At 35.1% G+C, this 144179-nt stretch overlaps 4 protein-coding genes and 1 non-coding gene across 5 annotated transcripts; 2 read left to right on the top strand and 3 right to left on the bottom strand.

The window, feature by feature from the left end:
* Positions 1 to 14708: 14708 nt before the first annotated feature.
* On the bottom strand, positions 14709 to 24410 carry LOC127805623 (uncharacterized). Its single transcript, XM_052342373.1, has 6 exons — positions 24332 to 24410; positions 17142 to 17534; positions 16250 to 16363; positions 16089 to 16136; positions 15534 to 15970; positions 14709 to 15389 (listed from the first exon to the last, which is right to left on the bottom strand). Exons 1-6 carry the CDS (start codon positions 24408 to 24410, stop codon positions 14709 to 14711), a joined length of 1752 nt encoding a protein of 583 aa, XP_052198333.1.
* Positions 24411 to 47161: 22751 nt separating this feature from the next.
* On the top strand, positions 47162 to 95326 carry LOC127806457 (pentatricopeptide repeat-containing protein At1g08070, chloroplastic-like). Its single transcript, XM_052343766.1, has 2 exons — positions 47162 to 47403; positions 93200 to 95326. The coding sequence occupies exons 1-2, from the start codon at positions 47260 to 47262 to the stop codon at positions 94841 to 94843; spliced, it is 1788 nt and encodes a 595-aa protein (XP_052199726.1). The 5' UTR covers positions 47162 to 47259; the 3' UTR covers positions 94844 to 95326.
* LOC127807028 (small nucleolar RNA R71) lies at positions 76602 to 76708 on the bottom strand. The gene has a single exon (XR_008024565.1). It is a non-coding gene; the product is annotated as a small nucleolar RNA R71 (small nucleolar RNA).
* A 2338-nt stretch (positions 95327 to 97664) lies between the features above and the next one.
* Positions 97665 to 100085, bottom strand: LOC127806458 (uncharacterized). Its single transcript, XM_052343767.1, has 9 exons — positions 99809 to 100085; positions 99511 to 99721; positions 99375 to 99427; positions 98963 to 98999; positions 98811 to 98876; positions 98637 to 98741; positions 98393 to 98546; positions 98232 to 98308; positions 97665 to 98133 (listed from the first exon to the last, which is right to left on the bottom strand). Exons 1-9 carry the CDS (start codon positions 99898 to 99900, stop codon positions 98068 to 98070), a joined length of 861 nt encoding a protein of 286 aa, XP_052199727.1. The 5' UTR covers positions 99901 to 100085; the 3' UTR covers positions 97665 to 98067.
* Positions 100086 to 130054: 29969 nt separating this feature from the next.
* LOC127806642 (protein OXIDATIVE STRESS 3 LIKE 1-like) lies at positions 130055 to 134371 on the top strand. The gene is made up of 2 exons (XM_052344055.1): positions 130055 to 130535; positions 133468 to 134371. The coding sequence occupies exons 1-2, from the start codon at positions 130222 to 130224 to the stop codon at positions 133964 to 133966; spliced, it is 813 nt and encodes a 270-aa protein (XP_052200015.1). The 5' UTR covers positions 130055 to 130221; the 3' UTR covers positions 133967 to 134371.
* The last annotated feature ends 9808 nt before the right edge of the window (positions 134372 to 144179 follow it).

The following is a 144179-nucleotide window of genomic DNA, read 5'->3' as shown; positions in this document are numbered from 1 at the left end:
CCCTGGTGTGTGCTGCCACGCGCCCGACCCTCTGAGTCATCTTCTTCAGTGGCCACTTCGCCACCGATGATCCTCCCGAGCCCCCAAGCTTCAAAACGACCTTCCACCCCTCCTAAATCCGACCTCTCGATCTCGAATATAGCCTTAGAATTTAGAAGAAAAAAAACAAAAAGTACCTCAAATTGGCGTTTAAAGACTCGACTTCGACGATGGCGCGATTTTTTAGCGAGCTTCGTTTGCTGCTTTCCTCTACTCCGATGGCCACCAAAATCTTCAGAATTCTTGCTCACGATGCAAGGATTAATAGCCCTCTCTCCAATCTCTCAAAACATTACCTTACACTCGATTTTTCTAAGTAAAAGTTTGAATGAAAACCTTCGCCCAAACTTGGCTATTTATAGCCCAAATCCGACGTGCCTTGTCCCACCAAGGACACCCCACGCCCTAAGCACCATGCTAAAGGCCATTGCGGCCTTAACCAACCCCTTTCCCTCTGATTTCTTGTTGTAGACACGACCAGAGCATGTCCATTGCGTCTGTTCTGATTTTGGGTATAACCATGTTAAAACTATATATTTTATACAATATAAATACGTTTTTATTCAAGACATACACGTATTTATAATTTATACATATTGTACTAACTCTATTAAATCCATTAATAGATACTAAAATTCTAATAATTTTCTATGGCCCATACGAAAAATTTTGCTTATTATTTACGACGTTCCAGAGTATTACAAGGCCTATACAAGTAGCGGCTCCTCGCAGGCTTCTAAGATGGCAGCCTTCAAAGGGGAGAAGATCTAAGACCAGTTGTATGGTCGCAAGACGAGGACGTCTTGTGCTCAAGGGGGGGGATTGTAATACCCCAAAAGCCTAGAGAATGGTAGTATGTATCGAGGATAAGTAAGGAAGGAAACAACACCAGCTGGATAACTTTTGGGCTTAATGTAGGCAACGAACTCCAGGGTTAAGCGTGTTTGATATGAGAAAGCTCAAGGAAGGGTGACCCCCTAGGAAGTTCGCATAACCCCACTAGGGTAAGTTGTTCCGGTCCTTCCTATCATTCGATGCGGGATGTTACAGGTGGTATCAGAGCCGACTGTTGGTGAAGCTAATCCGACGAGGGCGGGGAGTAGCGCCGGGGCTCGAGGGCCTCTATAAAGAGTGACTCCCGGTAGGCTTCTAGGATAACAGCCTTCAAATGGGAAAAGATCTAGGAGTAGTTGTAAAGTCGCATGACGAGGACGTCATGTGCTCAAGGGGGGAGAATGTAATACCCCAAGAGCCTAGAGAATGAAGTATATATCGAGGATAAGTAAGGAAGAAAAGAAAATTAGTTGGATACCTTTTGGGCTGAATGTAGGCAAAGAACACCAAGATTAATTATGCTAGAACTGGGAAAGCTCAGGGATGGGTGACCCCCTGAGAAGTTCACGTAGGCCTATCAGGGTAAGTTGTTCTGGTCTTTCCTATCGGTCGATGTGGGATGTTACTGGTAGTATCAGAGCCGACCCTTGGTGAAGGCGGTTCGACGAGGATGAGAGTGGCGCCTAGGCTCAAGGGCCTTTACAAGGAGCGACTCCTAGCAAACTTCTAAGATGGCAGCCTTCAAAGCGGAGAAGATCTGGGACCAATTGTAAGGTCACATGACGAGGACGTCATGCGCTCAAGGGGGGAGAATGTGTAAGAACCCATATTTTTGTGACATTGTCACGTAATTTAAGCAAGTTTAGAATATATAAAAATTGGCTTGAAAATAGTTATCAGTGCCGAATCGACTATAGTGAATACCTCGGAGTGAAATTGTCTAAGAAAAATGATATGGTCTCGATGAGCGTTCCGAGATAAGATTTATGGTATCAAAAGAAATAAGATCAAGAACGATTTTTGGTATAGCTAAAATGCAGCTGCCATTTAGTCTGCAAAATTGAATTATTGTAAGAGACTTCTGGGAAATCAACGAAAGCCTGAGGGGGCTCTGGTTTTTCCTAATGAGCAACCCTTCAGTAGTTTTGGGATGAAACAATAGCCTGGTAAGGATACTGGGGCCGAATCATCATTATCGAGTAATCTTTGATTATTAATTTTCGATTTTCGGTATCGTAATGCAAATTAATTTGGTATTTGAGGATGTAATTGCAATTAGGAAATTACCTAAATAAAATAGAGATGAAAAGTAAAATTTAAATGTATAATTTTTATTATTATAATATAATATAGAATTATATATATGTATATGGACATGTTGGGCATGCGTGAGGCACTGCCTCTATAAATTCCATGCCCTGCAACTCCAAATCTTCATACCCTACAAATGTTATAGAAATTGAGTGTGTTATATGCAAGAAAGGATGGGCAAGGCAAGAGAATTGATGGTGAATCAGCTATAAATAGATAGGAGAAGAATTAGAGGGAGCAACAATCAAGATGAAGAAGAAATGAGGAAGAAGGAAACAGGGGTAGCCAAGGCCGTGCGAAACAAGCGGTTGATCGGAAGAGGCAGCGAGCTGGGGCAGCCAAATGAGCATAGTGGCAAGCTCGGTGGAGGACGAGGTCAGAGACGATCGAAACGGGGCTACCATAGTAGTGGCCATGGCAGCCCGCTGCAAGGGTGGGTCCGTAGCTGGGTGGCTCATGCGAGGGTTGGCAACAGACGTGGGGCAATGGGATGTGACTAGCGATGGTGGCGCTGGCTGAAGAAGGGGCTCGCAGCAGCCGGTGCGAGCGAAGGTTGCAGGGGCAAGGGAGGGAGGTAGGAGGAAGAAGATGAATAGGAGAAAAGAAAAGAAAAAAAAAAGAAAAGAAAAAGAAATGGAAGCAAAATAGGAAAAAAATAGAGAAAATTCTCAAAAAAAATTCTAAAAATAGGAAATGAATATTTATTAATATTTCAGAGATTATAGGCAAAAAAATGGTTCGGCCATGCATTTCGAGGATACGACATGCATATCGAGGAAGGTAGAGAGGCTAAGTTAAGATTAGTAAAATTTTCTAGAAAATTCCAAACATTCAAGAATATTCTTTTATGAATTTTCATAGTGAAATATTTGAGAAATATTTAGTTTGAATTTATTGAGGAAAAATAGGCAGAAATAGAGAGAAAAATAAAGAAAATGTAAGAAATTATGAGAAAATAGGTTTTAATGATTATTTAAATAAATGTGGTGATTAGGGTGCTTTGAGGCTTAAAGTTGAAGTGACTTGTGCGAATTTTGAGGTTGGCATTCAAATCGAGGCAACGCACGTATTTCAATGCAAAGGCACGAATATCGAGGTAGCCTGATTAGTTTGAGAAGGTAAGTGGTACTTCCCAACTGGATTTAGATTGATGAAAAATGCTTCGTTTGTAAGTGGTTCAACCCAAAACTCAATTTTAAGTAAATGATTTTATCATGTTGTCATGCCTTGATGAGAATATATCATGTAGATTGCATTTACATGTATTGATGATGAAATGTGCATATGTTCATGATGATATTATTGATCATACATCGCATGTTGGGTTTGAGATATGGATTGACACCACTGCTCTACTAAGGGTGCACCCATACACCTCGGCTTGATAAGAAGGCTGTAAAAATGGGGAGCAGTAGTTGGGTGAGGTCGACTCAAACCGAAATGATATGGACAGGACATTTTGTATTTTGCATTCATGCACGAAATATCTTTACTGTACCCTTACTTAGATGATTCATAATCTAACTTTGATTTTGCCCTTGAAATATTCAAACGTTCCTGATGGAGATTGTAGTAGATACGAGAATGAATGATGCATGAAATGACACTTAGCAAATTGCATGATGAATTGAATGATGAATGAAATGTATGTAATGTAGCTCATGTATTTAAGTTCTGCTACTTTGAAATTTGAACATTTTGAGAAATGATTATATTTAACCATTTGGTTAATGATCATGTAAAACCCTTTTTAGGGTTAATGTTAGTTGATAACTTAATGTTTGTATTAAGTTATATTGAGGAACGATGATGTAAGAACTTATTTAATGTTAAAGTAAGATGTCAGGTTCGATCCTTGCTTCCGCATTTGATGTGTATAATAATTCTCTTTCAAGAAAATGTTTGGAAATTTTGGGATAGATATGATATGGTTTAGCATTAGGTTTTGAAGAAAAAAATTTATTGTCCCAAAATTGTCCCAAGTTATAATGCGCCCGAGATAGCAGTGCGTTACAGTTGGTATCAGAGCTTAAGTTTAATGGAAGACTTAAGTGACTCTGATGTAATTGATATTGGAGTTAAATCCTATTTGAAGATTAGGGAATAGTAGCTTGGAGACTTAAGAGGATCCGATGTTGATAGAACTAGTTAGTAGGAACTCAAGTGGAGGCTTAAGGGAAAGAGACTAAGGGTTCGTAAGACAAAATCCATATTTAGAGATTCAGGGATTGTCAGTTGAAGGCTTAGAGTTTATTGGATTTAAGTGTTATGTAGTGGAAGTGCATGTCTAGGAAATTAAAGTTCTGGCTAAGGAAAGACTTGGTATTTAAGTCTGTCCATTTGTGATCCACCTCTCTTTCCTGGGAACTTACCTGGTGTACTATTCACATACAGACACTAATCCAGTATACGGTTACTATTCTCAGTAAATAGTAAAAGCCTGATGGGGGCTAGTACAAGGAGAATGATCTAGCTATTGAAGTTAGGAACCAATGATATGATTCGGGTGTAAAGTTGACTTGGTAACCATAGTTATGGATCTGAGAGATTTAGAGACTGTCGATTTGAGGTCATTAGTTGAAATCCTTACAATAAAAGATAGGATAACTGTGGTTATCAAGAATGATCGAATTATGGATGATTTAGTTTGTTGTGACATGGCTTAGCTAATGAGTTATGATCGAATGCTAAAGAATTTTTTAGGATCTCGGAAATAAGATGAGTAGATCAGGGATCTAATGGATTGGGTCCAGCAAGAGGCCAAAGATGGCCAAGTGATGGCGTATGAGTTACATCAATGGATGAGATGGCAGTGGTACAACCGATGTGACTCGCAAAGACGGGATAAGGAACCCTAGCAGCGTGACGACACTACTAGTTCGGAGTTCGCAGTGACAGATTTGGATCTAGGGACCCATATGCAAAGGGCTGATGGATGGCTTGCGATAAGGTACAAGAAGCCCGTCGATCGAAGCATCATAGTAGACTGTATGGGAGACGATCAGATGCTGAAGATCTGGGACAATCCAATAGGGTCTGTACCTTATATGGGTTTAAGTCCCAATGGTCAAGGGTGCGAGGTGTGCCACTAGCTGAGGTTGAAAGAGGCCGAAAGCCTAGGGAATTAACTCGAAATGAAATAGATTGAATATGAACTGAGTGTCCTATTTAAAGAACTACATCAAGGTTCACAGTCATCTTGGAAGTGGGTGACACAACGAACAATGCGAGGCTCGAGGAGTAGAATACCTCGGTGTCTAGTATGGCAATAAGATCATGAGATGATCGTGTTTGTATATCTCAAAGAAAGAGATGGGCAGCACAAAGGAAAAGCTACCTGATGTATGAAATGAACATGGTAGATGCATGCTCGTGAGTCGTTTAGGCTTTACCTATGAGGTAACGAAATCACCGACTGTGATGAGGGCTAAGAATAAATGTTCTTGCAGAAGGAGTTAGACTCGGGGCAGTGATGAAGAATGATAGTTCTTGAAGGACTATGACAAGACCGTGCAGTGTTCACCCGGGACGTACCCGTGTGAGGGTTGACATATGGTGTAGGAGTGAGCCTACTATGTGATCGGGGTGATGATGACAGCTTGTGTGCTGGTTGATGGTCAGTGTAGTGCCTAGGAAGAACTAATTTAATGGTCATATGCCGATAGTTAACTGGATCTGAAGAACGAAATGCGAGAGTCAGTGGATTCTCGGTAAATGAGATTTCAAGTAATGGAGCATGGCTAGTCTAAAACCTTGATGATGAGTAGGGAGATGGCAACCTCGGTTCAAAGTAGAGTTCGGGTACCGAAAAAAATGAACGAGTTGCTTGATAGGTCATATCAACCCTAAAGGAATGATAAGGAGACCTAATCAATAAAGGTTGTGACTATGGTTTAGTGTGCCAAATAGACTTGCGAAATCAGATAAAGTTGTTGGTGGTCAAATCGACGAGGAGAACTCGGAAGCATCACGATTGAGAGGAATAGTTGCAAGAAAATAGAGTTCACAGAAGATGATTGGAACCAGGTATCGTGATCTGATTCAAGATTTTTGGAGATATATCGGTTTGGGATTCATGAGGAATTACTTAAAAGAATTGATCAAGGATCTAAGGATTCACGAGGAAACTTTAGAGTTTTCAAGAAGAAACCCATCGAAGATTGGAGTACTGTCGGTGACATAAGTACCTGCCTACTTTAGCTAGTAGTGTAGCTATGGATTGACGTGTCAAAAATTGTGCGAATCTTTGACGTGATTGAGAGAATCAAGTGATGACAAATGTGCCAGGATGATGGGTTGTAGTAGGAGAAGCTGCAGACCTAAATCAATTAATGATCCGAGATTTTCAATTTTGGGGAATAAAATTCTCGTATGACTAGACAGTTAGTCTAGATGGCCTAGTAAGCAAATTGGGAGATATATTGCTAAGTGATGTCAGCAAAGATATGGAAATAAGGAGCCTGTTGATACATGCACTTGCGGTAAGTGAAAAGCCGTAAGGAAAATGGGAAATACTAGAATATATTCTCGAAAGATTTATTGAGATTGTTTCTTAATGATGATTGCCAATGATAGCTTAAGAATATTGGATGCTTGGCTATGTGTGGCTGAGGACGTAAATTATTAGGCTTTGGAAGAGCGATAATTAAAGAATCGATATCTCTTACCTCGAATTTGATGGATTATAAAATAGCGGCAAGAGGCTATGATATTTATGATCGATGTGCGATCGAGGTAAAGATAAGAGAATGAGGCATTTCGAATACAACAATGGAGTCGTGATTTGATGATTTAACCAATGCACCAGTAGCATCAAAAGATGTGTTGGTGATTGTGTTTATTGAGGATATATTGGTGTACTCCTCATATTGGGAGATGCATGAGGAACATTGGGGATAATGTTAGGGAACATCACGATAGATGTTGAGAACGGGATTGGCTTGCTAGTTCGTAAGCAAACCTTGAAAGAAATTATGGAGCACGAGGCTCTATGTTGGTGAATGTGAAATCAAAATTGGTTGTCATAAACACCATGAGGATCAAAAGTTCCGAAAAGTCAGATATCTCGATAGGTTCCAAGAGATGAGACAAATGTTTTGAATAGAGATTGGTTCAAGCAAAGATTGGTAACCTGAGTTAGTGTAACTCCAAAAAGAAGATCAAGGATCCGTGAGAATTAGAGATTTAGACTGGTCCTGAGAAAAGTATCGAAAGTGTCGGGAGTCGGGTCAATTACAATTCTCAGAGGTGGAACAATGAGACTCTAGAATGACGATAACACCATGGGTGTGTGGTCTATTAACAACAGATTTGAGCCTAAGGACAAAGGTAGAAGTCATGCAAGTGTACTTGTCTAGGGATTGGTGAGCATGGTCAACCCCAGGTTTTAATTTGAGATGTGTGGTGAGATTCTCAAGTTTCGAATAGGATATACGTGGAAAAGATCTTGTGATTAAGAGAGAATTACAATCGGTATAAATTTTCCTTAGGATATGTGATTTCTTGTGAAGAGCTACAACAGGATTATTTGAAATCAGGTATTGAGGTATGTTCTTCTTTAGTTATTTGATCAGTCATGTGCTAATTTCAAGGATGGAATTTTGAGATTTAGAACATATGACAAATTTTGAGGACAAAATTTTTGTAAGGAGGGGAGAATGTAAGAACCCATATTTTCGTGACATTGCCACGTAATTTAAGCAAGTTTAGAATACCAAAAAATTGGCTTGATAACAGTTATCAGTATTGAATTGACTGCAGTGAATACCTTGGAATGAAATTGTCTAAGAAAAATGATATGGTCTCGATGAATGTTCTGATATAAGATTTATGGTATCAAAAGAAATCAGATCGGGAACGATTTTCGGTACAGCTAAAATGCAACTATCATTTAGTCTGCAAAATCGAACTATTGTAAGGGACTCCTGGGAAGTTAACAAAAGCCCGATGGGGCTCCGATTTTTCGTAATGAGCAACCCTTCAGTAGTTTCGGGATTAAACGATAACCCGGTAAGGATACTAAGGCCAAATTATCATTATTGAGTAATCTTAAATTATTAATTTTAAATTTTCGGTATCGTAATGCAAATTAATTTGGTGTTTGAGGATGTAATTGCAATTAGGAAATTACCTAAATAAAATAGAGATGAAAAGTAAAATTTAAATGTATAATTTTTATTATTATAATATAATATAGAATTATATATTTATATGTATATGGACTTGCTAGGCATATGTGAGGAAGGATAGGCAAGGCAGGAGAATTGATGGTGAATTGGCTATAAATAGGAGAAGAATTAGATGGAGTAACAATCAAAATGAAGAAGAAATGAGGAAGAAGGAAGCAGGGGCAGCTAAGGCTGTGCGAAGCAAGCGGCCAATCGGAAGAGGCAGGGAGTTGGGGCAGCCAGATGCGAGTGGTGGCGAGCTTGGTGGAGGACGAGACTGGAGAAGATCGAAACGGGGCTACCACAGCAAGCAACAGCTATAGCCGCAACCATGGCAACTCGCTTCAAGGCTGGGTGCGTAGCTGGGTGGCTAGTGCGAGGGTCGGCGGCAGGCACGGGGAAGTGGGAGGTGATCGACGATGGTGGGGCTAGACAAGGCAGCGGCTAGTGGCGGCTGTGGCCAGTGCACGCGAAGGTTGCAGAGGTAGGGGAGGGAGGTAGGAGGAAGAAGATGAATAAGAGAAAAAAAAGAAATAAAGAAATAAAAAAATGGAGAAAATTCTTCAAAAAAATCCTGAAAATAGGAAGTGGATATTTATTAATATTTCGGAAATTTTGGGCCAGAAAATGATTCGGGCACATATTTTGAGGATATGACATGCATACCGAGGAAGGTAGTGAGGCTAATTAAGGTAAGTAAAATTTCCTAGAAAATTCTAAAAATTCAAGAATATTATTTTATGAATTGTCATAGTAAAATATTTGAGAAATATTTAGTTTGGATTTATTGAGGAAAAATAGGTAGAAATAGAGAGAAAAAATGCAAGAAATTATGAAAAAATAGGTTTTAATACTTATTTAAATAAATGTGGTGATTAGAGTGCTTTGAGACTTAAAGTTGAAGTGACTTGTGCAAATTTTGAGGTTGGCATGCAAATCGAGTCAAGACACGAATATCGAGGTAGTCCGATAAGCTTGAGAATGTAAGTGATGCTTCTCAACTGGACTTAGTTTTATGAAAAATGCTTGGTTTGTAAGTGGTTCAACCCAAAACTCGATTTTAAGTAAATGATTTTATCATGTTGTCATGTCTTGATGTGAATATATCATGTAGATTGCATTTACATGTATTAATGATGAAATGTACATACGTTCATGATGATATTATTGATCATACATTACATGTTGGGTTTGAAATACGAGGATGAATGAAGCATGAAATGACACTTAGTAAAGTGCATGATGAATGAAATGTATGTAATGTAGCCCATGCATTTAAGTTTTGCTACTTTGAAATCTGAACGTTTTGAGAAATGATGATATTTAACCATTTGGTTAATGATGATGTAAAACCCTATTTAGAGTTAATGTTAGTTGAGAACTTATGCTTTGTATTAAGTTATTTTGAGGAACGATGATGCAAGAACTTATTTAATGTTAAAGTAAAATGTCAGGTTCGATCCTTGCTTCCATATTTGATGTGTATAATAATTCTTTTTCTAGAAAATGTTTGAAAATTTTGGAATAGATATGATATGGTTTAGCATTAGGTTTTGAAGAAAAAAATTTATTGTCCCAGAATTGTCCCAAGTTATAACCCGCCCGAGACAACGAGGCGTTACAAAATATAATACCCCAAGAGCCCAAAGAAGGGTATATATCGAGGATAAGTAAGGAAGGAAATAACATCAGTTGGATACCTTTTGGGCTGAATGTAGGCAAAGAACTCCAAGGTTAAGCGTGATTGAGTTGGGGAAGCTCAAGGATGGGTGACCCTCTGGGAAATTCGAATAGGCCCATCAGAGTAAGTTGTTTCGGTCCTTCCTATCGCTCGATGCGAGATGTTATAGGGAGCTGCTTGGCTCCAAGTGTCAGTTGATGTGTACGCCTTAGGTGGAGCTGGCTGGGCTCAGGTATCAACCTGGAGTTGAGCTGTTTGGCCCCAATGGTCAGTTGATATGTATGTGGACCTTAGGTGGAGCTGACTGACCTCGGGCATTGCCTTGGGAGTGGAGCTGTTTGGCCTCGAGTGTCCAAAATTATTTAGGCTTATAGCATAGGGATATGGACTTGTGTGTGGCTATAGTATCATAGGCGTGTGCTCCTATCCTAGAGTTGAGAGCGAGTTGAGGGTACTGTTAGGGTGGGACCACTGCATGGTAGGTGTGTGGTACCGTAGGTGTGTGATAACATCCTAGAATGGATGGGATTTATGGGTCCAGAGTAGGGTGCCTTGTGGCATGATTATCATGTTACTGCGAAACAATGAGTGTGGTGCTTATAACATCATGTGGGTTTTGGAGACGGTGTGGTAGTAGAGTCACCGAATTGTACCTAGGTTATGGTGGAAGCTAGATAGTTAAGGGGACTATAATTATTCTTGGTATGTCTTTCTCGTGGTGCTCCTTGTTTCTATTTTGTCAGTAGCACTCTATGTGAAGGTCCTATCATGTATTGTTGGTTGTTGCTTATTGAGTCTCTATTGTGATATGTCTCACGCTCAATTTCATTATGTTATACTTGCTAAGTCTTGCGGCTCATTCTTTCTCTTTGCATCATTCCAGGTACAGGTAAAGCAGAGGATGAGAAGAGTCCTAGCATGGATGAGGAGAGTCCTAGCATGGCATAGTCTATTGGGTTAGATATGTATAGAGCTCACCTGAACAGAGAGTCTTGGGGGCGTTGTTAGTTTGTGTCAGGCCAGTGGCGGTACTTTTTTGTTATTTGGGCTTATTGTATCTCCCTTGGGGCGACCTAAGGGAATGTAAATGGTTATGTTTATTTTATTTTGTATGAAAAATAACGAAATCATTACTAATTGTTATTAAAGGTGTGAGTAACCTTGGTAGAGTTACACTTTGATCCCATCTTGTGTGGAGTTTCCCTCGGAATTCGTTTGCTAACGGGACTTTTAGGGGCGGGCCCTCGCAGTTTGGTGACAGATCCTTGTATTATACCTTCAAGTCATTACATGTGGTATCAAAGCTAACCCTTGGTGAAGGTGGTCCGACAAGGGTAGGGAGTGGCACCGGGGCTCGATGGACTGTACAAGGAGCGACTCCTGGCAGGCTTCTAGGATGACAGCCTTCTAAGGAGAAAAGATTTGGGACCAATTATAAGGTCGCATGAAGAGGACGTCGTGTGCTCAAAGGGGGGAGAATGTAATACCCTAAGAGCCCAGAGAAGGGTAGTATCTATCGAGGATAAGTAATGAATGAAACAACACCAGCTAGATATCTTTTGGGCTGAATGTAGGCAAAGAACTCCAGGATTAAGCGTGTTTAAGCTGGGGAAGCTCAAGGATGGGTGACCCCCTGGTAAGTTCGCATAAGCCCATCAGGGTAAGTTGTTCCGGTCTTTCCTATCACTTGATGCGGGATGTTATACGTATGGTGGCATTTTCTTGGCCATATGAGATAGTAGATGAGTTGCCATGTCGAAAAACTTCGATTGTGATAAGGATCCCGTGCCATAAATCCTCTTCTTCATGTTTTTCCCACCGAAAATTTGGATGAATATTTGGTCGCAATCTGGCTCAATTGGCTGATCGGATCCCTCATCCAATTGAGTTGCCTGCTCCAGCAACTGTCCGTACGTTTCCTATGACAATTTAACGAAGAAAAAATAAAATAAGTTAGTTATGAATATTAAAATTTATGTTAATTATAAAATTAACAATATTTACATTTAAAAAAAAACTCACAGCGACGCTCGTAGAACTTTTGTCGACGTACGTTCTCCCTCTTTCTTCAGTTTTTTTTTTTTGAATGAGTTCGTTCAAAAACTTCAATCAGCAGGGGCTCCCTCCCAAACTCCCATTTTTTAAAAAAAAATTATATATAAAATTTTAATAATAAAATTTTACAAATATTAACAAATTAATAAATTAAATTTCTTACTATTCGTCTCTTATACTCCGCTAAGGATATGGAGCCCTTAGTGTGGCAGGAAGGACCGACGCTAGGGCCACCCGTCTTACTCAACCGATTCAACAACGCTTGTGCAGACCATTTCTTAAAAGTTTCATCTTGTTCCCACTTCTGCATCCAACGATCCCATACATCATTTGGCACAAAAGTTAGTTTTCCATTAACATGCCACCTACGAGTGTTATCCCAGTATCGCTTAGCTGCCTTTTATGCCTACTATCTCCTTATTAATGCATCAATCGTAGGATCCCATTGAAAAATTTTCTACAAACAACAATAAGATTAAATAGACGAAATATTTTTACATTGATAATTAATAAAAAAATTATTAATTTAAATTTAATACCGCAAATTTATTCCAAGACAAGCCCTTTGTCTCCAAAGGCGCTTCTTTCCAAATGCGACCCTCTTTATGAAGACATTTCTTGAAGATCATTGATATAATATGGGAGATGTTCACTGAACGACAAAAAATGCTCATGTATATAAATAATAATAATTAGTATAAAAACTAACACATGTCATAATATAAACAAAAACAAAAAACAAAAAACAAAAAAAAAACAAAGTTATTCATCATCATCTTGCTCTATAACATGCGGTGATTCGGACGTAGAAATGCTGGTAGTTGAGTGAGATGATGGATGTACTGATAACTCTGCAGCAAGGGTCGGTGCAGAAGCAACTGCAAGGGCAGCAACAGGAGATGTTGATGGGAGAAAGATCGGTGAAACGTCCCCCAAAATATGCAGTGCTACACTAGATGAGAATTTTGTCTCATCCCAATTCTATCCATGTGATGACTGGTGGATAGGCCCGGACCTATAGACAAATTCAAGAGCCCATTGTCTTAGGGTCCATAAATTATGCCAATTTAAGGGGCCCATAAATATGAAAAGAAATTTACTATTTTGCCCCTGTGTCAAAATGACCATTTTACCCCCATATAAATCTCTCCCCACCCCCCAAAAAAATTGTAGAACACAGTAATCTCTCTAGAAAACTCTCTCTCCTTCTTTCTTTCACTTTCTCAAAAACAACTCTCTAAATCATTAATTTTTTAAAATCCAGCCTTCTGATCTTAGATCTGACTGTATTTTTACTGTGAAAGTGGCATCGATCTACAAGAAGATAACTCTTTTTGTTTTATCAGCAATTATTTTTAATATAGATGCACGATATATACGTATATATAGACGGTTTGGGCTAGGCCAAAAGTTTAATCTTAGATCTATAAAAATTCGACCGTTGCATCTTATTGATTTTTTGGTATGTTGGTCGATGAGGATAAGGGTGTCGGGTGGTTGCCTCTGATCGCTAGAAACTACCGGCCACGGTGGCCTGTGGTGGGGTCTGCCAGTGAGATCTCCTTTTTGAGCTATTAATATTTTTGTTATGTTTTCTGTAAATATATATATTTATATATATTCTATAAATATATATATTATGTATATATCATATTCTAAGATGTTAATGTTTTCTCTGTGCCTTGCGTATACAAGTTTTGTGATATAGAATTTGATTTTATAGTTTGAAATCAAGACCCAACAAACATATTTAATTAGGTTTAATTATTTCTATTTTATTTGATAATTTAAATTTATAAAATCAATTATGATTAACTAGAATTTTAGTGAATTAGAAGCTCTGGTTATGGGTAACTGAGATTTTATGCATTTATTGATTTGGCAAAAGAAAAAAAAAATTTATTCACCCACGATAGGTAGGTATTGAGAGTAAATTCTTTGTTGAGATCACTGGTGAAAAAAATTATACCTGCTACAGTTATATCTGTAGAAAAAAGTTTTTCCAAATTAAAGTTTATCAAGACTTATCTCCGCTCAACTATGTCACAAGACATATTGAATGGATTGGCTATATTGTCTATTGAAAAAAAAAATGATCGAACAACTTGATTATATAAATTTGATTGATATTTTTGCCTCCATAACTGCAAGGAGAGTAGTTTTTAATTGATTAGTTAAAAAAATTTTAATTTTATTTTGATATGGTATGAATATTTTTTTTATATTTTATTATAAAAAATAAAATTTAAATGTATATTATGATTCGAGGGCGTATTTTTACATTTTTACTCGGGACCCCAAAATCTCGCACTGCTGGTGGATGGGTTTTCTTCAGCTGTCATGTAGAATTATAGGTATGCACTCGTAATGGAATCCACGTGACAGAAAGCCATCAAATGAATCCACCATTGTCGTTGTCGATTAAGGCTAGGAGAGGAAAGTCAGATTGGATTCTTTTATTCTCTAACGAAGAAGACTATGACATCCTCATTGTCGGTTAATTCAAGAACTCATTTATTTAACAATATATAAATTAGCATGAAACCGTGCAAATTTCACAATCCTGTTTATGTTTAATGTCTATGAAATCTAGAAATTTCACATTACAAATAAAACCCAAACTAATCAATGAGCTCGGCCCAATAATTGGGGATGGAGGATTTAAAGCCTGGACTATCTTTTGTTAGGGCTAGGAAAATGGGGCGACCATTTTTCTTGCCAAAAATGGTACCGTATGTTGAACAGATTAGATCCAAGAGGAGGGGAAACTGCAAGGACGTGAAAATATAAATTGGAACACTAGCTACTGCTACTGTAGGAATTAGTATCCATTCCTTGCATTTGTTTTCCCCAAGATGGAGGGTAGCAGTGAAGGCTACCATCATGGTTGTTATGGAGAGAAACAAGGTGACAAGACCAATTATCAGCCTCTTGGGAAGAACATAAAGAAAATCATTTTCTTCATAGCGTGAAGTCAGGATAGACAAGAACATCAATAGAGAAGTGGCAAATGTGAATAAAGACAATGCATTTGAAATGGTAAAGATGATGAATGTAGTTTTTTTAATGAAAATTGGGAGGCCAGTACTGTCCTCATTGCCGCCGGGACCAGTGATTGCAGCTGCAAACGCTATAGTGGAAATCAGGGATGCCACAATTGTGCATGAATTTGCTGTAGCTTTCATCCATTTCTCTCCTCCACTTACTAGGTCCTTGTGTTCTTTAGTAAATAGCATTGCAGGAATTTCTCCATCGTTGTTTTCCTCCAATTTATTTTTGGGTATCACAAATTTCTCGACTTCCTGAATGAGAAGCATAATTAAAAATGTGTTATGTCTTCTTTTATCATCAATATGCTCAAATTTAAGATTGATCGTCGTGCATGTAAGATTCTAAGTCATGCTTTCCTGAATAATCATTAAACCAAATTGAGATGAGTTAATTACCTTAAACCATTGCAACTCATGTTGCATTTGAAGTGCTGCACCAGGAATAAGATTTAGTTTGCTTGGAGGTGCCAGTCTCCCCGCCAAGTGCAGCATATTGTTATTTTTCTTGTCGTGGCGAAGGGGCAGGATATGTCTACATAGATCCATCTGATATATGATGTTAAAAACTTTTTCCTGACGATTTAAAATTGCCAACTCGAATACATTATGAGATTCATCATCACAAAACAAAACTGCTTCGGGAATCAAATCCAATATTTCTTCCACCACCTCTTTAATTCCTAATTTTGCTGCGGAAAGCAGTGGGCCTTTCACAATTGATTCATAAGCCTTGTTGTCATCTAGAGTTTCAATTTCCTGGCGCAACGATTTCACGAGCCGAACTGCCTGATAATGCACCTGTTTTTTCTCCCCGATGCGTTTAATGTGAGGCACTAGAGTTGCAAAATTAAGTCAAGAATTAATGTGGTAATTAAATTTCAGCCAAAATCAATTGTTACAACTAATTAAACTAGAAATTAACCCATGTGTATATTGAATTAATAACGTTACCTAAGAACGCCAAGACTTTGTAAAGCATGGCTTGTAATCTTTGGCTCACTGCAAGTTATCATCAAAGCAATTAAATCAATTAGGAAAACTACTTTATCTAAGCAGAATTTGGAACATGCCCTTGAATTTGTACTAGTTGTGCTAGCTAGGCACAACTAAACCTGGAATGTAGAAACTTCGGATAAAAGTTTGAGCCAAATAATGCTTTCGTTCTGGGTCCTCAATGTCAGATCTCCAACGCTCTTTATCATACTTGTCCAACTTCACTGGAACACCTTGAATAAAAGCACATAATTTAATTAAGTTTCTTGCACAAACAGCTGAAAGAAGAGGATTTATTGAAAAAGTGATATCCTTACAAGAATAGATAGCATTTTCCCAAAAGGATAGATGACTCCCACTTGGGAACGCTGACTCAATCAAAGCAATTGCTGATAAAACACTATCACCCTCGAGCGGTTGTAATTTTGCGAGTTTGGGATACTTATCAATCAAATTTAGGGCCTCATCTACTTGATAAAACAAATTAAATTAACAAGCATTACAAGAGATGATATATATATATATATAGTTAAACAAATAAATCAGTTGTAAGAGTAACATTATATATTTATTTGTGTGGAAATTGCAAAAACTAACTATATCTCAAAAAAAAAAAAAATCATTTTCAACCACTTTTCTAAAAAAAAATATATATTTTCAGCCACTCAAACAAATTAATTACACTTTATAGCCACTTTATCAATTTTGATTTTGTTAACTAATTTTGCAAATCTGTCATTTTATTTAAATTTTAACCTAATTAATTTTCACCAAAAAAAGTGCCTATAGAGTGTAATTACTTTATTTGAGTGAGTATAGAGTATAATTAGTTTGTTTAAGTAGTGGAAAATGTTTTTTTTTTTTTTTTCTAAAAATGTAGTTAAAAGTGATTGTGTGCATTTATTTTGAGTTAATTATAAATTTTTTACTTGTTTGACTATTTATTTATAGATATATAGATACAAATAGATGCATGCATGCATGCATGAGAGTAGTGTTGTAGGTTCTCACCGTAGTATCCGGAAAATATTACTTGTCTAACAAGGTGAACCCCGGATATGCCTTCAAAGGGCCTGACACCACGATTCACGTCTTCAGTCTTTGACAACAAGTATTGGAAAGTATCCTTGTGATCACATTTGGCGGCCAGGTGGACCGGTAGATAATTAAACTTGTCGGGAATATATAACAACCGGGGATGTCTTTCCACCAGAATAACTGCAGCCCGCTTGTTACCAACAATAGCAGCGACGCCAAGTACAGTTGGGCCAAATTTATTTCCATGTTCGAGGGCCTCAATCGGTATTTTTTTCACCAAATCCTCCACCTGACCGATTCCTCTGTTTCCTGCTTGGATTGCTCTGTGCAGTTTAGTCTGCCATTCCATGTATAGAGTGTACTCATCTGCATTTTTACGTGTTCATGGATCAAATAATATTTTAAAGTTTTTTTATAAGAAAAATGATTCTTTTTTCTTTCTTGGGGTAATTAAACTGCATCGTCATTTTGTCTAGTGTCTACCCAAAGACTAAAGTAATAAAGTAAAATTCTTAACTTGTGGGGATAATTAGTTAATTAATTGTTAGGAATAAAGTAAGACAAAGAATTTAGATATAACAAATTTACCATGAGAAATAATTAATAGAACACCAAAGCTAACGGAGTTTAATTTAAATTAGGTATAGAAATCCTATCTATCTCTACCTCATTATGGATTAGGTCCATAATATGGATTAGGTCCATAATGACAATTAGAGATTAGTATGTAATCATGACAATTAGAAATGAAATAACTTGTATGACAATTATAGATTAGTATTTTCCACATTCTTCAAATTGATGAAAATGTACCTTGAATGGGATTCCTTTCATCGTAGTATCGGTCAACTACAAAAATTAAGAAAGATAAATAATAATTAAGGAGAAAATACATAATGCTGCAAATTAATTAACCGACTAATTATTAATGACTCGAGAGCTTACTTACCAGGACCAGTGACCATGTAGTTTATGAAATCACGCTCAACATCATAATCAGGTTGTAATGAATTAGTTGATGCCACGCTTTATCACGTTGCCACAACCTACACTCCAATCAAAGTCACGTCTCTTAATTATGCATCTATTTAATTGAAAAAGTTTTGTTACATCTCTTATAATTTGAGTCACATACATAGCACCCCATATAATTTATTTTGTTTTTAGAACTTTTTTTTAATTTTTATTTCTTAGGCGACACAACTAATCCATTAATTTTTAATGCAGACAACATCCATCAATTTAATTACACAAATAGAAGTTAGAGTTAATTGGATTTCTTCTGTCCCCTGAAGGCCATCCATATTGTTAAAAATTCTCAATGTAAATTAATTATTTTTTTCTTAGAGTTCTCTTCTCTCTTTTATCTTATAAACTTTATATATGTTTCTGATAAATTTTGAAATCTAGTTGTAAACTAAAAAAGATTTTTTCCAAATATATCACAATTATAAAAAAATATATTTTTAAATTGCAAAAATAGATTTTCGAATCTTTAATTAACTAATGTATACATAAATTTGATACAATTGTGTTTAGAAAATCCATTTTTTTGTAAAAATATATTTTTAGGAAAATATTATATATGTATATATACAAAATACTACATATATTAGTTTATATATATATATATTTTAAAACAAGCTTCCCAATGTCTTGTCACTGCTTTTTCACACAAAAAATAAGGAGCGATGCTTTTAGATCCTCTTCCCAAGGTCCCTTACCCAAATCACCGATGTGCAAGTCTATTGGAGACCTAATCGAAGTGGGGGCGACACAAATGGATAGAAATAGGAGCTGCTTGATAAGCACTTCTACTGGAGATGTTGTAGCTTTTGTCTAGATATGTTGGAGCTTTTGCCTAAGTATGAGTTTTGCACTGCTTTAGAAATGTTTATTCATTCTGATTGATTTTAAATTAATTGAGGCAGTTTAGGACCAAACTTTCTAAAAATTTTGGACCCAATATCATAGCAATTAGGGTTCAGATCAAACTAGTTTGGCCCTAACTTGTCCAAACTCATATTTAAATATAAATATATTGTCCAAACAACACTTTTTATAAAAAAAATTCAAATAAGAATCAACATAATGCAACATTCTAAATTTAACTTGTAACTCCATAAAGAAAATTAAACAATAAGCAAATTACACATTCTTATTAATAACTCTCAACCGATTTATTAATATGCAGTATTATTTATTATTATAAATGTAACGACTTATTAATGGGTTTGGGTGATATGTATTGTAATAGAATACCTAATCTGTTAGAGTAATAATTTTGTGAGATTATACGCGTTATTTTCAGGTGATGTGGCAAAGGGGACAGAAATATAGAAAAGTCAAAAGGTTGACTTAGGTGGTGATGAGTCCCACAATTATGCAAGGTATGCGTGTAAATATTCTATGAAAAATATGGTGTTTAAATAATGCTTATACTAATATGTGAGTATAACTAATTTTCCTTTTAAGTTATTATGCCATAAGGGTAATTTGGTAATTAAGTATTATGCGGACATATAAATATATATAAGAGGAAGGCTTATTTTGAAGAGGACAAGGAGAAATCAAGGTAAAGGGAAGGAAATGAGGGTTTGGCCGATTGAGAAAAGCAAGGTGAGGGTTTCTTCATCTTCTTCTTTCTTGAACTTTCGGTGCTCCAAGAAAGATTGTGCAAGTGGGTGATGGTTTCCTCTTTCTTTCTCTTCTTCTCATTCTTGCTAGAGTTCCCTATTTTGGGTGTGAAAGGAAGTCTCAACCCAGTGGTGATTTTCTTCAAATAAAGTTCTCAAGGAAGGGTAAAAGGCAAGTTCTACTCCTCTATTCGTCTTCCAAACTCTTTATATTTGGTATATGGAGGATTAATTGCAAAAAAACCCCATGTATTTCAAAGGTTGCTCTTGGTTGATGTTTATGTAAAAATCTTGGTAAATCTCTCTAAATTCTCGATTGTGTTGGTTGGAAATGTTTCAAAACTTCAAATAGGGTTTATTCCACCCTATATTTTGTTGGGAATGATGTATTTTGGGTTGGAATTGTGTATGGAAAGTTTTAGGATGATTTTGGTTTGCTCGTGTGCGTTTCTAGGTTTCAGAAGTCGACTTATTTGGTTATTAGTCGAATATTTTGGGCCATTAGTCTACTGATTTGCCCCCAAAGTTGACTAATCAATCGACTGAGCCTTACCCCGAGTCGACTCCATGTAAGTCAACTTAAACTGCCATCTTGTACAGTTTTGGCCATAACTTTTTGTGTAGATATCTGATTTGCAAACTGTTTGTTGCGTTGTAAACTTGAATCGATAGGTTTCGCTTTGGCATAGAAATTGAACTATTTAGCCAAGTTTTGAGTGGTTTATTCTCAGTCTCAAGACATATTTAGATGAGCTTGGAAACTTTTTTATCTCCTTCATAAAACATGTTGTCCTTCTTCTTGTGTATATCCCATATATTTTAATCATGATTATGTGAGTATAATTGGCATGTGCATGTCATTATAAGATGTCTTATGCATAGGTTTTTGTGTGGAGCATGATGTCTTTGTTATGCATAGCATGGTGTTGGGAGTTATATGTGAAACTTAATACGTGTTGCGGATGGAATCCGTTGGGATATCCCCTAAGGTGATAAATTGAAAGCTCGAGTGGGCCCTAAAGTCGGACTCGTGTCAAGCTCGGATGGGCCATAAGGCTGGAATCATGTGGGATCTAAACCCCCTATTATAATTATGCTACAGTGGTATTATGGGAGTTAAAGCGAAGCTCGGGTGGGCTATAAAGCGGGACTCGTGTAAGCTCGGGTGGCCCATAAGGGCTAGACTCGTGTGGGACTTAGATCCTCTCTCAAATGACTATGTAGGATGGTTATGTGTCGCAGCATGCATCTTGTACTCTATACATATATTGTGATGGCTTAGTGCCAGCATGGCGAGGATGCATGCAATTTTATGCTCATGATATGTGTGTGACATGATTCCACTCCTTTATATGTGCATGAGTGGGGTATTTACTTTCTTTTATGGTTGGTTTTTGTTACTCTTGTTGACTTTTATTCTATATTACTTGTTGAGTTTTGTAGTTCATTTGTTTTTACATCATTCCAGGTACAGGTAAAGTTAAGGCAGAGGGTGAGCCTAGCAAGGACGGATCTTTAGGGGATTAGACGTGTACAGAGCTCACTTAAAGTAAAGGTTTTGGGTTCTTTTGTGTTGAGAGGTTAGAGCAAGATAGGATTTCAAGCCTAAAGGGTGTGTATGTACATGTCTTGTGATTATGACTTATTGTATTGTAATCAAAAGGTGTAACTTTTGTTTCCATGGGAATGTATACATTTAATGTAAAGAGAGATTTGATAATGTTGTATTATAAAGCTTGCTAATGATAGCGTATATGATATATTAATGGAGTTTGGCTCCAAATTGCTTGCATATCATTCTATTAATGACCTCACAGATCCTCTATGCCAGATGGGGCTCCGAAAGGCGAGCTATTACAATAAATAATAGTTTAAAACAAATTTTTATTCCTAAACTGGTATTGGATCTAAAACTGGTCATCTCTAATCTTCATCGAGGTCCACTCAATATTAGACTAGATTAATTAGTATAGATCAAATTTTTTGGTTTGGATCAAAATTTAAACACCATTGGATATCTTTTACAACAAACGAAAAAGTCATTAGAGAATTTAGGAAAGGGAAGAAAAAGTATGAAAATGGAAGAAGTGAAGAAAAACACATATTTGTAGATTAAGGAAAGAGAAGAGTAAAATCTGTAAAAAAAAGGTCAAGGAAAGAAGATTGACCATGCAATCATCAGGGATTAAGCTATAGAACCACAACGGCAACAAGTGAAAACCCTAATTTTAACATCTTTTGGCAAATTAAACTTTTAGAAATATAATTTTTGTTAATGTCATTATCAATAATCTTATTTTTTAAAAAGTAACATTTATGTGTTTGGTATATATATGAGAATATAAGAATTAAAATCAAAAGTAACCTTGATGTGTATAGTATTTTAAACACTTTCTTAGAAAAGTGTTTTAAATTTTGAAAAATACCCTTATGACTTAAAATAAAAATTTTATATCCATAAATTGACATTCATTAAGTATCAATAATTCAAAATATCATATCTAGCAAAAAATATTCTAGAATATAATATCAAAAATTCAAATTAGTTCTCAAGTAAGTTTATTATTATTTTTTTATATATTATTATCAAACCAAATTTTATAATTCTTTAAAATAAACAAGATGATATACACAAGAGCAATATTATTGAAATATAAAAGAGCAATATTTTTAATCAAAACCGACAATAAAAGGGAAGACGCCCAAATTAAAGTTATCCCTTGTGATGCACGGAAATGACTCAAAGGCGTTGTTTCAGTATTTTCGAAATGTTTCCCATTTTTTAAACTCCAAAAATGTCAAAAAAATATTTTCGGGTCATTTCTACAATTTTAGAAATGGAAAAATATCACAAACACATTTTCAATTTGGAAATGCGTTTCTGATTCAAGGGTTACATACCCTAGTCTCTACCTCTTTAACCATCCCCTTATCATCGTTCCCCCTTGCCAAGTGGTTGCTCAATGCTCGATGCTTGGTACTTGGTGCTACCATCAATTCACAACCCCGATTACTTAGTGCCACCGTCAACTTGCAAACACAAATCAATGTTTCTATGCTCGATGCCACCATTTTCATGCAACACAAATTGATTCACAACTCCAATTGCTCGGTGTCGCCATCGATTGACAACTCCAATTTATTATGGCTGCTAATGTCGACTCACAAACACAAAAGGTATGGCTAAGTTGCTCTTCGATCAGTGATTAGCGATCGACTGCCGACAACAACCATCTGGCTTTTCTCTTTGTATATATTTATTTTAGTTTTGTACTATACTATGTATATATACTAGCGTATACCTGTGCGTAAAGACATGGTGTAAATAATATTAAAATTAAAATATAGTTATAATTTATACGTATTATGTTTTAATAATTTTGCTTTTATTAAACACTCTACAGAACTCAAATACGAAACAAATATATAAGATTTATAATATTCACTAATATTGCAAATCAAAATATAAGAGCAAGTAAAAAAAAAATTATAAACACTAAACAAAAAATAGAAATTGTATACTTGTTAACGTTTTATAATAAAAAAATTACTAAATTTATATAATAAAGCAGATCAATAAGTGCTCTACAATTTGAATAAATTAAATTAAAAATTAAATATCAAACAATACATACCAGCCATCACCGTTCGCCATCTCCGCGGCCATCAATAGGGAGGGGGGAACCCTGGTTCGAGGTTGGAGAACCTTGGGTTCCCCGACCATGCATGGTTGAGAATTCTTTGATTTTTATATTATTTTAATTTAAAAAAATTATTGTGCCTAAAATAAAAAATAGAATTAATAAAATAAAAATAAATAAATAAATTCTTTTTGAATATTTGCATTTTTAAGTAACTCAATAGGATAGATTAACCAAATTCACATTTTTTAAGTATCAAATATTCAACATCTAAATGTCATTTATTTACACTAAAAACAACATTTGATCATCAATGATTTAAAAAAGAGATTTTTATTTCTTTTGGAATTGAATCATCCATATCAAATTCTAAATGTCAAATTCTTATACATTAAAACTTACATTGTTGGTGTTTTCTTATTTAAAACTTAAATAATATTTTAAAAATTTTCAAAAACTTACACTGTTAGATATTTAGAATACTTAAAAATTAAATATTAAATGCTTTAAAAATTAATTTTTTAAAAAAATACCATTTTCAAAATATTAAAAAAAGTCCCCGACCGTCATTGGTTGGAGGCTTCAAGGGCCCCCGACAGTGGCCGGTCAGGGGCCCGAGTCAAGGGCTCGTCGAACCCCCTTCGAAGGTTTCTCAAACCCCCTATCGTCGCCAATCAAGGGCGATGGGTCGACCATACCAAAGGCTAACCGACGCGAGCATCGTTGTCACCCCTCCTACTGTCACGAGCAGCGTTTGTCGTCCGTCACCCCTTTACTGCGAGCATCGTCCTCCATGGCCCCTCCCTTTGCAGCTCATATTGCCTCGTCCGATCGCCCTTTCTACCAGCCACAGACGGCCATCGCCCCATCCTACCATCTCTCTAACCGTCATTACCCTCCTTGCCAGTAGCTCGCAGAGCCTTGCCCCCACCCGTTGTCCTCTTTCCCACCTCACTCTTCGCCATCGCACTCACCCTCCTCACAGTCGTCGCACCAACCAACCCCCTAACCTGCCATCAACCCTCTCTCCCCCCCTCCCAGTCACACCCGCTAATGGCATTGATGGATGGGTCTTTGAGAGAGAGAAGCACTGAGTGAGGGAGTGGAAGAGAGGGTGCAACAGAGGGAGAGAGAGAGGCAATGAGTGGGCGAGAACATCATTCATGTCAACCATTGATATATATTTAAAATTTATCTCAATCATTGAAATATCTCTCTCATACATTTTATATATTTTTAAAAATCTTCTTGCCTTATCATATAAAAAATATATAAAAGGTTTCTATGAGATCTACACAGATCTAGTCTAGGATTACAGAAGCTGTGATGGATTCCAAGGGTTGATGACAACTACTGGCTTCAACAGTAAATCTCCAAAAAAGAAAAAATGTATATCTTATTGCTTAACAATAACAAAGAGATATTGAGGGATTAAACAGTTGAAAGCGTTACAAATGTAGAATGTAAAGAATAGCCCAACCCCAATGATATCAGTTGAAGTGAAACTAAATAAATACAATTAAATTGGAAACATAAAATGTATCAGAAATTGATCCCAGCCATTGAAATGTCTTCCTTTTGAGACATTTTCAAAAATTATCCTGTCTTACTATATAGATTATGTATGTATTGATTTATGTTATATGAATGTATGGTATATAACTATATGTAATACTTATTTTTCTAATCAATATTTTGTATATAATATATAGTATGTAATACTTGTACTTATGTATGTAATACTTATTAGTGAATGTATGTAATACTCATAGAGTATATGTGAATGTATGTAATATTTATAGAACTTATGTTTATGTTTGTTTGAATGTATTATGGAATTTATGTTTATCTTTAAATTAAATAATTATTTTTTATAATTTTATATATTAAAATTATATTTATAAAAAGGCACATATTTTTCTTATTTACATATTTTCTTGCATTCTCGTTTCCTAGTTTTTTGAAAAATGTCATTTTTTTCGTTTTCATTTTATATCATATCCATTTCAATGCAACTTACTTGCCCCACCTTAATAGCGGAGTGGAGACCTTGGGTTAGGGGGAGCAGATATTTAATTACTCTCATCTTTTGTATTTTAGGAAAGATAAGTGTTAAAGGACATAATAATGTGTCACCACCAGAATACTATTGTGGCACCAACGAATGTTAAAGGTAATGAACCAACATGAAGAGGAGAAAATTTCCCATGGCAACAAGACACCCAACACATGAAAAGATCTTTGTCATAGACAAACGACAACAATCAATAAAAATCTCACAACACAACAACATCCAATTGATGAACAAAATATTAAAATATATATAAATTAATAACAAAACTTGTTCATGCAGAGAAGAGAAAGAGATGAAAGGATATGTTTTTTTTTTAAAAGCTGGGGCAAATTTTACATTACATCCCACAAATCATGTGGGTAAATTATTTTTATTTTATTATATACATTTTTTTTTATAACAAATAGGCCCACGTTGACTCAAGGCATAGGCCTATATATGCCTAGGGCACCAAAGTAGGATGGGCCCCAAGAAAATGAGAGGAACAAGAGACCCAAGACAGGAGACACTAGAGAAAAGGAGATGAGAGTTGGAGGAGACCAACAAACACGACAAGCGACATCAAAGAAAGAGAAGAGTCGTCAGAGGATGAGAGGAAATGCCGAAGGATCAGATAACACACACAGGAAGGTAGTAGATGCCTGAGAGAGAGAGAGAGAGAAAGAGAGATGGGGGAGGCCAAAGGTGGAGGACAAGAGGAGACCAAGGGACGCCGAAGATGGAGGAGACGTAGTCACGCACTCATGCGAGAGAGAGAGAGAGAGAGAGAAAGAGAGAGAGATATGCAGGAGGACCAAGGATGGGATGAAAGAGACGAAACTAGGGGCACCCGACATTGGAGGTGGTGGAGGACAGAGAATGGGAGGAACGAGACCAAGGGATGTGCGCGCGCCGGGGGGGGGGGGGAGCATTAAATGTTGACACTTGACAATTGTCAATTGATTGACATTTGATAACATGAGAGAGAGAGAGAGAGAAAAGAAGAAGGAAGGGGTTATAATTTTAGTTTAACCATATCACAAAAAAAAAAAAAAGTGATTTGACTATATTGTTAATTAAAAATATTTACTTTTTAAACTTGAATACAAAAGTTTAGTTGTGATTTTGTATGTCAAAAAGTAAAAAAAAAAAATATTTATTTATATTATTAAAAGGTCACCAAACAAATTTATGGCTTGGGCACAAATGCACTTGAGCCGGCGCTGTTAACAGCCATACCCACAACCTTTCTTTCACAGTTTTAAGCATCACGCTGGTAAACCTCAAGTGCATGTAGTAGCTTGTAGGCTATGCACACTTGAAAAGCCAACTAAAGGATGCAAACAAATAGAGCTAAGACCACATGCATGTCCTCTTTGTGAAAATGCATGTCCTCTTTACTTTTTTGCAAGTAGAGCTAAGACGATATGCATGTTTGAATTATGTTTGTGCGAATGTGTGTGTGTGTATATATATATATATATATATATAAAAGCATCAATGAATAATGATTGCCCGTATGTTTTTGAACCATGATTCATGACAAATAAAACATCACATGTAAACTATAGCATTTCAGACGAAGAAGAGAGAGTGCACAAGAAGCTTGAATATGTACCTTATGTCAAAGCAACATATCTATCCATATATATATATAGCTTCAGAAACGTACGCTATTGATTTTAAAGCAGTTTGAGGATATCAAACCTTGTAGCCTTAGTGCTTTATCCTTTAATTTGAACACTTGAAACCCTCCAATGTGCGCTTCAAAAGCCAATTATTCCCGACTTTCAGGACCTAACCCAACGAGTACTTCTCCAGCTCTCTCAGCCAATTTCTCGACCCTCCTTTCTTATAATCTCTTTGGAGGAGGGCTGAAATTCAGAGTAAAATTGACCTTTCTTGGTTGTCTGGCCTGCTTTAACTTCATGTCATAATTCAAAAAACCTACCCCTGTCTTTTGCAGATGCTTCGGCTGAGAGGCTCTCCACAATATTTAATTTGGTACCCACATGTAAAGAATATAAAATAATTAAAATAAAAAAAGCGGTGGAAAAAAAAAAAAAAAGAGTGCAGTGAGAAAATAAGGAGACGGGGTGCAGCATTCATAATACCAAAAAATATATCATATATCAATAAAGAGTATGATATATTATAAAAAAAAATATACGAGTACCCAAACGATACCCTAGCTGTATGAAAGCTCTGCTGCATGCCCCATCTATTTATGTTGTGGCCTCATCAGTGGTGGTACAATTGGGTCTCATCCATGTCATGACTGGTGGATGGGTTTTCTTCAGCTTTTGTCTTGTAGAATTATAGGTATGCACTCGTAGTGGAATCCTCGTGAAATAGCAAGTCGTAGCTAGGTCCGAAATTATTGGTGTTTTTAAATGTCGGTAAAAATAAAACAAAACTCCATATATCGGTGCGAGTTTACAAGAGCATTCTTAATATAATTAAAAACGTGAGTGTCAGTAAAAATTAATTATTGACGTTTTATGGTTCTACCAGTGTTTTCAAATGTCAGTAAAAATTAAAAAAAATATCAAAGATTTACAAGTGTTTATAAGTGGTGCTAATATCCTAAAAAACAAGGTGAGTTATTGGCTTGACCAAAACGACACCATTTTGGTCTTGCCAATGTCAACTACACAAGCTGAAATTAAAATATAATATGACATTGTTTTACAGTTTTATGGGTAAGAAAACACTGAGAAATTTATTGGCATTTACAAGTGTCGTTAATATCCTCAAAAGTGCCGGTAATTAGCTTGACAAGAACAACACCATTTTGGTCATGTTAATGTCAACCACACGGGTTAAAATTAAAAATAAAATGTTGTTATTTTTTTGGTTTTACTAGCACTTTTATATATTGATAATTAAACATTAAACAAAATACTAAAAAATTTCTCTACATTTATAAACACTGAAAAATACTTAAAAGCACAAGCAATTTGTGTGATGACACGACACTATTTTGAATCATGCCAAGTTTCAATTTGTGCACCTATTTGCTTATTCTTCCCACTTTTTCATCTCTCTTGCATTTCAGTCTCCGTTAATGGAACGATGACCTCTCATCTCTTTGTTGTGTGGCCCCAATGACTTTGTGTGTGTGTGCCTGTGTGCTCATGCGTGTGTTGATCGTCTTTTGCGGTGTCTCACAATCATCTGGTGGTTGTCACATGTGGTGTTGTCATCGTCCAATCCTCTTTGTCAGGGGCGGATCCAAGCAGGTGGATTGGGCAAAATTGGGGGTGGGCTGGACTAAATTTAGACTAGGTACTACTAAAAAATCAAAAAAATTTACATTATAAATGTAAATTTTGTTATGAGCTGCCCTGGGCTTCACTACTAAATTCACCCCTACTATTTGTTAAAACGATATAGCATTTCATCCCTTTCTCTATGTTAAATTAGATGTATGTGAAATATGCCCATTTTGTAGTGTGGTTAAACAATCAAATTTATTATGGTTTCTTGAGGTTAGGGTTTTGGCAATTGATTTGGTGTGAATTGTGCCCATTTGGTAGTGTGATTGAACAATTAGATTTATTATGGTTTCTTGAGGCTAGGGTCTTGGTAAATTGATTTGGTGTGATCATGAATTGTGCCAATTTTGTAGTGTGGTTGAATAATTAGATTTATTATGATTTGGGCATCTATGGTTGCCATTTGACTTGATTTATTGATTCATTGTTTCAAATCATTGTTCCTTTTGGGCCATCAATTGATTTGGGCATCCATGGTTGCCATCTAGGGTTGGTGAGCTAGCTTCTTTGGGCGCCGTGGATGGTTGTGTGCCAACCATGGATCTTTCATTGGAAATTAATACCATCTCCTCTCTTTCTCTTCTTGCTCAACAAGAGAACTTGTCACACAAGTACTTGGACCCCTAATAAGTCGGGCATTGTCCCCATGTGATGTTGCCCTCACCAACCTAAAGGAGCTGTTGGGATTACATAAATCTCATCTATGTGCAACGGAATTAAAATTTAGTTTATAGGTGTCTCGTTTTTCAGAAATTATGATTTACAAATTGAAAGCAAAAACGAACGGTTACCTCTTTGATGAAATTCTATTTCACCGTTAAGTTTCTTGCCGTATAATCCTCCAAGTGTAGGATGCTGAGTCGGTCCATCCGAAATCACTTCTATCCAAGAATATCAAAAAGAGTGACACGTAGAAGAAATTTTTCACAAAAATTTCCCATCTTACCTTTTGGATTCACACCACCTCTTCAAAACTCTCCCAATTCTCAAATGATTCAAGAGTTATAAAATGAATGGTTAAAAGAGCTTTTTATAGGGTTTCATTAACCCTTCTCTATTAATGGATTGGGCTTCTCAAGCCCATCCCATTTAATGCAATTGGGCTAAGCCCAATCCAATGATGTTAAATTAAATCCAATAATGCCATTGGGCCAAGCTTAATGTGCTAGCAAAAGGTCCAACACAATTAATGATTAAATAATTACATTCACAATATAATTATTTAATTATTCTTATTTATCCAATAAATAAATGCACCATAATTAGTAATTATAAAATTACTAATTTATCTATTTTCTCTTTGAAAGTGATTTCTTTTGGATGGGACTTTCTGGGTTCACAAATAAATTGACAACGAGAATAATTAACAATTAATTCTTGTAAATCACGAGTAACATCTAGTAATATGTCATGATTACCCAATTTATCGTGAAGCGGGCATTGTGAACATTTTTACTACGTTACCATGCAATACGGTTCTTCTATCATCCTATATTCCGACAAGATATGAGATCATGGTTAGTAGATCGAATCTCTTAATCTCGTCATATGACCAAATCCAAAATCAATCTTAACTAATTATTACACAACCCTTATGGAACAAATTCCATCGTCATATGACCTTGGCCAAGGATTTATCGTCAAGTGATTACTAGATCGCATAAGATATCTTCCTCATAAATCTCGAGGTGATAGATTACATGTCCGATGCACACATACTTCACGTATCACTAAATCAAGCACATAGATACCTATGATTATTATTGATTAAAACAACCACATAATATCTTCTCAAGGTCTTATTACTATTTTTTCACACCAAAAACAAGGGGCGATGCTTTTAGATTTTCTTCCCAAGGTCTCTTACCCAAATCAGTGATCGGTAAGTCAATAAGAGACCTAATCAAAGTGGGGGTGACATAGATGGGTAGAAAGAGAATCTACTTGATACACACTTCTGTTGGAGATGTTGGAGCTTTTGCCTAAGTACGAGCTTCAAACCGTTTTAGAAGTGTTTATTCATTCTGATTGATCGCTTTAGAAGTGTTTATTCATTGTGATTGATTTTAAATTGAGGATAAGGAAGAGAAGAATTAGTGATGAAGAAAAAGGTTGAAGGAAGAAGATTGACCATGCAACCGTTATGGATCACTGTGGAATCACAACGGTGACAAGTGAAATCCTTAATTTTAGCATCTTTTCACCAATTATAGAAAAACAAAACTTTTAGAAATATAATTTTTGTTAATGTCATTATCAATAATTTTATTTTTTTAAAAAGTGATACGCCCAACAAATGTCGGTAAACAAATGCAGATCAAATACAAGAAGAGTGGGAAAATTAAAGCAAAAGTTGGAGAAATATGTGAGGCCAAAACCCCACTCGGTTTGCTGGGAAAAAACTGAGTGGGTCTCAATTCTATTGAACCGAGTCCCAGTCGGTTCTTTGGTTCCAAAAGTGGCCACACCATGGTGGCCACTTGGTTTGAATAGTGCCACCAATAATAGTGGCACAAGGCTTCAATAAATGGCCAAATGGCCAAGCAAGGCATCAAACAGTCTTGATTCTTAAAAATCGAGACTTATTTGGTACTTAGGAACTGAGTGCCACTCGGTTCCTTTGAACCGAACACCATTTAATTCCTTTGAACCAAGTCCCAATCATTTCTTTTGGAAGCATTTTCTACAGTTTCCCCATAAAAGTAGATGTTGCCATTAGTTTGGCCTCAGTTTCCTTAAACCGAGTCCCACTCGGTTCTTATAAACCAAGTGTAACTCGGTTCATGCGAGGCGAGGCCCACTCGGTTCCTCTAAAGCAAGACTCATTCGACTTTCGTTATGCGGGATATTCTAAGAATATTCTTCTCCTGAAGCTTTCGATGATTGCCACGTGTCTTTCAAAAAATTCTGGATAGAGACCACTTGCCCCCTTCAGACTCTCCTATAAATACAAAGTTTAACTCCTCACTTGGGTACATTTATTCAGCTACCAATACTCATTTTCTCTCTCTTAAATAGGTACTGATTTAGGCATCGGAGAGTTTACGCCAGGTCACCCACGCCTCTCATGGTTTGCTCGTTTTGTAGGCCTAGTCAGTCCCACGGTCGATTGGTTCTCCTTATTCACTTGGTTCCATGACGAATCGATTCACCAGGCCAGTTGATTTTAATCAGAAGCAAGTTAGTTTTAATTAGAAGCCAGTCGTTTCTCCATCCAATCAATTTTAATCAGAAGCCAGTCAATTTTAATCAGAAGCCAATTGGTTATAATTAGAAGCCAGACGTTTCTCTAGGCAGTCGATTTAAATCAAGAGTTAGTCGGTTTTAATCAGAAGCCAATCGTTTCTCTAGCTAGTTGATTTTAATCATCAGCCAGTCGATTTTATGAAGACTCAATCGGTTCTTTCAGTAGTACCGTCTGGGTGTAACTATTCATCAGCAACGAGCCATCATCACGAGATTCACTAATCATTTCTCATTTGTCTTATTACTCTTGGACATTGATACCGATTCTGTGTTTTTCCCTATTATAAATTTATTATCGTAACTTGGAAACAACAATTAGCGCCGTCTATGGGAAACGCAGCAAAAGGTCAAATTAAAGAACGAAGTTGATGGCAAGTACCAGGGGTAATCAACAAAATTTCTCTCAGGGCGTCGAAACTCGTCCCCATTCACGAGGCTCGCAAAATCCCAAACGAATACCTCGACCTCCACTTGGTTTCCAACAACAAGGGAGTCTTCAATCAACTCCCTTCGATCCACAGCTCCAAGTGGAGACCCAATCACCTCCACCAGGTTCTCACCATCTGGTGAATCAACATGAAACTCACCATCAGCCTGGACCATCACATCAATTTCTTCCCACTGTTCTCTTAGCAGATTATGAGGCATTGCGACAACATCATATCGAAGGAATGCAAGCCCTACGAGACATGGCGAGAATACTGCAAAGTATGGTTCCCGATACCATACTGCCCCCGACTTTGAGAAGGCTTGTACCCAAGATAGCACCCCTAAGGGAAACTTAACCAGGAGGTAAAGAAGTTGACTCTTATCAAGGAGTTGGATCTGACAGTCACTCTCAGCCCTCACCCCGTCGAGGGAATTATTCAAAGCAACCACTACGATATCATAAAGCCATCGCACGTCAAAATCAAGGGCAAAAGCTGGGATATCAAGAGAGAAAGGAGATAAGTGATACCTAAAAGGCGAAAGGCAACCAGAGGTCGTGGCAAGTACACCTACAGGTGGAAAACAAAGCCTCACTAGAAATTCAACACCAAGAAATAGAGGAGGTGACCACAATACAACAATGAGTATGCGAAACTATATGAGGAAAGTAATAGAAGAAGTGTTGGAACAAAAGAAATTGGTCCCGACCATTGAAAAGCAGTCCAAGAAGAAATCCCTATTCACCCAAAGTATATTGGAGAAGCCATTACAGAAAAAATTCAAAATTCCACAAATTACTTTGTATACCGGGAAAGATGACCCAGATGATCATATTGAAAATTACGAGTCACTGATGATACTACAGGTTGGGAAGACGAGATTATGTGTCAGGCGTTTTCATTAACCCTAATTGGGCATCCCGAACATGGTTCAAAGGATTACATGAGGCATCCATTTCATCATTTGCGCAGCTGAGGATAGAATTTGTCAAAGCTTTTGTAATCAATAGTTGGAAGAAAAGAGATACGACACATCTCCTTAGTATTCAGCAAGGGGCTAAAGAAACCTTACAACAGTATGTGGATAGATTTCGGAGTGCCACTCTTGAAATTTGAAACTTACCGCTCGAAATGGCAATATCCGCAATGATGCACGGGGCGTGATTGAGATCTTTTCAAGAATCTTTGTCTTTGGATCCCCCAAGATCCTTGGCAGATTTGTTTGCTAGGGCGAACAGGTATATACTCCATACCGAAGTTATGAGAACAGTAATAGGTGGAGAAGATAGAAAGCGGAAAAGAAAAGATCGAGAGGGTGAAGAACATTCTAGCAGGCAACAAGAAAAGCTGGGAAAATCAGACACCCCCGGACGCTAATTTAATCACTATGCTTGGCTTACCCAACCTCGATCGGCGATATTAACCGCCGTAGAAGGTTCGGGTCTTATTAAACTCCTAAAGAAAGTCAATCACCCCATGAGAAGAAACTAAGGAGAATACTAAAGATATCATGGAACTCGAAGACACTCCATTGACCAATGTTGAGAACTTAAAAATCAAATCGAGATACTCATACGGGAGGGCATCTGCAAAGATATGTAAGGGAAGAAGAAAGAACAAATAGGGAGCCTCAGAGAAGAGAAGAAAGACCGGAGAGACAAGAAAGATAAAACCTATGACAAAATGATGGAGGAATGGACAATAGATCAGTTATCCCCTCGGATAACATGCCTACACACTAAAAAATACACGTTATATCTGGTGGCGAAACTTTAGCCGGTGCAACTTCTGCTTCTCGAAAGGCTTATACCCGCCAGGCTTACCAAGTGAACTCTATAATGGAGGTGCAAGACGATGAAGAGCCTATCATCTTTACACCCGCTGATAAGGGAGATGTAATTATTCTTCATGATGATCCCGTAGTAATTTTAGCTGTAGTTGCAAAACACCCAATTGGGAGTATTTTGGTTGATAGTGGCAGCTCAATCAACCTAATTTATTGGAATTGTTTTGAGCAGATGCACATCTCCCATGATCGTGTGAAATTAATCTCCTCACCTTTGTACAGTTTTATGGGAGAAGCTATACAAGTCGCCGGTGCAGTACAGTTGCCAATCACATTAGGCTCTGATCCACAAAGTGTAACTCGACAAGCTAACTTTATGGTTGTGAAAACTTCATCAGCTGCTTATAATATAATTTTGGGGCGTCCCTTGCTCAACGACATGAGAGCAGTGGTTTCATCCTATTACTTGTTAATAAAACTCCCAACACCTCAAGGAGTGGGACAGATGCGTGGAGATCAAAGGAAAGCTCGTGCTTGCTATGTCTCTTCCATAAAAGGAAATGGGAGGAACAAAACTTTATCAATCATTGAATAGGCAATACAAAATTCTCTCACCAAACAAGCTATATACAAACCTCAACCGGTTGAAAAATTGGAGGTTATAGGATTAAGTGAGAGCGAGCTTGAAAAGGAAGCGCATATCGGTTCGCAACTACCCGAAAAGTTAAAACATGAGATAATAGCTTGTTTGAGAGAAAATATGGACATCTTCACTTGGGCACCAACTAACATGCCTGGGATTAATCCAAAAGTAATTTGTCATCATCTAAACTTGGATCCCCATTTCAAACCTATACATCAGAAGAAGCGAAATATCGCTCCTGATAGATTGATTGCTCTAGAAGAAGAGGTTGATAAGTTGCTAGAGGCTAGATTCATTCGTGGTTAGCAAACGTGGTAATGGTTAAAAAGTCAAACGAAAAATGGCGAGTGTGTGTTGATTTCACAAATCTCAATAAGGAATGTTCGAAGGATTCTTATCCATTTCCAAGAATTGATCGATTGGTGGACAACACATCTGGATACCAATTATTGAGTTTTTTGGATGGATTTTCAGGGTATCACCAAATCATGGTGCATCCCCCAAATCAAGAAAAAACTTCTTTCATTACGGAAAATGGAACTTATTGTAACAAAGTCATGCCTTATGGGCTTAAGAATGCTGGGGCTACCTACCAATGCATGGTAAACAAAGTTTTTATAGAAATCTATATTACAACAAAGACCCTGTCACGGCTAGCCAATCACGTTCATCGGTGAATCATCCACTACCACTACTTTTTCCCTCTACTAGGGCTGATTCATCTATGGTTATTTATAAAAGGTGAGTCTGGGGACTCAGAAAAGGCAATATGTAAACATAGAAAATTGTAAAAGCATAACAAACAGAGATAAATATGAAATAAATCATGCATGCAGGTACCTCCACCTCACCCCTCTAGGACTCTTGGTGGCCCTTATGATTTTCTATGGACCTTAACACGAGTTCTGTTTCGTCCAAATAAAAATTCATAGCCTCATGCCTAGGCACTCCCCAATTATTATATGCAAGTCATGATAAAAATAATTTGCACAAAAAACATATTAAACCCTTACAGATTTTGTTGTCTGACATTGAGATAGATCCTAGGGAAAGATTTCTCTACAGTATTAAAATCACTGATATTATTCTTCAAGATTTCTCTAACAAAAATTAAACATAATTAAATAGAAGGGAATATTATTGTTGAGCCAACTTGCTTATATTAATTAAGTTTTGATGATTAACAAAAATATTTTTTGACATAAATCTATTTCCTTCTCATATAAAAATAAATAAATTTATTTTGAATAAAAAGTGGGAACAAAGAGTAAATTTATTTTAAATTAAAAGTGGATTGTCTTTAAACATGTTTCCTTCTTTTGATCATTTATGTCTCAAAAGTTTATGTTTGAATTTTCATTTCTTGATAAATGCTTTTATTACTTATGCAAAAAATATATTTATTTTGAATTAAAGGAGAATTACTTTTAGACATATTTTCTCTTTCTCATACAAAAAGTAAATTTATTTTGAATTAAAAAGAATTGATTTTAGATATGTTTTCTCTTACTCATGCAAAAAGTAAAATTTATTTTGAATTAAAGAATATTACTTTTAGACATGTTTTCTTGTTTTAATCATTTATGTCTCAAAAGCTTATATTTGAATTTTCAAATTTTGATTTCTCATGCAAAAAGTAAATTTATTTTGAATTAAAGAGAATTGGTTTTATACATATTTTTTCTTACCCATGCAAAAAAATAAATTTATTTCGAATTAAAGGAGATTACTTTTAGACATGTTTTCTTGTTTTAATCATTTATGTCTCAAAAGCTTATATTTGAATTTTCAAATCTTGATTTCTCATGTAAAAAGTAAATTTATTTTAAATTAAAAATGAATCATGTTTTCTTATTAAACATTTTTTAAATTTCAAACTTCATATTAACCCTTTCTTTAGAAGCTAAAATGCTTATAAATACCCCCCAAAACTCATTTTTTGAGTATTCGTTACACATATTGCACATCCAAAGCTCCCAAAATCTCTCAAGCTAATTTCCAACCATTCCAAAGCTCTCAAAGATTCATTATTCATTTACTGAAGAGCCACAAGGCAAGAGGAGAAAAAGAGATTGCAAAGCCGAATCCAATCTTCTCCATTTCAAGTTGATGTCACCGTTTATTTATTTATTTAAATATTATTACCTTGTATAATTTGTTCTTAATTGCTTATTTGTATCCAAGTGTAGACAATTTATTTGTAACATTTAAATTACTATTGTGAATTGTATAGTTTTTCTAGAACCGTTAAAATCTAGGTAAATCTAGTTTCCAAGGTAAGTTAGGGAGAAAATCTTAGTGTTGGTGGTTTTCCTAGAATCCATTGTAATCTAAGAGTATATCTAATTTATAAGGTGAGATAGTGTGAAAACCTTGGTGAGATTAGTGGAACTTCAATGGTGGTTGAGACCTTGGGAAAGTGGAGTAGGTGTGTGTGGAGACACCGAACCACTATAAACTATCTTGTGCTTCAATTATTTATTTTTGCTATATCCTATGGCTTGCAATTTATTAATCTCAAACTTACATATACATAGTTATAAAATCTTAATTTGTTTAAAATTAAATAACAAGAATTTAATTAAAAGAAAATATTTTATATATATTCTTAGAGAAAATAATTAATCAATAATATTTATTAAAAGGGAGAAAAATTTTAAATACTCAATTCACCCCTCTCTTGAGTGGCCATAGCTTAAGAGACTAACAATTACTAAAATCAAGATTCATCAAACTTCAAATATTTTGCTTTTACCTCAAAGCTCCATTTCTTTATTGAACTCACACGGCCTTTTCCAATCTCTTCTTACCTTCTTCCTATTTATGCAGATAAAACCCCCTAACTATAACCTATTTCTCAATTTATGGAAATCCTACCTTGAGTCTATTCCCTTAATTCAAGGAATTCAACCCATCTATAACCAATATATTAATAAAGAAATAAAGTATGGCTTGTTAAAAGAGGCATAATGTGTGCAGGTCTCTCCAATTGCAATTGGAAAGAAAAGCAAGGATGAAGATTAAAATTAGAAGGCTTATACAAATATAATATATATAAAAGCAATTGATGTAGTTTTTTGGCGTAACACATTTTCTCAATTCCCGGAACTTCTCTTTATGGAGATTACTTTAAAAGAAATTAAAAATTATAATAACTCTCAAAATTCCAAACATATACTTAGATTCTTGAAAAAAAATTAGAATCTTCCAATCACTTCCCTATTCAAAATAATAAATTTAATGCCCTCCATAAAATTCCACAAAGTCGCAAATCTTCAATCAATCATCTCAAATACAGAAATTAATTATTTTTATTTTTCAAAATACTGAGATGTTACACCTAGTCTCTACCTCTTTAACTGTCCCCATATCATTGTTCACCCTTGCCTATCCATTGCTCGATGCTCGATGTTTGGTGTTGCTATCAATTCACGACTCTGATTACTCATTGTTGTCGTCGATTCACAAGCATAGACTAGGTAAGCCACTGTTGATTCACAAACACGAATTGATGTTTCCATGGTTGATGCCATCAATTCACAACTCTGATTGTTGAGTGTCGCTGTCAATTGACAATTCCAATTGCTTGGTGTCTCAGTCGATTCAAAAACACAAAGGGTTTGGCTTATTTGGCTTTTTAATCAAGGACCAACAACCAATAGTGACCATCCAACTTATTTCTTTGTATGTATTTATTTCAATTTTGTATTATATTATGTATGTATATATATTATGTGCGTATTGATTTATGTTATATGAATGTATTGTGAATGATTGTATGTAATACTTATAGTTATGTATATATGTAATACTTATTATGTGAATGTATGCATTACTTATAGAACTTATGTTTATGTTTCTTTGAATGTATTTATGTTTATTTTGAAACTAAATAACTATTTTTTTATAATTTTTTATATTAAAAATTATATTTACAAAAAGGAACCTATATTTTTTTTATTTACACATTTCCCCACACTTTTGTTTCCTACTTTTTTTTAAAAATGTCATTTTCCCATTTTCATTATGTATCATATCCGTTTTCCATTTTCATTTTCATGCAACCTAGGTTATCGATCCCACCTCGATTGCGGAGTAAGAACCTTGGGTCGGGGGTGTAATACCCCATGTTTGTATGAGATTGCCACGTAATTTTAATAAGTTTAGAATACTAAAAAATTGAATTGATAGCAGTTATAAGTACCGAATCAACTGCAGGGAATGCCTCGGAGTAAAATTGTTTAAGGAAAATGATATGATTTTGATGAGCGTTCCGAGATAAGATTTATGGTATCGAAAGAACTTGCATCGGGAACGATTTTTGATACACCTAAAATACAACTGCCATTTAGGCTGTAAAACCGAATTGTTGTAGGAAACTCCCAAAAAATCAACAGAACCCAAGGGAGGTCCAGTTTTTCGTAATAAGCAACCTTTCAGGGGTTTCAGGATGAAACAACAGCCCAGTGAGGACACCGAGACAAAATCGTCATTATCGAGTAATCTTGGATTAGTAATTTTGCGTTTTTAGTATTGTAATGCAAATTAATTTGAGGATTAAGGGCATCGTTGCAATTAAAGAATTGCCCAAGTGAAATACAGATAAAATTAGAGTTTAAATGTGTAATTTTTCTATTATTGATATAGTATATAATGTTATATATATGTATATATATGGCTGTGCGCATATGCATGTGAAGCCATCTTCTTGGCTGAGATTTTGCTGCAAATTGGAAGAAAATGGCAGCGACATTTGAGGGAATAGCAGCAAGATTTGAGGAGATTGAGCATTAATGTGCTATGTACGAGTGTGTGATGGCCTTGCCTACAAAAATCTTCATGGCCATGCCTCTGCAAATCTTCTGCAAGTGGGATGCGAGATTGGTGGAATGCAAGAGTGAGGGCCAAGGCAATTACGCCTATAAATTGAGATGAATTTTGGCCGATTGAGAGCAGCAAGCAAGTGGGAGATTGAGAGAGAGAGATCATAGTGAGAGAGAGGGAGATGGCCGAAAACAGCCATGGCAGCAGCAGCAAGCTACTATTTGGCAGCCATGGCCGCTGGCCTCAAGCTCGTCGAAGCTGGGCGATGCATGAACGGACCAAGAAGGCAGTGACGGAGGCCAGTGCAACTGCTGGCCAGGCCGAAGACAGCCTGGGTTGGCCGCACAACAAGCAGCCATGGTAGCCACGGCTGTTGCAGCTGGGCGGCTGCGCACAGGCCGCGCACGGGAGGCCAGCGGATAGCCGTTGTGGTGATAACCGGCCGGTGCTTGCGGGCGGCGGCTAGTGAGGCCGGTGGCAGCAGCGGAGGCCCAGCGATGGTGCGAGGCAGCGGTAGGGCATGGCACAGGGGTTATTCATGCAGGAGCAGGGAGGAAGAAGGAAGGAAAAAAAGAAGAAGAAGAAGAAGAAGAAAGAAAGAAAGAAAAAAAAAAAGAAGAAAGAAAGAATGAAGAAGAAAGAAAAAGATGGAGTTGCAGGAGGCAAGAGGAAGAAGGAGGAGGAAGGAGAAGAAAATAAAAGAAAAGAAACGAAAATGGGAGAAAAGAAAAGAAATAGAGAAAAAATAGAAAACAAATAGAGAAAATCCTAAAAAAATCCCAGAAAATAGGAAATTATATTTCGATAATATCCCAGAGATTTTGTCAAGAAAAACGACTCTGGCAAGCATTTCGAGATTAGGACACGCATACTGAGGAAGCCGGAGAAGCTAAATTAAGGTAAGTAAAATTCCCTAGAAAATTTTTGAAATTCAGGAATATTATTTTATGAATTTTTGTAGTAAAATATTTAAGAAAATATTTGAGAAATATTTAGTTTGGATTTATTGAGGTAAAATAGGAAGAAATAGAGGAAAAAATAAAGAAAATGCAATAAATTATGGAAAATAGGTTTTAATGCTTATTTAATCAATTATGATGATTAGGATGCTTTGAGGCTTAAAGTTGAAGTGACTTGTGGGAATTTTGAGGTTGGCACGCAAATCGAGGTGATGCACGAATTTCGAGGCAAGACGCGAATATCGAGGTATCCCGATAAGCTTTAGAAGGTAAGTGGTACTTCCTAACTGGATTTAGTTTTATGAAAAATGGTTGGTTATAGGTGATTCATGTTTCAAACCCCGATCCTCGAGGATGCTTTCATCATATTGACATACTTTGATATGCATCCATCACGTAACCTGCATACATGACATGTTATGAAATGCATATGTACACGTATATATCATTGATCATGCGCATTGTGGCTGTAAGGAATACGAACTGGCACCGCTACTTTACCAATGGTGCACCCATACACCTCGGCTTCAAAATAGGTGGTCGCAAAAATAGTGAGTAGCATGAAGGGTGCAGTTGACCCTTACGATGAGTAAGACATTATATTTATGCACGAAATATGTTTTCTATACCCTTAATTAGATAATTAATCATCTAACTTAGACTTTGCCCCTAGAATATTCAAACGTTCCAGATGAAGATTGTAACAGATACGAGGATAAATGAGACATTAAATGGCACTTAATAGAGTGCATGAGGAATAAAATGTATGTTATGTAGCCTATGTATTTAAGTTCTGCTACTTTAAATTCTGAACGTTATAAGGAATGATAAAGTATAATTTTATTTAGAATTAATGTTAGTTGAGAATTTATGCTTATGATGTAAGATTTGAATTTCGATTTATGTTAAGATATCAGGTTTGATCTTTACTTCCGCATTTGATGTGTATAATGATTCTCTTTCGAGAAAAATGAATGAAAATTCTTGAACGAATTTGAGAAATGATGTGGTTTAGAATTAGTTTGAAAGGAAAAAAATATATATTATTATCCTAGAATTGTCCCAAATTATAACGCGCCCGGAAAGCAGGGCGTTACAGGGGGAGCAGAACTCTCAACTATTTATACTAAATTTTTTTGGCATTACTTAATTACTCCACATCTTTTTAATTTCTGGAAGGAAAAATGTTGGAGGGCATAATAATTTGTCACCGCCATGGTAGTGTGGTACCAATGAATGCTAAAGATAAAAAACCAACACAAAGAAGAGAAAATTCTTGTGGCACCAAGACATCCAACACTACAAAAGATCTTTGTCATGGACAAATGACACTAATCAAATAAAAGTCTCATGATACCAACAACACCTAATTGATGAATGAAATTCTAAAATATATAAATTAATAACAAAAATTGTTCATGCAAATAGAAGGGAAAGAGATCGAAGGATATGTTTTCTTTCAAAGGTTGGGGGCAAATTTTACATCACATTCCACAAGATGTGGGGGTAAATTATTTTTATTTTATTATATATGTATTTTTTTATAACAAAGAAGCCATACCCACAACCTTTCATTCACGGTTTTAACCATCCAGCTGGTAAACCTCGAGTGCGTGTAGTAGCGTGTACGCTATGCACACTAGAAAAGCCAACTAAAGGATGCAAACAAATAGAGCTAAGACCACATGCATGTCCTCTTTATTATTTTGCGAGTACAGTACAAGAAAACAGTTAATTAGAGACTAATTTGGTGTTTGAAATGGACTTCATGCTGTTGAAAAATTGCTGGTCACAAAATTTGAGATGAAATTTTCAGATAGATTTTGAAATGGATTTTTTCGTCGGTAATTATTATACATTTAATATATTTTTTAATTTATAAAGTTTAAATTTATACATATTTAATTTTATGCTATATGCACATGAAATATATTTATGTATATATTTAGAATTTAAATAAATATTTATGTAGACTTTAATTTAAATAAATATGTTTAGTTTTGACTATATTTAATTTCTATATTTAAAAATAAAAATTTTAACTTTTACAAATTAATATTTTTAATTGATCAAAAGTTTGAGACGAATATAAAAATTTATCTCAAAATCCGTCTCAAATTTGAGACGGATAATATTCTGTCTCAAAATATATCTCCATTTGAGACGAATAATTTTTTATCTCAAAATTCATCTCTAATCTGAAAAGGAAATTATTTGTCTTAAAATCCATCTCTAATTTGGGACAAAGAGTTTTCCATCTCTAATTTGAAACAAATAATTTTCCATCTCAAATTTCAGGTAGAAAATTTTTTATTTCAAAATTTGTCTAAAATTTTTGGCTCAAATCCTTGTTTTTTGGTAGATACATAATTTTGGTTGTCTGAATTATGTTTATGCTAGAGCGTATGCGTGTATATATATATATATAAGCATCAATGAATCATGATTGCACCTATGTTCTTGAACCATGATTCACGACAAAAATAAAACAGTACTAGCTAGCATGAAAACATCACATGTAAACTATAGCTTCATAAACGTATGCAATTGATTTTGAAGCAGTTTGAGGATATCAAACCTTGTAGCTTTAGTGCTTTATTACCCTTTAATCTGAGCACTTGAAACCCTCCAATGTGTGTTTCGAAAGCCAATTAGTCTCGACTTTCAGGACCTAATTAATCCAGCGAGTAATTCTCTAGCTAGAAGTTTGAGGATATCAAACCTTGTGGAGTATATATATTTAAAATATATATATATATATATATAAAAATTTGACTTTTCTTGGTTGTCTGGTCTGCTTTAATTTCATTTCATGACATGATCCAAAAAACCTACAGTTGATAATTAAATGGTGACCGTTAGATGTATACCTTGCCGCGCGCCACTACACTTGCCTTCCAACTAGTTGCAAAGAATTTTACCACACAGAATTAATTAATTAATTTAATTAAAGATAGAGCATCCCTGAAGCAAGGTATCTATACATGCATGTTTAATTATATATATATGTGTGTGTGTGTGTGTGTGTGTATAAAGAGGCTATAATTTTTTTTTTTTTGTTATGTCTTTGGGGGTTGAATAAAACTTATTTTTAAGAGTATGTTTCTATAAGAACATTCCCTTTCGTTTTTTTTTTACAAATCTTTTTCCAAGCATACCATAATTTAAAAAAGAAAAGTTGGGTAGTTGTTATATCAATCAAAATAGTTGTTTTTTTATTGATTTTTTTATATACACGCAATAATATAAATGATAATACTTACAAAAAATTTGCACGTGATATATAAGTATATTCTCCACATATATAAGTATGCATGCAATAATGTGCAATAACTTATGAATTGACCCCTCTAAATGACAACTAAAGTTTCAAATCTTAATTATGTTTTGAAGGAATTAATGGGTCTTAAACGTGTGAATTGGATTGGAAGAGTTTCTAAATTGTAAAGTGTCCTTTAATGTGAGAAAATAATCCCTCATTGTAAATGCCTATTGGTGCGCTTTAGTCATTAAAGTTGACTTCCAAAATGGTGGAGTTGATTGATTGTCATTGAGTGGGAATTGACTGTCCAAAAGAGAGGCTCTCGACTCTACATAATATATAAGCTCTCAACTAGGTTGACTATAACTTTGCTATAATCAACTCTTGTACGCTAGAAGTCAACTCTGGCCACTAGGAGTCGACTCTTGCACACTAGGAGACAACTCTAGCCACTGGGAGTTGACTATGGATTTCAAAGAGTTGACTCCCAATTCAATTTTTGGAGAAAATGCTCCATAAATGCATGGTTAAGTGGTTCAAAGACATAGCAAGTAGACTGATGTGGCGATGATGTGACAAAGGCATCCAAGAGGCATGTTCGTGGCATGCTTTTGTGCAGTGGGGTGCTGAGTGGACACAACCGTTCATACAAATTGTGAATGAGTGGACATGTTCGAATTGAAACGTGCAAAGGAAGAGATATATACCTTTTATGAGATGATGTAATCTGGAACACTAGATCGTAACCAAATCTGATAGGTGCGATCTAAAGATCCAGATTAATCTGGATCAAACAACATGACCTTTCATGGTTGGACACTTGGAAACTATAAATAGAACCCTCCGAGGTAATTCTATTTCAATAATCCAAAATCAATTCGAGTTTATTGATTTCATACATTCATTCTCTAATGTACTTTTATAATCCACTATTATTTTCAAAGAGATTCTAATCTCTTTCCTCAACTCAAAGAAGAGTATAATCAATTTTGGTTTCACCCGACAAAATTAGTATTGTGATATACTAATTCTTGGAATAAGTGTTATATCTTAGGAGACAAACACCCATTGATCATTTAGCATCATTGAGGGGGCGAAATTTGTCTTAAAAATATTTACTTTGGCATACCTCACTTCAATTCAATTCTATATTTTTATTCCAAATCTCCTTTCATTATACAATTGCATTTCAATTTTATTGTTAATGTCCATATTGTCCTAGTCATCTTCAAATTTAATTCAACATGTTTTGTAAGCACACTTATTAGATGCATCAATCTCCATCCACCTATCATACATGTTTAATTTAAATATTACTACGAGGGTCATTTCATGAATATATTAATTTTTAAGATTAACATATAAATTTAGTTTGATGGTAAATAAGAGCTCCATGCATAGTGCCATAAGATATGACGAGTTGTCCCTTCATTCATGGACATATCAACCCCCAACAATCTATGCCTAATTAATTGCGACACCCTCTCTAATGGGCAATAGGCTCAAATGCATCACCTCACCACTAATCACTTGTTGAGAACATCTGTCACGTGTGCAATTTTCTTAAAAAATTTGACCTAGCACAAATTAGGATTTAACTAGTGAATCTATTGAGTACAGATTAGGAAAATCAAGCAACGTGAAATCATGAAATGAGGAATGAGAGAGAATAGACTTTGGACAAGAATTAATGGTATCAACAATCCTAACAGTTTTGGGTACAATTTAATACTTAAGAGAAACTATCTTTCAAACCCTAGAGACGATTTTCTTTTGGGTTATAGGACTCAATTAACCTCACAAAGGCAATTCAAGTGATCATACATGCATGTCTTAAAGGTGCAATCTCACATTGTCAATATATTTTTGTTTATCACATTATGCATTGCATGAATTATTTTGTTAGCATAACTTGAAAAAAAAAATAGAATGGTTAATTAAGGATATGGTTGATAAGAAAATTATCAAGAATCATTCTAGAGATGTATATGATTTTAGGTATATCCGAGAAGCAGATTCCTAACTAATAAGATTGGATTCATTTTTTTTGTTTTAAAAAAATTTGTTATTGGGTCTAATTTTTCATGTTTAATTGGCATGAGATTAGATTCATTTAAATTAGAGTTTTTGAGAACTTGACTATTACCAGTACTAATTTTTTATTACATTAAAACACTAAAACTAAAATAAGAACCAATTTGTCACAGACAACATTTTGTGGAAGCTTTTTGTCTAAGCATTGACAAACAACTTCAGCAATTGTTGCTAAAATTTTGTTTGTTTGGATGGTGGGTGGGAGATAAAAAGAGGGAAGGGATAAGGGAAAATGAAAAAATTATTTTGGCCAAGAGCATATTCATGCCTCTAAATTTTGTGTGTGTGTGTGTATTTTTTTTATGTAAACCTAAATTTTTCATTATTCTAAATGTACCTCTGAATTTAGCCTAAAAATATATTTGTCTTTGAACTTTTATATTCTTTTTTTCTAGAATTCTAAACTTTTTTGTACATTTAAATATGCCCCTAAACTACATAAAATCGCTCATAACACCTTATCAGCAAATGATATACATGTATGCTGATGTGATAGTTTTCAACGTTCCCTCAAAACCATCTCCGTCTCTCTCTCCACAGTCTCCTTAGCTCTCTCTTTCTCTCTTCGACGATATCTCCTTAGCTTTTTCTCTTTCTCTAGTCTTTTCTCAATTCTCCATCCCTTAGACTGCGTCTCTTGTAATAAATTCCACCCCTATATTGGCCCCATTTTAGATCTCCCTAAATGGTAGGGTGATCATCGACTCAACCAAGTTAATAATTAATTCGTTTAACCCAACTAGCCTATGTAGCCTTACTAGAGGAAAGAAAAGATGTGTTAAAAAGAGATAAAACACAATCGAAAGAGAAATAGTTAGAGAGAGAGAGAAAGGAACTGAGGATATACTAAAAAATTTCAATTATAGTTTTAGTCAAAATATTTTAATTGTTGTTAATACAATGTTTTTATTATGAAATTTTAAAATTTTAAAATTGTTTATTTATTTTAAAAGTAATAAAATATAATTATTATTTTAATTTTTTCTCTTCTGTTTCTTCCCATTTTTCATTTAAACAAAGTCATATTATTCTGATTTATTAAGTTTTATTTTTCTCAAATAATAGAAAAATAACAAGCTTACTTTATTTCCAACTATCCGGGCATAGATAGATACAAGGATTAAAGGCGATTGCAGTGGGCCGGGACCGGGAGGGAAGAAGATTGATTGGGCAGTGGGCGGGCGCTATATGATAGGGATACGGTGTTCACTCATCTGTGCTATCAAAGGGATACGAAGTTGATGTTTGCCGCCTCCTTCCGTACGCTACTGAGAAAGCTCAACTCCATTTTGTGCGTCCCAGTTCCATTTCCCTTCCGTATAAACGACCGCTACCTCCCTTCTAGTTTTAGCTGCCTTTTGAACTCCTGTTCTTCTCTCTCAGACCTTGAACGAATCCACGCTCTCATCCTTGTAAATGGGTCCCACCGTAACCTTCTGTTATCGACCAAACTCATCACCTTGGCGTCTTCTTTAGCTCCTTCGAAGGACTATGCCCGCAAACTGTTTGATTTAATGCCTGACAGGGATGTGTTCATCTGGAACACCGTGATTCGGGGTTATGCTAATCTGGGTCCTTGTGAAGATGCCATAAATTTATTCAGAGATATGCATCAAGCTGGAATGTTGCCCCACAGCTATACTTTTCCTGCCGTTGTTCGATCTTGTGCTGTCCTCTCAGTCTGAGGGTAGGGCGACAAGTCCACTGTAAGTCTGTAACATAATTAAGACTGGATTTACTTTGGATGTTTTTACGCAGAGTTCTTTGGTTACAATGTACTCTCAGAGTGGTGAAATTCTGTGTTCCGAATTAGTTTTTGGTGAAATCGAGGTCAGGAACATAGTTTCTTGGACTTCAATGATCGCGGGGTATGTACAAAATGGATTTTTTGAACGAGGCTTGGGTACTTTTCAACAGATGGTAGCACTAGGGACTCAACCGAATGCAGTTACACTTGTGACTATTCTTCCTGCCTGCGCTCATTTGGAGTTTTTGACCTTGGGAAAGTTGTTCGTGGTTATGCTGTTAAATTGGGGGTGGATTCTATTATTTCACTAGCTAACGCTTTGATTGCTTTGTATGGTGAGTGTGGAAATGTTGATACTGCCAGATCTTTGTTCGGTAAGATGTCAGTCCGAAACCTGGTGTCATGGAATGCCACGTTTGCTGCTTATGAGCAGAACAGTGATGGTGAAAATGCTATTAAGCTCTTCCGTAGAATGCAAGCTGAAAAGGTAGAATTTGATTACATCACTATGGTTAGTGTTATATCAGCTTGTGCTAATCTGGGCTCACTCAATAACGGGAAATGGATACATGATATTGTGAGAAGCAAAGGTCTTGAAACCAACAGTTCAATTGCAAATGCTTTGATTGACATGTATGCAAAATCTGGTAACCTGGATTTGGCGAGGGATGCTTTCAATAGGTTGCCATATAAAAGTGTTGTGTCATGGACTTCAATTATGGGAGCTTGTGCATCCCATGGTCATGTGGATGAAGCTCTGGATCTCTTCTCAGAGATGAAAAAAGAAGAAGTAAGGCCAAATAGTTTTACCTTCATTGCTGTCTTGACAGCAGCTTGTAGACATTCTGGTTTAGTAGAAGAAGGAAGGAATCACTTTGAGAGCATGACAAAAGAGTACTCAATAATGCCTCGTTTAGAGCACTGTGCTTGTGTAGTGGATCTTCTTGGTCCAGTAGGCCAACTTGTGGAGGCTTTTGAGTTTATTGAGAGCATGCCAGTTGAACCAGATGCCAGTGTTTGGGGAGCTCTACTCAGTTCTTGCAGAATCCATGGTAATGTTGAGCTAGCTGAGCTTGTTGCTGAAAGATGGTATCAATTTGATTCACAAACTGTTAGTTCCTGTGTGTGTCCTTATGGCAAATATCTATGCTGAAGCTGGTAAGTGGGATAATGTAACTAGACTGAGAGAGTTAATGGAAGCAAAAGAGTTGAAAAAGATTCCTGGCCATAGCGTGGTGGAGGTAAATCGAAGATTTCATACATTTTTATCAGGTTCAAAATCACGGCGTCCCTGAGGGGCATATTTAATCTCATTAATCTCAAGAACTGTAGTTCATGCTTCATAATCACGGTATTCCTAAGAGCATATTAGATTGCATTAGTCTCAAACAGTGCACTTCAAGCATTTCTCAATGCTAATATGCTCCTATTATGCTAGAAGCACTCTTGTCCTGGTACAAATACAATAAGAATTCTCCTTTGCATATTTCTAAATATGGATACCTGCCTCTTGTGTGGGAAGATTGAAAAGTTGCTCGCCAAAAAGATTAACCTAGCTTAGTGGATTGACTTATTATACTCTACACGAGAATTGGGAAGGATGTCAAAGGAATGTTATTCAGATGGTCAAGTTTTTGGAGAAAATATATGTATATATATATATATTGGAGGGAAAAAATTCCGGTTGCTGGTGGGTAAATACTTGAAGTGGCAATAGCCAGTAAACTGTCAAACAAGTGGAGATTTCTAAGTTTTTGTCTTAACGATGATTCTCTGTACCTGTATCACTGAATAACATCAGAAAGTTGCTACCTCAAAAGATCGAGCTGGTTGCAGTTGACTTACTCTCTATTCAAGAATTGAGGTATGGCCTGATGAATGTTATCCTGAATCGCAATGGTCAAGATGAAGTTGTAGTACAAAACATTTATTCCGAGGAGTAAAATTCCTGTTGCTCGCGGCTACATACAATAGCCAATTAAGATGTCAATCAAGTGAAGATTTCTTGGTCTTTTTTGGTGTCTCAAAGATGATTCTCAGTGCTTTTATCACTGCATAAGATGATTCTGGTAGTAACCAAGGATCATTTTTATGTAAAATAGATAGGTATCATTCATAGCATATTACGGAATTTTATGATGTATTTTAAATAGTTTTCAGAGCTACAAAAACTTGTAGCTAAAATTCGGACAGCTAAAAAATATAATCGCATAACTATTTCCTTTATTGCACCAGGTATGTCCAGCCAGGGGTGCTAGAACACCATTGTGGGTAAATAAAAATACAACACCAAATAAGTTGTTCCAGTTGTGCTGAAGCTTAGAATGCAGTATTCCTTCTTCCTGGATGAGATATAATTTGATCTTGATTTAACTAGCTTTTGTCTTCTAGGTGGTTTCAGATCATCCATACCTTACAACTTCTATTCATTAGTTCAAGGCATATTTTACTCTTTATTGGATATAGTGGTTTTTCTTTCTTATTTTGAGATGAGTAGAAAATAAAAGTATTTTCCTTTTTAAAAAAAAATTAAGAATATGACAAAAACCATTTTGTTATACATCCCTCAATGTTTGGAGCAATCTGGTTTTTGCTACATTTGTTTTAATTGGAATATTAATCTGCCCATGTTCAGGAATCTGGACCTCTAGAATTTGTTCTTTAGAAGTTATAACAGTAAGTTATAACAGGAATATAAATCTTGTCAAATCTTTTTTCTGTAACACTTCTAATAATTAATGCATCAGATAATTTTTTCTTCATAAGTTATACTTTCCAGAAATTTGTTTGCACTTGTATGATATCTTCTGAATTTACATTTAATTTGTTCTACATTTCTTAACAATCTATGGTGCAACTTTAATTTGTTTTTTTTTACACTTGGTACACATTGCTACTCCATCTATATGACACTCTTAGTGTCATCATTTTTCCTTCACATAATCTCCTATCTTCATTCAGGGGACTTTACAAAGTTTTATGTCTCTTTTCAATTTTTTTTTTCTCAATGCATAATTCTGTCATATGTCAGAATTTATTCATATCCAACTATCTATTTTCCTGAAAACTTAAATAAATAAATATGCATTGATTCTTCAAAAGGTGAAGTTCTTCACCTTAAGGGCCCCTTCTCCGCCAGCGCCACAGAGAGAAGGGGAGGTCAATCATAGAACCCAGCAGCCAATGATCGAACATGAACCCCTCATCGGCTATATAGCGATTACAGTCTAAATCTTTTTAACTCGTGTCCGTCTTCAACTGTTGGGGTATGCCCGCGGAGGCTATTCTAGTTCTTCTACTGAATCTGTGTAGTTGACCCCATTTAATAGGAATAAGGGTTGATAGGTTTTTATTTTTTATTTTTTATTTTTTATTTCTAGAGAAGAAAAACAAAATTGCACCTGAGGTCAATTCCCTTGTTATGCATAAATTGCCGGCAGGTATTGGTTGGAATTTTTATTTGTGGATGACAATAGTTGGACCTGCCCAAACGCTAATATGTATTGTCTTTTTCTTCCTTTTCCTTGTTTCTGAAAGCTGTCTTTTGTTCATTCAGTATCTGCCTTCCTATTTCTGGTATGCTTTCACAAAACTTAACTAATAGGAGTACAAAACTTAACTAATATGAGTACAAGAAAAAGGATTAGCCGTTTTCATAAATATATATATTCTCCGGCCAAGACAATTGTGATATTTGAACAATTATGAATATGTATATATATATGAAGTAATAATTTCTCATATAGGACATGAAATAATATTAAGTTGAGGTACAGTGAGATGTTTCATCATATTGAAACTAAAGACTCTCTTATGAATATTTTGCTCCTATTTTTTCTCAATTATACCTGACAGACCACATGGCCCATTTTATCGTATAAAACTCTACTCTAATAAGAGAGGTTATACTCATACTTAGGGTATTAGTTGACTCATCATACTCGAGTGAGAGATGTAGATAAATATTATAATTAATATTCAAAAGCAATGAAGATGAGTGAATCTAATCAGGATTAAAGCAAGATGATATGAGTTTCATCCTAAAATAAAATTATCCCTAAGTGAGATAATTTTAAAATTTGAATTCTAGTTGATTTTCATCTCATAAACCTTATCAGATAAGATTTTATAGAAATTCACTGAGTATCATATTTTATGAGTGTTTTTATTTGAAGAGTGGGTATTTGAGTTGCGAGTAGAGTGCACTTTTCGTACTGCGAGTGTGCACCTGATCTGAAAGTCCGATGAGGTTTGTGGCAAAATAAATTTTAAATATTTGAAATTTTTCACTGCTAATTAGGTATTTATCTTTATGATATTTATCATTTATGTATAAATTAACTAACATTTCATAGTATACAAACTAACATGAAGCCATACAAATTTCATGATCTTGTTTATGTTTAATGTCTATGAAACATAGAAATTTTCGATTACAAAACAGACCCAACCTTATCAATGCCCCTGCCAAACAGTGACCATATCTAATGGAGGAGGTATGAATACTAGGACTATTTGCCAAAAATGGTACCATATGTGGAATAGATTAGATCCAAGAGGAGGGGGAACTGCAAGGACGTGAAAATATAGATTGGAACACTAGCTACTACTGTTGCAGGAATTAGTATCCTTTCCTCGTATTTGCCCACCACAAGATAGAGAGTAGCAGTGAAGGCTACCATCATGGTTGTTATGGAGAGAAACAAGGTGACAAGACCAATTATCAGTCTCTTGGGAAGAACATAAAGAAAATCGTCTTCTTGATATCGTGAAGTCAAGATGGACAAGAACATCAATAGAGAAGAGGCGGAAGTGAATAAAGATAATGCATTTGAAATGGAAAAGATGGTGAATGCACCTTCTTTAGAGAAAATCGGGAGGCCAGTACTATCGTCATTGCCGCCAGGACAAGTGATTGCAGCTGCAAACGCTATAGTGGCAATCAGGGATGCCACAATTGTGCATGAATTTGCTGCATTTTTCATCCATTTCTCCCCTTCATGTACTAGGTCCTTGTGTTCTGTAGTAAATAGTATTGCGGGAATTTTTCCATCCTTGTTTCTCTGCAGTCTATATTTGGGTGGCACAAATTTCTCGATTTCCTGATTGAGAAGTGTAATTAAAAAAGTGTTTTGTCTTCTTTCATCATCAGTAAGCTCAAATTTAAGATTGATCGTCGTGCATGTAAGATTCTAAGTCATGCTTTCCTAAATAATCATTAAACCAAATTGAAATGAGTTAATTACCTTATACCATTGCAACTCACGTTGCATTTGAAGTGCTGCACCAGGAATACGATTTAGTTTGCTTCGAGGTGCCAGTCTCGCCGCCAAGTGCAGCATATTGTTGTTTTCATTGTCAACTTCGTGGAACAGGACATGTTTACATTGATCCATCTGATATATGATGTTGAAAACTTTTTCTTGGCGATGTAAAATTGCCAATTGGAATACAGAATGAGATTCATCATCGGAAAACCAAACTGGTGAAAATCATTTTCTGGTAAAATTGCCAATTGCTTCGAGGTGCCAGTCTCGCCGCCAAGTGCAACATATTGTTTTTTTTATTGTCAAGTAGGTGGCACAAGGCCTGTTTATATAGTTTCATCTGATATATGATGTTGAAAACTTTTTCCTGACGATGTATAATTGCCAATTGGAATACATCATGACGTTCTGCATCGATAAAAGAAACTGCCTCCGGAAACGAATCCAATATTTCTTCCACAACCTCTTTAACTCCTAATTTTGCTGCGAGAAGCAATGCACTTCCCACAATTGATTTATAAGTCTTGTAGTCATTTAGAGTTGAAATTTGCTTGCACGACAATTTCACGAGCCGAGCTGCCCGATAATGCGCTTGTTTTTTCTCCCCGATGTGTTTAATGGGAGGGACTAGAGTTGCAAAATTAAGTCAAGAATGAATGCGGTAATTAAATTTCAGCCAAAATCAATTGTTACAACTAATTAAACTAGAAATTAATCCATGTGTGTGTTGAATTAAATACGTTACCTAAGAACGCCAAAACTTTGTAAAGCATGGCTTGGAATCTTTGGCTCACTGCAAGTTATCATCAAAGAAATTAAATCAATTAGGAAAACTAATTTATCTGAGCAGAATTTGAAACGTGCCCTTGCACAAACTAGTTTAATTTTTTGTACAATTAAAAAACCTGGAATGTAGAAACTTCGCACAAAAGTTTGAGCCAAATTATGTTTTGGTAGTGGGTTCTCAATGTCAGTTCTGCTACCTTCTTTAGCATACTTGTCCAACTTCACTGGAACACCTTGAATAAAAGCACATAATTTAATTAAGCTCCTTGCACAAACAGCTGAAAGAAGAGGATTTATTGAAAAAGTGATATATCCTTACAAGAATAGATAGCATTTTCCCAAAAGGATAAATGACTCCCACTTTTGAACGCCGACTCCATCAAAGCAATTGCTGATAAAACACTATCACCATTGGGAAGTTGTAATTTTGCGAGTTCGGGATACCGTTCAATCAATTTTAGGGTCTCATCTACTTGATAAAACAAATTAAATTAACCAAGAGATGATATATATATATATATATAAAAATAGTTAAACAAATAAATCAGTATATATATTTATTTGTTTGACTATTTATATATATATATACACACAAATAGATAGATGCATGTGAGAGTACTGTTGTAGGTTCTCACCATTGTAGCCGGAAAATATTACTTGTCTAACAAGGAGAACCCCGGATTCGTTTGCAAAGGGCCTAACACCACGATTCTCGTCTTGAGTCTTTGACAACAAGTATTGGAAAGTATCTTTGTGATCATATGTTGCGGCCACGTGGACCGGTAGATTCCCTAAGTTGTCCCGAATATACAACAACTGGGGATGTTTTTCCACCAGAATAACCGCAGCACGCGTGTTACCAGCACCAGCAGCGTACATAAGTACAGTTTGGCCAGAAACATTTTCATGTTCGAGGTCCTCAATCGTCATTTCTTCCACCAAATTCTTCACGAAATTGATTGCCTTGTTTCCTCCTGCTTGGATTGCTACGTGTAGGGCATTCTCCAGGTACGAGTTGATATTGGCAGTGACTGCTTCTTTGTTTTTCTCAAAGAATTTCTTGGCCTTCTCCCAATCACCTTCCACAGCAGCTTTGTGCAATGCTATGTATTTACAGTACTCATCCTTCTTGTCATCTGCATTTTTATGTGTTCATGGGGATCAAATAATATTTTTAAGTTTTTTTATAGGAAAAATGATTCTTTTTCTTTCTTGGGGTAATTAAACTGCATCGTCATTTTGTCAATTAATTAATTGTTAACATGTTGGGATAATTAATTAATTGTTAGGAATAAAGTAAAACAAAGAATTTAGATACAAACAAATTTAACAAGAGAAACAATTAATAGAAAACTAATGCTAGCTAACGGAGTTTAATTTGAATTAGGTATTAAAATCCTATCTAAGATCATTTTGATAATGATATATGAATAATAAACACCAAATCAATTAAAGTTAATTGGGTATCTTAATCAATTAGTATGTGATCATGATAATTAGAAACAGTGACGTACCTGAAATTTTGAGATTCTTAGTTGAAATTTAAAATAAGGCTCCCGAATCATAGTGTATATTTAAATTTTATTTTTTATAATAAAATATAAAAAATAAATAAATATTCATACCATATCAAAGAATAAAATTATAAATTTTCTAAATGATCAATTAAAAATTACTCTCCTTGTAGTTTTGGAGGCAAAAATATCAATCAAAATTTACATAATCAAATTTAAAAATATCGAAATAACCATTATACATCAAGAATTTTTCAAAATTCTTACAAGACCCCAACAAAAGTATCATCATCACCACACTTCAACATCTTCAAATTAAACAAAAATTCAAATGTTTTCTCATATTTTTTAAATTGTTTAAATTTAGTTTGAAGTGAGAAACGAGCACGATCAATTATGAAGAGAAAATAATTTACTTTAAAAGAATCTTCTATTAATTGTGTTACCTCCTCGTTGCCATCTTCATCAAATTATCTCTTTCTTGAAATCATATGTTTTTCTCGAAATATAGCTTCAACTCCTATTTCATTTGCCATTTGTTTTGCTTCAACCATGACCTTATCAAATCCAGATTTTCTATAGTTATCAAGAAACAAGAAAAATCCTTCTAAAAGACTGATAGCAACATCAATATCCATATTTTCAACTTGAAGAAATTTACTTGCAATGTTAATAGCATGCAACAACTTATACTAAATTACCCTACCAAGCAAGAACTCAAAATTTTGAAGTTCATATGTTGCTAAGGACTCAATTTACCTCCTTGTTTTAGGATCTTTACTAGTATCTTCCAAGTCAAATAAAGCATCTCTTATTTGTATAGTTTGCTCTTTTATAAGCCTAATACTTTCAACATGACTTTCCTAACGTGTTTGTAACAATGACTTAAGTATAAGACCTTTTACATGATCTTTGAAAATTTTCCACCGCTTGGTAGAAGAAGAAAACAATATATAGATGCGTTGTATCACTTCAAAAAATGACATAACTTTAGGATAACAATTTTCCATATCACATAATGTCAAATTAAAACTATGACAATCACATGGAGTATAAAAAGCCCTCGAATTTATTTTAAGTAGTCTTGTCTGTACACCTTTATGTTTCCCTTTCATATTAGATCCGTTGTTATATCTCCGACATCTTATATCATCAATGTCAAGATCAAGATTGGTCAACACATTTTTAAGCTCAATAAAAGTCCAAGCCGTGTCATCAACTTTTGAAAATTCTATCCAATATTCTTCTATCATTGTAGAGTTTGCTGAATCATTCACACATCGTATTACAAGAGACATTTTCTCCTCATGACTGGCATCTGGAGTACAATCTAATATGACCAAAAAATATTTTTCTTATTTAACTTTTCTAACAATTGAACTTTTCACCTCATTTGCCAACATTTATATCAATTCATTCTGAATTTTAGGGCTCAAATATGTATAATGAGTCTCACATGCTTGAATACACTGAATGTACTTTTTCATAATCAGATCAAACTGAGCAATCGTTCCAATCATTTGCAAAAAGAGACATTATTTTTCACATAAAACTTCTCACAATCTCCTCAAAATGCCAAGTTATTATTTGCCAATTTTTGCACAACATCTATTATTCTCTTTACCACTCGTCTCCAGTGTTCTATTTCTTTATTGATTTCAATCTGCATACTTTGATCAATTATTTTATTTTTCTGCAGTCTTATTTCTAATTCAATCTAACTAGTTATGCAATCTATATGCTCTTTACTTGCTTCATGATTTTTAAGACTCCGACTCATATTATGCCAATCTCTATATCCTTCATTTCCCAATTGACTAATTTTACTCATTGTTTTTTGAATTTTGAACAAGCAGCAAAAGAAACAATCCTAGCCAAATGAATTGAATATACTAGCCATCTCATATCATTTGTTTCTCCATTGGGTAATACTAGGTTATATTGTGGTAATTCAAAATGCCTATCAATATTATCTCCAGATAAGACTATGTTAGCTCTTTTTGGACCCCTTTCTACTAAGAAATCTCTGATATTTCAGTCAATTTTATCCCAACACCCTAGATCATAAAAATTAATTAACAAAACTCCATGTTCAACATTGTCTTCTTTTTCTTTATTCAATTGATTCACATCAATATTTTCTTTTTCTTCTTCCTCGTTCAATTCATTGACATCAACGTGATCACCTTTATCTTCATTAAATTCATCAACCTTTTCGCATTGTTCATTGACATTATCATTTCAAATTTCTTGTTCCTCCACCAAAGTTTCATCCAAGTTTTCAACTATTTCTACCCTCTCTATTATTTTGTTACTATTAAAGTATTTAAACATATCACCGATTTGATATTGAACTAAGGATTCTTTCCACTGTTTCCTTTTTCTTTTTTGAGCTCCAAACATATGTTTATGAGACATAATTTGCAATTATTGCTTAAGCCTGACAAAAAACAAATATTATGACAATATAGAGCATACTTAAGCAATAATAACATTAAACTTAATTTTTAAATTCTAAAAAATACAAAAAAATCATCAATAATCCAACAAATCAAAAACAATTCACAAATTAATTAGTGGTTAATAATTGAATTTGGAATTGCAGAATTCTAAAATACACCAAAATAAATATTTGAAATACTATTTTAAAAAAAGAATATTTGAAATACTTACACATGTTTGGCCCAATAATAGAAAGTATAACATAAGAATATATAATAATAAAACATAAATTCTCTACATATTGCTCTACATGTTGCTTTACATATTCCCAAAATTCTTTAATTTTTCCATTGATCTTAGCGTGAAATTTACTCTCAATACCTACTGTTGGTGAATAATTTTGTTTTTTTTCTTTTGATGAACCAATGAATGCATAAAATCCTAATTACGTACCCATCACCAAGTTTATTCACCAAGATATATATATTATATATATTCTGTAAAAAATAACAAAAATATAAATAGCTCAAGAAATGAAATCTCATTAGCAAACTCACTAACAAACCCCACCAGCCCACTAGCCATTGTGGCCGGTAGTTTTCGACGATTAGAGGCAACCACCCAACACCCTTATCCCCATCAACTAACATACCAAAAAAATAACAAGATCCAAGGACCAAATCTCCATAAATCTAAGTTTAAACTTTTGGTCTAACCTAAATCGTGCGTATATAAGTATATATCATGGATCTATATTAAAAATAATTTTTGATAAAACTAAAAGACTTACCTTCTTGTAGATCGAGGCCATTTTCACTATAAAAATACGATCGGATCCAATATCAAACAGTTGGATTTTATAAAATTAGTAATTTAGAGAAGTGTTCTTGAGAGAGTGAAAGAAGGAGAGAGAGAGAGAGGGGGAGAGATGCGTTCTACAGATTTGGGAGAGGGGGGAGAGAGATTTATATAGAGACAAAATGGTCACTTTTAATGTAGGAACAAAACAGTCAATTTTCTCTCTAATTTATGGCGCCCCTAAATTGAAATAATTATGGGCCCTATTAGAGTAGTCTGTAGGTCCAGGACTGATTAAAAATAAAATAACTTGTATGACTTTGTCCATTATTGAGAACTAGATATTCTATCTCCTTTTCTCATCCTTATCGTGGTGGCATCAATCATATCTTTCAATTACTTTTGTAGGGAATGAAGAAAACTTAATTTATATATATGGTGACATCATAAAATTCTTCCATTAGAAACTATAATAGAATAAGGATTGGTCTATACTCGTGATTTATCTTAAATAAAGTAATATATTATATGCTAAATAATTATATCATCGTTATCAAAAATCTCTTTGTGCTTGACTAAAACTATGCATAACTGACATTTTTATCTCATTAAAGACATTTAATAATAATATTCACAGCTAACATTGAAATCAATTTTCTAAAATTGTCTGCCTTCTTTGTTTTTGCTTAATATTTTTCACATTCCTCAAATTGATGAAAATGTACCTTGAACGGGAGGCTCAGGTTGAAGATTCCCTTCAGGGTAGAATTGGTTCAATGCGTCACGCCTTATGTAGCCTTGGTCAATAACAAAAATTAAGAAAGGTAAACAATAATTAAGGCGAAAATACATGGTGATGCAAATTAATTAACCAACTAATTATTAATGACTTGAGAGCTTAATTACCAAGACGAGTGACCATGCAGTCTATGAAATCGAGCTCAGCATCATAATGAGCTTGTAATGAATTAGTTGATGCCATGCTTTATTAGGTTGCCACAATCTGTACTCCAATCAAAGCCACATCTCTTAATTATGCATCTATTTAATTGGAAAAGTTTGGTTAAATCTCTTATAATTTGAATTTGAGTCACATACATAGCATCCCATATAATTTATTTTGTTTTTGGAAATTTTTTAATTTTTATTTCTTAGGCAGCACAACTAATCAATTAATTTTTAACATGTACAACATCCATCAATTTACCCAACTAGGAGTTAAGAGTTAATTGGATTTCCTCTGTCCCCTCAAGGCCACCCCTATTGTTAAAAATTCTCAATGTAAATTGATTATTTTTTTTAGAGTTTTCTTCTCTCTTTATCTAAACTTTATATATATATTTGTTAAAATTTGAAATCTAGTTATAAACTAAAAAAAAAACATTTTTCCCAAATATATCACAATTATAAAAAATATATTTTTAAATTACAAAAGTAGATTTCCTAATCTTTAACTAATATATACATAAATTTGATACAATTGTGTTTAGAAAATCCATTTTTTTCTAAAAATATTTTTTTAGGAAAATGTTATATATATATACACAAAATATTATACATATAAATATTACATATATTAATTTATATAAATTAAAAAAAAGGCTTCCCAAGATCTTGTTACTGCTTTTTCACACAAAAAACAAGGGGCGATACTTTTGGATCCTCTTCCCAAGCTCTGTTACCCAAATCAGGGATCGATAAGTCTATTGGAGACCTAATCAAATTAGTTGGGGTGACACAAATGGGTAGAAATAGGAGTTGGTTGATAAGCACTTCTACTGGGGATGTTGTAGCTTTTGTCCGGAGATGTTGGAGCTTTTGCATGAGTATGAGCTTTGGACCACTTTAGAAGTGTTTATTCATTCTGATTGATGTTAAATAACATAACATGGGGAGCAAAACTCTTAAGTGTTCATACTAAATTTTTTGGCATTGTTTAATTATTCATAAGTCATCACCACCACAGCAATGTGACACCAACAAATGCTAAAGATAAAAAACCAACATGAAGAAGAGAAAATTCCTGTGACACCAAAACACCCAACATAGCAAAAGATCTTTGTCACGGACAAACGACAATAATCAACAAAAATCTCACGATACCAATAGCACCCAATTGATGAACAGAATTTTAAAATGTATATAAATTAATAACAAAAATTGTTCACACAGAGAAAGAAAGAGATGAAAGGATATGTTTTCTTTCAAAGGCTGGGGGCAAATTTTACATCACATTCCACAAAACATGTGTGGGTAAATTATTTTTATTTTATTTATATATGTATTTTTTTATAACAAAGAAGCCATACCCACAATCTTTCTTTCACAGTTTTGAGCATCACGCTGTAAACCTCGAGTGCATCATGTAGTAGCTTGTACGCTATGCACACTAGAAAAGCCAACAAAAGGATGCAAACAAATAGAGCTAAGCGACATGCATGTCCTCTTTACTATTCAACAAGTAGATATATAATTTTGATTGTTTGGATTATATTTATCCGAGTGTGTGCGTGTGACAAAAATAAAAGAGTAGCTATAGCATGAAAACATCACATGTAAACTATAGCATTTCAGACGAAGAAGAGAGAGTGCACAAGAAGCTTGAATATGTACCTTATGTCAAAGCAACATATCTATCCATATATATAGCTGCAGAAACGTATGCAATTGATTTTGAAGCAGTTTGGGGATATCAAACCTTGTAGCTTTAGTGCTTTACCCTTTAATTTGAGCACTTGAAGCCCTCCAATGTGTGCTTCGAAAGCCGATTAGTCTCGACTTTCAGGACCTAATCCAGCGAGTAATTCTCTAGCTAGAAGTTTGAGGATATCAAACCTTGTAGAGTATATATATTTAAAATATATTTAAATTTTACTTTTTTCGGTTGTCTGCTGGCCTGCTTTAATTTCATGTCATGATCCAAAAAACCTACAGTTGATAATTAAATAGTGACCTTGCCGCCATTAAAGGCAATATATAAAAACCTACAGTTTATATATATTTGAAGTATATACCTTGCCGCCACTATACTTGCCTTCCAACTAGTTGCAAGGAATTTTACCACGCACAGAATTAATTAATTGATTTAATTAAAGATACATCCCTGAAGCAAGGTATCTATACATGCATGTTTAATTATATATATATATATATGAGTATATAAAGAGGCTATAATTTTTGTTATATCTTTGGGGGTTGAATAAAACTTATTTTTAAGAGTATGTTTCTATAAGAACATTCCCTTTCGTTTTTTTACAAATCTTTTTCCAAGCATACCATAATTTAAAAAAGAAAAGTTAGGTAGTTGTTATATCAATCAAAATAGTTGTTTTTTATTGATTTTTTTATATACACGCAATAATATAAACGATAAATACATACAAAAAATTTGCACGTGATATATAAATATATTCTTGACATATATAAGTATGCATGCAATAATGTGCAATACCTTATGAATTGACCCCTCTAAATGACAATTAAAGTTTCAAATCTTAATTATGTTTTGTTGGAATTAATATGGGTCTTAAACTTGTGAATTGAAACAACTTCAAGTGTGAGAAAATAATCTCTCATTGAAAACGTCTATTGGAGTGCTTTAGTCACTAAAGTCAACTTCCACAAAATTGGAGTCGACTCTCATCGAGTAAGAATTGATTGTCTAAAAGAGAGGCTCTCGATTAGACCGACTCTACATAATAAGCTCTTGGCTAGCTAGGTTGACTATAGCTTTGCAATAGTCAACTCTTGCACATTGGGAGTCGACTCTAGCCACTGGGAGTAGACTCTTGCACACTAGGAGACAACTCTAGCCAGTGGGAGTCGACTATAAATGCAATGAGTCAACTCGTAGTCCAATTTTTGGAGAAAATGCTCTAGAAATACATGGTCGAGTGGCTCGAAGATGTGGCAAGCAGACTGACGTGGCGATGATGTGAGGAAGGCATCCAAAAGGCATGTGCGTGGCATGCTTATGTGTAATGGGGTGTCGAGTGGACGCAACCGTTCATACAAGTTGAGAATAAGTGGACATGCCTATTTGAATGTGAAAGGTGCAAAGGAAGAGATATATACCTTTATGAGATGATATAATCTGGACCACTAAGTCGCACCCAAATCTAAGAGGTGCGATCTAAAGATCCAGATTAATCTGGATTAAACAACATAAACTTTCATGATTAGACACTTGGAAACTATAAATAAAACCCTCTTAATTCCATTTCAATAATCCAAAATCAATTCGAGTTTATTGATTTCATACATTCCTTCTCCAATATACTTTCATAATCCTCTATTACTTTCAAATGCAAGAGATTCTAATATCTTTCCTCAGTGCTATACTAATTCTTAGAAGAAGTGTTATATTTTGGGAGGCAAACGCCCATTGATCATTTAGTACCATTGAGGAGGCAAAATTTTTTTAAGAATATTTGCTTTGGCATACCTCACTTCAATTTGATTCTATTTTCTTATTTCAAATCTCCTTTCATTATATAATTGCATTTTAATTTTATTGTTAATGTGCATATTGTCCTAGTCATATTCAAATTTAATTCAACATATTTGTAAGCACACTTATTTCATGCATCAATCTCTATCCTCCTATATGTCATGCATATTTAATTTAAATATTACTATGAAGGTCATTTCATGAAGATATTAATTTTAAGATAAACATATTGATATGCCCTGCCAAAAGACCCGTGGAAGCAAGCCGCAACCCATCAACAACATTAAAATATAAAGCTTGCACTTGAGGATTAAATGAATTTAAATTATCTGAGGAGCTTGAAGTCGAAGGCCGACAATTAGAATATTTAATTAATTAAAGAGTTAGTGGAGTCTCAAACTTGGCAATTAAAGTTGAAGCTCTACACGTGAAGGCACAATTGAAGTAGCATGAATATTATTAAATAATTGGAAGTCCAGCAAGTCATGAATATTATAAATATAATAACAGGCATGGGCGCAGCAATGAGGCAATTCGAAGAAGCAGCACAATTGGGGAGCATCGACCCCCACTCGGTTCATTGTCGCCACCCAAGGGTGGCCACAATTGAACCGAGGGAGGGGGCTAAAGCCCCCTTAATGATTAACCTCGGTTATATTTAAAGGGGGCTCTCGCCCCCCTCTCGGGTCAGATTTGGCCACCCAAGGGTGGCCAAAATCGAGACCCATCCGGTTCCTTTGAACCAAGTGGGTCTCGGTTGCAATTTAGGGGCCTCTTGGCCCCCTCTAGGTTCAAACACCACCGAGACCTGGAACCGAGTGGGTCTCGATTCCTTTGGTGGCCCTTTTGGCCACCACCGAAATCCCACTCGGTTCTTTGGAACCGAATGGGTCCAACTCGGTTCCTAGCCCGAGCTTCTTCAAAATCTCGGAGTCGAATATGTTGAGAATATGCCATTCGGGAAGCTCCCGATGGTTGCCACGTGTCCCTCGAGAAACCTGGGATGATTGCCACGTGTCATTCACTCCCTCCTTTATAAATAGGAGGCTTGCCTTTTCATTTAAGGGGGATTCATCTTTGGAAGGGACAAGGACTCTATTTTGTTCTCAAGCATTCAAAATGTCACTCAGTTCTTAAGGGCCAATCGATTCTTAGACTAGTCGTGTAATATCCCAAAATTTTGAAGACGATAATAATTATTAAATTTCGGTATTTGAGGATTTAAGGTAACAAAATAATAGTAGAAATAATATAGATAATAATAATAATTATAATAATAATAATAAAGAGTAAATCAAATTAACTTAAGTTAATTTAAATTAAATTAATATGTTTGAATTTGTGTGGTTGTGCGTGTGTGCTTGGACGCTAAGTATTATACAGTAATTTTTCTCTGAAGCTAAAATAGAGGAGAGAGAGAGGGAGAACTTGTGAGTGAGCAGGGAGCCGAGAGATTGGGAGAGGGAGAGAGTTTGGCCGAGTGAAGAGAGAAGTCGAGAGAGAGAAAGGAAGGGAAAGAGAAAAACGAAGAAGAAGCGTGGCAGTGAGATGGAAAAAGAATGGAAAGGAGATGGAAGTTGGTCGAGTGAAGCAGCGCGGGTGGCTGAGGCAGAGGCGATTCGCGGTGGTTGAGGGGCGACAAATGGCAACAATGACCGACGATCGGGAGGTTGCAGCGGCCGCCTAAAGCGCTTGCGGTGGAGGCCAGTGAAGTTGAAGCAGCAGCCATGGCGGACAGTCGTGTTGTGCGTGTGTGCTAGTGACGATTGGAGGCGCGGTGGTGCCGGGCAGAGGTGGCTCGCGGCGGTTGTAGGGCCGGCAGTGTGGACCGGCAATGGCAGGGTGGCCAGCAACGACGGCGGGTGGAGCTAGGTAGTGGCGAGCAGCTGTTGGTGCGCGCATAAGGAGGAAGAAGAAGAAGAAGAAGAAAAGAAAAAATAAGAAAGGAAGACAATATGGAAAAATAAGGGGATTTCGATGTTGTTTTAGTATGAAAAGTGACCAGGTACGTGGGTAAAAATTATTAGAAGCGGTATATAATTAAGAATTTTATACGGCTAAATTATTTATATTACATGGTTAGATTTACTTAATGGAAGCTATGATTTTATTTATTACTAGGAAACGTTTTACTTCACAGCGGGAGTACAAGAAAGGCAAGGAACGACTGTGTAAAGGCAAACTCCTAACCCTTTCCTCATGTTCTTTACTTCCCCTGAGAGACTCCGTGGTTTCTCGTATTTTATCCTCTCCTTTAAGTTAATTCAGCGCCTAGCCTTATTTATTGGGTTGTTATTTACTGGGTTTAATTTAAATTAAATCTGGGACTTCTAGAATTTTATTTGTTGTGTGTCTACGGGGGTTTGTACCGTCCTTATTCTCTTCAAAATGGTGCTGAACTTAATTTGGGGATTAGGTTCCTAGATGTGCGGGTTTATTTATGGATTTCTCGAGTATGGTTCAGCTAGATCTATCTAGCAGAGGGGCAGGGGTCGGTTCTTTGGTGACGTTGGAGTAGACTACCATACAGCCCTGAAGTGGACCGTCGAGCGGACACTCCTAGTCACTGACCGTTGACCGGTGTCCGACATTGTTGACTAGATCTGCTATTATGTGATTTACTGCATGATTCATTATGTTGTATTATCGTTCATGGCTTGATGTGCACATGGGTACGAGATGCATGTTGGGGTTCTCATTTATTGAGTATGCTTGGACACGGACATTCTAGCATGGTTAGATTACATCCAGCATGGGCATATGCATCGCGTGTGGTTTAGTATGTGGGCGGAGCATGGCCTAATGCCTGGATGTATGGGCACCAGCGTATCACGTTGATGCTCACTACGCTATTGCATTTTTATGTGCATCGCACAGTTACCAACAGTTCACAGGTCTCAGACGAGAGGACCGTTCTGAGGGAGCCTACAACTCGACTATTCTACAACTTGGGTGTCGGGAGGACCGACGCGAGCATTCAAGTGACAGGAGCATCGACCCGGGACAACGTGCACAGGTTCATTGGAGATATATGTTGCATTTTAGGGCAGTGACATGTTGGTATAGGACTTGGGTGCCGTGTGTCTTGTGTGGGCCCCAAGGACCAATACATGTTTTTATTCATGCTTTTATACTGTGTTAGACATGGCTTGTGTGTGCTTGGGGGTTGATGTTCTGGGGAGAATTACTGGATATGTTCAGCTTACAGCCTTTCTTTCTTATGCTTACTGAATCTCTCGACTCACTTTACTTTCCATCATTCCAGATAGTGGCAGTATGGGTCTGGCAAGGGAGCCAGCTTCTAGAGGCAGAGTCAGTACAGTGTACAGGCAGTCCTATCAGTCTTCGTCATTCCCCTGTCAGCCCTGATGGACTCTAATGTTTGAGTGGGATTGACTCTATTATTTTTTACTGTGCCAGGTCATTCCTCGTGTCTCATGTAGGTTGGCACAGGTGTCTGTATGTATCTGTTTATCGTGTGACCGCTGTATTAGCGAAGTAACCGTAGTGCATACATGTGTATAACTTAGCTTCTGCTGTTTTAATTCTTGTGTATGCATGCCAGGATAGTTTCTGTCTTGTGTTTCATTCTTTTTCCTTCCATAGGCGCTCCCGTTCTGGTAGTCTGGGTGGTTGGGACATCTGGATATGGGTGTTTACATTGTTGGTATCAGAGCATAGTTTGAATCAATTTTGGGGGATGAGTTCCTGTACACCAAGGTTGTCGAGTAGAGTAAGAGAGGTGTCTAGGTTATCTTTAGCGACCGAATATGAGTCTAAATAAGAGACCCTATCCCTAAGTTGTGAAATGGAAGGGAGTGAAGTGAAGTAAAGTGCCCCCAACAGTGAGTATGTAGCATGGTATAGATTTGTGTTGGGATACCCTAGTAAGGAGCCATATGCTTTTGGGTCGATTTTAGGTTGAGGGGTGAGGAATTTGGTACTTGGTTTGATACTTGATTTTGTGTGTAGGTCACAGGGTATCTTGCTATTTGGTATGGATTTAGGAGGATCGAATTCTAAGGTGTCAGACCCGGATCAGGTGGCACTGGACTTAGTTTGGAATCGTTGGGAGCGCGAGCTACTCCATACCCTAGGTGGTAAGCAGCATGATAGGGAATATGTGGTGAGTTTATTGTGGGGCATGGACCAAGTGTTCCTATTAACCACGCATGAGCACCTACGAGGGTACTCCGAAAAGCAAGTGCTTTTCGTGAGAAAGTATATGAATGAGAGATTGAGGCAACTCACTCGAATTCTAATGGAGGATGGGGCTCTTCGGGTCCACTACGACCAGTTTTCTAATGTTGTAGAGCGATAGGCAAAGCTTTGGGACTCGACTGATTTCGGAAGACAATGGGTATCATTTGCGGGATGTCCATCGGAGGCTGTGGTGCAGAGTCCTGTTCGCTTGACAAATGAATCCGTGGGACCCAACTCTAGTGTTGGGAGTGGCGGGGGATTGGTGAGTCTGACAGATGAGGCCACATCCCAAGCAGAAGGGGACGCGATGAGCACCACCTAGCGAGAGCATGCCTGGGTTAGCAAGAAAATGAGATAGGAAGTTGATTGTAAATAGGGTTTGTGTATGTATTTTCTTTTGGTTGTTGGTGTGGATGTAATCGTTATTATATAGGGTATGTGTAAATTATAGAAATGGGAATTTTGTGTAAACTCTCCTCGAGTATATGTGGTTATCTTGGTATGTGTATGGGAATAGATGAGGTGTGAGCCCTAGATGTAATATTTGTATTGTGCTATAATCGTATCAAAAAATATGGTAATGACTAATGCGTATGTATGCTTATGGGTAACCATGAAGGAAATAGGTGAGGCAGTAACGAGGCATAACAGGCAGTCGACCGTGGGTAAGGGAACTGTTGGCCGGTGGCCAATAGTCACCAGTTCTCTTCCTATCTATCGGTCTCTTAGCTGGGAGCTCAATATCTACTATGTGTAGCAATGGGAAGGTATGTTAGTTGCCACGAGGTTGGGTAAATAGAAAATCCCAAGTGGAATTGGGAAATTTGTGTATGTAGCCCAACTTGCTTGTTGTAATACGTGTATGGGTTACTCGTGTATATCTCTGGTGGTAGTCTATATCCGAGGATGGAATTGAAGTGTTTAGCTATACAGCTGAATGCTGCAATGTGATGTAGAATTAATGGTATTAGAATTTGAAGATGGCAAAATAAGGAAAAGAACTCATTGGTACGTTTATAGGCTGTGTAAATATGTGGACATTGAAGTTTTGTTCTTGGGTATGGCGAGCAAATAAATTGGAAGTCTCGTGTCTGGAAGGCCTAACCGCGATTTGATGATGACTGTTCTATGACGCTTGGACATTTACTCAGATGTGGAACAGGCACTGTGTAGGCAATGAAATCGAACTGTGTTAGTGATAGGTTGCAATCATTAAAGATTTGGAATTCTGGTGTAACTCTGAGTGGGGAGTTATCGTCTTGGTGACACGTGTGGTTGGGTTCTGAGGAAATAAGTAACTAATTGATCAAGACCTCCTAGATGGGGTCTAGGTGGTTCACTCGAGATAGTTATTAATGGTTGTGTTTATTATGGAAACTCAGAGGTGTTAGGCTCAGGCGAGTGTAGAGAGTATGTCAGGGCATGAGGGTATACTCAAGTGTATTTCTGAGAAGAGTTACCCTCTAAGCTAGAGACCGAGACTAGCAATGGATTGTTGTTTGGGTTCGTTAACGATGTAGCTTGACCAAGAGTGTTCCTTAAGATGTTTGTAAGGGCCCACTCTCGAATATTCCCGTTAGCATAGGATATTCGAAAAGAGGTCATCACAGAGATGATATAGAATAAACCATAATAAAACAAACAACTCAATTCATTACTAGCAACGGAAACTAATTTAAGGTTCAGTTACACTCCCAATATCTCATAAGTTTGGGGCTCGAAGGCCATACAAAATAATTAAGAGGCTCTAATGTTAACTAACAAAATAAAAATCATTTCATTTCAAGCCTCACCAAAATGCTAAATAGGATCTTCAAGTCAGGACGTGCCTCCGTACACCACTATCCCTGGGCCTTAGTCCCACTAGACTAGCCCCCGAAAACGGCCTTCCCTTTACCTGGAATGGCAAGGAAGATCAAGTGAGCCACAAGGCTCAGCAAGTTCGAGAAGCAATGAATAGCGAATAGGAATCAAGAATATGGTGACACCAAAAAGAGTAATCAAGAACTCCATAGTTTTATACAAGATTTGCAATTTATGACTTTATAAATTTCAATCTAAATGCATCATGTCACCATATATTACTATGCAAATGTGCATATGAAATTAAGTATCAGAATCAAATCTCGTAGGCTCGCACGCCATCAAACAACATATGCCAAAGTGCATCAAGAGGATAAAAACTCACATTCAATATGGAGCCAACCTGCCGGGCTATAGCCACCTCGTCCCGCGCCAGGTGCTTTAGGGTACCCTTCCCTTCGCGCAAAATAATAGGTGCGCAAAGTTTAATAATAATAGCATATACATCTTATTTTGACATGCCATTTATGAAATCACACAAGGTTACCACCCTTGATGCCTTGCTCTCAAATGCATAAATAAGTGCCCACATGATTTAATATCACATATTGATTACAAGTATATTTTCACGAGTAGTCTCAAATTTATTATTTGAGTTCCCATGCAGCTAAAAGAACCACATCAAGCAAATTAGCTCTATTGATCTTTACACACGCACATTTAATTTACTGACCATAACTAATGATAAAAATAAATAAATAATTAAGGAAGGTTTTGATATGCCTTCTCATAAATTTGGGCATATTCAAAATTATTTAAATGGATAACTTATGCCGTGGCAATATATAATGGCGCTAAACAAACATATATATATATATTATTGGTTGTATATATATATATATATATTATTAGGTGACTTCAATTTCCTGAACCTAATAATATATATATATATATATATTATGTGGGTGCCTTAAGTGCAAAACATAAGTAAACATTACAATAATTAAATAGGCGTGCGTATATATCTATATACGGTGCTGCAAGTAAGCATATATAATATGCAAAAGTGGACCGAAGCTGGGAGAGGGGTGGTTTTGCTCAATGAACTAGGGGCAGCTAACTTGGGCACAGATTTACGCATATAGAAGTGGGTTGCTCGGCTGGAACAGGAGATCCAAAATAACTTGAAAGTGTGTGTGTATATATATATATATACATACACAGTTTGAATTAAACACGGGGTATCCGAATAAACAAAGAGCGAGAGAGAGAGAGAGAGAGTGAGAGAGAAAAAGAGAGTGAGCTCTCCAACCAAGCAGGGGCATACGTATATGTATATATAGATGCAAGTGGGTCGTTAGCTTCGGTTGGTGCAGGGGCGACCAACTAGGTGATTACATATATATGTATATATGTGTAAGTGGGTCTTAGGCTCCGCTGGCTAGAACAGGGCAATCGTTACAATGGCGATTATATAACTATACAAGGGCTGTTAGCAATGTCAAAGAGAGAGAGAGAGAGAGAGAGCTTCCATTCGGCTAACCTCTCTGCTAAGCATCTATATGCATATGTATATGTGAGTATAGGTGAAAGTGGGTCAGGAACAGAAGCATTTAACAGAGGGTATATGCATATATATAAGTACTTATCTGGGTCAAATAAAAACAGGGGAGCACATGAACTGGTTGTATACCTATATATACATACATATATATATAATATAAGTGGGTCTCTGATTTCAGCTGGGCAATAATAGCTGTTCGTATATGTATATATATATATATATATATATAAAAATACAAGTGGGTCACTCGGCTGGCAACAAACAATTGCTCAAGAAGAAATAAAATATACAGGGATTACAAAATGTGAATGAGAAGGCAGAAAGAACTTGCCTGAGGTTGACTGAGCCTTCTCCTTGCTGAGCTTAAATGGCAGAGAAAGATATACAGCTGAGATGATAGCACAAGAAGGAGAAGAGGAAGAAGATGAAACTGAAATATAAGGAAGACGCTGAGATGATGAGGAAAGAAATGGAACAGTAGAAAAAGAAGATGATGATTTGCACTGTAATTAGAAGATTTTCACACAGAAAAAAGAGCGCGTACAAGTTGCACGCCAACTCCAATAAAATTATCATAATGCCCTTCTCCTCATATTATAGGCAGAAATATCTAGGGGCTTTATTGGCAAATGCTAATTTTTTTTTTCTTTTATTATTATTATTATTATTATTATTATATATTCATTACACCACCAATTTCATTATTTTTAAATTATTTATCTCAATGGGCCTAAGCCCACGCCACATATACTCCATATATATATATATATATATTAAGCTTATTAGGCTTAATTTTCCACCCAGGTCAATTCGTGACTTCACTAACTAATTAATTGAGGCCCATTACATTGTTTCTAATTTATTTTTTTTAAATTTGACCCATACATTTATTTTCACGATCATATGAACCATAAAATAAAATTATACAATTTAAAACTATTTCTATGCCCTCAAGGAAATTTACCATGAAATATTAAAATACTTAGACTCACATTTAAAATACCATTAAACTAATGTTAAGTGTTAAAACATCTAGACCCACTTTAGGGCCGTTACAATGTTCCTTAGGGTGTTCCCTGTAACCCAATTTGGGGTAAAATAGTCCATTTGACTTTGGCGACGGGCTGACTCTGGCGAGCACTAGCCCTAGCTGACTTTGGCGACGTAACAGGTGCTCGTCGCTGACTTTGGCGAGCACAAGCCTGCCCCCTCACCCCCCTCCCTCTCCTGACACTTACCCACTCCCCCGCTTTCCCCAATGCCCCTCTTCTTCCCTTTAAAGCATCCTCTCTCCTTCGTTCATCTCCATCTCCTCTCTACAATTTCTTCCTCACTGTTTTGCTACTAATTTAATTTCTTCTCTTAACTATTTTGCTCTTCTTGTCTCACTCTCATTGAAATCACGAAAGTGGTTTTATTTTGGTGTGATTTACATTCAAAACTTATTAAGAATTGAAGATATTTTTCATTTTTAGTTGTTAATTATTTGAGATTTAAATTACAATATTGAATGTTTCTTACATAATAGGTATTATTTGATTAATTGTTAAGTAATAAATAGTTGTTAATGTTAATATTCCTGTTAATGTTAATATTTCTTTTATTTATATTTATTACAATATTAAATACAGAGGAAGAAATTGATTAACTGTTAATGTTAATATTTATTACAATATAATCTGTTTATTTATATTTATTTCTGTTATTTATGTTAAGTAGTAAATTAAAATATTGAATGTTTATTATTGTTTATTTTATATTTATATTGTTATATTATATATATTATGATATATTCTATATAAATTATTATTATGTATTATGTGATTTAAATAAAAAATTTAAATTCAAAATAATATACAGTTAAAAAATTAGTGAGTGTGTTGAGGGATGGGGGGGGGGGGGTTGGGTGATATTAAATTATAAGAATAAGAATAGGATAAATGAATAAAAATATGAGGTTTAACACAGTAATTTCTTCTCTATGTGTCTTTTATATGTTAGATTTTAGATTACAAGAAAGATGAGAAATGAATAAAAATATGTAGATGATATTTTAAATAGAAAAGAAAATTGTAAATCAAAAAATATAAGAGTTTTTTGTAATTATTAATTTTAATATAAAAAATAATTATTCAATCTAAAAATATATATAAATTTTATAATGATTTTAAACAAATTTTAAAAAATTAAAATTTTTGAGTAAAATTTTATAATGATTTTAAAATTTCAAATTAATTTATCTCATACTCAATATTTTCAAATGCTAATGAATTGTGAGGCCAAAAATTAATGGTAAAGTTTGAAGCGTTATATAATCATGTCTCATATTTTGGGATATATAAAATATATAGGGTTTAATTAATGTTAAATTTAAATTATAAATTTAATTTTAATTATAAAAAATTATAATTAAATAATAAAAGGGGCCCGTTTTGGGGGCTTAGGGGTTCAGTGGGTGGGTGCAAGAGTGTTTTAATAATAAATTTTAAATAAATTTTAATAATATTATTTAGTATTAATTATAAATTTCTCTTCTTATTAATATTAATAATATAGTTAAATAATTTTAGTAGGTAAAAATAAAATTATTTTGCACAATGGGGGTTTTAAATGTATAATCTTAATAAATTTAGATAATAATACATAATTTTAATTAAATTAATAATAATCACAATTAGGATTTTAAATGTGGTGTGGGGGCTTTCGTTTACACTTAGTGATTTGGTTAATTGTAAATTTGAAATAAAATTAAAATTTGTAAAATAATTTATATTAAATTTTTATTATGTTATTAATATTACTATAAATTTGGTTGTTAAATAATTTTTGTAGGGCCAAATCAATATTTTCTTAATTAATTTAGATATTTTAACTTTAATTTTAATAAAAAAAATATTCACAAAATAAATATTTGTGTATTATTTTTGTTGTTAAGAATATAGCCTAATTTTTTAACTTAATTTTTTATTAAATCTCTTATTAGAATTTAATTTTTTAATTTTATTAAATATATTATAAATTAAAATATTAAATATATTTTTTTTTAATTTTTTAATAATGAATGGGTGGGTTTCAAGATTTAAGCAGGGTTTAACTCTAGGTTTAATGAAACTAATGTTAACAAAATTATACAATAATACATGATTGAAATAAATAAAAACTTGTAGTCTAGTTTAATTGTAAAAAATGATTAGTTTAATGATAAATAATATGTTTAAATATAACAATTCAATGTCGATAATATTGTTGTTGGGTTAGTTATTTATTTAATACAATTTAAAAATTATAACTACAAATATAATGTTATTATTTGGTTAAAACTTTTGTTACTTGGTAAAAAATTTAAAATAGTGTATGTCTGAAAGTGCAATTATAAATTACATTGGTTTGTAGTACTAAAAGATGGTTTTGTGAATTTTCAGGATAGTTTTTTTCGTCGTACATATTATTTAATTTAAAATAAAAATTCCATCGCATCATAAGTGAATTGATAATAGTTGTAACCCAAGAAGCGGCATGATTACTAGAGAATTTTATGAAAGTGTTGATGAGTTCATTCAATTTGTGTCTACCTAAGAAAGTTTATAAGATTAGAAGAAAAGTTAAAGTACCATTGTATGAAATTCGAATGTCTAAGGTTTAAATTAGTCAATGAGGTGAAAAAAACTTATGACCAATAAATGTGTGAATAAATTTCTTAGGGTAAATTTTTTTTTCTTTACTTGAGGACAAGCAATAATTCCCAGTATTTGATGTGAGAATTTATTCACACATTTATTGATCATAAGTAAGTAGTGTTTAGTATTTTATTTATATTTTATATAAAATTATTTAATATTTTGAGTGTCCTTTACATATATTTAATTTTTAATATTTTTTGTTATTTTACAAGAATACTGGTGTTTGAGTTAAAAAACTAAAAATAAAAAAATTAAATAAAAAGATGTTATAAAATTAATATTACAATATAAGTAAAAACTAAATATTATAAATAACTAAAATTAATATAATTAAAATTATATTAAATATTATATTGTCTATTATATTATTTATATATAATATATATTTTATATTATATATATTATATATATTTATGTGTGTGTGAAGTGGCGTGCGTGAGTCTGGGGCAGTGTGTGTATATAATAATTTATTAATATAATAAATGGAGTCCAATTGCAATTCAATTGGAACTCCATGCCCTACATATAAGGGGTTGGATTTGGCAGAGACTGGAGGTGGCTGTGGCGCACGGAAGGAATAGATTTTGGAGGGCAGAGGACTTGTGGGCGGCCATTAAAGGAATTGAGGATGGAGCAATGAGGCGTATAGTGAAATCAGATTCGGCAAGGGAGTGAAGGCAAGGGAATTAAGGGCTTTGCACAAGGGAAGATTGAAGTGGCACGCAGCAGCAACAGGCGCAAGTGCAAGTGCAGGCGGACACTGGCAGCCTAGATCTATTTTAGATCTGGGTTAGGGAATTTCCTCTTCTTCTTGATTTAATTAATTCTCTTAATGCTTTTACTGTTACTTTGGGTTTTAATTAATTATGTCATGAACTAATTTATTAAACTAAGGCCATATATTGGCTGAAACTATGATGATGCATTTTTTATAATTTTATGTGATTGAATAAATTGAGTTATGTTGAGTTGTGTGGTATTAGATTTAATGCTTGTGTATAATTGGCCACTATTTACATGATTTGATGCCTAATCTTGAGATCGAAAGGAGATAAGTTTGAGATTGCATCGTAGGTACCATACACCATAATGTAAAACCGACTAGAAATAGAATTCGGTTTCTTTGTGCGACTTTTAGCGATACGCTAGGAATTTCACAAATTGTAATGCGTTTTTATTTGGTTCAACTTTCATAGAAATATAGAAAGTTATTAAATGAGAATAGATTCGTTATAGCCTAAAAATAAGGTAACAAATGCATTAGGAGATTTCGCCGTCACATACTCAATTGATCAATTCATTTGCATAAAAATCTATGATTTGCATTGCATAGCTAGGTTCATACATGTGCCTTAATTATTAAAATCCACTGATTTCTTTGATTCAAGTTGCCTTCCAAATCAATTTTATTTCATTAATCTAATTAATTAATTTACTTTTTTTCTTATGTTTTTTATTAAACCTGAAATTTTTCATTGTCTAAATAATAAAGAAAGTTTAAAAATTTGGTATTTGAAATCTTTCCTTGTGGGAACAATATTCTTACTTACTATTATATTACTTGTTCGACCCGTACATTTGTGGTATATTTTAGGGTGATCAAGTGTTTGGCGTCATTGCAGGGGAAAGTATTCTTTAATATCAAATTAAAAATTTTCTTTATTAATTTAGACTGTATACATTTTTTTTTAGTGTCTTTGTCTTTTGTGATTTTTTTAATTTATTTTTTAAAATTTTATTATTATTTTTTTTTATTTTTTTTCTTCATTTTTTTGCCTATCTTACATTGTCTTGTTTTACATTGTAAGCTGAGTTGTGCATGCCAAGAAATCGTGGAGAAATTCAGCCATTTGATCCAGACATAGAAAGAATCTGCCGAGCAATAAAGAAAGGGATGAGATTAGCACGACAAGTAACAGTCATGGCAGAAAATCACAATCAGAACCAGAACCATGAGCAAAATCAAAGATTGCTACGTGATTATGCCATGCCAGACCCAGTTGGAGCTCAAGCCAGCATACTAAGACCAGCAGTCAATGCCAATAACTATGAGATCAAACAAGGACTCATCCAAATGGTTCAACAAGGACAGTTTGGTGGAAATCCAACTAAAGATCCTAATGCGCACTTAGCAAACTTTTTAGAGATACGCGACACCATCAAAATGAATGGCGTAAGTGAGGATGCAATAAAACTGATGCTGTTTCCTTTTTCGTTGAGAAATAAAGCTAAGGTGTGGTTAAATTCTAGAGCTCCAAATTCATTTATCACATGGGCAGCCGTATCACAAGCATTCTTGGGTAAGTATTTTCCACCAGGTAAAACTACTAAACTCAGGAATGATATTACTAGTTTTGTTCAATTTGATGGTGAATCTTTGTATGAGGCATAGGAAAGGTTTAAGGAATTGCAAAGACGGTGTCCACACCATGGTCTGTCTAACTGGTTGATTGTGCAAACATTCTATAATGGTGTATCTCATTCAGTTAGAATCATTATAAATGCTGCTGCAGGGGGTGCACTAATGGGTAAGTCTATAGAAGATGCATATGAGCTATTTGAAGAAATGGCTTCCAACAATTATCAATGGTCTAGTAAGAGAGGTATGCCTAAGAAATCCTCAGGTATGTATGAAGTTGATGGCATCAATATGTTAAACTCCAAGGTGGACAATCTTGTAAAAATGTTTGGTAAGTTAGGGAATGTCAATGCTATTTATTTTAATTTCAATTCTGTCAGTAATTGTGATTGTTATAAGAATTCTCACTTGGGTTCTGATTGTATGCAGGTGGAGCAAGCTTAGTATATTTCGAATTATAACATGCAGAACCAGCAAAATAACCCATATTCTAACAGTTATAATGCAGGTTGGAGAAATCACCTCAATTTTTCCTGGAGGGATCAGGGTGACAGTAGCAATTCTAGGCCTAGCAATCCTCCTAGTTTTCGACCCAGACCTCAAGAAGTGATGCAGCAGCAACTAGAAAGCAAGCCATCTTGGGAGTTAGCAATTGAAAAGTTAGCAAATGCCACTGCGGATAGATTTGAAAAGCTGGAGGCAAAAGTAGACCAGATGCCCAGTTTCAACAGAAATTTGGAGGTTCAATTGGGGTAGATCTTAAATGCCTTAAATTCGAGAGATCAAGGTAAGTTGCCCAGTAAAACTAAGGTGAATCCAAGAGAGGAAGTCAAGGCAGTGACATTGAGAAGTGGTAAACAACTTGGTGAGGTAAGTAGTAAACATGTTATAGGTGATATTGATAAAAAGAATAATGTTGAGATCAGTGATGAGAATGAACAAGACGAGATATCATCCCTAACACCACCTGTTAAACCTTATGTTCCTCCTATCCCTTTTCCTTAAAGGCTTAAACAAAATAAGGTTGACAAACAGTTTGAAAATTTTCTTGAAGTTTTTAAGCAATTGCGCATTAACATTCCATTTGCAGATGCTTTAGCACAGATTCCTGCTTATGCAAAATTTCTAAAAGAAATTATGTCAAACAAGAGAAAGCTGGAGGATTATAAGACCATTGCCTTGACTGAGGAATGCAGTGTTGTGATTCAGAAGAAGTTGCCACCAAAGATGAAGGGTCCAGGGAGCTTTTCTATTTCTTACACTATTGGTGAAATTAGTTTTGATAAAGTTTTATGTGACCTTGGTGCAAGCATTAATTTGATTCCCTTTTCTATTTTCATGAACCTTGGACTAAAAGAACCAACACCTACCACTATTTTTCTTCAATTAGCTGATAGAAGTATTAAATATCCAAAGGGATCAATAGTGGAAGATGTTTTGGTAAAAGTAGATAAGTTTATTTTTCCTATTGACTTCTATAATACCCCATATTTTTGTGAAGATGCCACGTATTTTAAGTGAGTTTAAAATACTAAAAAATATGTTTGACTTGACAATGAGTGACCAAATCAGTCGCAAGGAGTGCCCTAGATCTTAGATACCTGAGGATAAAGGTATATTTTTTACGAGCGTCCCGAGGTGAGATTTATGACGCTGAAAGAAATTAAATCAGAGACGGTTTTTCAGTTAAGCTAAGTTGTAGCCTAAAATAGCCGAATGATGGTAAGGGCCTTCGGGAAATCATACATATCGAGTAATTTTGATTTATTAATTTTGAGATTTTAAATATCTCGATAAATTTGATGTTTGAGGGTGTAATTGTAATTAAAAAATTATCCAAACGAAATAAGCATAAAATTAAGACCTTATGTGGTAAAATATTAAAGTTGAGGACTTGAAATAAGGGTTTAAAATAAGTTTAGGGAATTATCTTGGATCTCAAAAGTTCAATCCATTATAGTTTTGGATTTGAAAAGCCATTCAAATATATCTTTGAGTTTTTGGAGTCCATGGCTTAGATTGTGACAAGTGGCATAATGTGATTGGTTGGAGAAATCTATAAAAAGGTACCATGGTTTGTTCTCAAACCATTCAAGAGAGCTTTGAGGAGTGAAGCACTCTAAGTGGAGAAGGTTGCTCTAGAGAGAGAGAATGAAGTTTGGTAAGAAGGCAGGAAGAAAGTAGCGGAGAACGAGTCTCGTCGGAGTTGCGGGTCTTCGCCGGAATTCATCAAAATCAGTTAGAAAAAAGTAAGGAAAGTCTATTTTTTTATCCTGTAGAGGGGGAAGAGAGGGTCGCGTAGGTTCAAACGGGGGTCGAATCAGAGTTAAAACAAGGGAGATATGGCCGAAATACAAAAATGAGACGTTGCTATTTGGAATCTGGTGCTTGCGCGTGAGTTACATGTGCTGGAAAATGGCCGCGCATGAAGGCGCATGGCCCACCTTTCCAGGGCGAGTGAGAGGCCTATTTTCCTTCAAATTTTCCAGTTATGTCCCTACTTTAATGCCCTTCAACCCTATATAAAAATATTTAAGGTTAGGTTTACCAAAACGCATGTTTTCTGCAGAAACCTAGGCCGTTTGTTGTGAAATTATACCGTCAAAGAGATAAACCAATAAGGTGAGACTCCTATACTCCAAATCCTATTTTTTATTCTCTTATGAAAGACTTCTATTGCATGAGACGTGTTCGTGAAGTTCTTACACATAAACGCTTGTTATTCTCTTACGTGAAATCATGATACATATAAGAAATGTATTTTTCTGAAAATTATATGCTATTGGCTTTTTAACTGTTGCATTTATAAAATTCGTGTGGCCATACTGTTGTACCTATTTTTTGTTGGCCAAGGGCAAAAGTCGGATATCCCCCGAGAGGCGCTATGCGTGCGCCATCGAGAAAGCTCTCGTGGGGAAGACCGTGAGTTTAAGGAACAACGGATGTGGTGCTTGCATGAGTTCTATGAGGTCGGGCTGAAGTGACATGGTTAGGGACCTCCCGAGAGGCGCTATGCGTGCACCATTGAGAAAGCTCTCGTTGGAGGAGGCTAACGTGTTCACGAGGCATTTCGGAGTAGTTCTCATTGTCTTCTCGTACATTTTATACCTGATCATGCATCGATATAAACTATTTTTGGAGTTTCTCACTAGAAGATTCATCTTCTAATTGGACTATGTCCTTGGAATATTCAAACGTTCCAGGTTCGACGAGCGGCTCTAACGGGAAGGAGATAGCTGAAGAATTAGCTTAAATTACTGTCTGTAGCATGATTAGCATATTTTTGTTTATGTGCGAACCTATGTAATTTTGGATATGTTTAAGATATTCACTTATCACTTGCGAGAGATGATGTAATACATTTTGTAGACGTCTTGAACAATTTTATGATAAATAAAGCGTTATGGTTGTGAACCATATCAGGTTCGATCTAGCTTCCGTATTTGAAATTTTAACACCTGTCTTAACTATTTAATATTGGGTTTGTTAAGCTGAGAAGGTGAAAATTAGGGTTTTTTGGGGATATTGTGTGATGTATGGCAGCGATTGTGGTATGAAAAATTTTTATATTCCCGAAATCCTAAGTTATAGCACGTTCAAGAAAATTGGGGTGTTACAACTTCATTATTCTAGACATGGAAGAAGATTATGATATGCCCTTAATTTTAGGGAGACATTTTCTTGCCATAGGGAGAGCTTTGATTGATGTCCAGTAAGGAATACTTAGGCTTAGAATTTATGATGAGACAGTTACTTTCAATGTGTTTAAGGCTACGAAATATTTTAATGATAATGAAAAAGAAGTCTTAAGGATATATGGCACTAATGATTTAGTAGAGAGATTAGATGAGCCCATAGAAAATTGTATTGCTATTTTTTTTGAAGGGCATGAACAAATTTTAAATGCCAAGAACAAGGCTGGGGCCATGGGCTATTTGGGAAAAAAGTAAAAAGGTTGTCCATCCAAAAGAGACAAATGATTACTTTTGGATGTTTCTTCTTCTTCTTTAAAAGCCAAACCACCAAGTCGTGAAAAGGAAAAATTAATAAGGGTACTTAGAGAGCAAAAGAAGGGGATTGGATGAAAATTTGCTAACATTCAAGGAATAAGTCCATCAACTGGCACAAATTTTTGACAGAAGAAGGATTCAAACTTCCCTGAAGATGGAAACTTAGTCAAGCTAATGACTATAAACAAGCACTTCTTGGGAAGCAACCTAAGCACTTTTTCCTTTTTGTTTCCAACTTTTTTTTTTTTTGTTTTTATTATTTCATTTAGTTTTAATTGTTGAATAAATATGGCCAATAACCCATACTTGTGATGTCGTGCAAGTTCAAAAGAAAGGAAAATAAAGTTGATTTAGTTTGGACTAGCATGACTATTCGTAGTGTTCAATTATGTGGCCAGAGGAGTATTCATTTTTCATTCTCTTTCTTCTTTGTCTTTCACATTGAGGACAATGTGTTAAATAAGTTTGGGGAGGGTGGAATTATTATTTGTTAATATATGCTATTTGTTTTGTTTGGGTGTTTTTGATATTAAATTTTTTTGCAAAACTTATATCAAGTGTATATTTGGCCAACCCCTAAACTAGAAAGTTTTGTGAAAAATAAAATAAGCAGAACTTGTTTGTTGGAATCGTGATTTGCATTTGGATTCGTTATTATGTTTAACATTGAGTCTTTGATTTGGAATAAGCAATATTTTATAAAACAAGATTAAGTATACTTGGGTTCTAAGATCATTGAAGTACATGTTCTTTACGAAGTTGTGTGAGTTGTGTGACTATGCATGAAAGATGAATGCAATGCTTTTCTTGTGATTATTTCTTCTGAGCTAGGCCTAAACAGGGTTTAAGTAAATAGGGTGAATAATGTTGAGCGAGATAAAGCATAAAATGCACTCGTTCAGTTAAAAAAAAAAAAAAAAAAAAAAATGAGATGAAACATAAAATGTACTCGTTTAAGTAGGGAAAAAAAAAGAAAGAAAAAGGATGTTGAAAAAAAAAAAGAAAAAGAAATCCTACTTTGCTACATTTGTTTGTAGTAGTGAAAAGGGATGGTTGCAAGAATGGTTGTTGTACTATTCGATTGTGCGAGTTACATGATAAAACATGATTGAATTTAGAATTTTGTATAGATTTTTGAACTTAGGAATGTAAGTATGCTTAATTTTCTTTACTTTATTTGCTACTGATGCATTTTGGATTGAGGATTTAGATGTGGGCATAACAAAGGATTTGAATGTGATGAATGATTACAAATATATGTTTTGTGTTTTGAGTTTAATTTCTTTTTTTTTTTTTTTTGCTTGAGGACAAGCAATAATTCAAGTTTGGGAGTATTTGATGTAAGAATTTATTCACACATTTATTGGTCATAAGTAAGTAGTGTTTTTAGTATTTTATTTATATTTTATATAAAATTATTTAATATTTTGAGTGTCATTTATATATATTTAATTTTTAGTATTTTTTTTTATTTTACAAGAATACTATTTGGTGTTTGAGTTAAAAAATTAAATAAAAAGATATTATAAAATTAATATTACAATATAAATAAAAAATAAATATTATAAATAATTAAAATTAATATAATTAATATTATATTATCTATTATATTATTTATATATAATATATAATATATTTTATATTATATATATATATGTGTGAAGTGGCGTGCGTGGGGCTGTGTGTTTATATAATAATTTATTAATATAATAAATGGAGTCCAATTGCAATGCAATTGGAACTCCATGCCATATATATATATATAATAATAATAATAATAACATAAGGGGTTAGATTTGGCAGAGACTGGAGGTGGCTGCGGCGCATGGAAGGAACAGATTTTGGAGGGCAGAGGACTTGTGGGCGGCCATTAAAGGAATTGAGGATGGGGCAAGAAGGCGTACAGTGAAATCAGATTCGGCAAGGCAGTGAAGGCGTACAGTGAAATCAGATTTGGCAAGGCAAGGGAATTAAGGGTTTTGCGCAAGGGAAGATTGAAATGGCACGCAGCAAGCGAACGCTGGCAACCTAGATCCAGTACCTAGATCTATTTTAAATCTGGGTTAGGGAATTTTCTCTTCTTCTTGATTTAATTAATTCTCTTAATGTTTTCAGTGTTACTTTGGGTTTTAATTAATTATGTCATGAACTAATTTATTAAACTAAGGTCATGTATTGGCTGAAACTATGATGATGCATTTTTTATAATTTTATGTGATTGAATAAATTGAGTTATGTTGAATTATGTGGTATTGGATTTAATGCTTGTGAATAATTGGCCACTATTTACATGATTTGATGTCTAATATTGAGGTCGATAGGAGATAGGTTGGAGATTGCATCGTAGCTACCATACACTATAAAGTAAAACCGACTAGAAATAGAATTCGGTTTCTTTGTACGACTTTTAGCGATACGTTAGGAATTTCACAAATTGTAATGCGTTTTCATTTAGTTCAATTTTCATCAAAACATAAAAAGTTATTAAATGAGAATAAACTCGTTATAGCCTAAAAATAGGGTAATGAATGCATTAGGAGATTTCGCCGTCACATACTCAATTGACAAATTCATTTGTATAAAAATCTATGATCTGCATTGCATAGTTAGGTTCATATACGTGTCTTAGTTATTAAAATTCACTGATTTCTTTGATTCAAGTTGCCTTCCAAATCAATTTTATTTCATTAATCTAATTAATTAATTTACTCATTTTCTTCTGTTCTTTATTAAACCTAAAATTTTTCATTATCTAAATAATAAAAAAAAATTAAAAATTTAGTATTTGAAATCTTTTTTCATGGAAACAATATTTTTACTTACTATCGCTTTCTCCATATCTTGAAGTGAAGATGGACAAGAACATCAATAGAGAAGTGGCGGCTGTGAATAAAGATAATACATTTGAAATGGCAAAGATGATGAATGCACTTTCTTTAGAGAAAATGGGGAGGCCAGTACTGCCGTCATTGCCACCGGGAACAGTGATTGTAGCTGCAAACCCTATAGTGGCAATCAGGGATGCCACAATGGTGCATGAATTTACTGCTTCTTTCATCCATTTCTCTCCTTCACGTACTAGGTCCTTGTGTTTTTCAGTAAATAGGATTGTAGGAATTTCTCCATATCTGTTTTTTTTCAGTCTATATTTGGGTGGCGCAAATTTCTCGACTTCCTAAATGAGAAGCGTAATTAAAAATGTGTTTTGTCTTCTTTTATCATCAGTAAACTCATTTAAGATTCTAAGTCATGTTTTCCTAAATAATCATTAAACCAAATTGAAATGAGTTAGTTACCTGAAACCATTGCAACTCACGTTGCATTTGAAGCGCTGCACCAGGAATAAGTTTTAGTTTGCTTGGAGGTGCTAGTCTCCCCGCCAAGTGTAGCATATTGTTATTTTCATTGTCCGAGCGGTGGGACAGGAGATGTTTACATAGATCCATCTGACATATGATGTTGAAAACTTTTTCTTGACGATGTAAAATTGCCAATTCCAATACAGAACGACCTTCTTTATCAAGAAACCAAACTGCATCCGGAAACCCATGCAATATTTCTTCCACCACCTCTTTAACTCCAAATTTTGCTGCTAAAAGCAGTGGGTCTCTCACAATTGATTCATAAGCCTTGTAGTCATTTAGAGTTGCAATTTGCTGGCACGACAATTTCACGAGCTGAGCTGCCTGATAATGCACTTGTTTTTTGTCCCCGATGTGTTTAATGTGAGGCACTAGAGTTGCAAAATTAAGTCAAGAATGCGGTAATTAAATTTCAGCCAAAATTAATTGTTACAACTAATTAAACTAGAAATCCCCATGTGCATGTTGAATTATTAACGTTACCTAAGAACGCCAAGACTTTGTAAAGTATGGCTTGTAATCTTTGGCTCACTGCAAGTTATCATCAAAGCAATTAAATCCATTAGGAAAACTACTTTATCCAAGAAGAATTTGGAACGGGCCCTTGAATTTGTACTAGTTGTGCTAGGCAGTAGTTTAATTATTTGTACAATTAAAAACCTGGAATGTAGAAACTTCGCACAAAAGTTTGAGCCAAATTATGTCTTGGTACTGGGTCCTCAATGTCAGATCTACTAGGCTCTTTAGCATACTTGGCCAACTTCACTGGAACACCTTGAATAAAAGCATATAATATAATTAAGGTCCCTGCGCAAACAGAAAGAAGAGGTTTTATTGAAAAAGTGATATCCTTACAAGAACAGACAGTATTTTCCCAAAAGGATAGATGACTCCCGCTTGGGAACGCCGACTCCTTCAAAGCAATTGCGGATAAAACACTATTTCCATTGGGAAGAAGTAATTTTGCAAGTTCGGGATACCAATCAATCAATTTTAGGGCCTCATCTACTTGATAAAACAAAGTAAATTAACAAGCATTACAAGAGATGATATATATATATATATATAAATAGTTAAACAAATAAATCAGTTGTAAGAGTAACATTATATATATATATATATATTTGTTTGACTATTTATTTATATATATATATACACAAATGCATGCATGAGAGTACCGCTATAGGTTCTCACCGTAGTACCCGGAAAATATTACTTGTCTAACAAGGTGAACCCCGGATATGCCTGCAAAGGGCCTAACACCACCATGCTCGTCTTGAGTCTTTGACAACAAGTATTGGAAAGTATCCTTGTGATCATATTCGGCGGCCAGATGGACTGGTAGAAACTTATCGTTGTCGCGAATATACAACAACTGGGGATGTTTTTCCACTAGAATAACCGCAGCACGCGTGTTACCAGCACCAGCAGCATAGATAAGTACAGTTTGGCCAAATTTATTTTGATGTTCGAGGGTCTCAATCGGCATTTCTTCCACCAAATTCTTCACGAAATCGATTGCCTTGTTTCCTGCTTGGACTGCTACTTGCAGTGCATTCTCCAGGTTCGAGTTGATATTGACAGTGACTGCACCTTGGTTTTTCTCAAAGAATTTCTTGGTCTTCTCCCAATCGCCTTCCACAGCAGCTCTGTACAATGTTATGTATTTCCAGTACTCATCTGCATTTTTATGTGTTCATGGATCAAATAATATTTTTAAGTTTTTTTTATAGGAAAAATGATTCTTTTTTCTTTCTTGGGGTAAACTGCATTGTCATTTTGTCTAGTGTCTACCCAAAGACTAAAGTAATAGAGTAAAATTCTTAACTTGTGGGGATAATTAATTAATTGTTAGGAATAAAGTAAAACAAAGAATTTAGATATAAAGAAACTTAATTTATAAATATGATGACATCATAAAATTCTTTCATTACGAACTATAATATAATAAGGATTGGTCCATACTCTTCATTTGTCTTAAATAAAGTAATATATTATATGCTAAATAATTAGATCATTGTTATCAAAAATCTATTTGTAAGTGACAAAACTTTGCATATTTAAACTGACAAGCTTATCTCATTAAAGACAATTAATAATAATATTCACAGTTAACATTGAAATCAAATTTCTAAAATTGTTCACATTCTTCAAATTGATGAAAATGTACCTTGAATGGGATTCCCTTCACTGTAGTCTTGGTCAGCTACAAAAATTAAGAAAGGTAAATAATAATTAAGGAGAAAATCCATGATACTTAATTAACCAACTAATTATTAATGAATTGAGAGCTTAATTACCACGACGAGTGACCATGCCCTCGGATGAATTAGTTGATGTCATGCTTTATTACGTTGCCACAACCTACATTCCAATCAAAATCATATCTCTTAATTAGATCTCTTATAATTTGAATTTGAGTCACATACATGGCACCTCATATAGTTTATTTTGTTTTTGGAATTTTTTTTAATTTTTATTTCTTTGGCGGCACAACTAATCCATTAATGTTCAACACAGACAACATCGGTCAATTTACCCAAATAGTTAAGAGTTAATTGGATTTCCTGTCCCCTCAAGGCCACCCCTATTATTAAAAATTCTCAATGTAAATTGATTATTTTTTTCTTAGAATTCTCCTCTCTTTATCTAAACTTTATATATATTTTTGTTAAAATTTGAAATCTAGTTATAAACTAAAAAAAACATTTTTTCCAAATATATCACAATTATAAAAAATATATTTTTAAATTACAAAAGTAGATTTCTTAATCTTTAACTAATATATACATAAATTTGATACAATTGTGTTTAGAAAATCCATTTTTTTCTAAAAAAATATTTTTAGGAAAATGTTATATATATATACACAAAATATTATACATATAAATATTACATATATTAATTTATATAAATTAAAAAAAAGGCTTCCCAAGGTCCTGTTACTACTTTTTCACACAAAAAACAAGGGACGTTGCTTTTAGATCCTCTTCCCAAGCCCACTTACCCAAACCAGCGATCGCTAAGTCTATTGGAGACCTAGTCAAAGTGGGGGCAACACAAATGGAGATGTTGTAGCTTTTGTATGGAGATGTTGGAGTTTTTGCCTAAGTATGAGCTTTGGACTGCTTTAGAAGTGTTTATTCATTCTGATTGATTTTAAATAACATAAAACGGGCATGGGGAGCAAAACTCTTAAGTGTTTATACTAAATTTTTTGACATTATTTAATTACCTATCTTTTTTATTTTAGAAAAGGCAAGTGTTAGAGGGCATATTAATTTATTACCACCATAACAGTGTAGCACCAACGAATGCTAAAGATAAAAGGCCAACATGAAGAAGAGAAAATTCTCGTGGCACCACAACTATTTGATAAGTGTCTTTTATACACTTATTTTGGTCTATAAACTTAGCATTTATACATTCAATGAGCATGATTTCTACTTGATTTGGTTCTATATATGGTTATGTAGATGTGGAGCATGTGTTAAAGCGGACATGGAGCAAAAAGAGTGATTTTGGTGCATTATGGAAGTGAAATAAAGCTTGGAGGCATGGTCGGGTATCAAATTAAAAGAAAGCAAAAAAGTATCGAGAGCAAGAAGTTGAAAATGATAAAACAAGAGGCTAAAGAAGAAGACTAGCTGTCTTACAGCGAAATGCATACCGCTGTAGGACCGCTATAAGGTTTAGTTTCTGGAGTTCACGGTCCTACAGCAGAATGCATACCGCTGTAAGACCGCTTTAGGAATTGTTACCTGGAGCTCACGGGTCTGCAGCAACAAGCATACCGCAGTAGGGTTCAAAGCTTCGGGAAAAGGCCGTTTTAAGTCCGTTTCAATCCAAATAAAAGAGAAATAGACTCCTTTAAGGTGCAGGACTTTGATAACCTAAAGAGGACTATATAAAGACTTATTCTTGGAAGATTTGGGATCTTTTGGGGGAGAGAAGAGAAGCGGACGGAAGATTGAAGACTACTCTTGGGTTGTATTTTTATTTTCTTTCTCAACTCTTTGCTATGGATTCCAACTCTTTTCCTTTTCTTTTGATTGAAAGCATGCATAGCTAAGTGTTTATAGCTAGGGTGAATGATGAAACCTCGACTTCTAATGGTTTGATTTAAAGTTATTTGGTTTGCTATTTTCTTATCTATCTGGCTTGATTGTTTGTTATGTTTATAATGTTGTTTTGATGTTTGATCACCATTGAAACTTATTTGTGATTTGTATTGCTTTCGAGAGATTCAATACGGATTAGATATGGTAGCAAACAACGTAGGGTCCGATAATAGGTAGAGATACCGTTATGCCCTATGAAATCATTGTGTGATGATCTCCGTGATTGAATGCATGTTTATATGTTCGAAGGTTGACTAGAGATAGTTAATCTCATATATATACATAGAACTAAATGACCATCGAGAGAGGCTTTTGGTTATAATTGAATTATCGATTTTCAACCTAAGATAAGGAATAGCAACACCCGAGTAATGAATAATTGAATCATAGAGGTCGACGGTGGATTCACAAACCCTAGTGCCTTAGTCTCGTGAGTTTTAAATCAAATGAATTATTTTGTTTGCATCTTTTATTCATAAATTAGTTTTCATTACAATTGAATTCTTCGCTAATGTGTGTGTTAGGTTAAGGTAAATCAGTTAGAGTAAACGTCAAAAGTTAGTCCTCGTTGACGGATCGTAACAAGTAATATAGTGATGAATATACTGTCAGGTACAATATCATGCATAAGGTTGTTGGTATCCCGACCCTTTGATGGTCCTATACACTTTCTCGCTCGTAATATGCACTCCACCCCCAAACACTTTCTCGCTCGCCACACAGAATTAATTAATTAATTAAATTAAAGATACAGCATCCCTGAAGCAAGGTATCTATGCGTGCATGTTTAATTTTTTATATATATATATATATATATGAGAATATAAAGAGGCTATAATTTTTGTTGTTATATCTTTGGGGGTTGAATAAAACTTATTTTTAAGAGTATGTTTCTATAAGAACATTCACTTTCGCTTTTTACAAATCTTATTCCAAGCACACCATAATTTAAAAAAGAAAAGTTGGGTAGTTGTTATATCAATCAAAATAGTTGTTTTTTATTGATTTTTTTTATATACATGCAATAATATATAAACGATAAATACTTACAAAAAATTTGCACGTGATATATAAATATATTCTCCACATATATAAATATGCATGCAATAATGTGCAATAACTTATGAACTGACCCGTCTAAATGACAACCAAAGTTTCAAATTTTAATTATGTTTTGTTGGAATTAATGGGTCTTAAACGTGTGAGTTGGAAGAGTTTCTAAGTTGTAAAGTGTCCTTTAATGTGAAAAAATAATCCTTTGTTGAAAACACCTATTGGTGTGCTTAAGTTACTAAAGTTGACTTCCAAAAAGATGGAGTCGACTGTCATCGAGTGGGAATTGACTGTCCAAAAGAGAGGCTCTCAATTAGATCGACTCTACATAATAAGTTCTTGACTAGGTCGACTATAACTTTGTTATAGTCAACTCTTGCACACTGAGAGTCAACTATTGCACACTAGGAGACAACTTTAGCCACTAGGAGTCAACTATGGATGCAAGGACTTGACTCCAAATTCGATTTTTGGAGAAAATGCTCTAGAAATGCATAGTCGAGTGGCTCAAAGAAGTGGCAAGTAGACCTGCGTTGTGATGATGATGTGATGAAGGCATCCAAGAGGCATGTGCATGGAATACTTCTATGCAGTGCCGAGTGGACGAAACCGTTCATACAAGATGTGAATGAGTGGAAACGTCCACTCGAATGTGAAATGTGCAAAGAAAGAGATATATACCTTTATGAGATGATATAATCTGAATCATTAGGTCGCACTCAAATCCAATAAGTGTGATTTAAAGATCCAAATTAATCTGGATCAAACAACATGACCTTTTACGATTGGACACTTGAAAACTATAAATAGAACCCTTCTAATTCTATTTCAATAATCCAAAATCAATTTGAGTTTATTGATTTCATACATTTCTTCTTAAATATACTTTCATAATCCTCTATTACTTTCAAATGCAAGTAATTCTAATATCTTTCCTCAAGTCAAAGAAGAGTACAATCAATTTTAGCTTCTCCCGACAAGATTAGTATTGTGCTATACTAATTCTTAGAAGAAGTGTTATATCTTGGGAGACAAACACTCATTGATCATTTAGCACTATTAAAGGGGCGAAATTTGTTTTAAGAAGATTTGCTTTAACATACTTCACTTCAATTCGGCTTTATGTTCTTGTTCTAAATCTCATTTCATTATGCAATTACGTTTCAATTTTATTATTAATGTGCATATTGTCCTAGTCATATTCAAATTTAATTCAACATGTTTGTAAGCACACTTATTTCATGCATCAATCTCCAACCTCCTATCATACATTTTTAATTTAAATATTACTATGAGGGTCATTTCATGAATATATTAATTTTTAAGATAAAGATATAAATTTAGTTTGATGGTAAATAAGAGCTCCACGCATAGAGTGCCATAAGATGGAACCTCTAGTATGACGAGCTTGTCCCTTCATTCATGGACATATCAACCCCCCAGCAATCTATGCCTAATTAATTGCGACACCCTCTCTAATGGGCAATAGGCTCAAATGCATCACCTCACCACTAATCACTTGTTGAGAACATCTGTCACATGTGCAATTTACTTAGAAAATTTGACCTAGCACAAATTAGGATTTAGCTAGTAAATCTATTGAGTACAGATTAGGAAAATCAAGCAACGTGAAATCATGAAACGAGGAATGAGAGAGAATAGACTTTGGACAAGAATTAATGGTATCAACAATCCTAGCAATTATGGGTACAATTTAATACTTAAGAGAGACTATCTTTCAAACCCTAGAGACGATTTTCTTTTGGGTTATAGGACTCAATTAACCTCACAAAGGCAATTCAAGGGATACATGCATGTCTTAAAGGTGCAATCTCACATCATCAATATATTTTTGTTTATCACCTTATGCATTGCATGGATTATTTTGTAACCATAACTTGGAAAAAAAATATATAGAATGGTTAATTAAGGATATTGTTGATTATTACAGCACTATGGTTGATAGGAAAATTATCAAGAATCATTCTAGAGATGTATACGATTTTAGGTATATACGAGAAGATTCTTAACTAATAAATAAGATTGGATTCATTTTTTTGTTTCGAAAAATTTGTTATGGGGTCTAATTTTTCATCTTTAATTGGCATGAGATTAGATTCATTTAAATTAGAGTGTCTGAGAACTTGACTATTATCAGTACTAATTTTTTATTGCATTAAAATACTAAAACTAAAATAAGAACCAATTTGTCACAGACAACATTTTGTGGAAGCTTTTTGTCTAAGCATTAACAAATAACTTCAACAATTGTTGCTGAAATTTAGTTTGTTTGGATGGTGGGTGGGAGATGAGAGGGAAGGGATAAGAAGGGAATATGTAAAAAATATTTTAGCTAAGAGCATATTCATGCCTTTAAATTTTTGTGTTTCTTTTTTTTTTTATGTGTAAATCTAAATTTTTCATGATTTCAAATGTACCTCTGAATTTAGGCCTAAAATATATTTATACTCCTGAACTTTTATATTTTTTCTTTTAGAATTCTAAACTTTTTGTAGTTTTAAATATGCTCTTAAACTACATAAAATTACTCATTTAAACACCTGGCCAGTAAGTGATGTACATGCACGTTGAATGATAGTTTTCAATGTCCCCTCAGCTCCATCCTTATCTCTCTCTCTAGAATCTCTTTTTCTCTCTCCAATGGCATCTCCTCAGCTTCCTCTCTTTCTCTAGTCTCTCCTCAATTCTCCATCTCTCTCTAACTGTGTCTTCTGTAATAAATGCCACCCCCATATTGGCCCCATCTTTGATCTCTCTAAATGGTAGGGTGATCATTGACTTGGGCAAGTTAATGATTTATTTAACCCAACTAACCTACGTAAACTAACTAGAGAAAGCATAAGAGATGTTGAAAAAAGAAAAAAACACAGTTGACTGAGAAATAATTATAGAGAGAAAAAGAAGGAATTGAGGAGATACTAAAAAATTTCAACGTCAGTGCGCGTGTGTATTACTTGTTGGCTAAATATTTAAATGAGTGATTTTTACACAATTTAAAGATACATTTAGAACCACAAAAAGTTCAAGACATAAATATGTTTTTATCCTAACCTTAGGCCTCACTTTTGAAACCATGAAATGTTTAGACTTTCACTAGAAAGAAAAAGCAAAAGTTCAAGAGTGTAAATATATTTTTAGTCAAAATTTTTTTCTATAAATAAGTCAAAATAGTTTAATTGTTGTTAATACAATATTTTTATTATAAAATTTTAAAATTTTGAATTTGTTTATTTATTTTAAAAGTAATAAAATATAATTATTATTTTATTTGTTACTCTTTTGTTTCTTCCTATTTTTCATTTAAACAAAGTCATATTATTCTCAATTATTAAGTTTTATTTTTCTCAAATAATAAAAAAATAACATGCTTACTTTATTTTCAACTATTTGGGCATAGATAGATCCAAGGATTAAAGGCACGCACTCGGCTAGGACCGAGAAGGAAGAAGGTAAATCTGTTGTCCCCATTGGCTATCCCTTTCTCTATCCATCTAATGAAAATTAATCAGATCATCCATTTTTAAATAGTAATTTTTTTAAGATAATTATAAAATCAAATAAAAAAATTATAAAATTATAAATGATATATATTAATTATAAATTATAAATGACATTATTAAATTATAAATGACATATATATTAATTATAAATTATAAATGATATATATTAATTATATATGTATTATTTTTTAATTTTATAATTTTTTAAAAAAATCATTGTTTAAAAATAGATGATGCGACTGATTTTCATTAGTGGACAGCAGATCTCGGCTCGAAGAAGATTGCTTGGGCGGTGGGCGGGCGCTATATGATTATACGGTGTGCACTCATCTGCGCTATCAAAGGGATACGAAGTTGATGTTTGCCGCCTCCTTCCGTACGCTACTGAGAAAGCTCAACTCCATTTTGTGCGTCACCGTTCCATTTCCCTTCCGTATAAACGACCGCTCCCTCACTTCTAGTTTTAGCTGCCTTTTGAACTCCTGTTCTTCTCTCTCAGACCTTGAACGAATCCACGCTCTCATCCTCGTAAATGGGTCCCACCGTAACCTTCTATTGTCGACCAAACTCATCACCTTGGCCTCTTCTTTAGCTCCTTCGATGGACTATGCCCGCAAACTGTTTGATTTAATGCCTGACAGGGATGTGTTCATCTGGAACACCGTGATTCGGGGTTATGCTACTCTGGGTCCTTGTGAAGATGCCATAGATTTATTCAGAGTCATGCATCAAGCTGGAATGTTGCCCGACAGCTATACTTTTCCTGCCGTTGTTCGATCTTGTGCTGTCCTCTCAGCTCTGAGGGTAGGGCGACAAGTCCACTGTAACATAATTAAGACTGGGTTTACTTTGGATGTTTTTACGCAGAGTTCTTTGGTTACAATGTACTCTCAGAGTGGTGAAATTTTGTGTTCCGAATTAGTTTTTGGTGAAATCGAGGTCAGGAACATAGTTTCTTGGACTTCAATGATTGCGGGATATGTACAAAATGGATTTTTTCAACGAGGCTTGGGTACTTTTCAACAGATGGTAGCACTAGGGACTCAACCGAATGCAGTTACACTTGTGAGTATTCTTCCTGCCTGTGCTCATTTGGAGTTTTTGACCTTGGGAAAGTTGATTCATGGTTATGCTGTTAAATTGGGGGTGGATTCTATTATTTCACTAGTTAACGCTCTGATTGCTTTGTATGGTAAATGTGGAAATGTTGATACTGCCAGATCTTTGTTCGGTAAGATGTCAGTCCGAAACCTGGTGTCATGGAATGTCATGATTGCTGCTTATGAGCAGAACAATGATGGTGAAAATGCTATTAAGCTCTTCCGCAGAATGCAAGCTGAAAAGGTAGAATTTGATTACATCACTATAGTTAGTGTTATATCAGCTTGTGCTAATCTGGGTTCACTCAATAACGGGAAATGGATACATAATATTGTGAGAAGCAAAGGTCTTGAAACCAACAGTTCGATTGCAAATGCTTTAATTGACATGTATGCAAAATCTGGTAACCTGGATTTGGCGAGGGATGCTTTCAATAGGTTGCCATATAAAAGTGTTGTGTCATGGACTTCAATTATAGGAGCTTGTGCATCCCATGGGCATGCGGATGAAGCTCTGGATCTCTTCTCAGAGATGAAAAAAGAAGAAGTAAGGCCAAATAGTTTTACCTTCATTGCTGTCTTGACAGCTTGTAGACATTCTGGTTTAGTAGAAGAAGGAAGGAATCACTTTGAGAGCATGACAAAAGAGTACTCAATAATGCCTCGTTTGGAGCACTGTGCTTGTGTAGTGGATCTTCTTGGTCGAGTAGGCCAACTTGTGGAGGCTTTTGAGTTTATTGAGAGCATGCCAGTTGAACCAGATGCTAGTGTTTGGGGAGCTCTACTCAGTGCTTGCAGAATCCATGGTAATGTTGAGTTAGCTGAGCTTGTTGCTGAAAGATGGTATCAATTTGATCCACAAACGGTTAGTTCCTGTGTCCTTATGGCAAATATCTATGCTGAAGCTGGTAAGTGGGATGATGTAACTAGACTGAGAGAGTTAATGGAAGAGAAAGAGTTGAAAAAGATTCCTGGCCATAGTGTGGTGGAGGTAAATCGAAGATTTCATACATTTTTATCAGGTTCAAAATCACAGCGTCCCTAAGGGGCATATTTAATCGCATTAATCTCAAGAACTGTAGTTCATGCTTCATAATCACGGTATTCCTAATAGCATATTAGATTGCGTTAGTCTCAAACAGTGCACTTCAAGCATTGCTCAATGCTAATATGCTTGTATTATGCTAGAAGCACTCTTGTCCTGGAAAAAATAAAATAAGAATTCTCCTTTGCATTGTGTGGGAAGATTGGAAAGTTGCTCGCCAAAAAGATTGACCTAGCTTAGTGGATTGACGTATTATACTCTACATGAGAATTGAGAAGGATGTCAAAGGAATGTTATTCTGATGGTCATGTTTTTTGAGAATATATATATATTGGAGGGGGGAAATTCCAGTTGCTGGTGGCAAAATTCTTGAAGTGGCAATAGCCAGTAAACTGTCAAACAAGTGGGGATTTCTAAGTTTTTGTCTTAACAATGATTCTCTGTACCTGTATCACTGAATAACATCAGAAAGTTGCTACCTCAAAAGATACTTACTCTCTATGCAAGAATTGAGGTATGGCCTGATGAATGTTATCCTGAATCGCAATGGTCAAGATGAAGTTGTAGTACAAAACATTTATTCCGAGGAGTAAAATTCCTGTTGCTGGCTGCTACATTCAAAGCCAATTAAGATGTCAATCAAATGAAGATTTCTTAGTCTTTTTTGGTGTCTCAAAGATGATTCTCAGTACTTTTATCACTGCATAAGATGATTCTGGCAGTAACCAAGGATCATTTTTATGTAAAATAGATAGCTATCATTCATAGGATATTGCAGAATTTTATGATGTATTTTTTGTAGTTTTCAGAGCTACAAAAACTTGTAGCCAAAATTCAGACGGGTAAAAAATATAATCGCATAACTATTTCCTTTATTGCACCAGGTATGTCCAGCCAGGGGTGCTAGAACACCATTGTGTGTAAATAAAAATACAACACCAAATAAGTTGTTCCAGTTGTGCTGAAGCTGAGAATACAGTATTCCTTCTTCCTGGATGAGATATAATTTGATCTTGATTTAAATAGCTTTTGTCTTCTAGGTGGTTCCGTATCACCCATACCTTACAACTTCTATTTCATTAGTTCAAGGCATATTTCACTCTTTACTGGATATAGTGGTTTTTCTCTCTTATTTTGAGATGAGTAGAAAATAAAAGTATTTTACTTTTTAAAAAAAAAAAGTGAAGAATATGACTAAAACCATTTTGTTATATATCCTTCAATGTTTGGAGCAATCTGGTTTTTGCTACATTTTTTTTAATTGGAATATTAATCTGCCCATGTTCAGGAATCTGGACCTTTAGAATTTGTTCTTCACAAGTTATTAACAGTAAGTGGCGAAGGCTCCCTGTTTGTACCTATAAACTCTCAGTAAATTAGTAAACGACCGTCTTGGCTAAAGTTTATGGATGAGGGGTAAATATTTAAGTTCTATTAGTGATGTATTTATTTATTTCTCGCTTTTTTAGTTTCTTTTGACAATCAGTTCTGCCTAGAATTTGAGTAGAAATCTAAAGTACATTACATTGTTTCTGTTGATGTGCCATTTTGGTTTGTTCCCGTAACTCCTCACAGGGTTGGTTTGCAACTTATATTTTCTTAATGGATTGCTATTCTTTCTGCAACAACATTCAAAAGCCTTAATCCCACAAAGCATCGGATTACTATTGTAATATAGGAAAATACTGCTTGTCAATGGCGTTCCTTGACTGCATCCTTTTCATTCTGATTGAAGAATTGCTATTTGCAAATGAATTCATGTCACTTTTTCTTTTGGGGCTCCAAACCTGTGATACTTTCTGTTGTAGTTCTTCCTTCCCTATCTGGCATTCATCTGTACTTTATGAATACCAATGCACAAGGTTCTGACAAGGAAACCAGCCATACTTTGTTGCTTTTTTGCTCACACTTTCAGTTTTTTCATTGCCATCGTAGGATCAAAGGGTGGTGATTAATTGTTTTGATGATTGACATCATTGGCCCACGAGCCATTGTGTTTGGAACTTGTTCTTAGAGTTTGCTATTCCAACAAGGAACCTTTTTCTGGAGAAGTTAAGGGCCTATTTAGTTGTAGCAAACATTTTCTGTTTTCAAACTCCAATTTTCTATTGGAATAATTGAACCTCCCATTAGAAAATAGAAAAGTCAGTTTTCTAGTTTAACTTTATACTATGAACTAGAAAACATCCTTTTTGATGTTTTCTTAAATTTTCTGAAATGAATGCTATGACTTTCTGGAACAGAAAATGTTAGGACATCTTTAGTTATAAAATTGTAGTAAACTAAAAAAAGTTTTCTGAAACTGAAAGGGACCTAACTTTTTTGTTTTTTGTCTTTTTGCTCAGTGAAAAGTTAACATTCTGTAAATCTTGTCAAATCTATTTTCTATAACACTTCTAATAATTAATGCATCAGATAATTTTTTCTTCATAAGTTATACTTTCTGCATACTTTCCAGAAATTTGTTTGCACTTGTATGATATCTTCTGAATTTACATTTAACTTGTTCTACATTTCTTAACAATGTATGGTGCAACTTTAATTTGATTTTTTTCACACGTACACATTGCTACTCCATCTATATTACACTCTTAGTCTTCTCATTTTTCCTTCACATAATCTCCTATCTTCATGCAGGGGACTTTACATAGTTTTTTGTCTCTTTTCTTCTTCTATTTTTCAATGCATAATTCTGTCATACATCAGAATTTATTCATATCCAATGATCCAGATAGTAGTTTTTCTATTGCTATCTATCTTCCTGAAAACTAAATAAATAAATATGCTCTGGTTCTTCTACTGAATCTGTGTAGTCGACCCCATCTAGCAGGAATAAGGGTTGATATGTTTTTATTTTTTATTTCTAGAGAAGAAAAACAAAATTGCACCTGAGGTCAATTCCCTTGTTATGCATAAATTACCTGCAGGTATTGGTTGGAATTTTTATTTGTGGATCACATCAGTTGGACCTGCCAAAACGCTAATATGTATTAACCTTTTCTTCCTTTTTCTTTTTTTTCTGGAAGCTGTCCCTTGTTCATTCAGTTTCTGCCTTCCTTGATAGTTACTTTGGAGTGCAAGAATTTCTGGTATGCTTTCACAAAATTTAGAGATAATCTTTTGTCTTCATCATGCCCTGTTCTGGGGTGAGCTACTGAGCTGTTATGGTCTCTGAGCATGACAGATTTCTTTCCATGTAATCAATAAAGTTAAACCATATACGTTTACAATCCTAAGCAAAGCAAGTAAGTTTGCTCTTTTGACAATTGGGAGGTTGCCATTTCAACGACCTGATCATGTAGAGGGTAAAAGTTGCATCAGCTCTCAATGATTAAGCACAAGCCTGCAGGTGCAGTCAGAAATGCACGGTTAACTAGATTGTGCTTACCTGAAAGCCCATCTTTTTGTAAAGTCCCAATGCAGGTATGTTCTTTTTATGTACATGCACAAATACCTGTTCTGCACCTGCCATTGAAATTCCAAGATTCAGGATGGACGTTATGTTGTTAGTCAATAGAAACCCTGTAACGAATGCATGTATGATCTTACCATTTGATTTAGCTAATTTTACAGCAAAATACAACATGTTGGTTGCAATACCCTGGCGACGGGCAGTTTTGGCAACACACAGGTTTGCAATGTAACCATATCTGCCTTGGCTTGTCCTGTCAATGCTGCAAAAGAGGGGGGCTTTCACCCTTTCCTGAGAGATGACACATTTCCAATTTGAGGCAAGAGAAGCATATAATTATACTTATTTACTGGTTTGACCGGCAATCAGAACACATTTTACCCCAGGAAAGGTTTCTCTAGGCAACAAGTAGCGGATGCTCAAATCAAGGGTCCCCACTACACTCTTCAGTACAGTACGTTTCACACTCCTGTCTTCCTTCTTGACCTATAAATTTAGAGAATACTGTATTAGAATGCCATCCAGGAGTGTGTTTTGTGAAAATGAAAATCATACCACAACAATACAGGTGCATTTATGCTTATCTTGCTTTCTGCACCGCCTTTTCAAAGCATTGAATTCCTGTAAATATAGGGCATTAAATTTTATTGATGATAAGCGTGTTAGTTGTGTTTTCTCAATTAAGCAATAATGCAATTCAGTCCTACCTGCTCTGTGAATTTCCTTTTGTAGTTATCCTTATATCTGTGTCATGAAGCAGAGATAGAATCAGTGGCATTAATCAAGTGTATCCCCCTTTCCATGCCTGCTAGTTTATGTGCAGAGGATTGAGATGTTGCCACATGAAGTAGTACGTTATTCCCACAAGTTACTCCCAGATTCTATTTCATTATTGATCACAAGATTTGTAACATTTTCTTATAGGCTTTTTCGTTGTAAAATCAGCTCACTTAATAAGTGCATTATGTATCGCTGCAATTCAGTCCTCGACATGTGAGCTCTTTATCTGTTTCAATGTATAGTGAACCACCCTTGGTTAGAGAAGAACCTAGGTGGTCACCCAAAAAGCTGTCCTAAATAGAGCAAATTGACAAATCAGTTTTGTTGTCTGATTCTTACCGTTGATTTGGTTGATCTTCCCAGTGACTCTCTGCTCGCAGCCATGCTGCTGTCTACAGAAAAACATGGCACAGCTACCACCTCAAGTTTGTGTTAAGAAAGAAATTCAGATGATATGTATATCCCATCTACTTACCCAGTATTCTTCATCCAGAAGGGCCTCGCGTGCTGTAAATTGTCCAAACTCAATTCTCTCCTCCTGAACCAACTGTTGATCCAAAGGCTGCAGCCGGTTGAAATGGAGATTCGTTGCACCGGCTGTTTCTAACTGTGGAATTGCTGTTTTCAGGTGTTGCACTTGGACTTCTTCTTTCCTTTGAATCTGCGGAGAGTTGGAGTTCATTGTCCTGTTGATTTGAGGTAACTTTGGTCGGTTTCATCTGGCAACACTATTTTGTTCCTTTGAAAGCTCAACAAAGATGAAGTCAACTCACATTGTGCAGAAGGCCTGGATTCTGCCATAGCTGGTTGCTCCATAGCTTGAAATCCTTGAGAAACCGGGAGTGGAGATGGGCATCACCACCATCTATCAAAGTTTGAAGCTGCAGATAGGCTTTGGTTTTGGCTTTCCCAGCGTAAAAGCAGGCTCAGAGGTCTGTAGGTGTGGGTCCTTGAGGCAGAGAACCAGTCCAGTAAACAAAAGAGGGCTTCCAGGATCCAAACCGGTAAATATAGCATATAGCATGAAGGGGTGTTTTGTCTTTTTGCATGTTGGAAGATAGGCATGGGCTCTTGCGAAGGGGATGATGAGATGTGGTATAGCTAGCAGCATCCAGCTCCCCCCTTTGCATCCTTAATATTTATATATTTTATTTGTGGCCCAGATTCCATGTGGGTTGCATTATATAGGCCGGTGGTATTAGCTTCTTTATTTGTCAATTTTTTTTTCTAAGAAAATTGGGAGAGGGAGCCTACAATACAAAGCGATTGCGAGTAGTTGACTAGACGAAGGAAGGAATTGGGGGAAAGGCGAAGATGAGCCCATACTCCAAAGAGCAATTCGTCTACTTCCAACTATTAACTTTAACAAGGGTTCCAACAACTTCCAACTATTAACTTTATTCACAACAATTCGTCTACCTTCTTTATTTATTTCCAAGGACCCACAAATTACATTAATTCATCCCTTTTTGTAGTCTTGTTTGATTTTTTTTTTTTTTTTCCTTAAAAGAGTGATATGCTCTTGCAGGAGTGTTGAAAAAAAAAAAATCAATCGCCCAAATTAAACCAATCGAAATTGTGTTTTATTGATCTAGATAATTAGTGGCGATTTGATTTGAACTGCTAGAAAGATTGGTCATAGAATTAATTTCAATTTTTATAGTTCAATAAGCTAACATGTAAAATCAATTGTGGACATCCATTAATTGAATTTCAAAAAACCCTACAACTATTAATTCTTAATGATTGCGTTCGTATATTTGTATTATTTAATTTGAAATTTTATATATTTTGCAATTTTTTATATTTCATCATATTACTTTAATTTTGTTTAGTGTATACTAATTCTTGAACTTTTGTAATTATATTTATTACATTCTTCAAACTACACAAGTCATTAAATTATGATTAAAGTGATTTGTAATACGTGATGGTTTGATTATAATTTAAAAAATTACCAAATTATAGTTGGGTTTGGTATGAAAAATCACTTCTAGAGCCAGTGTTCTAAAATGCACTAGTCGCTAGTCAGAGCTTATGAAAATTATTATTATTATTTTTAAAATATTTTGATATTATTTTTAAGTAAATCAAAGTTGGAACAACAAGTGAAATAATAGAATTATGTTTGAGAAAACAAATTGTTGTAAGCAAAAGCAACAATAATGCAATATAAACCATATGATGTGAAGAATCTAACTAATAATTATCTAATTGAAATATAAACCATATATTAAAATATTTAAAACGTTAATAAATTTTCAAATAACAAATAATCAAATATTAACATAAATAATAAATTAAATAACAAAAAGAAAAAGACTAAAGAGACAACAACAAGTGAAAAAAAAGGCAACAACAAGCAGCACGTTGCTGCTTGCTTGCTGCTTATCGAAGGGTGAGGAGTGAGGAAGACGAAAGAAATAATCGAAAAGCAAAATGGAATAAAGGTCGACCGCGAGTCCACCGTTCACGATAGGCAGCAACGGCGTGCGACGAGAAGGCTAACAGAAATGGAAAGTGGTAACGACAACTCTACAACTGCAAGAGATGGTGGCGGCGTGCAATGAGAAAGGTTGAGACAGAAAGGGCAAGCGGCGACGGCAACTTAGCAAGAGACAGTCGGCAGTGGTGCCCATGAGAAAGAAGGGGAAATCGACAGATTAGGCGGCCTAGACGATTCATGTGCCATAATCGGCCAGGCGATTCACGCGGTTAGGCGGCCACCTTGGCCGCCTAAGTGTCGCACGATACCAATTAGTCGAGTCGGCGCCTAAAAGGGCTTATTAGGCCACAATCGCGGCGGCCAGTGTCCGCCTAGCCCCTCAACACCCCTTAGGCTAAGTTTTAGTTTAATGTCTAGAGCCCTTCATACTAATCACTACACATCCCTGTGCTCGTATAACTTTTTTACCCGAGTTGGAAGATTGACTTAATGATAAGAGATTAATAGTGACTTTATTTTTGCTATTGAAGTTTAAAAGGGCATATATATATATGTACAAATTTCTTCAAGGTTTGACTTATATGTATGATTTATAGGCCACTTAAGTACCCAAAAATTTATTCAATGTATATACATTGTAAGTTGTTATCAATTCCACAAAAAATGAAAAAAGGAAAAGAATAATTCATAAGATCTACAAATGGAAGGACAAATGATGTTACAAATGAGGTAATAGTGTATAAGACTGGCCAACAATACAAAGGAAGAAACATATAGATTGCTATAAACATGTATAGATTAAATGTGCTATAAGTTGTTAATAAATTGCTAATAAGTTATAAAAATGTTATATGATAATATATTATTTATTATCATATAACATAATGTCATATACTATAATATAATATAATTATAAAAAATATTTATATATAATCATGCAAATCTGAGAAGCTGGTCTTAGGTGAATACCAGGTGATTAAAGGCTTTTCCGAGGGAGATAGGCTTTGACCCCAAGAAGGTCTTTCACCAAGGAAATCATTTCCTCCTAGGATGATAAATATGCATTGACTACTTCAAAAAGACTCTCCTGGACCACGAGGATGATAAATGTGCACTAGTAACATTGCAAGAAAAATTGATTTTAGTGACGGAAAAATTCGTTACTAAAAATAGAAAATTCGTCACTAAATTTTTAGTGACGGGATAAAAATTTGTCACAAAAAAGGTGTCACTGAATTTTAGTGACGGGATTGAGCAATCCTGTCACAGATCTGTGACGGACAAACTTTCCCGTCGCAGATTTGTGACGGGTCACCCGTCGCAGATCTATGACGGGACATCTTTCCTGTCACAGATTTGTGACGGGAATACCCGTCACAGATCGTTTTAAATAATAAAAAAAAATAAAAAATAAAAAATTAAAATTAATTTTAAAATAAAATAAAATAAATATTTATCTAATTTATAATATTAATTCTAAATATTTGAATTGAACTTTTATTTCTTCTTTTTATTGTTTTATTTTAGATAAAAATCTTAAAATCTATTAGTGTGCTCTACATATTTTATAAAAATAAAATAATATTTTTCTTAAATACTATTTTAATTTTTAGTATTTAATTACCTACATATTTGAATTAAAATAATTATCTAATTTATTTCATATGTTAGTTTTAAATATTTGAATTGAAATTTTATTTATTATTTTTAATGTTTTATGTCAAATAGAATTTTTTGTATTTTTTAATGTGTATATTTTATTTATAACAATAAAAGTAAACTGTATTACATTTAAAAGTAAACTATTAAAAATTACAGTATTACATCAACATTTCCTATGTATTTTATTTAAAATTAGTATTATATTTTAATTAAAAGTAAATTTTTTTCAATTAAAAATTAAAAAAAACACAAATAACCATTAAACTAAACTAATACAAAATAACTATAAGTAAACTAAAACAAAATAACTACAACTAAACTAACACAAAATAATCATTAAACTAAACTAACACAAAATAACTAAATCTAAACAACACAAAATAATTACCTCATTGACTGAAAAAGTGGTGGCAATGGCACTGGAGCAGTAACAATACCAGTGGGAGACAGCAACAGCAGAAAAATCAAGAGAACCAAGGGGGAATAGAGAAATGGCGTCGGAATAGGGGGAAGGGGGCGAGAAAGAGTGAGAACCAGAGAAGGGAAGGGGGAGAATGGCTGTTCGAGAGGAGGGTTTTAAACTTAAATTAGTGACGGGCGTGCCAGTCCCGTCGCTGATCAGTGACGGGCATTGCAGTCCCGTCACCAATCAGTGACGGGCAAGGCAGGCCCGTCACCGATCAGTGACGGGTAAGGCACGCCCATCACTAATAAGTGACGGAGCTCCATGACCATGGACAAAGGCCTTTGCGACGAAAAAAGTTGATCCTAGGAAGAAAAGCTTGAAACATTGTTAGGCACAGTAGGGCAAGCTTTGTGTTTTTTCTCCCATTTGAGGAGATCCTAATGTTCCACGATGCATCCTCTAGTAGCCCTTGGGTTGGCGATTGGAACATGAGGAAAAGGCATTTCGGGAGGAGTTGTAGGGCATCTTTCTCGTCTAAAAGGTAGGGAGTCATTCCAAGAAGGTATGCATAATTGTTTTCTTCTCCCCGAGTGCTGATCCAAAATGCTTGAGAGTGTAACCCCATCATGAATGGCTCTAGGGACCTTATATGATATTGGCCACTAAAGGCTAAAGTCGTCTTGAAAGAGCTGACTTCAGCTATTAGAGCCTTTTTGTATAGCTCTAGTGGTGGGCAAGAAGGCTTTGAGAGGCTATCATCTTTAACTTTTTGTACATTTCCCACAGACGCCATCAAATTGTTGTTATTGGGATACAACAATTAAAATTTATTTGTTGTGAGGAAACTCAATGAACAACTAAAAAAACACGAGGCACCTATTGGGCTTCTCGTTTGGTCTGTAAAACTCAAGAGCAAAGTGATTAGTGGTTAATTTTGTAAAAATTCTATTATTATTACACCATTCTTTTGATCTTAAAAATGGCTTAAATTAGATATTAATATATATTTTATGGTTATATGCAAGTTTAAATTGAAAAATGAATGAAATGAAGTTCTAAAGTAAAATTTAAAAAATAATAATAATAATAATAATAATAATAATAATAATAATAATAATAATAATACATATACATCAATACATGCGTGCATGTAATATATATATATATATAATATAATCTAATATATATAGGTGTCATGCGTAATACATATATATATAATATAATATATTAATAACACTCAATTGCTTGCTTGTAAGCATGAAGAAGGTGGGCTTGGAGATTTAAATTAGATTAAAGAATGAAGAATTCAAATTCAGCTAGCACATGAACAATTAAAGCCCAATGCATGTTTAAGGACCAACTTGAGCAACCCATGGAAGATATCATTTGGAGAAGCCCCAAGCATTTTTAATCTTAATGAAGATCAAAAACCCAATTGCAGAAATTTATTTTTTTATTTTTAAATATTTGTTTTATGAGTACTTTATTATGTGTGTTTTTTAGCTAAATTCCATTTAACTTTAGATGTGTATTTTAGCTAAAATTCATTTAACTTTAGGTGTGTATTATAGTTAAAATCCATTTAACTTTAAGTGTGTGTGAGTGCCCATTAGATATAATTATATCTAGTTGAATAATTAAAATTGTGTGGTTTGTATTACATCTTGTGGGCTATAAATAGATCACTTGGTTGCACTTGTAAGGTGATTATTATTTTTGAATCAAAACTTAATTGTTTTCTTAGATATTCTCTTTGAGAATTGCTCTTATTCTTTCTTCTTTTTTCTATTGTTTTCTCTTGTGATCTTATTTTTTTTTCTTTCTTCTCTTGAATTCTTATGTCATTTATTGTTACTTTATTATCCACTGCCTAAATGGCAGGTTAATTTTTGCCGTTAAATTTTTGTAATTTTAATTCCTGTTATTTAAATTATCCACCGCCTAAATGACCGATTAATTTTTGCTATTTTAATTCCTGTCATTTAAATTCTGCTATTTAAATTACGCCATTTAAATTTTTATAAATTAACTTTTAAATAGAGATGGGTAGCTAAATCCAATCTTGGGTTAAGCAAGAATAGTGTCCAACGCCAATGATTCCCAAAGAAAGCTGCGCTTTAAAAGAATGACATTAATTTAAATTTTAATATGAGTGTGTATTAATTATTGAGAAATCATTAGGTTTGGATTGGAGCGTAAGCCTAATTTAGAGCTTTCATGCCACACATGAGAGTTACTAGAACTGAAAATGCTATCATATCCAAACCCGGATTATTAATTTAGTTGTTTTGTGTATTAATTATAATTGGATTTATAGTAGTTGCTTAAATTAGAATTTCGGATATCATGTATGGGGATTACTTAAACTAGAACTATCATCATCTCTAATTACATTTAATAACAAACCCTCATATCTGAAATTAAATTAATGTTGCTAATCTTTTCTGCTAAAATTTGGGAATCAACGGGTTGATACTGAAATTGTCTTAACTCAAGTGCTATTCAATTTCATATTTTCACATTCAGTGTTTATTTCAACTTCTGTCTTGCTTTATTTCCTAGTATCCGTTATCTAAAAATCCATAAAAAAAGTCTTGTTGCCAATTTGTCCAAATGCGTGTACGTGTTTGTGACATTCTTTTTCTTTTACCATAAATAAATCTCTTAGTGGACGACTTGGATTCATCTAGAAAATACAAATTTAAATTTGGATTACAACTGCACTCGTACACTGATGAGTATAAACTTCTCACCAAAATAAAGAAAAAAATATAAAAATTTTACTGTATTTTTTTTTATTGTGTTTTAATTGCAAGGTAAGAATGCAGCCACAAAGGTGTTCATCCAAGATTAACACAGTCCATTGGCTTAAAAGGGGCTTGATTTACTATCAATGAGAGCTATGGAGCTAGATAAACCGAGGTTGCTAAGAGGAGGCAAAAGGTCTTTCATCTTTCGAGAGGGCTTGTAAGACCGAAAGCAGTTAGGGGTACACGAGGATTTTTCTCATGTGAGCCCTCCGATGCTTAAGTCAAAAAGGTCATCATGCAGCACAAGATGTATAAATAGAATGCAAGAGTGTCATGTAGGGGAATGAGGTATGATAAGGAAGGGTGGTATTGTCTTGCTAGGGCTTGGCTTTCTTTGCTTGTCTTTCATTTGACTTGTTATCTGTTGGTTGCCCCAAAATGGAGGAGTTTGAGGGTATTTACAAGCAGCATGGGGGACAGAAACACGTGACATATATGTGCAAGGGTGTGGTTTTCTTTCCTGAGAAGAGGTGGTTCATTTCCCCCATCATTGATGTTATATCGAGGCTAAGCATGGAAAGGCCTTCGAGAGAACCCCCTACATCCTTCCCCATTGGGGAAGGACTACCAGAAGGAAGCAAGCCTAGAATAGGCGAGCCACATTGTCGTAGGACAATGCGAGGTAATGCAAGTGGGGGACGTATCTCCTAAGATTCCTCCTGGGAGTGCAGCTTGACCAGGGGCAATCATGCTAATCCGAGAAGTTGGTCTCGAGTGAATAATGGGTGATAAAGGGCTTTCCTAGTGGAGATAGGCTCTAACCCGAAAAGGTCTTTCACCGAGGGAATTGTTTTCTTTAGGATGACAAATGTGCCTTGGCTACTTCATGAAGACTCTTCTAGAAGGTCATGCCACAACAAGTTGAGTTGAATAGAGATCCAATAAGTTTTGAACTCTTCACATGCATCAAGCATTACAAGAATAAAAAGGCTTGGGTCTATTTAAAAGTTGCACAAGTTGTTATAAGTATAAAGTTTCAAACCAAATTTAATATTCATATTATCGTTATAATATAAAACTCAATTTTGTTTTAGCCGAATAGACTAATATATCCTAAACTTAAGGTCAATTTTTAATTTTATCTAGTTTTGACCTTTGCTTCAATTTGGTCATTGAACTTTCACTTTTGTTTTAATTTTATCCTCAATCCAGCAAACGTGTGTGTCCCAACTTATGTGGCAGCTAATATGGCATGTTGACGTGCCCATCATTGGACACGTCAGCAAAACGACTTTGTTTTCTAGGTCCTATCATGGATTTGCTGATCCAGATTTGCTCAAGGATCTATAAATGGATCGGGTCAAATCGGTCCAGATTCGACCTAGTGGGTTAACCCAATAACTTAATGGGTTGACCCACCTTCTTCCCTAAAATCACCTAGTGTTTGTTTCATCCATATGTTGTTGTCGTCGTCTTCCTTCGTCATCGCCATCGGTCGCCTTCTTCTACCTCTCTCTTTATCTAATCGTTGTTGGCTACTCCATCTTCCTCACCATAACCGTCGGCTTGCTCTTATTAACGGCGGCCACAGAGGCTGATGATCGAAACAAGAAGAATAAGGGGAAAAGACTAGAGATTGAACATTTCAATCAATCGAGAGGACGATGCCATGGCGAATAGACCAGAGGTCGAACGTTTCAACCAGTCGAGAGGACGATGCCATGGCGAACAATGCGACTGCCAAAGTCACGACGACGCAATGGCCATGATCACCAGAACATCGCCCACTGCCATGGTTGGATCTGTGACTTCCATGTCACCCCATGTTCTTCGGCGACACCATCCCTATTGATTTTCTTCAGTTTTCATCATCTCCATGGCGAACCCACAAGGAAAAGGCAGCCTCATCTACAGTGTAAGAGCCTACTCTCAAATATTCTCGCTAGCATAGGATATTCGAAAGGAGATCATCACATAGATGATATAGAACAAACCATAAATAAACAAACAACTCATTTCATTACTAGCAGCGAAAACAAAATTAAAATTCAGTTACACTTCCAATATCTCATGAGTTTGGGTTTAACGACCATATAAAGTAGATAAGAGACTCGAATGTTAACTAACCAAATAAAAATCAATTCATCTCAAGCCTCACCAAAATACAAATCAAAATCTTCAAGTTAGGACGCGTCTCCGTACACCACTATCCCTGGGGCTTCGTCCTATTGGAGTCGCCCCCAATAATGGCCTTCTCTTTACCTGGAATGGCAAAGAAGATCAAGTGAGCCATGAGACTCAGCAAATTCGAGAAACAAAGAACAATGTATAGGATTCAAGAAATATAGTGACACCAAAAAGAATAATCAAGGACTCAACAGTTATCTACAAGATTCCTAGCTTATGACTTGATCAACTCCAAGTTAAATGCATCATGCCACCATATATCACCATGCAATTATGTATATAAATTTAATGTTAGTGTCAAATCTCGTAGGTTTGCCGACCATCAATCCACACATGCCCAAGTGCATCATGTAAATAAAAACTCACAAATAAATATGGAGCCAATCTATTGGGGTATGGCCACCTTATCCCATGCTAGATGCTCTAGGGTACTCTTTCTCTCCACCCAAAATAATAGGTGCGCAAAGATAAATAATACGAAACATCATAACATGAACATACTGACTATGTACAAAATGTGTCATGCATTCATTTTCATATAAACATCATGAAATTTTGTCTCACAACTATTGCCATACTTATATATATTTTCTGCCTATCTCACAATACTGGATAGTTTCCCACTCACATCAATTATACACACGAGACACAATGATTTATCTAAGAATTTATTTAATCAATTTCTCATGAATTCTTTACACTTTATTTAAATGAGCCCCAAGTATTTATATATATATATATTTGATATATAATTTACTTTATTGATGGGATAACAATAACAAAAGAAAAATATTCATTAAATTATATTGATGGGATAACAATAACAAAAGAAAAATATTCATCTTTATATATATATATATATATGTACTCGGGTAAGGAGGAGCGTTTAAAGGCTTGAGTATATATATATAAGTGAGTTTGCTTGGAACAGAGCATCCATGGCTTGAATATATATATATATAAAAGTGGGTTTACTTGGAACAGAGCATCTATGGCTTGAATGTGTATATATTTATATATATATATAAGTGAATGTAAATGGGTTCCAGTGGCTTGGACGTGTATATGTATATATATATGTAAATATAAATGGGTTTTGCATGAGCAGGGCATCTAGTGGCTTGGACGTATGTATATATATATATATATATATATAAATGTAAATGGGCTTGCTTGGAATAGAGCATCCATGGCTTGAATATATATATATATATATATAAGTGAGTTTACTTGGAATAGAGCATTCATGGCTTGAATGTGTATATATTTATATATATATATATGTAAATATAAATGGCTTGAGCAGGGCATCCAGTGGCTTGGATGTATATATATATAAATGTAAATGGGTTTGGAGCAATGCATCCAGTAGCTTATATATATATATATATATATATATGCAAATGTGGGTTGGCCGAACAGAAATAGAGCACTCGAACATGAAAATGGGTCAATTACAGGTGCATTCAAACAACAGTTTATGTAAGTATGTATATATACGATGATTCAGGCATGGTAAGGGGAGTATTTAAATGAAGCAGTGGGGAAGAGAGAGAGAGTTCTGCTAATCATATACCCATATAGGTGTATATATATATGTATGTATGTAAGTGGGTCAGTGAGAGAACAGAAACAAGGCACTCGAATGGTGTATATAATATACATTTATGCTATATATAACTTAGTCAGTTAGTTATTCGGATAAAATGGGGCGTATCGTACGGGGCTTCTGCTATTCAGATGTGCTGATATATGCTCGGATGTATGAACATGTTATATGCATATATATATATATATATGCATACACACAGTTTCTCGGATACAGAACGAAGAAGGGTGTGTATCCGCTCTTAGCCAAATGAATGTCATTCACTAAAGAAGGATGAGGAAGGAAACAAACCCCCCCTTACGAGACATCAACCAGACCCACTAGAGATCAAATAATGGATTATGTAAGAACACCAACAGAGAACACCAAAAAAAAATTTAAGGAAGAACACAACAAAAGGTATGTATATACATGTATATATATATATTCATAAGTAACTACATAGAGGATAGGATGAAGAAGATGACCATGATGCCTTGCTTAACAATAAATGGTGTAAATGAGGACTTGTAAGTCGCAGAGAAACATAAGGAAACTTGCAAAAATAAGGGAAGCCACAAGAAGGAACTTGCCTAGAAGGTGATCCAACAGAAGAGAAGACAGTTGCGACTCTTCCACTAAAGCTCCAATCGCCAACCAAGAATGGGAGAAGAAGAAGAAGTGGATGAAGAAGAAACGATGGCCAATGTAACAGAAGACAATATCAAGGAACAAGCCGCTCCAATGGCACAGTACCAGGTGCACAAAAAAAGGAAAAAAAAGGTATGCACACAATGCCAACAGAGGAGAAGAATGAGTTGTGCTATTTGTACAGAAAGAAATGTACAGAAGCTTTACAGAGACGTTGAAATGACCAATTTATCCCTCATAAATGACCAATTTCCCCCTCTGACTTTAATGGCTCATTACTCATGAACATTGCACACTATCTTTGGAATTTGCCTTTGTTTTACAGTCTGCGTCCTTCGCTTGTGTAAAAATGAATGTGGAAGAAGATTTTGGAGAGAAGAAAGCCATGATTTTTTTTTATCAGTTTGTGAGGAAAATGTCAGAAAAATAGAAAGAAAATCCAAGACAGAGGAGATAAATTTGGAAAGAATTTTCTGTGATGAAAAAGATTTTCTTTCTTGTCCTTTCTCTTTCTCTTGTTTTTACGGTTGGAAATCAAACAAAAGCTGAACCAAAAATCTGTAATCTTCTCCTCAAGCCAATCTTCACAAAACAAAATATAATCACTTTGAATAGCCAATTTCTACATTGAAGCAGAGAGAGAACTTGAAGAAGTTCGAATTCAATACTGATAGTTAGGTTTTATACAAGAAAATCAGGTGAAACAAAGAGCGAACACAGCCCAAAAGAAAAGAAAAAAAATTCCAGAAAAACCAAACCCAAACCCAAATGAATCTCAAATTAGATGTGGCAGTCGCAACAGAGGTAGAAGAAACAGAGAGTGGCCACCAAAGCAATGGCTTCTAAGACAAAGACAATCTTAAAGAGGAAGCCATCGACGAACCAAAGCTGGAAGCTAAGTCTCTTCCATCGGAGACTGGAGCTTCTAAACCACCACAGCTATGAGTCCTTCTTCCCCAGTCACTTGAAGAAGAACGATCCCAGCTTCTTCTCCATTCTTCTCTCTCTCTCTCCCTGTGCTTAGTCTCTGCAACTGTAATGGTGATATCGGGATAAGAACGGTGGCGCTACGACTTGCCGTCGGGGAAGGGGTTGTGGAGGAAGTAGATTCTCCTGCTTTCTGTGTTGCCGAGAACGACGTCTTTGCTGGTTGAGAGAGGGTTTTGCGCAAGGCTTTGTCCTGGTTCTCTCCCTCTCTCTTCTCATTTTGATCAGATTCACATGAGACGATAAATCGCGATAAATTACATAAGAGATATCTCTAATTTCTCGCGATATCTCAGCTCTATAAAGAATTCTGTAAAAATACTTCTGTACAAATAGCACAATTCGGAGAAAAATTGGCTAATAAAGGAAGTGCGTACATCTCTCCATGCCAACTCCAGCAATAAATGCCTTTCACTTCACACTGTAGACAAAAATATCCAGAGACTTTATTGACAATTACTATCTTGGTTTATTTCCTTTTTTTTTTTTTCCTTTTTTCTTATTCACTTATCTTCCCAAATTAATTTTACATCTCTATTATGTAAATGGCTCTAGCCCACGCTGTGAAACCATGCTCCCATTACCCTTCAATTAACGCATACATAATAGCCGATGAATTCATTAACTAATCAAATGTGGTCCAATATATATTACTTGTCATTTTCTTCAATTTAGGCTCATTCACCAAAATTCATGATCACAGGAGCCATAAAATAAATTATAAAATCAAAATTTTTTATTTTTTATTTTTGCCAACAAAACAATTTATCGGCAAAAATTAAAATACACACTACAATAAAAATGATTTGTTGAGACATCTTTTTTAGGACATTTTTTAGAAAGTGTCCTCTAAAATACCATTTTAAGGCACAATCTAGAAAAATGTCCCAATATAATAACTTTAATGAGGCACAACAATTAAATACCTTATAAAATATCATTTTAAGACACAATTTAAAGAAGTGCCTCAATAAAACAACTCTAATGAGGCACAACAATGAAATGCCCTAATAGACAAATATAAGTGTCTTAATAGATAAATCTAATGGGGCAGAATTTTTGAAATGTCCTATTAAAATAATTCTAACAAGACACTCTAATAAAGTGTCATAATAGACAAATCTTAAGTACCTCAATAGAATAATGCTAATGAAATTTAGATATACTATAAAATAAACATAGGCACATATATTAATAAGATAACGTGTAAATTAGGTGGTCATGCGTGTGCAAGAAGAAGGAAAGGTTCAGGGTTCGAGTTGAGGGAGAAGTAAGTTAGAGTTAAGAGATGGCCTTGTGGGGGATATGAAAAATAAATTTATAGTGATTTTTGAGGCATTTTTAAGTGTCGCAATAAACTTAAATTTATAGTTATTTTTGAGGCATTTGTAAGTACCTCAATACGTTTTTGGGGCACAGTTACATGAGGCATTATTATTAGTGCCCTAATAGTTAAAATGCCCTAATAAACTATCTATTAAAACATTTTTAAATGCCTCTTAATCCAAAATTTGTTGTAGTGACGCCATCCTAATTTAAAATGCCATTAACTAACATTAAGTACTAAAATATCTAGACTCAAATTAGGGTTGTTACATACAGTGTGTGAGTCCCACTGCTAGCCGATCACAAAACCATGATTGTGACCCATAACGGGGAAGACAACAAATTCCACCGGCACGGTCGATTTCCCACCTCGGTTGGAAACACCTACGCCGACCCATGCTTGTCTACGACGTACATGGCCATTGGCAACAACTTTAGCCATTGCTAATTAGATGATGTAGTTTTGCTGTCAAAGACATCAGTATGCCACATCAGTTGCCACGTAAGGTGGGGCACACGTTTGTTGGATCAAGAATAAAAGGTTCAATTATTAAATTAAAGTAAAGGTCAAAACTGAATAAAATTAAAATTTAACCCTAAATTCAAGATATATTAGTCTATTCGGCCTTTTGTTTCACTTGATTGACTTGCATCTATATTTCTATTTTAAGATTAGTTCCAAAAGTAATGGGAGGAGAGATTGTCATTATATGCATATGCAAAAGACAATTTTCATGGTCAGTTGTTAGCTACCACTGACAACAACCTTTATATGGACACCCTATCCTAATTATATTACTCCTTCATCTAGTATAGTTGTGTCTCAATCTAAGCTTGACAATATAGCTAGATGATTTTTATCCTAACCACTAAGATGCACAACCGACAAGAGATGATATGCACCCTCTTCTAGCACTTAGAGATCACCCAAATGCCCTCAACCCATCGTCCACTAGCTCTAACTCCTCCAGTGGTTCCACCTCAACCTGTCGCTCTAGCCAATCCAACCACTTATACTCATCATAACCCAACAGTCAACACCCATAAGTAAGATAGATAGAGTTTTATGAGCCCTAATGTTATGACATTTCTATGTAATTTGTAGTTATTTGTTTCTGAAATTTGCTAGTTATTTGTTTTCGTGTATTTTGAGAATTTTGAATGACTCTTTTCATATCCAGAATTTTTATATTTGGATGAATTTGTTAATTCTTTGTTTATAAAATTTTAGTGTGATTGTTGTTGGAATTGTGAATATTACATATTAACAGGTTTTGAATTTGTGAAATTTGAGTTATTTTTGGATTTGTCTACATTTCTGCCCTTAGAAATGATTTTTTGCCCTTCTTGAATAGCCATTTCAAATCTTTAGAAACAAAAAAAAAATTCATCTTGAAGGACAATTTTTTTCATTTCTAAAGTCTATATTAGTCTTTAGAGAGAGATTTTCTTCTGTCTATAAAGCCCGAATTGCCCTTTAAAAATGGATTTTTTTTTTCATCCCTAAATAAAAAATAATATAAAAACAAATAAAATGTTCTATGACGAAATTGGAAATCAATTATAAAAAAGACTTAGAGACAGATTATTATAGGTTAGAAATGAAATAATTTTTGTTGCTAACTAGGAACAGAATTGAATATCCATCTCTAACTATTTCTAACTTTTATAAAATTCTTTGTTTATAAAATTTTAGTGTGATTGTTGTTGGAATTGTGAATATTACATATTAACAGGTTTTGAATTTGTGAAATTTGAGTTATTTTTGGATTTGTCTACATTTCTCCTTTAGAAATGATTTTTTTCCCTTCTTTAATCCCCATTTCAAATCTTTAGAAACAAAAAAAAATTCATCTTGAAGGACAATTTTTTCATTTCTAAAGTCTATATTAGTCTTTAAATAGAGATTTTCTTCTGTCTATAAAGCCCGAATTGCCCTTTAAAAATGGATTTTTTTTTTCATCTCAAAATAAAAAATAATATAAAAACAAATAAAATGTTCTATGACAAAATTGGAAATCAATTATAAGAAAGACTTAGAGACAGATTATTATAGGTTAGAAATGAAATAATTTTCGTTGCTAACTAGGAACAGAATTGAATATCCATCTCTAACTATTTCTAACTTTTATAAAATTCTTTGTTTATAAAATTTTAGTGTGATTATTGTTGGAATTGTGAATATTACATATTAACAGGTTTTGAATTTGTGAAATTTGAGTTATTTTTGAATTTGTCCACATTTTTGCCTTTAGAAGTGATTTTTTCCCTTCTTTAATAGCCATTTCAAATATTTAGAAACAAAAAAAAAATCATCTTGAAGGACAATTTTTTATTTCTAAAATTCATATTAGTCTTTAGAGAGAGATTTTCTGTAATATCCCAAAAAAAAATAATAAAAATAATAGAAGTGTAAACTAAATTTACTGAAATTAAATTTAGTTAATTAATTTAAATTAATTAATTTGTTAAAATTTTGTGGCTGTGCGCGTGTGCGTAGGGGTTAAGCAAAGTGGCCACTTTTCTGTCAAATGGAAACAGAGAAGAACAGTGAGCAGAGAGTGAGATGGAGAGATCGGCTGAGGGAGAGATTGAGGGGGAGAGATCGAGACCGAGAGAGTGAGAAAGAGAGATCGATCGAGGGAGGGAGAAGGAGATGGCGGCCATGGGAGGCTGGCCGAGCTTTGCTCGGCCATGGCAGCGACGAGGAGCAGCTGCGGCTTGAAGAAACCGCAGCCATGGGCGACGCAAGCAGCAGCGGCGAAGCGAGGCAGCAGCAACGGTGGTGCGCGGCCGTGGGAAGCGAAGCTGGAGGCAGCGGCAGTTGGTGGCGACGAGCTGGTGCGGCGGCCATGGCCGCGACTGAAGCAGGGGAGGCGGCGCACGGAAGAAAAGAAGAAGAAAGAAGAAAGGAAGAAGAGGAGGAGAAGAAAAAAAAAGAAAAGGAAAGAAAAGAAAATAAGTGAAATAAAATGATTTTGGAATTTTTCAGCGTGGGAAGTGATCAGGTACGTGGGTAAAAATTAATAGAAGCATGTTATATTTTAATTATAATTTTTCGCGATTAAAATTAATTAATTTGGGTCCCGATTGTGTTATTTGCTAGAAAATGATTTAATTTGCATCGGGAGCTCGAAAGAGACAGGAATCAGTCGATTTCAGGCAAGTTCCTAATTCTTTCCTCGTATTCTTTAATTCCCGTGAGAAACCCTGTGATTTCTCGTATTTTATACCCTCCCTTCGTCTGTTTCGGCTTGTTTATTAATTATGAAATTTTGAGTCATCCGATTTAAATTTAATTTATTAAGCTGGCTTCGAGGATTTTATTAACATGATTTAATTTAAAATAAATATGAGACTCGTTGAGATTTTAATTGTGGTGCGCTTACGTGGGATTTTAAACGGCTAAACTAATTATATTACACGGTAGATTTATTTAATTAAAGCTGCAATTTTATTTATTGCCAGCGAACGTTTTATTTCGCAGCGGGTGCGTAAGAAAAGCAAGGAACGGCCGTGTAAAGGCAAGCTCTTAACCCTCTCTTCTTGATCTTTAATTCCCGTGAAACACCCCGTGATTTCCTATACTTTATTCTCTCCCTTACTTTAATTTGGCTCCTAACCTTATTTGTTAAATTATTATTCATCTGTTTCAATTTAAATTAAATCCGAGACTTCTAGCATTTTATTTGTTATGAGCCTATGGGGGTTTGTACCACCCCTATTCCTTTCGGGAATGATGCTGAACCAGTTTGGGGACTAGGTTCCTAGACGTGAGGGTTTATTTACGATTTTATTGGGTTTACTTACAGTTTTTCTCAGATTTATTTATGGTTCGGTTAGAGCTATCGAGCAGTAGGGCAGGGGTCGGTTGTTGGTGACGCTGGGGTAGACTATTGTACGGCCTTGATGTGGACCGTCGGGTGGACACCCCTAGTCACTGGCCGTTGACCGGTGCCGGGCACTGCTGACTAGCTCTACCGGTATGTGATTTACTGCGTGATTAGATACATTGTATTACTGTTCATGATTTGATATGCACATGGGTACGGGATGCATATTGGGATATCCATTTATTGAGAATGCTTGGACACGGACATTCTAGTTTGGTTAGGTTGCATCCACCGCGAGCATATGCATGGCGTGTGGTTTACTATGTGGGCGGAGCATGGCCTGATGCCTGGATGTATGGGCGCCTTGTATCACGTTGATGCTCACTACGCCATTGCATTTCTATGTGCATTGCATGGATACTGGTAGTATTTAGTTCTCGGACGGGAGCACCGTTCCGAGGGAGCCTATGGCTCGGTTGTCGGGAGTACCGACGGATACAGGTGACGGGAGTACCGGCCTGGGACAGCGCGCGCAGGTTTGTTGCAGACATTTGTTGCCTTTCAGGGCAGCGGCAGGTTGGTATGGGACTTGGGTGCCAAGTGTCTTATGTGGGCCCCAAGGACCGGTATGTGCTTTTATTTTGTTATGCTATTGAGCTGTTGTGTTGTAGTGTCTCATGGCTTGTGTGTACCTGGGGGTTTATTTTGGGAAGAGTTTTTTTGGTTATACTCAGCCTACAGCCTTTCTTTTCCTTATGCTTGCTGAGTCTCTCGACTCACCTTGCTTTCCATCATTCCAGGTAGTGGCGGCGTGGGCCATAGCAAGGGAGTCAGCTTTAGCGGCAGAGTCGGTGTGGTGTACAGGCAGTCTCGTCAATCCCTATCCACTCTGATGTCTAAGTAGAATTTACTCTATTATTTCGTACTGTGCCGGGTGTTTTCTCGAGTCTTGTGTATGTCGGCACAGGAGTTTGTGTTTATTTATTTATCTTGTGACCGCTGTGTTAGCGGGGTACCCATAGTGCATGCATGTCTTGACCTTTGCTTCCGCTGTTCTTATTTTTTGTGTATGCATGCAGGGGTGGTCTTTGTCTGGTGTTTCATTCTTTTCTCCTCCCGTAGGCGCTCCCGTTCGGGTAGTCCGGGCGGCTGGGATATCCAGGCGGGGGTGCTTACAATGTTGGTATCAGAGCGTAGTTTGAGTCAGTTTTGAGGGACGAGTTCCTGTACACCAAGGTTGTCGGGTAGAGTTAGGGATGTCTAGGTGAACCGAATAGGGTTAGACTGTGTCCCAGTTAAGTTTTGCTGGTTCGTGTGAGAGATTGTGTCCCAATTAATATCGTGCAAAGGTGATAAGTGCACGTTAGGATAGGAATAGGAGTTTGCTTTTGGAGGTGGAGGTGGGCAAGACGAAGAGGAGTACCTAGTGGGTTATGTGTATCGGCTTGACGAGTTGTCTCAAGAGATGATCCACGAGATCTTTTTGGGGACTGTCAGAGAGACAAGTCATGTTCGCCTGTGAGCACATGAAGGACATGTGGAGGCGACTGACTAAAGTAGTGATGAATGATGTGAGACTTTGTTCCCATTATGATATTTTTGCCGAAGCGGTGAGGTAACAAGTTGCCATTTGGGAGTCTTCCTAGGGACCGGTATAGGACTTGCCTAATAGTGGAGCACAACCTGGCACTTAGTTAGTCAAAGCCACTGTGAGGGTGTCGTCATAGCCACTAGAGGGACCTGTTGAACCCGGCTCTAGCATAGCTAGCAATGAGGACTTAGCCTACTTGGAAGATGAAGTTACCTCGGTTGCCAGGGGTGACGAGGGGAGTTTTAGTTAGTATGATTGGTAGGGGGGCTGTAATGCAAATGTGTGGTTGTAAATTACGAGTTTTGTAAGGATGGGAATGGTGTGAGAAATCATGTGCAATGTTTGAGGGTATTATGTAATGAGGTCGTGGTAGAATGTGACCTGGAGGTTCATGATTGAATTTTTCCAGGAGTGATACGGAAAGGTCCCACCATGTGAAAATGTGCTATAGGAGTCCGATGGTAAACAGTAGATCCGTAGGCACCGAGATGTGTGCCGGGTGTGAATGTATTTACGATAAGGCTAGGGTCGATCTTATTCCAAGAGAGATCTATGATGGGAAGTAACCGAGGGACTATTACAGGAATTATGGACTTGGAGTTTACAGTGGTTATGTTATTTGGAGATTTAGCATCACGACCTAAAGAGGGTATAGGTCTTTAGTTCTCACAGGTGAAGTAGAGTTCAGGTGACGCTGCGATTGGCGTGTCGAAAGACTAAGGTTGTGAGATTTTGTAATAAATAGGGTAAAGCAAAGGTGATAGTAGACATTTTGGATCGCTGTGGAGCATCTGTGATAAAGTGAATTAGGAATAAGAAGACCCCTCTAAGATTATTGTTGTGGGAGATACCCAGGTGTATGGCCAAGGCCGAAATTGGATATAGGTCTAAGTAACTGTTGGGTTCTGCTGCAAGGATAGTAGTTGCTATAAGTACGTGCGGTGCTGATCACGGACCACATGCCCTAGGGTCGGTTATTGACCGATTGAAGAGATGAGACTCTTCTGGGTGCTGGTCAAGTGGTACATCGGCAGAAACATGAGATGGCTTGTTATGCCAGTCAGAGGAACGCTTAACCCACATCTTTAGGTTGCTTTTCGTTTTTGAGGCGACTTATGAGATGTCGTGGGAATGGAATAGTTTTTGATACGGTGAGGTGTTTTTAGTCGTACAGACTATAGAGTAAATAAGATCGGTTCTAAAGATCGAGTCCCAACTACCGTATAAGGTTTTGAGGAGGTCAGGGTTAATATTTAGTGATCGAGAAAAAGTATGGCCAATTAGCTATTTGGAGTTAAGATCGGCGGCAGGTCAAGATTGAGGGTTGATGGTCACCGAATAAGTTAAAATTAGGTGTGTTGATTCCTTTAAGGAGGGGAGACCTGGTGACATTTAAGATCTCGAGGTGTATTGAGGGGGGAACGTGTAACCTTTGATAGTTCTGATTAAATGGCTACTCATGTTTGTTAACAGGACCCCGAACGTACGCGGCAAATTGTGGGAGAAAGTACTGCCGAGAAAATGATGTGTATCTGGTTAAGAATCAGTTGGCAAAAGTCAGACTAAAGGATATTGCTGCTGAATCCTTGATTGAGGATGTCGTATCGTTTCCGTGTTCCAGTGCGTCGTAAGTACGTGGCAGGTTTAGGTCGTGTTATCGAATATTAGCTTCTCGCCATGTAAGAGGATGGCCCCACTCCTATCGTTATCAGTTGAGTTATGAGATAGTAATAGAAGAACCTTGATGACGTCTCTTAGGCTGGTTAAGGTATTAGTGGTCATATCGTGGTTCACTTGAGGTGATGGATTAGGGAGATGTGCTAATGTATTAAGTCAAGTAGGATATGTGTGGACTTGGACTTGTGGGAACTGGAAAATGATGATATGGAGGCTCTCGGAAGATATGTTAGGTAATATCACGAGAGATGTGAGCGTATCTTGAGGATATGGATTGAGCGCGAATTTCGAGGACGAAATTCTATTAAGGAGGGGAGAATTGTAATATCCCAAAAAAAAATAATAAAAATAATAGAAGTGTAAACTAAATTTACTGAAATTAAATTTAGTTAATTAATTTAAATTAATTAATTTGTTAAAATTTTGTGGCTGTGCGCGTGTGCGTAGGGGTTAAGCAAAGTGGCCACTTTTCTGTCAAATGGAAACAGAGAAGAACAGTGAGCAGAGAGTGAGATGGAGAGATCGGCTGAGGGAGAGATTGAGGGGGAGAGATCGAGACCGAGAGAGTGAGAAAGAGAGATCGATCGAGGGAGGGAGAAGGAGATGGCGGCCATGGGAGGCTGGCCGAGCTTTGCTCGGCCATGGCAGCGACGAGGAGCAGCTGCGGCTTGAAGAAACCGCAGCCATGGGCGACGCAAGCAGCAGCGGCGAAGCGAGGCAGCAGCAACGGTGGTGCGCGGCCGTGGGAAGCGAAGCTGGAGGCAGCGGCAGTTGGTGGCGACGAGCTGGTGCGGCGGCCATGGCCGCGACTGAAGCAGGGGAGGCGGCGCACGGAAGAAAAGAAGAAGAAAGAAGAAAGGAAGAAGAGGAGGAGAAGAAAAAAAAAAGAAAAGGAAAGAAAAGAAAATAAGTGAAATAAAATGATTTTGGAATTTTTCAGCGTGGGAAGTGATCAGGTACGTGGGTAAAAATTAATAGAAGCATGTTATATTTTAATTATAATTTTTCGCGATTAAAATTAATTAATTTGGGTCCCGATTGTGTTATTTGCTAGAAAATGATTTAATTTGCATCGGGAGCTCGAAAGAGACAGGAATCAGCCGATTTCAGGCAAGTTCCTAATTCTTTCCTCGTATTCTTTAATTCCCGTGAGAAACCCTGTGATTTCTCGTATTTTATACCCTCCCTTCGTCTGTTTCGGCTTGTTTATTAATTATGAAATTTTGAGTCATCCGATTTAAATTTAATTTATTAAGCTGGCTTCGAGGATTTTATTAACATGATTTAATTTAAAATAAATATGAGACTCGTTGAGATTTTAATTGTGGTGCGCTTACGTGGGATTTTAAACGGCTAAACTAATTATATTACACGGTAGATTTATTTAATTAAAGCTGCAATTTTATTTATTGCCAGCGAACGTTTTATTTCGCAGCGGGTGCGTAAGAAAAGCAAGGAACGGCCGTGTAAAGGCAAGCTCTTAACCCTCTCTTCTTGATCTTTAATTCCCGTGAAACACCCCGTGATTTCCTATACTTTATTCTCTCCCTTACTTTAATTTGGCTCCTAACCTTATTTGTTAAATTATTATTCATCTGTTTCAATTTAAATTAAATCCGAGACTTCTAGCATTTTATTTGTTATGAGCCTATGGGGGTTTGTACCACCCCTATTCCTTTCGGGAATGATGCTGAACCAGTTTGGGGACTAGGTTCCTAGACGTGAGGGTTTATTTACGATTTTATTGGGTTTACTTACAGTTTTTCTCAGATTTATTTATGGTTCGGTTAGAGCTATCGAGCAGTAGGGCAGGGGTCGGTTGTTGGTGACGCTGGGGTAGACTATTGTACGGCCTTGATGTGGACCGTCGGGTGGACACCCCTAGTCACTGGCCGTTGACCGGTGCCGGGCACTGCTGACTAGCTCTACCGGTATGTGATTTACTGCGTGATTAGATACATTGTATTACTGTTCATGATTTGATATGCACATGGGTACGGGATGCATATTGGGATATCCATTTATTGAGAATGCTTGGACACGGACATTCTAGTTTGGTTAGGTTGCATCCACCGCGAGCATATGCATGGCGTGTGGTTTACTATGTGGGCGGAGCATGGCCTGATGCCTGGATGTATGGGCGCCTTGTATCACGTTGATGCTCACTACGCCATTGCATTTCTATGTGCATTGCATGGATACTGGTAGTATTTAGTTCTCGGACGGGAGCACCGTTCCGAGGGAGCCTATGGCTCGGTTGTCGGGAGTACCGACGGATACAGGTGACGGGAGTACCGGCCTGGGACAGCGCGCGCAGGTTTGTTGCAGACATTTGTTGCCTTTCAGGGCAGCGGCAGGTTGGTATGGGACTTGGGTGCCAAGTGTCTTATGTGGGCCCCAAGGACCGGTATGTGCTTTTATTTTGTTATGCTATTGAGCTGTTGTGTTGTAGTGTCTCATGGCTTGTGTGTACCTGGGGGTTTATTTTGGGAAGAGTTTTTTTGGTTATACTCAGCCTACAGCCTTTCTTTTCCTTATGCTTGCTGAGTCTCTCGACTCACCTTGCTTTCCATCATTCCAGGTAGTGGCGGCGTGGGCCATAGCAAGGGAGTCAGCTTTAGCGGCAGAGTCGGTGTGGTGTACAGGCAGTCTCGTCAATCCCTATCCACTCTGATGTCTAAGTAGAATTTACTCTATTATTTCGTACTGTGCCGGGTGTTTTCTCGAGTCTTGTGTATGTCGGCACAGGAGTTTGTGTTTATTTATTTATCTTGTGACCGCTGTGTTAGCGGGGTACCCATAGTGCATGCATGTCTTGACCTTTGCTTCCGCTGTTCTTATTTTTTGTGTATGCATGCAGGGGTGGTCTTTGTCTGGTGTTTCATTCTTTTCTCCTCCCGTAGGCGCTCCCGTTCGGGTAGTCCGGGCGGCTGGGATATCCAGGCGGGGGTGCTTACATTTTCTTTTGTCTATAAAGCCCGAATTGTCCTTTAGAAATTAATTTTTTTCATCTCTAAATAAAAAATAATCTAAAAACAGATAAATATTCTATAACGAAATTGAAAATCAAATATAAGAAAGATTTAAGGACAGATTATTATAGGTTAGAAATGAGGACAGATTATTATAGGTTAGAAATGAAATAATTTTTATTGCTAATTAGGGATGGAATTAAATATCCATCTTTAACATGTTAGTGACGGCTCCTTATGAGACGAATCATCTTTTATCTCTAATTCTATTTCTAACTATTTAGAGATAGAATTTTATAAGCTTTTCCATCTCTAAGTTATTTATTTATTTTTTTGTACCGGGCTATGTAAAAGTGAAATAGTTGTTATAAACTATAAAATATATTTATAAGAAAAATACATATAACTCTTATATTATTTAAAATGTGATTTGAACCAAATCAAACTACAATTTTATGGTTTGGTTTCACCAATAAAATAATTTGGTTTGGTTTGGTTTGATTTGATTTGGTTCATAATTTCTTCAATCCTTGAACGTACCATCTTATTTTAAGATTATTTTAAATCAGATCATCCACACCCCCTATTCATAACTTGTGAACGAAGTTTGTTTTAAATATAAAGTACGTAGCTTAAGCTCAGCTAACTTTGAATTGCTAGCTTCTCTTTTCGTTTTCAATTACGTAGCCCCATATGAATTTAGATTATGCACGTGTCATGTGTGGATATGTATCTTAGTTGGCGAAATCAAGCTTTGTTCCTATTTATTTGTGCTGTTCTCATCGTCCAAAAGGTGAAACGGTCACCTCAAGCGCGCTCCACACTCGATTCAACAGATTATGGGGGGTTAATCATGGTGATCCAGTCAGACTCAGGGGCTAGATTCGTGCTCATCACGCACAAGGAGTCCCCTCACTTTGGAGAAAAATACCCCCACACTGTCGCTTGCGAGACTCAATCCCCGATCATTATTTAAGATTCACTCCAAGAAACACTTTGTGCCTCTCTTCTTGACCAACTGGGCTGCCCTCATCATTTTATGAGGAAAGGTTTGAAGGGTTATTTGTAGGACATGTAATTGGGTATCATTCCTAGTTTTTTGTGTCATTTTCTGTTTGGGTTTTGGTAGTGTTGGAATTTTTTAAATTTGGTTGTGGAATTTTGACTTTTTTGGATCCCTCTTTTGTTACTTGATTATAAATTTCTCGGCATTTTATTAAAAGAAAAATATATGTGTGTGGATGCAGTACATATTGTTGATTAATAAGTTATCTTCATCCATTCCCACCTAACTTTGTGAAACTTAATTGAAATTCAAATTTTAACAGAAAAATTCATTTACATATAATTTTGAAAAATTTTATATTTTGTTATTAAGACACCCAACCAACCTTATACCATCTCGGTGAAAACTTAAGGGCCTGTTTTTTATTTTTAGGTTATTTTTAGTTTTTTTAAATAATAAAAATGTATTTACTTTTACATTTTAAAAAAATTATATTTTTGAAAATAAAGAAAATTTTTGTAAAGAAACTCCGAATAACAAAAAGTTATTTTGGTTATTTTCATCACAAACACATTCAAAATTTTCAAAACGAGAAAAACGCTATAGACAAAAAGAACGTGTTTTTAACAATTTTAAAATAGACACTCAAAATATTAAATTAAAAATAAATTTAAAACTTAAAACTAAAACACGAGGAGAACTAACTCCTAAATTTTTTTTGGTCTTTCCTCCTTATTTAAACTTAATTTTAAGATGGATTAGTGTTATTAGTGTTGTTCAATTTAAACTTAATTTTATCAGGCTATATTGTGTCAGATCATTTAAGATATCACAAGTAGTATCATAAATAAATAAGTAAAAGTAAATAAGTGTAAATTAAATGAATCATCTCTAAAATAAGACTCAGTTATACATATTACTCCATTTTTTTTTTTATAAATTATATCGAGCATCCTTGTCTTTAAAAAATAGGAAAATTCTATTTGCAACCATAATTTTTACTCTTCGTAACTAGCATAAAGTAAAATTTTAATTTTTACTATTTACAATCAGAGTGATTTCTTTTTGCAACCATCCATATTTCAAATATACCCTCCAAACACCTATTTCTCAAAAAATACCTCCACGCGCAGCAAACCCACTCTATTATTCAAATGATAGCAGCTATAGCTAAATAGATATAAGATATTAGAAAATTATTAATATTTTTAAAAATTAAAATAATTTTTTAATATTATCAAATAACATACATCTATATAATTTATATTTAAAAATAATATAATTTATAATATCAATTACTAGTTCAATAACATAATTTACATACTACGAATGAATTAAATCAATGAATTCAAAAAAAACACAATATATATATGTAATATATATGTATGGCTATGTAATATGAAATCATTCTCACAATATTTGTAATATTATAATTATATATATTATAATTTTATTTTATGAAAAAACTAAAATTTTATTATATATATACATACATATTATAATTATATATATACATATATATTATATATATAATATATATAATTACAATTATACATAATTATATAAACTATTATATATATTATAATATATAAAATATATATATATATATCTCAAGATTCGGGAGAATTCATATTCTCCGAATTTATAAATTTGGAGTGGTATGAACCTCCCAAATTTTGAGGTTCGGGAGTTGAGGGATGCCCCAAACAACGGGGTTGGGGCTAGAAGATACCTCGAATCTCGAGGTTCGGGGAACCCCAAATTGCCCGAATCCCAAGGTTTGGGACATCCCCTAGCCCCCGAACTTTGGGGTTTGGGGCTTCGGACAATTTTGAAGTTCAGAGATTGAGGGATGCCCTGAACCCCGGGGTTCGGGGGCTGGGGGATGTCCCGAACTCAGAGATTCAGGGAACTCCAAATTGCCAGAACCCCAAGGTTCGGGGCATTTCCCAGGTCCCAAACCTTAGGATTCGGGGCTTGAAGCACCCCCAAAAGATATTTTTTATTTTTTAATTAATCTTATTTTTTTAATTCTTTTGTCGTGCAAGTAAATTATGTGATTTAATTCATCTATAGTGTAGGTAAATTATGTGATTTAACTAGTGATTGATGTTATAAATTATGTTATTTTTAAAAATAAATTATATAGATGCATGTTATTTGATAATATTAAGAAATTATTTTAATTTTTAAAAATATTAATAATTTTCTACTGTCTTATATCGATCTACTATAATTGTTCCTATTTGAATAATAGAATAAAATGGCTGTGGCGATGGTGGGTGAGGAAGTGGGTGCACGCGCTTGAGGAATAATGGTGAATGATTGATCGTAAACAATTTAAATGAAGGGTAAATATGAGTTTTCATCTGAGGATATTTTAGGGATATTAAAAGTGGGTTACGGAGAGCAAAAATGATGATTACAAATAGAATTTTCCTAAAAAATATGATAAAAATATCATTTTTACCCTTACTTTTTTTTTCTCTAATTAAATAAAATTAAAGAGAATGGCGCCAATTGGTGGCCACCAATAGCCACTGGAGGGTCAAAAGAGAAAATCAGAAAAGGAAGGAAGGAGGTAGTTGGGAATGCTAGCTTTGGTTAGGTTAATAGGGGAGGGAGATAGCAAGAAAGAAAAACCAAAGGGAGAAAGAGAATGAGATAAGGAGTCGCTGCCAGAAAGATGAAGGCTGCCAAAAAAAATGAGAAAGAGAGACACTTTAATGGTGTTATAATTGTGATATAAAATTTAAATTTGTCTATAATTGAGACTTTTAATTTGATCATAATTATAATTTTATATTTAATTATAATTAAAATATTGTCAAATTTAATTTTAAGTGAGATTCATCTTATCTGAAAAAATATTTTCATGAATCCTCTTCTAATTAGGATATAATTTTATATATACATTTATAGTTGATTTTATGTTTATAAATAGATGACTAATATTTTAGAATTAGTTACACTTATATCACTTTTGTTATAACAATATTTGAGTGTGACAATATCACTTTTATACTAATAATTATTTATTTAATTATATTTTATTATTTCTACTCATAATTTTTTTATTTAGATTTTTCACATAAAATTCTATATTCATGTGTGTAATTAATAATTTGATCATGATTTGTATTCAATCCAAATACATAACAAATGGAATTTTGGGTAACCTCAATAATTTAATCCATGTTATTTAATGGCATATGAGCTAAGCTCTTTTAATTTTTCAAATTTAGTGATAATGTGATATTATTTTTTATGTGCCCAATAAAGTAGACTAAAGTTTAAGACAAATCAGACCAAAAAAAAAAAAAAAAAACTCGAAGAAGAAGGCGAAGAAGACTTCAAAGTAGTCCTTGGAAAACTCTTCCGTGAGTCTCTCCTGGATACTCTCGAGACACTTTCCTAAGAACTTCTCTCAACTACTAGGGATATAATTTCTAAGAGACTTTTCAAATTATGGTTAGTCAAAAATATGTTTATTTATATCCGAAATTTTCGCCTAAAATTTAGAACAAACTATCTCAAAAGATAAGATGTTCTTTCATTTATAACATCAATCTCTACAAATAAGAATAATTTTTTCAATTGAAGTACCCTAGAACTCTATTGATATTACATTTTTATTGCCAAGACAATATATTTTTCTGGTAAAGCTGATTTAAACATTAGAAAGCCTTTACAATCGTGCCACTTAAAAGGTCTTTTATTTTACAAATTTCTCAAAGACTAAAAATTAAAGATAAATACTTCCCTTAATTATAATTTTATAATTGTATCTTCATAATAATAATTTTAAAATTAAATAAAATTTATAATCACACCTTACCTAAAGGCTGATTAATTTATTTTACTAAAAAATAGTACCACAACAATCAAATCATGGCAAATGAACGGCAGGTTGGTCAACTATTGAGGGCGGAAACTACTCGATGAAAACTAGGGGCGTTGTTAACCGTTAATTGCGGTCCTTGGAATTTTAATGTTTTTATATATGTACGTAATTCAACCTAATTAACTTCAAACATCACGTATTACATGATAAGTATAGAAGATATGTTTATTTATAAATAAAGATAAATCATTGTAGCTAGTTTTTTCCAAGTGGAGTTAGACCTTTGATTATTATAGTTAATTATTATAAAAAATATGTTTATTCATAAGTTAGAAAGTTTCTAAAAGACTGTATGTTTAAAACTGGGGATTGGAAAAGTCTTCAGGGTCTTTCTCTTTGGACTATTTTTTTTTTTTTTGATCTGTCTTGAGCTTAGATCTAATTTCTTGAACATAATAGAAACAAATTTTAAAATTTAAAATATATATAAGCAAAAAAATTAAAGTGGAAAAGATACAATTAATCTGCGCCCAACGAATAAAATCGCACAGCCATTAACTTTTTAATGTGCATTAGTGGTGTGATCAGTAGCCATGTCAATAAATTACATCGCCGACGCACGGGCAATGCTTGCGTGTCACACTTACATTTACTTCACTAATTTAGTTGACAATACGATCGAAGACAGCAAATAAGATTGCTTCCGAGGGCCATTTTTAGGCCAAAAATTGTGCCCAGCGCAACGAGTAGATGTGTGATGGGCCAGCCAACGTTGAGTGTGGAAAACCCACACTAACTTATATTGGAGAAAGACAACACTACTCCAATGTTGACACTGAGCCAAAGAAGAGCACTCTCGCTCTCTGTCCTATGTCCAGTGCTCTGTAACGAACAGCCTAATCCCTACGGTCGGTGGTCTGGTTGGGGGGTGGGGGGGTGGTTGATTTAGACTTGGATTCATAGATTATAGAATAGATATAGAGTTGGACAATCCAAACTCGGATGCCATTCGTGTAGACACGTGTACGTATACTCATTTGTTGTTGGTGGTGCAGCGGAGGGGACCAGACTGACTGGAGGAGCCGCGCAATGAAACCAGGGCGCACAATTAAAACTGAAAACTCTCAAATAGAGAGAGTCTATCCGCTTGCAGGCCCATCATTCGCCATCACCCAAAAGATCGCCTACGTGTCGCCTATTTACGCGCTCCTTCACACCTTCCTCTACACGTTGCCGTTGCCTCTCTCTCTCTCTCTCTCTCTCCACCACATGTGACTTTTTTTCTTCCACAATCCACTCCATTTGCATTTTGAAACAAACCAACCAACCCCACCTGTCTATCAATACTTTCTATTTCCGTTTCTTCTTATTATTATTCTTCAAAAATATTTCATTAAATGGACTTGGGTTTGTGTCGTGAACGTGACAGAGGCGATAATATTAAGATAGATATATAATTTAAAGATTGAAAATACTTTTTATGTTGTATATATTGGTTATAAAATAAAGAAGAAATTATTATAATTAAATATAATTAAAAATAAAAAAAATTAATGTTTTAATAAAAAATAAGATACATAAAAACTTGTAAATGACGTGTCCAAATGTCTTTTATAAATATATCATTTTACTAATTCAGACTGGCTGACTTTTGGCAGGCGATGGGATAACCCTTTGGGTTGGTTGGATTCCCACCGCCCAACATCTCTTCAATCTTCATTATCTAATTTATGCCCTTAATTCTTACTTAGTTAACCCATTTTAACGTGTGAATTAGACAAGAACTATTGATCATTTTGAATAAAAAGATAAAACAAAATTAGAGACCAATGTTGAAAATCAAATCAAATCAAAGGAAATGGTGCTATTTACTGGGTCTTCGTTTGAGAATTATTATTATTATTTTTTTAAAAAAAATAACATTTTAGGATCATTGTTGAAATCGAAGTGCCTGCCAAACAGGGTCCAATGAAAGTAGCCTTGGTGTGGTGTATATAGGTCATGTATAGTGGATATTTAACTTCAAAAAGACAGAAAGATAAGGTTGTTTAATTATCCAATTTGCAATATTAAACGCGTCCGTGGATGAGGATAAGGCCTTCGTCCTTCTCACCCTACTCTCTCTCTCTCTCCCTCTCTCCACTCTCTCTTTCTATTTCCATCATATCTATCCGCTCTAATTTTCTGCTATATACCCTCCCATCGATTCTTGTATTCTTGACGATTTCGTCTTCCTGTTAACGTTTTCTAGAACAACGCCATGTCGATCGCCTTGGATAGCAGTTCCAGTAATCGAATCGAACGGTCAGGCTTGCGCCACGGCATGTCCTGCGGATCGGAGTATGACTCGCCCGATTCCGGCAGGCCGGTCAACGTTATGTTCTCCGGAGATCTCCGATTGCCGGCGGCGAAAGACGTGGAGGACGAGGTGGATGATTCGAGTAGCTCGTCGTCGATCGGAGTGGACAGTGATTTGTCGGATGGGGATGACAACTCCGGCGAGGGTGAGGTTCAGAGCTCGCATAAGGGAGCGATAGATAATTTGGATGATCTGGAGGAGGTTTTGCCCATGAAGTATGTATCATTTTCAGTTTCTCTTTTGAGGGTTTATTTGGTTTGATTAATTATGATGCTTCTGTATGTGCTACGAAACGTGTTTTAATTGCTTGTGATTCCTTATTTTTTCGCCTAGTAGTGTACTTTCTGTTGCTGGGATCTTTGTTTTGATGATCTATTTGACGGTATAGGCAAATTTTGACTACTTGGGGTTTAGTAAATTGTGAGGAAATCTCTTTATGATGGCATCAGAAGGTAAGTTTTAGGAGAAAAACTTAAGGAGGGTTTAAAAGAGCAGCAAAGTTTCTCGTATATCTGTTCTTTTGGACCGTATAGTGGCGGAGAAGGGCTTTGAAATAGGAAATAACTTGGGGGCTGTTTAGTTGTGGAAATTGTTTTCCAGTTTTCTTTCTCCAATTTTCTATAAAATCTCATGTTTTCATTTTTCATAAAAAATTTGAAAAACGCGTTCAGATGTTTGTTCCTTTGGCTAGTAAAATGGATTCAAATGTTAAAAGTTCAGAAAACTAATTTTCAATCTAAAAAAATTGGAACATATGTTCACAAAAGAGAGCAAAAGTTTTATTTTTCTCTGTTTTGTGTAACTTTGTGTTATAGAAGGAGATGGAGATGATTTTAGAAAAGTTTTATGGAGAACTGCGTTTTCTGAATCTCCAAATCGGAGTTTGACAAATTCAGTTCAATTTTGTAGAACTGTGTTCTTCAAATCTCCATTTTCTATTTAGAAAAATTTTATATTTGACCAAGTTCTCTAATTTTCTATTTTATGCGAAGTAATTTTCCAGAAAACTATGGTTGTTTTTCACAGCTAACAGCTCCTCGATATCCCCTTTTTTTGTTATTTTAGGTTTGTGTCTTAACATGCTATTAATCCCTGGCTAAAACACCAGAATTACTTGCTAATCAAATTTTGGTGATTCAAGAAAGGCCAAAAGAGCATAAGAGTCTGGCAATGCAGCCAGATGGTCTCAGGTGTAGACTTGGGTGGTGGTGTTGATTGAATTTTTATTGTCCAATTATCACTTGATAATTTCCTTTCAAGTTTAAGTATAGCCTAATGCGTTCACCTTTTGGGCTTGTTAGGGGAGATTCTTCACGATTGGAAAAGATATTTGAGGGAAACTAAGAAAGCAGAGAAGTAGGTGAAGTTTTAAATTCTGTCGCCCTTGTTTGTTTGTTTTTGTTTTTTTGTGGTTTGTCTCTTTTCTTGTTTTTCATTCTCTTTTGTTAAAAGGTAACCAAAAAATGTTTTCTCAATGACCAAAGAGATGGCATGGTTTTAACTTGAGCAAATGAAAGTTCGAATCAGTTACCTGTAATTCCTATCTTGCTGTCTAATGTTCTCTGGTGCCAATAATCTGTAAAACTAGTAATATTTACAATCCCAGGGTGCCAAACATGCCCATTTTTTTAGCATCAAATATTATATCAATCTTCCGTAATATTGCTTTCTCCTTTCTTTTACCCCTTCCCCCCCACCCCCTCTCTCCCTCTCTCTCTCACTCATTGATTGACAATAGGTTTAAATTGTGGACTCCATGGTAGCTTTTGGCTATGGTAAGGTCTGGTATTTGTGTAGGAAAAAGAGTAGGCATGGAGAGGAGGAATATGGAAAAGAAAGTGAAGGGCTTTGGGGTAGATATGCTTGTTTAGTTTGGGTTGAAAATAAAAAATAAAATTTTTGTCAAGGTCATGTTTGGTTTATTTACTGTAAAAAATTGTACTCGTATGGTTATTGTAATTTTTCTTTCCCGCAACAAATCTTCATTCCAAGCATATTACGAGTGTGAGTACCATTTTACTGCAGTCTTACTGTTTCACTTTCCTGTTTGAATTTTATGCATGTATGCTATTTTATTGCACGTAAAGGGAATTTCCATAAGAAAGTCCATATTTGAAAGACATCAACTACTGCGATGGCAAGAGCTATCTCCTCTCAGTGTTTAGTAAATACATGAGAATCCACCTCTGACTCCCCCCACATGAATTGATCACAGAAAGTTAAACTGGAACTGGGTTCTGTGTGGCTACTTGCTTCAATCAGGATGAAACACCAAAGTTTGACAAGAATTGCACCAAAAAATAAAAAATAAAAATTAGATTGGAGTTAAACTGAGATTAAACTTACTATAAACTATTTCATTTTTAGTTGGTATGGAATGCTTCAAGTCATTTTGGCCTATACAAAGTGGGATTGGTAACAGAGGTTGCCCCCTAATTGACTACAACAAGACAAGGGCAATTCCTACCACATTTTATATATTGTGCACCACCCTTTTGTTAAGATAATTGAAAGTTTTTCTTATTCTTGGTTGAGCCATCGATTTAACGGGCATTATTAGAATGAGTTGATGAGGATGTAGTATTTATCAGGTAGTGCAGTGAGACTTGTTAAACTTTTAGGAAGTGAATGAGATTTTGTCAATAAGCGTGGCAAGTTTCCTTTTGTTCAACTTTTTATGGACCTAGCTAAGATTTGTGAATAAGTAATAGAATTTGGGAACATATATGTATACACTGGTGTACCAACTTTTCTAGGCATATTCACTAATTTTTTCATCCACAAAACTTTAGTAAATAGTTAGGATTTGGGCTGAATTATATGAAGATATTTTTGTAACTGAAACTATTAAGGTGAACCATACAGAAGATATGGTAATGGATTGAGAATGATTGGTTAGTTAGCATCTTTTGCTGGCTCCACCTAATGTGATTTAAGGCTTAGTGTGAAGAACTAGGTCGAACCTGATTAAGCACTTCTGTCCAACAAATGGATTATTAGGAGTATCTTTTTAGTAACAAAAAATTAAGAAACATATATATCCAATGTCTAGTTGATTTAGACGTGCTGTATATGGCTTTGTCTTTTCTGTAGTTATTTTTGTTTCATCTATATGAATTTCTCATATTATGTGGCGGATGTGTTCAGGAGGGGTATATCCAGTTTCTACAGCGGCAAATCAAAATCTTTTACAAGTCTAACTGATGCCACTTCCTGTTCAACCATTAAAGAAATTGTAAAGCCTGAAAACCCTTACAGCAGGAAGCGCAGGAACTTGCTAGCTTATAGTACTCTCTGGGACAAGAATCGCAGTTACCCACCAAGAAGCAACAGTGGCGGCATATCAAAGAAACCTTTCCACTCCAGTAGAAGTACTTTGGCTCTGGCAATGACTATGAGCAGCTATGAAAGCAATAACAACAGTGAAAGCTCTGGCTCAAACTCGTCATCGCCCACTCTATCTCGACCTCCCCTCTACCCACAGAGTAGACGATCACCCAATAACTTGCCATCATTGTCGTCCTCTGAGCAAAATTTCTCTCCATGGAGGTCTTTCTCTCTATCTGATCTGCAGTGTGCTACTACTGTTACCCCTAGTGTCAATGGCCTAGTACACAGTAATGGACAGAAGGGCAGGCCACTGTGAAGTATCTAAAATCTGTTAGGCTTGAACTATGAATGTAAAGTTAGGAAGGTAGTTATGATATTGGGTATTCTCTTCCCCTGGTTTCAACTTGTGGTTGAGTTGATTGTACTACTAGTCCAATCATATGATTGCGCTGGGTTTTCAAATATGACGGAAACTGCATGTTTTTGGAGGACAAGCATTGAAGCATCCCCCATCCTCCTTTCCTACTTGTGCTTGCCTTCGAGTGGGCTCAACCATGTCTCTTTCTCTGATGATGATAGAACTCTTTGAGAGTGTCGAAACAAGTTCCATCAGTGAAGCGCAATCTCTCGTGACCATTTCACTAGACAATTTTGTATTTCTCCCACAGATTGTGTAATCTAATCTCCCCCTTAATTTTGCAGTTCATTCCTTATTTTTGCACATTTTTGCTTTCAAATTTCATCTTTCTCAGTTTTTAGTTTTAGCTTTTGTCTGAAATTATTGTAGTTGCATTGCTTGAAATTTTGTTTCCTCCCCTTGTTTGCACGTCTCTCTCTGCTTTCGTTATATCACTGAAGTTAAAAACTAAAGAAATGAAATCCATCGCATTGAAACAACAGAGAGATTACATGCAATAATCATTTTCCTCAGAATTCCAAAAAACTAAAAACGAACACACAAAAGCAGAGAAGAAACAAACCAAGACTGGTTCCTAGAGTTGGATGGCCTGATTGGATGGTCGGTTGGCAGGTTGGGGATGAGAAGGTGTGGAGGGAGAATGACTATCTAAGATAGTTTTATTGAAGTATTTGTCGATTGAATTGAATGATTGGTGGGCTATGGTATGGTGGTCGTGTTGTGTGACGTGGTTTTGAAGATGGGTTCAGAGGACAGCAAGTTTTTCAAGTTTTTGATCCATGTAATATAATAACCATCCAAATAATGGTAAGAGTAATCTTATCAAACTAGGAAATACCCTTTTACTTAATTCCAGAATTTTACGCCAAGGATCGTGACAGAGTCCAAAATCGCAGGTAGTGATGGTTACAAGGTGGAAAACCAATCATGAAAAGAGAATGTTGAACTCATTCAATAGCAAGATAAAAATGAGACACGAAAATATTTGGGTGATATGTAATCTTAGATACCTGTGATTTGTGTTTTCAAAGAAACGTGCGCATATTATTATGACTTCAAATGGGAATGGACCGTGTAACTTGTATTGACGAGATAACAGTCCTGATGATTGAATTAGACTTCATTGCTCAAATTTCATTCAGATGAAGTCTGACCGAGCTTTATCCGTTAATAAGGTTTGATTAGGTTTCATTCAGAGACGGCAACAGCGAGGCAATGAAATGGTGCAATGGCGATCAGCATGAGGCACTGTGGCGAGGCAAAGACAGGATGCAACAATGATCACACGAGGCGTTGTAGTAGAGCAACAACAAGATGCAATGGTAGTCATGTGAAGTGTTATAATGGGGTGATGAGATGATGCATCAATGGTCAGCAAGGTGACAAGACAACACGGGGTCGTAATGAAGCTAGGCGAGGCGAGGTGGAGTTCACTGGAGGCGATCAAGGATAGGGGTGGTGAATTTACAAATTGAGTGAGGACATTTTTGTCATTTGACATCTTCGATTATTCTCTCGATAATCTAATTGTTAATTATTTCTACGAGTAGTATTTTCCAATGAAAATTTGTGGAACACTACGATTACATAATCATACGTCAACCAGGAACATGCCATGGTGACAAAAATATTAAACATTATTTATCTTATTATGCTATTAGTTTTATGTCACGTAATAATTGGGAAGGACATATAACGCAATAACTGTGGGCATATAATGGCTTAATTAAATTGCTATTTTTGCTGCTGGTTCGATTGTTTAATTGAGATGCGATGAACATTTGCATAAGTTTGATTTGAGATGTAAAGTCTCAGAAAAAAGATTGGCAAAGGGTCAAGGGGAGGGAACCAGAATGCAAGTTCTAAGGCAAGATATTTTGGTGATGAAAAAAAAGCAGTGAAATATAGGCAATTTTGAGAGAATTTAATTTAATGGAAATTAATTTTTGAAAAATTAAATTTCAGAGAAAATACAAAAATTGGGCCTGAAACAATTTAATTAATAATTTGGAGGATTAGAGTGAATTATTAAGGTATGGAGTCCAGGTGATTAATTTGGAACGGGTGGAAGTGAAATTTATAAAACTTCATGTCAAAGTGTAATTTCAGGAAAATACCTAAAGTTGGACAGATTTGGTAACTGAGGTGGACTAATTTGGGCTCAATACTCAGATCAAACCAACAAGAGCCCGTTATTGAGCTTCTTAGATGGGTTGGAGGCGAATCGATAGGTCTTGATTTTGTTAGGAGTAGTTAAGATGGTTGTTAAGATATTTGTGTCTAAAATTAGAATGAATTATCGTGATAAATAAGTGAAGTATCAAACTTTAAACTTCAATAAAATTCAAACCAGATTGGATTAAGTCAAACCAAAGGAAGGGTATCAAAGTAGAGTTGGCAAAGATTATAACAAAATATGTTGGGTTTGCATTGATGGCTAACAGATGGAAAGAAATTGGCTCCAAAGTAAGCGGAAAAAATCTGTTCATGAATACAAGGAATAGTTTGGGTTAGCCACTTTGAACTTGATTTCAGCTCAGACGACTTCAAATTTGATCGAACTAGTTTATGGGCCTTGTAAAGGTTACGGAGGAGATTCAACTGATGTTTCTGATACAAATTAACGGGCACCGGTGTGGGACTGATCCGTGTCGTGCTTTCTGGTTGAGGTGATGGTGGCTTGGTAGTGGCGTATGATGGAGTTGTAGTGATGTGATTGAACGAGTGGCGGCGGCTATAAAGGCTGATCACCTCTTTGCGGTTGAAGGCACCAAAGAATGCAGCGAGAGAGAGAGAGAGAGAGAGAGAGAGGAGAGTGTAGAGAGATTGATAACAGAGAAGAGGAGGAAAAATGTCAAAGACGGCTCACCAACGAAGAAGTAGTCGCCGGCGGTGAACAGCAGCGAGCCACGGTGACGCAATGAAGAAGGAAGGAGGGGAGGAGGACTAGATAGATAGAGAAGAAGAGGAAGAAAAGTGACAACAGTACTAGTAAGCAGTGACGTAAAATGGTCACTACAACAAAAATGATTTGTTGAAGCATCTTTTTTAGAGTATTTTTTAAAAAATGTCTTTTAAAATATTATTTTAAGGGATAATCTAAAAAAGTGATCCGATACAATAACTTTAATAAAATATAATAATTAAGTGTTCTATAAAATATCATTTTAAGACACAATTTAAAGAAGTGTCCCAATAAAACAATTCTAATGAGACACGACAATGAAATTCCCTAATAGATAAATATAAGTGTCTTAATAGATAAATCTAATAGGGCAAAATTTTTAAAATGCCCCATTAAAATAATTCTAACAAGACACTCTGATGAAGTGTCATAATAGACAAATCTTAAGTACTCTAATAGAATAATTCTAATGAAACTTAGATATACTATAAAACAAACATATGTACATATATTAATAAGATGATGTGTAGATTAGGTGGTCACACATATGCAAGAAGGAAGAAATGTTCAGGGTTCAAGCTGAGGGAGAAGTAAGTTAGAGTTAAGAAAAGACCTTGTGGAGGATATGAAAAATAAATTTATAGTGATTTTTGAGGTATTTTTAAGTGTCGCAACAAATTTAAATTTATAGTTATTTTTGAGGCATTTGTACGTAAGTGCCTCAATACATTTTTGGGCACAATTACACGCGGCATTTTTATTAATGCCCTAATAGTTAAAATGTCTCAATAAACTATCTATTAAGGCATTTTTAAATGTCTTTTAATCCAAAATTTGTTGTAGTGGGCTGAAGGGATATGAATATATATATACACATAATATAACATATATATACATAAATTTTCAGAATTATCATAAATTATTTTCTTGCTAGATAGAAGTTAATTATTAATACTAAGAATAAAAGAGAAAAAATATTTAGAATAACCTAATCTGCATCAAGTTATATTCGCCTTGTTAAATTCTTAAATCTAAAATTAACGTCGTTAAGTTTGTTTCTGGAAATGATCTCCTCTCTTCTTCCTTTATCTCTCTGACTCTCGATATGCCTCTAAACTCATCGCTATCACTTGGTTAGGTTCTACACACTATAATCATTGTCAATTTCTTAGCTTTTATGCTTTTTTTTTATTATTTGTTTTGTTATTTTTTATTCTAATTAAATGTAACTTAATTAGAGTTTAATATAGTAGTTAGTTTAATTCAACTTTATTAAAGTTATAAAAGAAAAGTTGCATTGTTTTGAATCAAAATTAATGATGTTAACTCTTAAAACTAACATAGGGGTTGTGCACAAAAAAGATTGAAAGCACAGAGACTTTTAGAGCTAATTTTAAAATACAAGACTTGTCATTAAAATTGCGTCAAACTATGACGGATGCGTATAAAATTTATTCTTTTATATTTTAAATGTATCTTTCACTTAAATATAATAAAAAAATATATTTTTAATTAAATAATAAATGACTATTAAATAACAAATAATCTTTATGTAAATAATGAGTGCATCTCCAATCAAGATTTAACTATATTGGATGTTTTGTTTAAATATAACTAGTGGTGTGGTTCGTGTGCAAGTTAAAAAAAAATAAAGAAGAAATTCAAAATAAAGATGTATTGGATGATGTTTGGTGGTCTTAGTTTAGTTTTTATTTCTTTTTAAGTGAAATTTAAATGAATATGAGTCTTGGTATAGTGATAAAATTATTTTTAAATTTATTCCAATTAAGAGATCTTGAATTCAAATCATGTTGACAAAGTAAAAATTTGTTTTTTAAGCATATATATATATATATATAGAGAGAGAGAGAGAGAGAGAGAGAAAGAAGGATAAGGTATTTTAGAAAATTACTTTATTAATATAGTTTCAAACACTAAAATGAGGTGTTTGTTTATATAATAGAGTGGATAAGGACAATATATTTTAATTAAGAGTAAATTTCATAGGTTATTCCTAAGATTTGTCTAATTACACCAACTATCCTTATGTTTTTCTAAAAAATAATATGAATTTCCTTTAACTTAAAACCAACTCTATGGATAAATGACATCAAATATCATAAAACTTTAGCGTCCTTTTTAATTTGGTCACTAAACTTCAATTCCTTATAAAGTGCTAACAAAATTTTAAAATATTTTGTAATATGGTCACTAAAGTGATTTTTGGATAATTTCTCATCAAAATTGCTGACGTGGCAATGACCACATCATCGCCACGTCAGCAATTTTGGTTAGGAACCATCAAAAATCACTTTAGTGACCACATTACAAAACATTTTAAAATTTTGTTATCACTTTGTAAAAAATTAAAATTTAGTGACCAAATTCAAAAGAACGCCAAAATTTTGTGATCTTTGGTGATTTACCCCCAAATCTACCTATGGTCCAATGACAAATTATTACCATCTTTTCTCTCTCCTCCCCTCTTTCTTTCTTTTTTTTTTTTTTTTTTCTCATGTCATGTCATCTCAATTTTTTCCTTGGCCGATCAAAAACCCAGCTCATATTATCTCATCTCATTATTTCCTTGGCTGATCAAAAACCCAAATAGAATCTGCAACCATTTGTTTTCTAGGTTCATCAATGAACCTTAGGTTTAGGTTAATTTTTGAAAAAGAACCTCGAAAATAAACCCATGGGTAATAAAAGTTAAATGAGATTTGTGCTATTTTTTAAAATATTAAAGTGATCAATATAATTTATGTAAATCTCAAAAGTGGTATGTGAAGTAATAAATTATTTTTATGTAAATAATTAATGATCCCTTCTCCCCTCTAGACTTAGGTATATTTTATGTTATAGATATATATTTTACTTAAATATATTCTAGATTTAATATATTTTATATTTTAAATATATATTTTTATTTAAATGTATTTTATAATTTAGATGCATGTCTTGTTTAAATATAATATGAAAAATATATTTTAATTCAATAATAAATTATATACTTTAGGTATATAACGATCCCAATCTCCCATCGAAATTTGAATATATTTTGTAGAGGGTTGATTGGTGCTATGCACGAGTAAATAAAAAAATAAAATTTTAAATGAAAACTCATTTCCAATTGTGTCACTCAGTGGCAGTAATTTACTATTTATTTTTTAAAATAAATGTTGATTGATGATGAGTGTTGGTTTAATGGTAAAGTTTTTATTGTTCTTCTCTATAAAATATATTTCAAGAAAATTAAAAAAAAAAACTTTAGTGTACTAAATCTAGTGTTTGCTTAAATAATAAATAAAAATTTATTTAAAAAATTACAATTTGCTGTGGGTTTGTACCAAACTGTAAATAGGAAAACAACATGAGAGTCACAAAGACTGATAATTCACTACAACAGTTTTGACTTTTTCCGGCAGTAGAAAAATTGCCGAAAAAAGTTGAAAAATCGTCGGTAAAATTTTTTCCGGCGATTTTTATAAACCGTCAATAAAAATAATAATTACCGACGATATTTCAAAACTGCTGGTAATTCCCGACGGTTTTGCTGCGAGACTTTTACCGGCGGTTTAAGAATTGCCGGTGAAGGTTATACCAGCAGTTTTAAAACCGCCGGAAAAGTGTTTTTACCAAGTATTTTTTCTGGCGATTAGTAACTCGTCGGGAAAAGTCATCCACCTACTTTTAAAATCGATTTCAAAAACTGTTTACCTGTACATCATCATCATCTCACGTAGGAGGACTGTTACACTAAGCAACCAGATTGGCTTGGCCTCAAAATCACTCCCAAAAAATCTAAAATTACCCACAATATATACCAACAATTCAAGCCTTTATTCCCACATACTCAGTCTCCTCTACCCAAAGTTAGCAAAAGCAAACATTTTGTAAAAATAATATATTCTACACAAATTCAGGAGAGGGAGAAAGCAAAATGACTAAAAGAGAGAGCAACATCTTGGATCAGCAACATAATTAGATCCTCAGTTTAGAGAGCTATTTTGTCCAAAATTAATAGTTAAGAATGTTGAGAACCACTGATGGTATTCAGCTCCAACGCATCCCTGATGTACTCAAAACATAGCAATCCAATCTTAAAGAGAGAGAGAGAGAGATAGTTTTGAAAATCCCAGGAGGACTGAACTAGGTGAATCTAATTAGATAAGCTCAATCCAGCAGCAAATCAGCAATAATAGAAGGGAACTGAAAAAACAAGACCTTTGAAAATAATTACCGACCTTTCTTAAACGTTCCTCCTTAACTTGATCCACTTGTTGCAATAAATTCTCCAACGAACCTAGGCATGCAGAAGATAGATAATGCATTACAAAATTATGTTGTCACATGTTGAGAAAAAATTAAAGACAAAGGAAAGAGAAAATGAGCCACAGCAAAGAGTAAACAAGATTATAGCAACTTAATAGCTACATGCTCGAATTAACCTCTGAACTGTATCATGGAATTTTTATTTCATCTAATGACTCGATAGACAATATAATCTTGCAATGTTATTTATTTATTTTGTAGCAAGTTTTAGCAAATGATTAACGCATTTTAGGTTGAATCTCAGTCATTTCATTTGAACGTAAATGGTAACAAAGATTGTAAACAGATGCAGAAGATATAACCTGAAAATGCAACTTGCCTTTTCAGGTTATATCTATATATATGATCTACTTCCAAAATTGTTAAAAAAAAAAAAAAAAGAAAACCTACAACAGACAACAATAAGGGAGCAAAATAAATAAATAAAAAGAATCCTTATTTAGCATATACATGGATTTGGATTGAGGGCTCTGTTCGTCAATCCAAATCAAAGCAGAAGTTTCGAGGCTAACCTTGTTTAAAGGGGTTTTTTGTCTTAGCTGCTATTGCACATAGTACATGGCATTTTGGAACTCCTACATGGAAGTGATTGAAGAAATAGAACGTGTGTGCTATTTTGTAAATGAAAACTCAGTATACTCAAGTGAAGTATTTAGCATATTAGGTTCAGAAATTGCTTTTAAAAATTCAACATTGATAATATAAAGCCTAAAATAGAAATATTAAACCATGTGTTAATTAATTAATCATGAAAATTAAGTTAATTAAAGACGTAGTTGTAAGCACCCCCACCCGGATATCCCTAATCACCCGGACTACCCGAACGGGAGCGCCTACAGAAGGGAAAAAGAATGGACACACGAGACAAAGCCACCCTGGCATGCATACACAAAAATAAGAACAACGGAAATGAAGCTAAACACATGCATGCACTACGGGTACCCCGCTTTCACAGCGGTCACATGATAAATAAATAAATATAGACTCATGTGCTGCCATGCACGAGACTCGAGAAAAGACCTGACAAAGTAAAAATAATAGGGCAAACCCTACTCAGAAATCAGAGTTGGCAGGGATTGATGGGACTGCCTGTACACCATATCGACTCTGTCGCAAAGAGATGACTCCCTTGCCATGGCCCACGCTAGCACTACCTGAAATGATGGAAAGCAAGGTGAGTCGAGAGACTCAGCAAGCATAAGAAAAAAAAGGCTGAAGGCTACACAAAATCAGAAATCTCTCCCCAGAATAAACCCCCAGACGCACACAAGCCATGAGACGCTACAACACAATAGCATAGCATAATAAAAAAAAACACGTATCGGTCCTTGGGGCCCACACAAGACACTTGGCACCCAAGTCTCAAACCAACCTGCCGCTGCCCTGAAAGGTAACATGTATCTCCAACAAACCTGCGCCCGCTGTCCTAGGTCAGTACTCCCGTCACCCGTCCATGTCGGTACTCCCGACATCTGAGCCAGAGGCTCCCTCAGAACGGTACTCCCGTCTGAGAACTAAATACTACCAGTAGCCATGCAATGCACATAGAAATGCAATGGCGTAGTGAGCATCAACGTGATACACCGGCGCCCATACATCCAGGCATCAGGCCATGCTCCACTCACATAGTAAACCACACGCGATGCATATGCCCGTGCTGGATGCAACCTGACCAAGCTAAAATGTCTGTGTCCAAGCATACTCAATAAATGAATATCCCAACATGCATCCCGTACCCATGTGCATATATATCAAATCATGAAAAGCAATATAATAAATCTAAACGTGCAGTAAACCACGTACTGGCAGATCTAGTCAGCATTGCCCGGCACCGGTCAATGGCCAGTGACTAAGAGTGTCCACCCGACGGTCCACTTCAGGGCCGTATAATAGTCTACCCCAACGTCACCAACAACCGACCCCTGCCCTACTGCTCGATAACTCTAACTGAGCCATAAATAAATTCGAGAAAAATTGTAAATAAACCCAATAAAATCATAAATAAACCCGCACGTCTAGGAACCTAGTTCCCAGGCTGGTTCAGCATCATTTTCAAAAGGAGTGGGGGCAGTACAAACCCCCATAGGCTCACAACAAATAAAATTCTAGAAGTTTCGGATTTAATTTAAATTAAAACAAATGAATAATAATTCAATAAATAAGATTAGGTGCCGAATTAAAATAAGGGAGGTGATAAAATACGAGAAATCACGGGGTCTTTTACGGGAATTGATGAACACGAGGAGAGGGTTAAGAGTTTGCCTTTACATGGCTGTTTCTTGTCTTTTTTGCACTCCCGCTACGAAGTAAAACGTTTAATAGCGATTAATAAAATCGTGCCTCACATTAATTAAATCTAACCGTGTAATATAAATAATTTAACCGTCTAAAATCCCACATAGACACACCGTAAATAAAACCCCAACAAATCTCATATTTAATTTAAATTAAATCATACTAATAAAATTCTCATTTCGAATAATTAATACGCGATACCGAAACGAGTTAAGGGAAGACAAGGGGATCATAAAATGGAAAGAGATTGTAAGGGTAGATGAGAGTTTGCCTGTATCTAGTCGTTTACAGTGTTTCCCCGCTTAAACACCACCAAATTAATACACGCTGCAATAAATTAAACTCCCAAAATTAACAAAACATAACCCAAAATAAAATTCTAATCACGCAAAATTTATAATTTAAACATGTCACGCTACTACTAATTTTTACCCACATACCTAATCACTTTCCATATCAAAAAATCCCAAAATTCTGTTATTTTTCCCTTATTTTTTTCTTTTCTTTCATTTCCTTTCCTTTCCTTTCCTCTCCTTCCTTCTTCTTTTCTTTCTTCTTCTTCCCGCGGCTTCTTCTTCC

The sequence above is a fragment of the Diospyros lotus genome, chromosome 7 (genome assembly GCF_014633365.1).
Source record: "Diospyros lotus cultivar Yz01 chromosome 7, ASM1463336v1, whole genome shotgun sequence".
Taxonomy (NCBI): domain Eukaryota; kingdom Viridiplantae; phylum Streptophyta; class Magnoliopsida; order Ericales; family Ebenaceae; genus Diospyros; species Diospyros lotus.
This window is presented reverse-complemented; position numbering and strand designations above follow the sequence as displayed.

Coding starts and splice junctions, on each gene's coding strand:
- LOC127805623 (XM_052342373.1), bottom strand. CDS start 24,410: ATGGCGAAGAGTGAGGTGGGAAAGAGGACAACGGGTGGGGGCAAGGCT. Junction 16,364..17,141: donor AATATTTTCCGGATACTACG/GTGAGAACCTAC, acceptor CTTTTATTCAAG/GTGTTCCAGTGAAGTTGGAC. Junction 16,137..16,249: donor CCGAAGTTTCTACATTCCAG/GTTTAGTTGTGC, acceptor GATAACTTGCAG/TGAGCCAAAGATTACAAGCC.
- LOC127806642 (XM_052344055.1), top strand. CDS start 130,222: ATGTCGATCGCCTTGGATAGCAGTTCCAGTAATCGAATCGAACGGTCA. Junction 130,536..133,467: donor GAGGAGGTTTTGCCCATGAA/GTATGTATCATT, acceptor GGATGTGTTCAG/GAGGGGTATATCCAGTTTCT.
- LOC127806457 (XM_052343766.1), top strand. CDS start 47,260: ATGTTTGCCGCCTCCTTCCGTACGCTACTGAGAAAGCTCAACTCCATT. Junction 47,404..93,199: donor CCTGTTCTTCTCTCTCAGAC/CTTGAACGAATC, acceptor TCTCTCTCAGAC/CTTGAACGAATCCACGCTCT.
- LOC127806458 (XM_052343767.1), bottom strand. CDS start 99,900: ATGGTGGTGATGCCCATCTCCACTCCCGGTTTCTCAAGGATTTCAAGC. Junction 99,428..99,510: donor TTCTGGATGAAGAATACTGG/GTAAGTAGATGG, acceptor GTTTTTCTGTAG/ACAGCAGCATGGCTGCGAGC. Junction 98,877..98,962: donor AAAGGAAATTCACAGAGCAG/GTAGGACTGAAT, acceptor CTATATTTACAG/GAATTCAATGCTTTGAAAAG.